The sequence below is a fragment of the Coregonus clupeaformis genome, chromosome 8, assembly GCF_020615455.1.
Source record: "Coregonus clupeaformis isolate EN_2021a chromosome 8, ASM2061545v1, whole genome shotgun sequence".
Classification (NCBI taxonomy): domain Eukaryota; kingdom Metazoa; phylum Chordata; class Actinopteri; order Salmoniformes; family Salmonidae; genus Coregonus; species Coregonus clupeaformis.
The window spans coordinates 57,064,586-57,208,764 of record NC_059199.1 but is presented as its reverse complement, the minus strand read 5'-3'; the positions used below and the strand labels follow the sequence as shown (position 1 = coordinate 57,208,764).

At 42.3% G+C, this 144,179-nt stretch overlaps 4 protein-coding genes across 9 annotated transcripts; 1 reads left to right on the top strand and 3 right to left on the bottom strand.

Annotated features, from left to right (window-relative positions):
* Nucleotides 1–32,664: 32,664 nt before the first annotated feature.
* LOC121572003 (transmembrane protein 65) lies at nucleotides 32,665–47,827 on the bottom strand. The gene is made up of 8 exons (XM_041883846.2): nucleotides 47,593–47,827; nucleotides 46,697–46,934; nucleotides 38,854–38,898; nucleotides 36,649–36,716; nucleotides 36,380–36,434; nucleotides 34,997–35,039; nucleotides 34,647–34,752; nucleotides 32,665–34,461 (listed from the first exon to the last, which is right to left on the bottom strand). The coding sequence occupies exons 1-8, from the start codon at nucleotides 47,668–47,670 to the stop codon at nucleotides 34,345–34,347; spliced, it is 750 nt and encodes a 249-aa protein (XP_041739780.1). The 5' UTR covers nucleotides 47,671–47,827; the 3' UTR covers nucleotides 32,665–34,344.
* A 6,475-nt stretch (nucleotides 47,828–54,302) lies between these two features.
* Nucleotides 54,303–59,694, bottom strand: LOC121572002 (E3 ubiquitin-protein ligase RNF139-like). Its single transcript, XM_041883845.2, has 2 exons — nucleotides 59,324–59,694; nucleotides 54,303–56,853 (listed from the first exon to the last, which is right to left on the bottom strand). The coding sequence occupies exons 1-2, from the start codon at nucleotides 59,484–59,486 to the stop codon at nucleotides 55,001–55,003; spliced, it is 2,016 nt and encodes a 671-aa protein (XP_041739779.2). The 5' UTR covers nucleotides 59,487–59,694; the 3' UTR covers nucleotides 54,303–55,000.
* A 7,115-nt stretch (nucleotides 59,695–66,809) lies between these two features.
* LOC121572001 (NADH dehydrogenase [ubiquinone] 1 beta subcomplex subunit 9-like) lies at nucleotides 66,810–69,245 on the top strand. The gene is made up of 4 exons (XM_041883844.2): nucleotides 66,810–66,966; nucleotides 67,336–67,528; nucleotides 68,058–68,171; nucleotides 68,791–69,245. The coding sequence occupies exons 1-4, from the start codon at nucleotides 66,878–66,880 to the stop codon at nucleotides 68,920–68,922; spliced, it is 528 nt and encodes a 175-aa protein (XP_041739778.1). The 5' UTR covers nucleotides 66,810–66,877; the 3' UTR covers nucleotides 68,923–69,245.
* A 2,786-nt stretch (nucleotides 69,246–72,031) lies between these two features.
* LOC121571999 (protein MTSS 1-like) lies at nucleotides 72,032–133,351 on the bottom strand. 6 transcript variants are annotated; one of them, XM_045222098.1, is made up of 16 exons: nucleotides 132,882–133,351; nucleotides 127,297–127,358; nucleotides 124,455–124,528; nucleotides 95,191–95,275; nucleotides 94,848–94,939; nucleotides 94,179–94,253; nucleotides 93,624–93,635; nucleotides 89,508–89,665; nucleotides 88,836–88,943; nucleotides 88,515–88,612; nucleotides 87,718–87,928; nucleotides 82,876–83,007; nucleotides 82,278–82,529; nucleotides 80,207–80,365; nucleotides 73,981–74,134; nucleotides 72,032–73,685 (listed from the first exon to the last, which is right to left on the bottom strand). In XM_045222098.1, the coding sequence occupies exons 1-16, from the start codon at nucleotides 132,951–132,953 to the stop codon at nucleotides 73,051–73,053; spliced, it is 2,379 nt and encodes a 792-aa protein (XP_045078033.1). In that variant the 5' UTR covers nucleotides 132,954–133,351; the 3' UTR covers nucleotides 72,032–73,050. The 6 variants fall into 6 exon arrangements, with proteins under 6 accessions (XP_045078033.1, XP_045078035.1, XP_045078034.1 ...); XM_045222100.1 differs by lacking the exon at nucleotides 82,278–82,529 and having other exon boundaries at nucleotides 73,981–74,137; XM_045222099.1 differs by lacking the exon at nucleotides 82,876–83,007 and having other exon boundaries at nucleotides 73,981–74,137.
* Between the last annotated feature and the right edge of the window lie 10,828 nt (nucleotides 133,352–144,179).

Sequence of the window (144,179 nt, the reverse complement as noted above, 5' to 3'; positions counted from 1 at the left end):
CTGCATCTGGCTGGTGAGAAGTTGAATATCAGGTTCCATTCTAGTTACAGCCAGTCTCAAGCACTGATGCAAATGTTCATCTGTCAATCTTGATCTCATCGGAGTTTTCAGCAGTTTCATGCGAGAAAAGGTTTTCTCGCAGATATACGTGCTGCCAAAAACTGTGGACATTTTCATTGCGTGTTTTTGATGTTTGGATATGTGTCGTTTGGGAGGGCGGCATAGAAGTCAATGAGACTGTTGGGCTTGAATGCGTCTTTCAGAACATCACAGTTCTGTAACTCAGCCAACTCAAACTGATATGAAGGCTGGGCTTCATCAATGTCGGCAACAAAGGGGTTCTGAAAAAGACGGATTTCTTTTGCATGAACATGTAGTTCACTGAATCGCACACCGAACTCCGCCTTCAGCATTTCCAGTGCTTCCACGCACTTTTCAGCTGGGAACGGGACCGCTGGGTTCTCTGTCGACAGGTTTTGGGTAGCAGGAAGATGGACGAAGTTGCGCTTTTCACTTGTTCCAAAAGCAGCGCTAATTTCACCTCAAATGCTTTTATGTGTGAATACATGTCGCAAATGAGTTTCCCCCGCCTTGTAGCTGCAAGTTAAGGCTGTTAAGTATTTCTGTCACGTCTGTTAAAAATGCGAGGTGCCATTTCCATTCTGGGTCGATCAGCTCTGGGACCGTTTTGTCTTTTAAATGAAGAAATGCGTTAATTTCGGGTAGCAGCTCGTAAAAACGCCTCAAAACTCTGCCCCGGCTCAGCCATCGGACCTCTGTGTAGTACAGCACATCTCCGTGCGTAGACTCCAGTTCAGACAGGAATTCTTGGAACTGCCTGTGTTTAAGTCCCTTTGCTCTGATGAAGTTTATGCACGACACCACAACCTTCATTACAGAATCCCACGTCAACACTTTGCAGCACAGTGCTTGCTGGTGAATTAGGCAGTGGACTTGTCTTTGTGACGTACTTGTCTTTGTGGACGGGATTCATAGTGTCGGCGAAGATTGTATTCTTTGAATACCGCCACCGTCTCTTGACAGATGAGACAAACAGCCTTTTCTTTGCATTGAACAAAAAAATAATCGTTTGTCCACTGCAGGTTAAATACCCTGCATTCTGAATCAATTTTTCTCTTACCTAACCTTTTCGCCATTATTCCGTTCTCTCTTTGACAGGGCCGGGCCTAGGATTTTTTTTCTGGAGGCCAAATAGGAAAAAAATCCGATAGCGTCTCTGGTATTGTTCAGAGGGCCGGGCCAAATGTGCTGACGGGCCGTATCCGGCCCGCGGGCCGTAGTTTGGTGACCACTGCTCTAAATGGTTAAATGAGTGAGAAATAGATGGCATTGTTGCAATAGTTTGTGAGTGGGCAACATAATGTATACTATCATGTTAAATTGACATGTTGAATTATTTTGGCTTAGTAAATTATTGTATATTCCGCTAATTTCCCGAATGTGGACTGTGGACAGTTTGTGTTACTACCTTACACAAGCCTGCATTTTCACCCCATAAAATGTAGTGGAATTACACATCCATTTTACCTCAGATTGGTGATGTTAGTATGAACGTTTATAGTTATCACAATGACTGTAAAAACTTTTGGTCGCTAAAGAAATCACGGACCATGTAAAATACTGTTAGTCACTAAATCCAGCTAGAAAGACCACGTAAAACAGCTGGCTAGTATGCCCTCACCCGTCTGAGCGGTCGGCTGTGAATGCCCTCACCCGCTATATACTTATAACTGATTGGTTTGGTTCTGCGCACTATAGTGCTGTCCGGTTAGAACATGATGTTGAGGCCCATACTAAACACTTGGTCACCACCACACGCACACACACGCAGACACAGCTGTTTGTATTTGAGGATGTTTATATGATTGTGGTAATCCGAATAGCTTGGAATCTTATTGTTGTGGTTCTATAAGACAAAGATATGCACATAATTTAATGAAACGGCACAGAATTTAATGAAATGGCACAGAAAATTTGAGGCGGTCTCTCTATTAAAGTCCTTGGCCACACACCAATTCATGGTTTGACAGTCAAACTTTCACTTAAATAACTGCCAACCGTTGTCACTGTTGATATCCAATGCCGCTTCGTGATTCGTTTAAATTAGTCTAACTAACAAAAAAGTGGTCTGTTCCCTCCCGAAATCAACACCTGACATTCCAAAATATAGATGTAAGCCTTCTACAAGTTTATCTAACCAACCATAGGTTATTCCATATGTGAATAGTGTTAGTTCAAACAGCGATACACCCCAAACGTTTTTTGAATTGATTTGACCACCCCATACAAAAAATGTATGCACGCATGACTGTAAGTCGCTTTGGATAAAAGCGTCTGCTAAATGGCATATTATATTATATATTATATTTCAATGTGATATCGATATGAGTGATTGACAAAACACAAAAGGCACACACCTGTCTATATAAGGTCCCACAGTTGACAGTGCATGATAGAGCAAAAACCAAGCCATGAGGTCGAAGCAATTGTCTGTAGAGCTCATGTTGGTGAAACCATACAGGAGAGGAAGTACAGAACCAACGACGCTAGACGGAGAGGAATATGTTTAAGCAAAAGGCAGTTTATTAAACAACAGAGATAGCTGGTACTGCTCAAGCAACATGCATGGACCCATTCAGTTGCCTCTTATCGAGACAGTTGAAAAGGGATCAAAAACAGAGTTTTCAGCATTACTTTATACAATGCAACACAAAGGAAGGGGTCCTTCTTCTAGTCCCTTGATTGGTTCCCGAGGCGTAGGAGGCGGGTCTGCTCTGTCCAGAGTAGAAGCCCCATTTTGTTCACGGCAGAGTCCTCTGCCCTAGGCACCAACCAGTAGAAAGAGGTGCAGTTTGTGTGTGTGCGTAACTCGTGAGGCATGAGGATGAGTGTGCGTATGCCTGGAGATGTGTGTGTGAATGTGTGTATGTTCTCAAAGGAAAGACTCGTGGGGAGCAACCAGATTGTGGCCTGTGGCGTGGGTGTTTGTCCTTGAGAAGATATTGGCTCTGTCCATTGTTCTTGCATAGGAACAGCATTGATTGAAAACAAGCTCCTAACATTAAAATGGGTCATGCACAAGATTTTAGTCAGACCAAGCTATAACATTTTAATATTTACTACGACAAATCCCCCTCTTCACGTCTCCCCAGAGACGTGACCAAGTAACAGTAAAGAAGGAAAACTTGAGACGTGACACAAGCTAACAGTGTAATTGGCAAAATAGGGAAAACTTTATCAGAAGATAAAGTTTTACATTCCCCCTCTTCACGTCTCACAAGAGACGTGACACAAGCTAATAGTGCAATTGGCAAAATAGGGAAAACTTTATCAGAAGATAAAGTTTTGATTCCCCCTCTTCACGTCTCACAAGAGACGTGACACAAGCTAATAGTGCAATTGGCAAAATAGGGAAAACTTTATCAGAAGATAAAGTTTTACATTCCCCCTCTTCACGTCTCACAAGAGACGTGACAAAAAGCTTAAATGCTATTCATCATCCAGATATCCTTGGTCAGCATCGTCAATAGCAAGCAAAGGAAACATCTGACCGTTATCTGCAGGATTTGGATCAATAGCGGTGGTTATAATCCTGGTTGTCAGCGTCCGTATGCATGGAATGCAACAGCATCCACAAAGCACTAGAATTGCAGCAAAAACAGAGATGGATACAAGTATAGAAGAAACAAGCGTTTTATATTTACCAAACGCATCCATCCAAGTATCCACCCCTGAGTGGCTCTTCATCTTGCCATTAAGAGTTCGTAACCCTTCCAGAGCAATTGTCAAACTTCCATCTGCAGCAGTATTATTAGGAATAAAAGTACAACATTGTTCCCAGACATAGCACACACACCCCCTCTTTCAGCAAGTAACATATCAACAGCAATTCTATTCTGAAAAGCCATTAATGAAGTTGCAGCTAGTTTTCCATGAACAGCCTCAAAACCTTGTTGAGTCCAGTTTTCTAATTTCTGGACATTAATGTATGTAGTTAATTCTATCGACGTTTTTATTAATGGTACAACAGTCAGCACCCAAAATATACCCATGTTCAAGGACAGTTTCACAGACAACAAAGAGAGAGTGTTCTTATCAGCCTGTTATGTGAAACAATCCATATCAGTACAGTGCTCCTCCTTAATGCATTCCTTCCAAGCTATTCATCACATACAGATCCAATTAAAAATAAAAGCCAACAATTTTATGGTGTCACTCTAAACAGAGTATAATCACCCTTAAGAATAACAGGATATGGAAATTAAATCACAACATTTAATGTTAATAAAAATAAAAATGATAATTTTAACCCTCTATTCCTCCCCTACACCTAACATGTACTGAGTTGGCTACCAGCCACCCAGGAATCCTTTACCTTCACATCAGGAAGAATAAACAATCACAGTGGTTAGTAAAAACATAAGGTAATAAATGAGCAAGAACTGAAAATAAATGCGTGTATGTATTTTACTAGGCAAAACATGGATCATCCAGCTTGGTCTCAGAGTCAGTAGCAGAGTCACCTGCATCATCCTGGGCCGGTAACAACAGTATCATACCTGACGCCTGCACCACTCCTACCACTGACCTCCTGAGACAGGGGACGATGCAAGCAGCACAACACATTAACAGCAAAAACACAATCACTAGGGTCAGAAATCCAGTAACCACCATAGAAGAGTACTCACCAAACCAGTCACTCAGCCAGGAAATAAGGCAACATCCACAAAGAACAAGTATACCCATAGAGGCCATAACTTCACCCAGAATAGTCACCACAATAGTTTTCCATTTACCAAATATGTTATCAAACCAACCGTTTATGGAGCTATCAATACCAGAGTTCTCAACCAGTTCGTTCTCCAGCGTGGTGATGGTCACTCAAGCGCTTTGGTCACGGGCCCGTCCGGTGCTATATTGTTGGAGATGAAAGTACAACACATATATCCAAACAGAACACAAACCCCGTCCCGCTCAGCCAAAAGCATATCTAAAGCTATTCTATTCTGCCATGTCATTAAGCTAGTTGCCGCTGTCTGCTCAGCTAATCCCTTTATTGCATCACGAGTGTGGTTAATAAATCTTTTGCTGGTTATATTAAATATAATTTATCCAATTTACATTTTTATTAATTGTTTGACCACCAGAAAATACTTGATTCAAACCCAGCTGCGATCTGATTGTGGATCCCATCAATATATATCCTTTCATCAAAGGATCCCGGGAGGAGGTCCTACTTTCTATGTGACAACTCACCAGTCTCTGACACGTTTGATTGTTTGCTTATGTAGGTGAGTTCACAATCAGTTATCACCACACATCCATCAGATGTCAGCACGGGTCTGGTTTTTGGCTCCTATAATCCTCTGGCTGCAACAAAGAGGAGAGATTAATCATGGTCTCTTTTAGTTGTGATATTCTCTGTGTGGGAGCAGGAGCTAAGATGCCCTACCCTGTATCCTATCCTTACTAGTCCTAGAAAAACAATTTAGAATCCCCTGTGACTTCAAACTGAGGCAACCCAGGTCGGGATGATTTTGTTATCGGGGGAAACAGATAGTGCAAGTTACCATAAGACTCTTTCACCACATTCCCAGGTGGCTTGCATGGAGGAAAAACCTGACAGAGAGTTAAAGCCTGTCAAGGGGAACGGAGTAGTTGTTATCCCTGGTTTGGCTGTCCTACAGGCAAAACAGTCCTCTTTAGACATAGTTTTTTTCCGTATACTGAATCCATTCCAACCACAGGTTAAGATTTCTATACCCCGTTTCCACCTGTACTACTTCCTCCAGGTCCATAGTTTTGCACTATCTTTATCACAGCCCCGGTCTCACTACCTCCCTCAGAGAGGTTTACTCTAGAATTTCCCCTTTCCCTACGTCTAGCTGTCTCCTATGCCTTTTCAACTTGTGTTAGGTTAACTACCACTTCTGGCTGAAACAGGAGGGTCCGTGTGTGTTAGGAATATGGCCCCCACAATCAGACAGCTACCTACCGTCGGGAGACCTGTGAATCCCCACCCTTGCCCTGAGAACATGTCAGATGCCAGAGGCCAACCCATTGCTTTACCTTCTATCGAACTCACACAGGGATGATCAGACAGGGTAAGGGAATCTTCGTTAAGGAGGCAACCCCCGAACCATAGTGGTGATCGGATCTTTCTCCTAACTCTGTGTTTGTTCGTCAGGTGTAGCTGGTTTTGTACAGTGTGTGACATGCACCCAGATGGATCTCTCAGCTATTCTGCTGGCAAAGGCAGTACTTGGTAGGGCCCTTCCCGCCAGGCCTGATTCAGTCTCCTGGTTAGATAGAGTGGGTCACCTTCTCCTTTAGTTCACCTGTGGGGCACAAAACCTCTGACATACAGGTGTGGTTAATAAACTATCATACATGTTTTTTTTTTTTTTAAGTATTTTGTCCTCTCCTTCGTATATATTTAATATTTAATCCAACCATCCCCCTCTTTGACACATGATTTGGCCATGTGTCAATATTACCACCTACCTAAACAATCACTTTAGTTAATATTGGTATTTCATTATCCAATTGCCATTCATCTTAAAGTCTTCCTCTCATGCCTTTAGAATGTACTAGTGTGGATGATTAATTAACACCAGAATGTTAAAACAGAGTTCAGAGGCCATTGAAATCATTTAACGAACTGTTTAATCCCATAGTATACTAAACAATTACCATTATTCTAAATATTTCATAAATGTTAGTTATCCCAAGTGTTCATTAAGTCCTCATGACATTCATTCTCATAAGAAATCATATATACCCCAAACTCAGCCAAAACCTAAAAAATCCATAAAATTCACTGTGTGCACCTTTAAGACCTATAACCCTTGACCTGCTGAAAACCCTCCAAAATTGAAACAACAAGGCTTTATAAACATCATACTAGGTGTGTTGTTTTCTATTTGAAAACCCCAATTAAAAAACAACAACCAAACAGCCAGGTCATGAGGACTCCTGATTTCTCTCTTCCCCTTCTGCCTACAGTTTCTTAACTGGTGCCCTTTCCTTGCAGTAACTACACGGTTCCTCACATTCTCTAGCAAAATGTCCCGTTTTGTCACAATTGTAACACTTCCACTCACTCCTGTCTCCACTATTACTATTTCCTTCTTGTCTGTCTTTGCTACCGTAACCTCTCTTCTCTCCTAGGTATTGACTAATAGTCTCACTGTCTCTAATTCAACACAAAACCCCCATCATCCAATTAATTTTCATACCCATTACTGTCAATGCCAAATTAGGTTTCTCTGTTCCTGTTGAAGTGCTAAGTCAATAGTAGCCAATTCAAACACCTCACAATTTGGATCAAAGGGTTCCTTAGTCTTCCCCCCACTAGAGTCTACTATTTCTCCCTCAAGGACTAGTCACGCCTTATCTTCCTCTTTCTCACACTCAAAGCTGGGGGATGGACTTCTCTCTCTCTCTCCTCTCTCCTGTCTGACTTTCTCTCATGATGGATTGCATGTCTCTCTGAGGCTATTACACAATTCAGTTATTTTCCCAACATACTCTCCGTAATCGGCCCATGGCAAAAGTGTCCTATGGGCATCCCCTGAAACCCACTGCCCTCTAACGGCAGCCCAAACCTTACTATTCCTGTCTTGGGGTGGGTCATTCTTTCTACCGCTCTGGCCACGTCCTCTGTGTTCATGGCCTGTCTGCTAAATGGCATATTATTATTATTACTGTATACATCTAAGGTTGCTGGGGCCCCTTTCATTCCCCGCCAATAGATTAGGTAAGGCTATCAGTGGGTACTGGCCCCCTCCTTTGGTTATATAATGGAGATTTCTTCTATTCCTGGATTCCATTTTAATTACATCAAGCATTTCTCGTCCCCAGTAAATTCTGGGACCTCTTGTGAGGATTTGCCCCCCCCATGGTTGGTACTGTTAAAAATCCCTTAGCCACCTCTTCTATATTACAAGTCAATTTAACAAGTAATTCAAAATAGCTTCACACAACAACACCTCATAAGGAGTGCCCAGCAGGAGTCCAATTCCTATCAGAAAACATACATACAAACATTCAGACACTCCCAATCTCTCCCAGGGGGAAAAAGTTCTTCTTCACCCTGAGTGAGATTGTTGTTCCATAAGGGTTTCTTCATTGTGTTGTCAGGATTGGTTCTCGCTGCTCAAATCAGCCCTGACTTCTGTCAGTGATCTAGAAGGAGTGGGGGCTGGTGTGCAATGAGTTAGATGGTGTCAGTGTGCGCCTAATTTACCTCTGACCTGGACTGAGTGTGAAGTAACCTCCTTCACTTCGTACGGTCCAGTCCACCTGGGTTCCAGCCACTTTCTCTTGTGGACTTTAACCCTCACCCAGTCTCCCACGTTTACCTTCAGTGTCAGCGTACTTCCCGACAGCTCCCCCTCTTGGGCCTTCTGCGCCTGAGAAGAGAGTGCTGCAGAAAATTCCGTCAATTTCTTCACATAATCAGTCATTTCTATCTGTTGTACATCAAGGGAGGGCATATGACCTCCTCCCTTGGTGGACCTATGTTAATTTTGTTCCTGCACAAACCTTTGTTATTTTAGCTTTAAATGTTTGGTTGGGACTGTGGATGTTACTGAACCGAATCTGTGCATGATTCCGAATCTTACCTCCACCTTTTTTCAGGTGTTTTCGTTGCTAAAAAATGTGTGGTTGTCAGATCTTATCTGCCTTGGTATACAATATCTGGGTATTAACTTAGTTTGTAGCCACTTAATAACTGACCTATCATCCTCTAATTCTGTAGTTTTCTGTAGGAATTGCCTCTACCCATTTTGAAAACCTGTCTACAGTTTCTGTCATGTGAGGGTGCCACCAGATGTGTGGGACTCGGTTCAACTTGTCTTCCATCATGGCACCTCCAGAGTTCGTCCTGTCCTCTGCCGCCCCCTCTTTCTGTCCTGGGGTGTATGGTGGGGGCCGCAGTGCCTCCTCTGTTAACAATGGGTATAGTGAAGTGGGAACAGGTCTGGTGCTGGTGTCTGGGGCGACTGTAGGAGACCCTTTCACACACATTGTGTCAGATTTTTTAGGGTGCACCCTCCTACTCTCCTCTATTGCCCATGTCCCTACTCTCAACTCTCCCTGTGCTCTCTTTCTCTCTTTAGTTCCCTCTTTCTTAAACCTATGTGCCTTGTTCTTTCCTTCTTCCTCTCCCTTGGCTTTCTCAACTGCCACTTCTAGACTTTTCTCCATAATCTTGAGTTCTTCCCCCGAGGGAGGTCCCCCTCTGAGGTAACCTGCCTGTGTCCATCTCAACTTCACCTCCTCCCACACTTTCTTAACTTTCTTATACTTTTCTTTTCCCCCTACTCTCTCAGTCATTCGTTGTTGTAGGTATTCATTAAATTTGGGTTTAGCTATGTTTGGTCCTGCCATCTTGCTTTCTCTATCTTTATACACTTATTCCCGTCCCTGGTGTTTTATTTCCAAGGATGTATTATCGGTATCAATTACAGACTTATCTCATGTACGACACCCTCGTATATAAAGAGGCTGATTGTTTTTATATTATGTGTAATGCAATCATTATCATAAAATCAGAATTCTAGTCACATTATACCAATGCAGTAATTTCCCACACACAGCACACACCACGCTTTAGTTATCTCACGCTTGTTCTAGAATCGTGCACAACTTCAATATCAGTCTCCCCAGTCCCCGGTTCCTGAAACCCTAGGTCAAATTCACTCAGATCCACAGATTGGTGTTCAGTCTCATAAGTCTCACTATAACTTCCCATCATCCATTACACGTTATAATACATAAAAACACAGACACGTTAAAATATAAACACAGCAAAACAAAACTGCCAATTAGAATACAATACCTTAAAAAAATTTAGGTTACCAGAGCGTCCTAAAACATAGTCTCAGTTCAACTGCCACCCTTCACACAACCTTATACTTATGTGAAGTCACAGAAGCAACTGGATCCCTATCAAAGGATTTTCTTTAGACAACTCAATCACTAGGAAAGACTTAATCTCAGCTTAATTGTACCTTTCACACAACCATTTATATGGAACGTTTTAAGTGTGAAATCACAGAGATAACTGGCATCCCCGGAATTTAATACCTCTGGTCAATTTTCGGTGATTCTCCCCCACCTAATGTCTAGAACTCTGCCACAGTTAAACTTCTACCTCCTCGCAACCTATAGGGTAGGACCTCCCCTAATAGGATTTATGCAAAAAGGTCTCAGTTCAAACTGGGTCCCTTTAGGAATCTAGTTGTGGGTCAAATCTTATCCACCAATGCGTCAATCCGTAGTTCGACACATTCTGGATACGTTTATCTTTATTCCTTATTCCTTATTCCTTATTCCTTAATTCCTTAGTATAAAACACAGTACCAGATATCTCATGTATGCCTTAATTCATTAGGATGGAAAATTATTTAACAAGTATTCATACTCACGCTCAGTACTACTGATCATAATTTGGTATTGGTCTATAATACAATATGCAAGATTTCGTTTTAACAGGCTCTGCATACCTTTTTAGAAGAGCGCGCTCTGATCAGGTTCCTGAGCCAAGACGAATAGTTGATTTCTCCAGGATTTTCAGGTCACTCTTCCGTCTGTTTTTAGATCGATGATTTGCCTTTTCCTCTCGCACCAACTTTTAGATCGAATTAAAAACCATCCTCTGCTACCATTTTTGTTGGTGAAACCATACAGGAGAGGAAGTACAGAACCAACGACGCTAGACGGAGAGGAATATGTTTAAGCAAAAGGCAGTTTATTAAACAACAGAGATAGCTGGTACTGCTCAAGCAACATGCATGGACCCATTCAGTTGCCTCTTATCGAGACAGTTGAAAAGGGATCAAAAACAGAGTTTTCAGCATTACTTTATACAATGCAACACAAAGGAAGGGGTCCTTCTTCTAGTCCCTTGATTGGTTCCCGAGGCGTAGGAGGCGGGTCTGCTCTGTCCAGAGTAGAAGCCCCATTTTGTTCACGGCAGAGTCCTCTGCCCTAGGCACCCAACCAGTAGAAAGAGGTGCAGTTTGTGTGTGTAGCGTAACTCGTGAGGCATGAGGATGAGTGTGCGTATGCCTGGAGATGTGTGTGTGAATGTGTGTATGTTCTCAAAGGAAAGACTCGTGGGGAGCAACCAGATTGTGGCCTGTGGCGTGGGTGTTTGTCCTTGAGAAGATATTGGCTCTGTCCATTGTTCTTGCATAGGAACAGCATTGATTGAAAACAAGCTCCTAACATTAAAATGGGTCATGCACAAGATTTTAGTCAGACCAAGCTATAACATTTTAATATTTACTACGACACTCAGAGACAGTATCATGCTGTGAGGATGTTTTTCAGCGGCAGGGACTGGAAAACTAGTCAGGATCGAGGCAATGATGAACGGAGCAAAGTACAGCGAGATACTTTATGAAAACCTGTTCCAGAATGCTCAGGACCTAAGACTGGGGCGAAGGTTCACCTTCTAACAGGACAACAACCCTAAGCACACAGCCAAGACAAGTCTCTGAATGTCCTTGAGTGTCCTTGAGTGGCCCAGGCAGAGCCCGGACTTGAACCCGATCGAACACCTCTGGAGAGACCTGAAAAAAGCTGTGCAGCAACGCTCCCCATCTAACCTGACAGAGCTTGAGAGGATCTGCAGAGAAGAATGGGAGAAACTCCCCAAATACAGGTGTGCCAAGCTTGTAGCGTCATACCCAAGAAGACTTGATGCTGTAATCGCTGCCAAAGGTGCTTTAACAAAGTTCTGAGTAAAGGGTCTGAATACTTATGTAAATGTATTATTTCAGTTTTTTATATCTAATAAATTAGCAAACATTTTTAAAAACCTGTTTTTGCTTTGTCATTATGGGGTATTGTGTGTAGATTGATGAGGAAAAATAACAATTTAATCAATTTTAGAATAAGGCTGTAACGTAACAAAATGTGGAAAAAGACATGGGGTCTGAATACTTTCCGAAGGCACTGTATTTATATTTATCTCAGTCTTGTGAGCACTCTAGCCATCCATGAAGTGACTATACAAGTGAATTTAGCTACACAAGTGACTAGCCAGCTGACAACTAAACATGAGTTTCTGTAAGATTATATAGCTAGTAGGGTTGACCCCATTTATTCGACTGGTCGATTGTTTGGTCGATAGGCTGTTGGTCGACCAATATTTATTTAGCGGAGCAGTAGCAAAAAATTAATGTACAAATATTATGGTGTACAAAACACCTGTCTGATTCGCGCCAGTCTGAGTGGACTAATCCATTGTGGAGGCCGTGGGGATGGCACAGTCCATCACTCTAAGACGTGTTACTGAAATTGCATATGGTTATATTACATAAGAACAATGGTGCAAGAATAAAAATTATGTTATTTTATAACAAATGCACTTTCTCCCGCGTTGGATAGTGGTCACTCTCCGCAGGTCTGAAACACATCAGTGCTCTGTTGAATTGGTGCCTTTTCCTAGACCATGTTGCTATGTGTATAATAGCAAATTTAACCCGCGTATTGGTGTTGAGAACAATGTGGCAGAGGCAGCAGCAGAATGAAGAGACGAGAAAACAGCCCTTGCCTTATTGTCTAAGAAAAGTGAGGAGAGGAAACCCTGACTTAATTAGGTCGATAATCAATAGCTTAACTGTTAAATGTGCCTGGCTTTATAAATGATCCATATACAGTTGAAGTCGGAAGTTTACATACACATTAGCCAAATACATTTTAAACTCAGATTTTCACAATTTCTAACATTTAATCCTAGTATAAATTCCCTGTCTTAGGTCAGTTAGGATCACCACTTTATTTTAAGAATGTGAAATGTAAGAATAATAGTAGAGAGAATGATTTATTTCAGCTTTTATTTATTTAATCACATTCCCAACGAGTCAGAAGTTTACATACACTCAATTAGTATTTGGTAGCATTGCCTTTAAATTGTTTAACTTGGGTCAAACATTTTGGGTAGCCTTCCACAAGCTTCCCACAATAAGTTGGGTGAATTTTGGCCCATTCCTCCTGACAGAGCTAGTGTAACTGAGTCAGGTTTGTAGGCCTCCTTGCTCGCACACGCTTTTTCAGTTCTGCCCACAAATGTTCTATAGGATTGAGGTCAGGGCTTTGTGATGGCCACTCCAATACCTTGACTTTGTTGTCCTTAAGCCATTTTGCCACAACTTTGGAAGTATGCTTGGGGTCATTGTCCATTTGGAAGACCCATTTGCGACCAAGCTTTAACTTCCTGACTGATGTCTTGAGATGTTGCTTCAATATATCCACATAATTTTCCTTCCTCATGATGCCAATGTTTTTTGGCAAACTTCAGACGGGCCTGTATTTGTGCTTTCTTGAGCAGGGGGACCTTGCGGACGCTGCAGGATTTCAGTCCTTCACGGCGTAGTGTGTTACCAATTGTTTTCTTGGTGACTATGGTCCCAGCTGCCTTGTGATCATTGACAAGATCCCCCCGTGTAGTTCTGGGCTGATTCCCCACCGTTCTCATGATCATTGCAACTCCACAAGGTGAGATCTTGCATGGAGCCCCAGGCCGAGGGAGATTGACAGTTATTTTGTGTTTCTTCCATTTGCGAATAATCGCACCAACTGTTGTCACCTTCTCACCAAGCTGCTTGGCGATGGTCTTGTAGCCCATTCCAGCTTTGTGTAGGTCTACAATCTTGTCCCTGACATCCTTGGGAGCTCTTTGGTCTTGGCCATGGTGGAGAGTTTGGAATCTGATTGATTGATTGCTTCTGTGGACAGGTGTCTTTTATACAGGTAACAAGCTGAGATTAGGAGCACTCCCTTTAAGAGTGTGCTCCTAATTTCAGCTCGTTACCTGTATAAAAGACACCTGGGAGCCAGAAATCTTTCTGATTGAGAGGGGGTCAAATACTTATTTCCCTCATTAAAATGCAAATCAATTTATAACATTTTTGACATATGTTTTTCTGGATTTTTTGTTGTTATTCTGTCTCTCATTGTTCAAATAAGCCTACCATTAAAATGATAGACTGATCATTTCTTTGTCAGTGGGCAAACGTACAAAATCAGCAGGGGATCAAATACTTTTTTCCCTCACTGTACACCTTAGTCAAATACATTTAAACTCAGTTTTTCACAATTCCTGACATTTAATCCTAGTAAAAATTCCCTGTGTTAGGTCAGTTAGGATCACCACTTTATTTTATGAATGTGAAATGTCAGAATAATAGTAGAGAGAGATGTATTTCAGCTTTTATTTCTTTCATCACATTCCCAGTGGGTCAGAAGTTTACACACACTCAATTAGTATTTGGTAGCATTGTCTTTAAATTGTTTAACTTGGGTCAAACGTTTCAGGTAGCCTTCCACAAGCTTCCCACAATAAGTTAGGTGAATTTTGGCCCATTCCTCCTTACAGAGCTGGTGTAACTGAGTCAGGTTTGTAGGCCTCCTTGCTCGCACACGCTTTTTCAGTTCTGCCCACAAGTTTTCTTTGGGATTGAGGTCAGGGCTTTGTGATGGCCACTCCAATACCTTGACTTTGTTGTCCTTAAGCCATTTTGCCACAACTTTGGAAGTATGCTTGGGGTCATTGTCCATTTGGAAGACCCATTTGCGACCGAAACTTTAACTTCCTGACTGAGGTCTTGAGATGTTGCTTCAATATATCCACATCATTTTCCTTCCTCATGATGCCATCTATTTTGTGAAGTGCACCAGTCCCTCCTGCAGCAAAGTACCCCCACAGCATGATGCTGCCACCCCCGTGCTTCACGGTTGGGATGGTGTTCTTCGGCTTGCCAGACACTCCTTTTTCCTCCAAACATAACGATGGTCATTATGGCCAAACAGTTCTATATTTTTTTCATCAGACCAGAGGACATTTCTCCAAAAAGTACAATCTTTGTCCCATGTGCAGTTGCAAACCGTAGTCTGGCTTTTTTATGGCGGTTTTGGAGCTGAGCGGCCTTTCAGGTTATGTCGATATAGGACTTGTTTTACTGTGGATATATATATATATATATATATATATATATATATATCTGTGTACCTGTTTCCTCCAGCATCGTCACAAGGTCCTTTGCTGTTGTTCTGGGATTGATTTGCAATTTTCCCACCAAAGTACGTTCATCTCTAGGAGACAGAACGCGTCTCCTTCCTGAGCGGTATGATGGCATCGTGGTCCCATGGTGTTTATACTTGTGTACTATTGTTTGTACAGATGAACGTGGTACCTTCAGGCATTTGGAAATTGCTTCCAAGGATGAACCAGACTTGTGGAGGTCTAAAGAACATTTTCTGAGGTCTTGGCTGATTTCTTTTGATTTTCCCATGATGTCAAGCAAAGAGGCACTGAGTTTGAATGTAGGCCTTGAAATACATCCACAGGTACACCTCCAATTGACTCAAATGATGTCAATTAGCCTATCAGAAGCTTCTAAAGCCATGACATCATTTTCTGGAATTTTCCAAGCTGTTTAAAGGCACAGTCAACATAGTGTATGTAAACTTCTGACCCACTGGAATTGAGATACAGTGAATTATAAGTGAAATAATCTGTCTGTAAACAATTTGATTGTTTGTTTAATTCACCTGCCCAGAGGGAAATTACAACCCCTACCCGTTCCACAACGGCCGTGGTCCCACTTATCGGTGGATTTTGTTACGGACCATCCCCCCACAAAAGGGAACACCACGATCCTGGTCGTTGTGGATCGGTTTTCTAAGTCCTGCCGTCTCATTCCTATGCCAGGTCTCCCTACGGCCCTACAAACTGCTGAGGCCCTATTTACAGTAGCCATTAATTATTTCATGACCAGAGCTTTTTCAACTTCATTGCTCACCTTTCCTAATGCATTGAAAGTATATCTACCTTTACAGAATCCACTTTGACATTGACTCAATAAACCACTATGTTCCAGGAAATATGACAATCATCTTTTCCATCAGTATACACAAGTTAGAGGTCAGTGCTATTGGTCTATAACTATCAGCACATGAAGGGTCCTTACCAGGCTTTACTAAAGGTAATATTACTGCACGTTTCCAACCCGAAGGTATAACCCCCTCACTCCAAATTGTATTAAATAATCCCAGGAGAACATGTATGACCTCATCAGGTAGATGCTTAAACATTACATAGCACAACTGATCATAACCTGGAGCTGTATATCCACAGCCTAAGGCTGAACGCATCTCATGGATGGTAAAAATAGCATCCAAAGAAGAGTCAACCGTATCCCTTTACTTATACACATTATTATTCTTTTTGTTGTTGTTGTCATTTAGCAGACTCTCTTATCCAGAGCGATTTACAGTTAGTGAGTGCATACATTTTTATACTGGCCCCCCGTGGGAAACGAACCCACAACCCTGGCGTTGCAAGCGCCATGCTCACACCTGCATTGTTTACATACTTCATCCAAAGTCACCCCACTATGAACCCTAGCAAATGTCTTCCCCAACAAGTCAGCCTTTTCTTGATCAATTACGGCCATTTTTTGACCCACAACCAAAACTGGAATTCGAGTGGACTTGCTTCTTGCAGTCATCTTCTTCAACATAGACCATACATCCCCCAGCTAAGTACCCCTGCCTATTGTAGAGCAGAACTGTCTCCATGCATTTCTCTTGACAGACTTAATGACCCTATGTACTAAAGCTCTTTTCCTTTGGAAATTAAGTATTTTCTCAGGAGTCATATTCCTACGCAACACTCTGTAAGCCCTATTTCTTTCTCGAATAGCTGCAGTGCACTCTTCAGTCCACTTCAGAAACACCTTCCTTTTCTCACCCACTTTACTCTCTGGAAATACACATTTGTAGCACTCAAAATCAGAGACTTCACAGAGGCAGCACATACATCAACCGGCCTCTCTAAAGACAACTGTCCAACAGACTTTAAGCAATGATCACCAAACTTTTCCTAGTCTGCTTAATGAAAGCACCATCTTCTGAATGATACCCTATCTGGAATAGTAACATCAAAATTAATGGTGCACGAAATCGGGAAATGATCACTTCCAACAGTAGAATAATTCATTACATTACATTCACACGTAGATGCAATAGAGTTAGAAGCCAGTGTGAGGTCCAGGCAGGATGTAACCCCTCTAACAACATAAACTATTGTACCACATCCATCGTTACGACACACTAATGCTCTTGTTTCCATCATATCTTCCGCAACAGTTCATTAGCATCTGTGTGCTTCCCCATAAACTATAATGTGCATTAAAGTCGCCGCACCGTATCTCTCTAGAGCTCAATTCTCCTGATATTTCATCAAACATCGCTACAGATAGTTGATGACAAGGGTTGTACAATTTTTTAAAACTTAATATTACTACCTGCACAGTAGATTTCCACCATCGCACATTCATATTCAGATGGGACAGTTATATTACGATGTACAAGACCTTCCCTTATGAACGTAGCACAACCACCACCCTGTCCAGTTGATCTATCAGATCTGATTGAACAATAACCATGAATAATAAAATCAAGACGTGGTCTAAGCCATGTTTCATGAAAACATATCACATCAGGTTTGATCTCTAAATCAATTACATATTTCTTAAACTCCTAACCGTTAGCAATAAGGCTTCTGGCATTCCACTGAAGGATGACAAAAACCATAACTCTAATTACCATTATACTGAGACACTCCATCATTAGTGTTATTAGAAGTCAACATATCAACAATCATGGTGACAGTAACATCTGTTACTCCTAAAAACTCTGTTGCTGCTTCAACAATGATCTTCAATTTGGCAGTTCTTCTTTCCACAAATGCCGTCAGGTTGATAACCTTTCCATTGAAGGCTATAAAGTCAATCTGATTAACTATTAAGATGCCCTTTGACACAAGACAATTGTGACATCAAGATTTCTGAGCAGGTCTCGTATCCGTGTCTGGACCAACATAAGCAACATTTCCTACAGTAGGTCCACTTATTCCAGGAGTAACCCTATTAACTCCATCATTCTGCCTAATAGTTCCACCAACCTGCCTTGCAGCCTCTGCATAAGAGACATTACGAGTGATTTTACATCTTTGACATTTAAAACACCTTAATGGAGGTGGGACAAACTCTCTAACAGTGAAAGCCAGGAATACTTTCTTAGGTAAAACCTTCTCAAACATTAATAGTACTGACAGGCTTTCACTTCTCTGCTCCTCTTTCTTACTGAACAGCCTTTTGGCTTCAACCACTATGCCCCTTCTACATTTTCTTTTACACTACTGGTCAAAAGTTTTAGAATACCTACTCATTCAAGGGTTTTTCTTTATTTTTACTACTTTCTACAGTGTAGAATAATAGTGAAGACATCAAAACTATGAAATAACACATATGGAATCATGTAGTAACCAAAAAAGTGTTAACCTCTTAAGGATCGGACCCTTTTTTTCAATTTTTGCCTAAAATGACATACAAAAATCTAACTGCCTGTAGCTCAGGACCTGAAGCAAGGATATGCATATTCTTCATACCATTTGAAAGGAAACAATTGGAAGTTTGTGGAAATGTGAAATGAATGTAGGAGAATATAACACATTACAGTGAGGGAAAAAAGTATTTGATCCCCTGCTGATTTTGTACGTTTGCCCACTGACAAAGAAATGATCGGTCTATAATTTTAGTGGTAGGTTTATTTGAACAGTGAGAGACAGAATAACAACAAAAAAATGTGTATATATATATATAATATATATAATAAATGTTATAAATTGATTTCCACTGGCTTGGTGCGGGGAGCAGGCACGGGCCGTACCGGGCTGGCGACACTCACCACTGGCTTGGTGCGGAGAGCAGGAACGGGCCGGGCCGGACTGTGGAGGCGGACGGGAGGTCTGGAGCGGAGAGCTGGCACAACCCGTCCTGGCTGGCTGCCCACTTTCGCACGACACGTAATATGGTGGCCTCCTCTCTTACCCTGCAGATCCGATCCTTCTCTCTCTCTCGGCACTCCTCCTCCAGTGAGGACTCCTCCGGGAGCCCCCACGAGTTAGGGTACAGAAACTCATCGTCGTCGTCATCCTCCGACTCCTCAGTATAATACTGTTCCCACTCTTCTTCCCATGGTCGTAGGGAATCAATCTGGAAACCCACCGGGTGCAGTGGTCGGGGCTCTTCTCTCTCGCTCCCCAACCACCCCTTTAGCCCCCCCCAAAACAATTATTGGGGCTGCTTCTTGGGCTTCCTCCTCGGCCGGCTTCTGTGTTGCCGTTGCTCCTCTCCTGCCTGGGCTTCCTTCTTCGCCCATGGTCCTTTTCCCACAAATATCTCCTCCCAAGACCAAATCTTCCCCACCTGTGTCCAGGGTGTTCGGTCCTCCTGGGCACGCTGCTTGGTCCGTGTTTGGTGGGATCTTCTGTCACGTTCGTCTAAGGACGGGTCAGACCAAGGCGCAGCGTGAAATGCGTACATGTTTATATAAATGATAAACACACGACAAAACAACAAACCAACGAAACGTGAAGTCCTAAGGCTATACACAAAACAAGCCTACTCACAGAACAAGATCCCACAACTAATGCATGCCAACAGGCTGCCTAAGTATGATCCCCAATCAGAGACAACGAGCGACAGCTGCCTCTGATTGGGAACCACACCGACCAACATAGATCTACACATACTAGAACATACACATAGATATACACAACATAGAATATTCACACCCTGACTCAACATATAAGAGTCCCCTGAGTCAGGGCGTGACAGTATCCCAAGGCTCGATTATAGGCCCCACGCGCTTCTCAATTTACATCAACAACATAGCTCAGCCAGTAGGAAGCTCTCTCATGCATTTATATGCAGATTATACAGTCTTATACTCAGTTGGCCCCTCCCCGGATTTTAAGGTAAGGTAGTTTGATAAGAATAATGCCACCCCCCCGCCCCGGATTCAGATGACCATCCTACCCATGCTAGATTCCAGAGACATCATTTATAGATCGACAGGTAAGGGTGCTCTCGAGTGACTAGATGTTCTTTAACATTCGGCCATCAGATTTGCCACCAACGCTCCTTATATGACACATCACAGCACTCTATACTCCTCCTCTGTAAACTGGCCATCTTTGTATACCTGGCGCAAGACCCACTGGTTGATGCTTATTTCTAAAACCCTCTTAGGCCTCACTCCCCCCTATCTGAGATACCTACTGCAACCCTCATCCTACACATACAGCACCCGTTCTGCCAGTCAAATTCTGTTGAAGGTCCCCAAAGCACACACATCCCTAGGTCGCTCCTCTTTTCAGTTCGCTGCAGCTAGCGACTGGAACAAGCTGCAAAAAACACTCAAACTGGGCAGTTTTATCTCCATCGCTACATTCAAAGACTCAATCATGGACACTCTTACTGACACTATCACTCTTTGTAAAGCTACATTTAGCCAAACCACCAGATTTCATACAATAACCCTAGCCAGATGTTTGAAATTAAATCATTAAAGACTATTGTTTTGCTCAGTTTTTCCATTAATAAAGGAAAACACAAACTCTTTATAATTCTTGAAATAAAGAATACATAGGCCTACAATTTGAGGTAGCTACACATGGAATTAATGGTTTAAAGTTATTTAGTATTTCCAGTTTAATTGACATATCAGAAGTCAAAATCAAGTAGTGAGTACTTACTTCCAAGACTCAGTTTGGTTCCACCTTAAAAAAAAATACCAAACCTATGCAGCTTTAGTGTCTCTTCGTAGTGTGTGATTTGTTGCCATTTACCACAGCTGGCAGCCTGCTCGGGCTTTGATATAGTTGTAACCACAAGAGGACACTATTGCACCGCGAATGTGATGAGGCCTGCTTATATTAAAGTCACCGTGCACCGTGCATTGAGAGCGCATTCAGCAAATGCAGATGTCTGGTGATTCGCTCGTGCTACAGGAAGTTATCTTGTTTTCCCAAATAGTTGGCCATCGTCTTACAGAATATATTTTCAAAGCCTGGTGGAAAGCATCATTTAATTTGTAAAAAGTGAGTGACAAATAGATACCTAGATAATGTTGCTAGTCCTGAGGTGATCTTTATCGATACTGAAGGTAGCCAGGAGTCCTATTAGGACAGAGAATGTTGAGTCACTGATGAAAGGGTTGACGCTTGGTTGAGTGGCTTTGTAGCTAACGTTAGATTGCCAGCTAAGGATAGCTTGGATTCTGATCATTTTTATTTCACAGAAAAAAACAGTTTGGCAGTATATTACAGCTAGCTAGCTATATATGATTTTTTTAAATACAAGCATTTCTTTACACCCGCAATAACATCTGCTAAATATGTGTATGTGACCAATAAAATTTGATTTGATTAAAATTCCTCAAGTGAGCTAGCTAGCTAGCTCAGTAGTTGACTACAGGACATTCATTGTCAGTCAGCACAAGAAATCATAGAAATGTTGGTCCAAAGAGGAAGACTACTACAGTAACCTACTACAACCAATGGTATTAACCTTACCCACATCATTGACTACAACCAAGTTATATGTGAAGAGTCAGTAAGGGAACATGAAGGTATGTTGAATTTCGTAAAACTAAATTGGTTTACTTTATACTCTCATAGAGTGCTGAAAATTACCAGACACATGTCAAGTGATGAGAGTGAGGATTCCTGCATACTACTGGAGATGGAACCCTCCACCATCCAGCTCCGCTTTAGCCCTCCATCTTCTCCTGAATCACAGACCCCTCTAGAAGATGAGGATGCACCACAACCCATAGTATACCCACGTATACTTTGTGTGACATCATTGTATGGGAAAGGGGAGAATTTTGAGCACTGGGCAGAGCAAAATGGTTTGGAGGAGTGGGGCTCCCATGTGCAGCAGTGTTTGGTCTCTGAGGAGGGGCTACATGCTAAGGTTAATGAGGAGGAAGGCTGTATCCACAGCACAGATGGACAGATACGGGAAGGCAACAGTGGGGATGATCAAGACAGGAAGGATGGCGTTAGAGATGTTCAACAAGTGATCTTCTGGAAGGAGCCTCCAAAGGAACAGGAGAGGGGAAATAAACAAATGAAGGAAGAGAAGGGAAATGAAAGAGTGGATGAGGAGAAGGGAAATGTACAAGTGAAGGAAGAAAAGAGAGTTGATGAGGATGGAGAAGAGAGAGCAGGAGGAGAAGAAGCAAAAACACTACAAGGAGAGGAAACTGCAAACAGATGTGAGGTGTCTAGAAGCATTGGGATACAGTTTCTCAGTTTACAGGTCTCAGTTTAAGAGAGTTCTTGATTTGCACTACAAAATAAAGTTAACATTAGCTCCTTACTTACAAGACTAATCAAGTAGCCTAATTAATAATCAAGTAGCCTAATATCCTGCAATTGACAATGCCAATTGAACAGTCTCACTTGTAATAATTGTAAAACATACCTGCAGCACAGTAATGGGATTTCTATGAGACTAGGCAATGCTCCAGATCGTATGCATTGACAGGCGCTCCCAGCATTAGACATACAGTATGATGAGTACAATTTGCAGTATAGACTACCTTACTGTACTCATACACTTGTTGAGGAACACACTTGTTACAGATGTACTGTAGCATAAGTCATAGGCTATGTAACTATACAAAACATATTAACCATTATCTGTGGTGTAGGTCTATGCCCTGTAGTCTGTTTCATGACATTCTTGTAAAGCTGACAAACATTATTACAGTGATATATCCTGTCTCATGTTGACAATGTTCTCTGACAGATGTCATGAGGTATTTTCTCAGGTGCGCTGTCAGTGCTGTTATCAGAACATACGCCTGTCCCAAGTGCACAAAGAAATACAAATAGAAGACTGCCATGAAGAAACACCTTCTGCTCCAACACAATGAGAAGAAAACATACACCTGTCCCAAATGCAAGAAGAGCTACTGTCACGTTCGTTGTATAAAGGATCGGACCAAGGTGCAGCGTGGTATGCGTACATAGTCGTTTATTTTTATAAACACCGACAAAATAACAAAATCCAACAGAACGTGAAGTTCAAGAGGCTAAACATCAAACAAGCCAAACAGAAACAAGATCCCACAACTAAGGTAGGCAACATGGCTGCCTAAGTATGATACCCAATCAGAGACAACGACCGACAGCTGCCTCTGATTGGGAACCACACCCGGCCAACATAGAAATATATCAATTAGATTTCACACCCTGACCAACCCAACTAGAGATCTCAATGTCAGGGCGTGACAGTACCCCCCCAAAGGTGCGGACTCCGGCCGCAAAAACCTGACTCATTAGGGGAGGGTCCGGGTGGTCATCTAGCCTCGGTGGCGGCTCCGGCTTCGGACGTGACATAGGCAGTAAACTCTTCTCCCATCCTGCCTCCCCTTTGCACGCCCGGTCCGGTCTGGACCCCGGCAAGATGCTCCCCCTCTCAGTCCTCCCACAATGCACCAAGCCCTGTCTGGACCCTGGTGTGGGAGCCCTCGACCCTGGAGAGGGGCTGACGTCTGGTCCCGGCCCAGCAGTCCTCCCGCGATGCACCAAGTCCTGTCTGGACCCTGGAGAGGGGTTGATGTCTGGCTCCGGCTCGGACCCCGGTGGAGCGGATGGCTCCGGCATGGGGGAAGAGCAGACGACCGGACCCGGACTGGGCACCGGTGAAGCGGACTGCCCCGGGTCTGGGAGGGAGCAGATAACCGGAGCTGGACTAGGCACCGGTGGAGCGGACTGCTCTGGCACAGGAGTGGAGCAGCTGACCGGCGCTGGACTAGGCACCGGTGGAGCGGACTGCTCTGGCACTGGGGTAAAGCAGCTGACCGGAGCTGGAGACTCTGGACTGCAGACCGTCGCAGGAGGCTCCGGGCCTTGGACCATCACTGGAGTCTTCGTGCCATGGATCATCACTGGAGGCTTCGTGCCATGGATCATCACTGGAGGCTTCGTGCCATGGATCATCACTGGGGGCTTCGGGCCATGGATCATCACTGGAGGTTTCGTGCCATGGATGATCACTTGAGGCTTCGTGCCATGGATCATCACTGGAGCCCGGCAAGTGCAGGGCGCTGGCACAGGACGCACTATTTGAAGATAGCTCTTTGGTAAAAGACCAAGTCCATATTATGGCAAGAACATCTCAAATAAGCAAAGAGAAACAACAGTCCATCATTACTTTAAGACATGAAGGTCAGTCAATCCGGAAAATTTCAAGAACTTTGAAAGTGCAGTCGCAAAAACCATCAAGCGCTATGATGAAACTGGCTCTCATGAGGACCGCCACAGGAATGGAAGACCCAGAGTTACCTCTGCTTCACAGAGTTCAAGTCACAGACACATCTCAACATCAACTGTTCAGAGGGGACTGTGAGAATCAAGCCTTCATGGTCGAATTGCTGCAAAGAAACCACTACTAAAGGACACCAATAAGAAGAAGAGACCTGCTTGGGCCAAGAAACACGAGCAATGGACATTAGACCGGTGGAAATGTGTCCTTTGGTATGGAGTTCAGTTTGGAGATTTTTGGTTCCAACCGCCGTGTCTTTGTGAGACGCGGTGTGGGTGAACGGATGATCTCCGCATGTGTAGTTCCCACCATAAAGCATGGAGGAGATGTTATGGTGTGGGGGTCCTTTGTTGGTGACACTGTCTGTGATGTATTTAGAATTAAAGGCACACTTGACCAGCATGGCTACCACAGCATCCCATCTGGTTTGGGCTTAGTGGGACTATCATTTGTTTTTCAACAGGACAATGACCCAACACACCTTCAGGCTGTGTAAGGGCTATTTTACCAAGAACGAGAGTGATGGAGTGCTGCATCAGATGACCTGGCCTCCACAATCCCCCAACCTCAACCCAATTGAGATGGTTTGGGATGAGTCGGACGGCAGAGTGAAGGAAAAGCAGCCAACAAGTGCTCAGCATATGTGGGAACTGCTTCAAGACAGTTGGAAAAGCATTCCAGGTGAAGCTGGTTGAGAGAATGCCAAGAGTGTGCAAAGCTGTCATCAAGGCAAAGGGTGGCTATTTGAAGAATCCCAAATATAAAATATATTTTGATTTGTTTAACACTTTTTTGGTTACTACATGATTCCATATGTGTTATTTCATAGTTTTGATGTCTTCACTATTATTCTACAATGTAGAAAATAGTAAAAATAAAGAAAAACCCTTGAATTAGTAGGTGTGTCCAAACTTTTGACTGGTACTGTATATACAGTGGGGAAAAAAAGTATTTAGTCAGTCACCAATTGTGCAAGTTCTCCCACTTAAAAAGATGAGAGAGGCCTGTAATTTTCATCATAGGTACACGTCAACTATGACAGACAAAATGAGGAAAAAAAATCCAGAAAATCACATTGTAGGATTTTTAATGAATTTATTTTCAAATTATGGTGGAAAATAAGTATTTGGTCAATAATAAAAGTTTCTCAATACTTTGTTATATACCATTTGTTGGCAATGACACAGGTCAAACGTTTTCTGTAAGTCTTCACAAGGTTTTCACACACTGTTGCTGGTATTTTGGCCCATTCCTCCATGCAGATCTCCTCTAGAGCAGTGATGTTTTAGGGCTGTCGCTGGGCAACACGGACTTTCAACTCCCTCCAAAGATTTTCTATGGGGTTGAGATCTGGAGACTGGCTAGGCCACTCCAGGACCTTGAAATGCTTCTTACGAAGCCACTCCTTCGTTGCCCGGGCGGTGTGTTTGGGATCATTGTCATGCTGAAAGACCCAGCCACGTTTCATCTTCAATGCCCTTGCTGATGGAAGGAGGTTTTCACTCAAAATCTCACGATACATGGCCCCATTCATTCTTTCCTTTACACGGATCAGTCGTCCTGGTCCCTTTGCAGAAAAAACAGCCCCAAAGCATGATGTTTCCACCCCCATGCTTCACAGTAGGTATGGTGTTCTTTGGATGCAACTCAGCATTCTTTGTCCTCCAAACACGACGAGTTGAGTTTTTACCAAAAAGTTCTATTTTGGTTTCATCTGACCATATGACATTCTCCCAATCCTCTTCTGGATCATCCAAATGCACCCTAGCAAACTTCAGACGGGCCTGGACATGTACTGGCTTAAGCAGGGGGACACGTCTTGCACTGCAGGATTTGAGTCCCTGGCGGCGTAGTGTGTTACTGATGGTAGGCTTTGTTACTTTGGTCCCAGCTCTCTGCAGGTCATTCACTAGGTCCCCCTGTGTGGTTCTGGGGTTTTTGCTCACCGTTCTTGTGATCATTTTGACCCCACGGGGTGAGATCTTGCGTGGAGCCCCAGATCAAGGGAGATTATCAGTGGTCTTGTATGTCTTCCATTTCCTAATAATTGCTCCCACAGTTGATTTCTTCAAACCAAGCTGCTTACCTATTGCAGATTCAGTCTTCCCAGCCTGGTGCAGGTCTACAATTTTGTTTCTGGTGTCCTTTGACAGCTCTTTGGTCTTGGCCATAGTGGAGTTTGGAGTGTGACTTTTTGAGGTTGTGGACAGGTGTCTTTATACTGATAACAAGTTCAAACAGGTGCCATTAATACAGGTAACGAGTGGAGGACAGAGGAGCCTCTTAAAGAAGAAGTTACAGGTCTGTGAGAGACAGAAATCTTGCTTGTATGTAGGTGACCAAATACTTATTTTCCACCATAATTTGCAAATAAATTCATTAAAAATCCTACAATGTGATTTTCTGGATTATTTTTTCTCAATTTGTCTTTCATAGTTGACGTGTACCTATGATGAAAATGACAGGCCTCTCTCATCTTTTTAAGTGGGAGAACTTGCACAATTGGTGGCTGACTAAATACTTTTTTTCCCCACTGTACCAGATACTTTATTTGCATTATTACTTGCAGTTTCCCCGAGGCCATATCCTTGGATAGTAACTGGTAAACAGCCATTTGGTCGCTTTCAAATGTTCATTGATCCTGCTACATTTTCTACAAGACAGCCGGGCTTAAGTCCTTTGTAACAAGATTTAACATGATTGTTGTTATTTGTGTAGGTAATATGCTAATAAGTTAGCATCAGACTCATTTAGACATGTTTTTGAAGCACATGTGAGTCAGTTGAATACATTTAAAACTTGCCGACTGATAAAAAAATAGCCTAGAGTTAAAAGACTTGTTAATATATATGTTCTACGAAAGTAGGCTATGTATTTATAGAATGTTTGTCAATTCATTCAAAGTTTTAATGTTCAATGGATAAATGGTTGTTTAGAGCTTGAGTTTGGTCTTTTTATGATCAAGCACCTGTAATAGACTTTGAAAGCATCTACAGGTGATGATTTAGTATCTTGGTAGCAGGGGCTGTGGTAGTGCTAGGTGATATGGCCTAAAAATCAAATCTAATTTTTTTTCAAACTTATAGGAAATTCACGATATACACTGCGCTACCAAAAGTATGTGGACACCTGCTTGTCAAACATCTCATTCCAAAATCATGGGCATTAATATTGAGTTGGTCCCCCCTTTGCTGCTATAACAGCCTCCACTCTTCTGGGAAGGCTTTCCACTAGATGTTGGAACATTGCTGTGGGGACTTGCTTCCATTCAGCCACAAGAGCATTAGTGAGGTTGGGCACTGATGTTGGGCGATTAGGCCTGGCTCACAGTCGGCATTCCAATTCATCCCAAAGGTGTTCGTTGAGGTCAGGGCTCTGTGCAGGCCAGTCAAGTTCTTCCACACCAATCTCGACTAACCATAACAGCACTTACAGTTGACCGGGGAAGCTCTAGCAGGGCAGAAATGTGATGAACTGACTTGTTGGAAAGGTGGCATCCTATGATGGTGCCACGTTGAAAGTAACTGAGCTCCTCAGTAAGGCCATTCTACTGCCAATGTTGGTCTATGGAAATTGCATGGCTGTGTGCTCGATTTTATACACCTGTCAGCAACGGGTGTGGCTGAAATAGCCGAATCCACTAATTTGAAGGGGTGTCCACATACTTTTGTATATTTACTGTACTTTTAAAAGGCGACAGCCTTCAAATTAACAATGATTTATATTAATTGATATATGGAAACAACTTTCTTACAGGTAAAAGCAGGACAACCATTTCCTCCTTTCAAAAAGAAGTCCTCAAGGCCCTCTTCCAGAGGGGGATGACCAGCAGAGGGTCCTCCTTGGTCATGGAAGCAAGAGAGGCTACAGGTCTAAGCCAGCCTGTAATAGAGGTACGTATTGGGCATTGAACAAAATTGTGGAATAACAATACATACATATGCAACAAGACAGAACAGAAAATGAAATTGAAATATTGCTCTGTGTTTATTTGGTTTTAATGTGGAACTATTTTATACTTATTAGACTAATTGCCTTAAAATTACAAATGTAAATAAAATGTAATGTTTTGTTCTTGTGTATCAGAACTGGATCCGCAACCACAGGAGCGTTGGCACCAAAAAGAAGTTACACATGAGTAAAATACTTTGAGTGACTTTTGTGTTTCTGTCCTAAAACATGTCAAATTCGGTTGCCCTTTGGTACAAGACCTCCAGTTACCTTTACGAAAAGTTAACATTCACTCAAATGACTGCCACATTGAAATATGAATATATATTTTCATATTGCACATAATTACATTGTATTGCCAGTGTTATTAATGTAGCCTACTTCAATCTCTCATGTTGCATGCCAGGAAGTCTGCAAGACCTTGCAGGGAGACGGGCCACCATTTCTGAAAATAAGAAAGAGGAGTTAAGAAAGGAGGCAGAGCAGCGCAACAATAGTCTGGAGTTAGATAAGGACAGACCAATGAAAAGAAAAAGATCAATGAATGTAAACGGAATAATGAAATCAGGGCATTCAAAGGTGAGAAAGTGTACAATGATGTATGGTGGGACTGTGCAGTGAAATATTATAGAGGTCCATAGACACTTTCAAAGCAATTCATTATATTTGTTCTATACACCATGTTTTGAAGAAAGAAGAAATATATTTAAAGAAATACATCCATTAACTTCTGTAACCTCTCTTTGCAACCCCAATATATCTTCTTAATCCCATGGCTTCTATCAAGATCATCCAGCTTGAGAAATTGGGGGTGGAATCATCCATCCTCCTCTACAACCCCATGGACCTGGACAAGCTGGTGCATCAAATTGGTAGCGAAAGGGGAAAGTAGTTCCTGGAGGCTCAAGGGGTCACCAGGAGCTTTAGTCAACATTTTGCTGGTACAGTATTTGTTTAAATGTTTGTGTCTTGGAAAATGCCCAACGTGTATGGGATACATTACAACCCACTGGAAATGTATTTAAAGGGCTTTAGATCCTCTACAACAAAACATTTAGTATGTTGTTTACCTCTTTCTCATGGAGGAAAACCAGGCACACAACCATTCTAGTATCTCTTATACTTCAGACACCATTTTGAACACCAACATGTACTGCCGCGTACTGTACCTACTTGTTCAGTCTCATCCCTCCCCTGTCTGGTCCATTGCTCATTTCTTTGTGAATTGATATTAGCAGTTGGTTGATTCTAAACTTTTCCTTCACCCAATAGGATGCCCCTGAGGGTGTGATTGACAGATGCGCCTGTAATCGTGTTGGCACCACCAGTGCCTCTGAATGGCTTACACCAGTAATCAGTAATAAAAACAAAATACTAGTTGAAAGAAAACCCTTGTGACCCAAGGGAATATTTTAAGGAACTCGTGTCTAGTTACCTGTTGAAATGTTCAATGAATTAAAGATTGTGCTTTTAATAAATAAATAAATACTAGTTGAATGAAAAACGTGGTGACACAAGGGGGGGAAATGAAGTACCTTGTCTAGCTGTTCAAATGTTCAATGAATGTAAGATTATGAGCTGTTAGTAAAAACTAAATACTAGTTTAAATAAAAACTTGGTTACCAAAGGTATATTTTTGAAGGAACTCCTGTCTAGCTACCTGTTCCCTTGTTAAAATGTTAAATTATTAAAGGATTATTACAGAAGTTGTTATTTTTGTTCTCTGTAATTTGGATTGACTAAGCACCTGTTAAGTACTGTAGCGCATTCAGGGGATGGCCCCAACCAGGACTAAAACTTGGGTCAAGCGACTCTCAACCCAACACTTTAGCCATTAGATCCTTAACAAGGTTGCAATGTGTTGGATTAAGGTAAAGCAAACCCCCTTAGCCTGCATTTGCACAGGCCACAGGCACAAAGGAGGGACAGAACTAACCGTTTTATAAAAAGTAATAGAACCTTAAACATTGTTTGCATGTTTTTATTAAAAATATAAGACCAAATCAAACCTAATCTTTTTACACTAGTATTTTCTCTTCAATGGATGTCATCAGTTGGCATAAGTATACATTTTAAAATGTAAACATGGCAGCATAGATACATTTTATGGTAGTGGGGAGGAGCATTGGATGATAAGTCCATATTGGTTTAAATGAATACCGGTAGTTATCTTATTAGCATGAGACTTTCTCGCATTTTCATTAATGGTGACAAAGAAGAAACTGAGCTGGAGAGGTGTACTGGGATATCATGGTGTGAGAGGACAAAACTATCATGGTGGACCAATAGCCAAGGGAGAGCGACGAGTTGGATAGCAAGGACAGGGAGATGGAGGTTCAGATAATTTATGGAAAACAGGCAAAAACAAAGATTCCACAGGAAGGGAAATTGAAGAAAACTTGATGTACAGTGGGGAGAACAAGTATTTGATACACTGCCGATTTTGCAGGTTTTCCTACTTACAATGCATGTAGAGGTCTGTAATTTTTTATCATAGGTACACTTCAACTGTGAGAGACGGAATCTAAAACAAAAATCCAGAAAATCACATTGTATGATTTTTAAGTAATAATTTGCATTTTATTGCATGACATAAGTTTATGATACATCAGAAAAGCAGAACTTCATATTTGGTACAGAAACCATTGTTTGCAATTACAGAGATCATACGTTTCCTGTAGGTCTTGACCAGGTTTGCACATACTGCAGCAGGGATTTTGGCCCACTCCTCCATACAGACCTTCTCCAGATCCTTCAGGTTTCGGGGCTGTCGCTGGGCAATACGGACTTTCAGCTCCCTTCAAAGATTTTCAATTGGGTTCAGGTCTGGAGACTGGCTAGGCCACTCCAGGACCTTGAGATGCTTCTTACGGAGCCACTCCTTAGTTGCCCTGGCTGTGTGTTTCGGGTTGTTGTCATGCTGGGAGACCCAGCCACAACCCATCTTCAATGCTCTTACTGAGGGAAGGAGGTTGTTGGCCAAGATCTCGCGATACATGGCCCCATCCATCCTCCCCTCAATACGGTGCAGTCGTCCTGTCCTCTTTGCAGAAAAGCATCCCCAAAGAATGATGTTTCCACCTCCATGTTTCACAATTGGGATGGTGTTCTTGGGATTATACTCATCCTTCTTCTTCCTCCAAACACTGCGAGTGGAGTTTAGACCAAAAAGCTCTATTTTTGTCTCATCAGACCACATGGCCTTCTCCCATTCCTCCTCTGGATCATCCAGATGGTCATTAGCAAACTTCAGACGGGCCTGGACATGCGCTGGCTTGAGCAGGGGGACCTAGCGTGCGCTGCAGGATTTTAATCCATGACGGCGTAGTGTGTTACTAATGGTTTTCTTTGAGACTGTGGTCCCAGCTCTCTTCAGGTCATTGACCAGGTCCTGCCGTGTAGTTCTGGGCTGATACCTCACCTTCCTCATGATCATTGATGCCCCACGAGGTGAGATCTTGCATGGAGCCCCAGACCGAGGGTGATTGACTGTCATCTTGAACTTCTTCCATTTTCTAATAATTGCGCCAACAGTTGTTGCCTTCTCACCAGCTGCTTGCCTATTGTCCTGTAGCCCATCCCAGCCTTGTGAAGGTCTACAATTTTATCCCTGATGTCCTTACACAGCTCTCTTGTCTTGGCCATTGTGGAGAGGTTGGAGTCTGTTTGATTGAGTGTGTGGACAGGTGTCTTTTATACAGGTAACGAGTTCAAACTGGTGCAGTTAATACAGGTAATGAGTGGAGAACAGGAGGGCTACTTAAAGGAAAACTAACAGGTCTGTGAGAGCCGGAATTCTTACTGGTTGGTAGGTGATCAAATACTTATGTCATGCAATAAAATGCTAATTAATTACTTAAAAATCATACAATGTGATTTTCTGGATTTTTGTTTTAGATTCCGTCTCTCACAGTTGAAGTGTACCTATGATAAAAATTACAAACCTCTACATGCTTTGTAAGTAGGAAAACCTGCAAAATCGGCAGTGTATCTCGTTCTCCCCACTGTACATGTTTTGGAGAAGAAAAGTGTCGAGGTGAAAGAGATGAGATGGAGACATCACATGACAATTGCAGGAGAAAATTGGCAAGAGCAAAATACATCCTAGAGATGGTATATCCCTAGGCAGATGAGTTGCCTTTCACATGAACTATGATCCGACATAGTTCTGGGATTTCCAAGACAGAGGAGGACATGAAGAGACCAATGGAGTTGTGTTAGACAAACACCAAATAGTGTGTGGATCAAGTGAGTAGCTGGAGATCCTAAAACAGCCGAAGGGCACGTGACCAGGAGTCTCCAGAAAGCCCAGAACAGTGGTGCAACAAGCGAGACCAGAGAACGCCAGGAGGAATAGCAGTAGGGAGAATGAGTTGGGGCAGAAAAAAATAGTTTCCATCCACCAGAGAGCAGAGGTGTTGAGGAACTAGTGCATGGCGATGAGTGCGAAAGAGGATGTAGAGGGATCAAGACCAAACTGCAGAAATACTACTCACCCACAACAGAACATTTATTGCTTTCAAACAAAACGATCAAACCATTTGTTACACCTTCTTATTAGTCTGGTTGTGCTGCAACAGTTTTTTTTACAGCCAAGTACTTTGGTGACAACAAAGCTGCATTTGGCAGTAATAGTTTAAATAATAAGGGTCATTAAATACATTCATTACAATTTCGTGAGGAAATACAGCAGTGTGGTGAGGGGCATTCCAGTTTAAGTACTGCATTTACAGAAATCAGAAAAGGCAAACGGAGAAAACTAATACTGACAGAAATAGACAGAAAACAAAGAATGTCTTTCACACAATAAATATGACTAGTTTGATTACATCTATAAACAAAATCTGATTTAGGCCACCATAAGTAAATGGTTGTCGATCAGAAACACAAATCCGTAGCTATCCTACAAAAACTCCATAATATTGGCAAAGAAATAATAGGTGCATTAATTGCATTTTAAGAAACATTGTATTGCTTCTCTTCTGTGCACATAAATCCAACCTGTTTTAGAAGGCATACAGTAGTTAGTGCGCAGTTTTACGCTTAAGTGTTCAGCTCACTTCATGAACTGTTTCCTTAATTTCTCCAAAATAAAGTAGTACAGACTAAAAATGACGCTTTCAAACATGAAGTAAGATTTTATTTTGTGAAAAAGTATTTATGTGCTTGTTTTTAAAAAGGTTAAAAAAAAAAAAGTGATGAAAATAAACTGAGGCACTTCTATGGTATGATTTGGCTTTGCTAAAATAATTGTGAAGGCTAAGAGACATGGATCAATAGTTAGCCTAATAGATAGCCAACTTAAGATGTTGACATGCTAGGAACCCAAGGCATTATGCCTACTCAATGTAGTGTGCGTATAGTAGAGGTATGTTTGTAATTATGCATCTGAAAAACTGGGTTGGTAGTGCTATAAACAGCATTTGTGACCTGATTTTCAAATGCTAGAGTAATCCCTTTTTCCTTGTTGACAAACAAAATCAATAAAGTTAAAAGCTTCATATGTTGTACAGAAATTCCTCAACAAAAGACGTATCCTTTGAAAATAATCTATAATGTACAAGCTAGTTCAACCCGTTGTTTCAATCAGAACAAAACTGCTACCTCGATGGCATTTAATTTTACACGTGTTCCTTGGTTTTATCTTTTGCCAAAATTGTGAAACTTGAAGACTGACACCATGATTTGTGTTTTCATTTCAGCTTTCAACGACTCCATGATAAATGTAAACCGATTGACTGCAGTGTAGTCCAGTGGGCCAACAGGGATGAGTCTATGAGTAACTTGCAATGACTCATGACGATCACATACATTGGTTTAAATTAATCAAACAAATGTTCAACTCATCAACGAAATCCATCCTACGAAAATACCTTGCCATCAAATGCAACTACTTTATAAGCCTAATGGCTCATAATACATTTTCAGAAGATTATCTGGTAGCTCAGTTGGTAGAGCATGGCGCTTGCAACGCCAGAATAGTGGGTTCGATTACCGGGACCACCCGTACGTAAAATGTATGCACCCATGACTAAGTCACTTTGGATAAGAGTGGCATATATTATGAAATAGAGAAGAAAGGTTTTCAGAGTTAGAGATCAACTTAAATCATGCTGATGATGCATGTTGTAATTGACTCGAAACCAGAAAGATGGTTCACATGCTGTTAAGAGTCAGTGGTGTTGGTTTGTGCTTCTTTTTTCTTGCGCTCATCATCATCCCCTAGGAATAGCAGGGGGAACATTCCCAGAATGCATCCGATTGTGACTCCAATGCCTTTTCCCTGCACACAACAGGAGAATAATAAATGTCTATTAGTTTTTCATAAATCTTTGAACAAGGATAGCTAGTAATCCAGGTATCCTCTAAATATCTCAACTTGATAGGGCCAGTTTCTCATAACCAGATTAAGATTTTTAGTCCAGGAGTAGGCCAGCCTATAAAGATAATAATTTCTAAATCACTCACCATGTGGGAGCTAACCCTGGTCTGCCACATGTCCGCCTGCTTGGGGGTCAAGTCAGGAACCTGCATCCCTAGCCTGGAAGCTAGAACTTCTACGTATCCTGCAAGACTACCCACAGAAGCACACTATAAGAAACCCAGCCATGGTAGTCATGTACATTTTTTTTAATTACCATTCCATTTCAAGGTCAAATTTGAATTTTCACAGAAAAGAAATTCACACACTCATTTCATAATCATACCTGTCTACCCAGTAACTTGTGATGCCCCACCCCTGAAGTACTTGCACGGCTTTGATAGTTCTATCACAGACTAAATATTAGACATAATGGAGGAGTGATTGGTCCTCTTACCCAAGTCCTGCCAGGTCTGAAACCAGGTTCCCAAGAGCTGCAGCTGTAACAGAAGAGGAATAAGAGGGATTTACGCAGTCTTTCAACCAAACGTTTCTCAAAATTAGTTCAATCATTTTCAATACAATATAACTGCTCCTTGCTGAGCTGCTGTTGTGCCATGATGATTTTTTTCCCCAGAAGTTCAGCCACTGTCTCTACAGTTTGCAATCAGATCAGTGTACTGAATTTTATTATCACTCCATTTCATTAGCATCAGTGAGCTCTCGACAGTCAGCCACAATATGGAACTGTTTCGATCTGGCTGTTATAAACCCTGACAGCATCATGAAAATGCTGCTTGTGCAACACACTGGGATAAGGAGCAACCATAAATTGCACTGTGGTGAGGATGTGTAGTGGCACTATTTAATAGCACTTGGTAAATTATGGATGAGACAAGCCAATATAAGCACAGCGCATTCAAGTAGATCGATGTGTAATAATATGAGCCAGCATTAGACAGCACTGACTCTGAGAATTGGATTTGGCAAGCATCTATATGTTCTTGTACTCACTGATTAAACCATTATTTCTTGGATTGTGCTGATAATGCAAAAGTGAACCCCAAGGTGCTAGAGTGGTCCAGGAATTCTGTTCCACACACTAGTGTTGCATCCCAAAATTGTTTTTTGTTTTGGTGTACCAAAAAGTATTTTGAGGGAGCATAAGCGGTATGTGAGTATCTCAGTCTAACGAATCAGAAGCCTTGCAACAGCAGTTGTTTGGGACTGATAAGATGTGCTCAGTGGCCAATCAATTAAATACAGATTCATTTGCAATACTCATTCTTACATGAGGGAAACATATTAGTCTACTCTAAACAAAAGTATATAGCCTAAACAAAAGCCTCCCACAATTCTCGGGAGATTCTTTAGCCCAATTTTAATAGCTGCCGTAGAAAAAGCAGACCTCAAACAAAAGTATTTGTCAGTTGAAGAACTCCATTCCGGGACAGTATCCTACATGCTTCCAAAAACGTTGCCTACAAAATCCATCAGGCCCCATAGTGGAGGGTAAAATGAATGCAATCTACTGTCACAGGATGTGAAATATACTAGACTGGGTATACCATCATCACCTTCAAAATCAGATGGTAACCCAATATGTACTTTTGGTTTCACTCTTAAATAAGGGCAGCAGTATCTTTTGATGTGGTATCCATAGCAACAGTTAATGTACCCCATTGGCAAGAGGCTGTCTAGACTGTTTATTTGTGCTCTTTTGGTTATACTGCAAGATTATTGACCCCTGTAAGGCTATGTTGAAGTATTCTGAGTTGACCAATGTCCATTGAGGGAGCTGCTGCTAAATTTGAATGTTTCAGATCACATTCAACCTTACCTGCCATGGTCGATATTCCAAAGGTGACCCCTATAGACAACTCAATATGGGTTCCCTAAAAGTCAAAAGCAGAAATATTACATTCACAATTGTTTCTTGGTGTTAGATATTCATGTTGACTTCCAAAAACAAAACAAAAATCGCAATGCTCCCATTCATCCTCCTATAGAGTATCTACAATGTGAAATACAAAATACATTTCAAATGCCAATTTAAAACTAAACAATATACGTAAATTCAACCACCTAAAAAAAAGTAATACCACTTACTGCTGCAATCATGATGGCATTGTCCAGGAAGCCAAAACCAATGAAGGGGATTGCATTGTGTAGGAGCACTGCAAGCAAAATTGTAAAGACTATTAAAAATATAAATATTCTTATAGTTTGCTGCTAAGATCAATATGTCTTGGGAGTTGTCTCCATCATGTGAATAGGAATGTTCCTGTTGAGTGATGCGAGTGACTGACACTTACCCTGTCACTAAGTGACTCCCGCATGCTTGTTTGTGCCTGCGTGTACTGTATGTTTATGGGGGCGATGAACTACTGACAGCTTGGCAAAAACTAGCACAGTAGCACTGTTCGAAAGCTGACACTGTCATTTTCAATGGCTGACTCGAACATTTCCCTTCATTATATACAGTGGGGGAAAAAAGTATTTAGTCAGCCACCAATTGTGCAAGTTCTCCCACTTAAAAAGATGAGAGAGGCCTGTAATTTTCATCATAGGTAATCGTCAACTATGACAGACAAAATTAGATTTTTTTTCCCAGAAAATCACATTGTAGGATTTTTAATGAATTTATTTGCAAATTATGGTGGAAAATAAGTATTTGGTCAATAACAAAAGTTTCTCAATACTTTGTTATATACCCTTTGTTGGCAATGACACAGGTCAAACGTTTTCTGTAAGTCTTCACAAGGTTTTCACACACTGTTGCTGTTATTTTATGTAGATCTCCTCTAGAACAGTGATGTTTTGGGGCTGTCGCTAGGCAACACGGACTTTCAACTCCCTCCAAAGATTTTCTATGGGGTTGAGATCTGGAGACTGGCTAGGCCACTCCAGGACCTTGAAATGCTTCTTACGAAGCCACTCCTTCGTTGCCCGGGCGGTGTGTTTGGGATCATTGTCATTCTGAAAGACCCAGCCACGTTTCATCTTCAATGCCCTTGCTGATGGAAGGAGGTTTTCACTCAAAATCTCACGATACATGGCCCCATTCATTCTTTCCTTTACACGGATCAGTCGTCCTGGTCCCTTTGCAGAAAAACAGCCCCAAAGCATGATGTTTCCACCCCCATGCTTCACAGTAGGTATGGTGTTCTTTGGATGAAACTCAGCATTCTTTGTCCTCCAAACACGACGAGTTTAGTTTTTACCAAAAAGTTATATTTTGGTTTCATCTGACCATATGACATTCTCCCAATCCTCTTCTGGATCATCCAAATGCACTCTAGCAAACTTCAGACGGGCCTGGACATGTACTGGCTTAAGCAGGGGGACACGTCTGGCACTGCAGGATCTGAGTCCCTGGCGGCGTAGTGTGTTACTGATGGTAGGCTTTGTTACTTTGGTCCCAGCTCTCTGCAGGTCATTCACTAGGTCCCCCCGTGTGGTTCTGGGATTTTTGCTCACCGTTCTTGTGATCATTTTGACCCCACGGGGTGAGATCTTGCGTGGAGCCCCAGATCGAGGGAGATTATCAGTGGTCTTGTATGTCTTCCATTTCCTAATAATTGCTCCCACAGTTGATTTCTTCAAACCAAGCTGCTTACCTATTGCAGATTCAGTCTTCCCAGCCTGGTGCAGGTCTACAATTTTGTTTCTGGTGTCCTTTGACAGCTCTTTGGTCTTGGCCATAGTGGAGTTTGGAGTGTGACTGTTTGAGGTTGTGGACAGGTGTCTTTTATACTGATAACAAGTTCAAACAGGTGCCATTAATACAGGTAATGAGTGGAGGACAGAGGAGCCTCTTAAAGAAGAAGTTACAGGTCTGTGAGAGCCAGAAATCTTGCTTGTTTGTAGGTGACCAAATACTTATTTTCCACCATAATTTGCAAATAAATTCATTAAAAATCCTACAATGTGATTTTCTGGAGAAAAAAATTCTCAATTTGTCTGTCATAGTTGACGTGTACCTATGATGAAAATTACAGGCCTCTCTCATCTTTTTAAGTGGGAGAACTTGCACAATTGGAGGCTGACTAAATACTTTTTTCCCCCCACTGTATACACACATCATTTATACTGTATATTGTTGGTTATTTTGAGATAAATAGCACTTGGGTAGAGCGAATGGGAAACAAAGCTGATAAGACAATTAGTTTAGATACACCTTGGAAAAGAGTCTATAATGTGACTACGGAAGGGTAGACCTCTTTGATCCCACTGTGAAAACTTCTGAGCTATAAATATCTGTATGGTACAAAAACATTTAATTCATAATTTGAGTGACAGCTTTTATCTTACCATATCTGATCTGAGCTTGAGTAAGTGGTGAAGTCTCTTGAGTCTCTGAAAGACAAGAACATCAAAAACATAAACATTTATATTTGCAAAATTATGTGCACTGGGGGAGATCTTTCAGATCCTAATCTGCCCTCATTTTTTCTCTCCCAAAAAGCTTGGCACAGAGGTGTTTCTGCAAACTTTCCAGCACAAATAAACATATTATTCACTGTATAGGCCTAACATTGATTGAACTACTCAGCTCTATCCAAGAGGATAATTATAGTGCTGTTCTGCACGCACAAGCTTGTTTGCAAACAAACGTTTGCTCTTGGTCAAACGTTAAGCCAACTCAGAAGTTCAAAGGTATTAAAAGTTCCTCCATAGAAGCCGCTCCTCCGTAGGTATAAATCTGTTGGCCTAATTCAGATAATGCATGTCATAACAAGATGCCCAGCGCTTCAAGCCAAGCTTCCTCCACCCTCTCTCGCTCTCTCCCCACCTGCAACATTTCAGTCGCATCTCTCGCCCTACACTGGTCTGCGTTTTTGGGGGTCCAGAGTGGAAAGGTGATTTTTATTTCCACGTCTCATGAGAGAATGAGTTTGCAATTCCAGTTTTAGATGCTTTTGGTCACTAGAGCAGGTTGCACTCTGGGACGGTGGCCAGGTGCATCCTGGGTGATTTATGGGAGACAAATGCATTTAGACCCAATTGGGTCCTTCATTAAGAGTTCAGTTTTAAAAACAAAAACACACAAACCCCAGCACAGCGCTAAGAAGATTCACAACTCTAATGTGACCATGGTTTGAATAGGTCAAAGATGCTCTCTTGAGACAGAGGGGTTGGGGCGCTATTTCTGGAGGGGTAACCCAAGACTGGGGTGAGTTGACCCCCAACTGACGCAGTTACTTAAATGGGAATGGAAATACAATTGACTAATGTCATGAAATAGCCTACTTATTAATCAAAAGCAGCAGGCCAAACTGCTCATGAGTGCACATCAGCTCATAAAAGAGAACAGGCTTTCAGTGTGGACTATAGAAGCCACAAACTTACAGTTGAAGTCAGAAGTTTACATACACTTAGGTTGGAGTCATTAAAACTCGTTTTTCAACCATCCCACAAATTTCTTGTTAACAAACTATAGTTTTGGCAAGTCGGTTAGGACATCTACTTTGTGCATGACAAGTAATTTTTCCAACAATTGTTTACAGACAGATTATTTCACTTATAAATCACTGCGTCACAACTCCAGTGGGTCAGAAGTTTACATACACTAAGTTGACTGTGCCTTTAAACAGCTTGGAAAATTCCAGAAAATGATGTCATGGCTTTAGAAGCTTCTGGTAGGCTAATTGACATCATTTGAGTCAATTGGAGGTTTACCTGTGGATGTATTTCAAGGCCTACCTTCAAACTCAGTGCCTCTTTGCTTGACATCATGGGAAAATCTAAAGAAATCATTGTAGACCTCCACAAGTCTGGTTCATCCTTGGGAGCAATTTCCAAATGCCTGAAGGTACCACGTTCATCTGTACAAACAATAGTACGCAAGTATAAACACCATTGGACCACGCAGCCATCATACTGCTCAGGAGGGAAACGCGTTCTGTCTCCTAGAGATTAACGTACTTTGGTGCGAAAAATGCAAATCAATCCCAGAACAGCAGCAAAGGACCTTGTGAAGATGCTGGAGGAAACAGTTACAAAAGTATCTATATCCACAGTAAAACAAGTCCTATATCGACATAACCTGAAAGGCCGCTCAGCAAGGAAGAAGCCACTGCTCCAAAACCGCCATAAAAAAGCCAGACTATGGTTTGCAACTGCACTTCGGGACAAAGATCGTTCTTTTTGGAGAAATGTCCTCTGGTCTGATGAAACAAAAATAGAACTGTTTGGCCATAATGACCATTGTTATGTTTGGAAGAAAAAGGGGGCGGCTTGCAAGCTGAAGAACACCACCCCAACCGTGAAGCACAGGGGTGGCAGCATCATGATGTGGGGGTGCTTTGCTGCAGGAGGGACTGGTGCACTTTACAAAATAGATGGCATCATGAGGAAGGAAAATTATGTGGATATATTGAAGCAACATCTCAAGACATCAGTCAGGAAGTTCAAGCTTGGTCGCAAATGAGTCTTCCAAATGGACAATGACCCCAAGCATACTTCCAAAGTTGTGGCAAAATGGCTTAAGGACAACAAAGTCAAGGTATTGGAGTGGCCATCACAAAGCCCTGACCACAATCCTATAGAACATTTGTGGGCAGAACTGAAAAAGCGTGTGTGAGCAAGGAGGCCTACAAACCTGACTCAGTTACACCAGCTCTGTCAGGAGGAATGGGCCAAAATTCACCCAACTTATTGTGGGAAGCTTGTGGAAGGCTACCCGACAAATTTACCCAAGTTAAATAATTTAAAGGCATTGCTACCAAATACTAATTGAGTGTATGTAAACTTCTGACCAATTGGGAATGTGATGAAATAAATAAAAGCTTAAATATATTATTCTCCCTACTATTATTCTGACATTTCACATTCTTAAAATAAAGTGGTGATCCTAACTGACCTAAGACAGGGAATATTTACTAGGATTAAATGTCAGGAATTGTGTAAAACTGAGTTTAAATATATTTGGCTAAGGTGTATGTAAACTTCCGACTTCAGCTGTATGTTGTGACTGAAAGACAAGTGCTTGAAGGAGAGTGAAAATGGGACATGAATGTCCAGAGCCTCTTACCTTTGTCGCTCTAAAACCCATAATAAACATGTTGGTAGTGACTGAACAAACAACACCATGTGGCACAACAAAGGCTTATGGTGTGATTGAATTTCTGTTGACTCATGGGGGAAAAAAAGACTGGGTGGATGGGAAAATATCCCAAAACTTCTATGACACAAAACTTGATATCTGTTCAATGAGAAATAGCATAAGGCTACATATGTTATCTGCCACTCCAATGTCCTCCACTTCAATCATTTCAGAGGAATCAGTGAGACCTAGACAACATAATTGTTTTGCTATATCAACACTGCATGCTAAATTAACTTTCTGAACAACAACTGGCACAGCAGGCAGCAGCGCCTTTCCCACAGAGCTTAGCTGGAGCGGTACATCTGCAACTGCCTAATTACAGAGCTGTCTATTCATCTTGTCTGTGGCAATCGTCACCATCTGCCCGCTGCAACAGTTCTGAGGAACTGGCACGTCTCCAGCAACCAACACATCCGATAACAGAGTAGATGTACCTGCTGCTAGGAACCAAATTGGAGAAGAGTTGTGTTTGTGTTTATTCTCTTTGACGGCCAATTTATTCTCCATAAAAGTAGTGAAAGTAAATATAGCCCTAATTAAATTGGAGAGGAAAAAGGAAATATGTGCCTAACTGTTTTGTTTGCCAGTGAAAAAGTTAGGACAATGCACTCAGATGCCAGAGATTGTAAAATGACTACTACTGAAAATGGTCTATAACCCAGAGAACATTGCTCAAACAACCGGAGGACTGTAGCAATATAAAAAGCAATAAATGGCAACCAATGGGCTTGTCTGCAGCTTCTAGCTGCACTTTTTGAATTTGAGTCCAATTTCAGTCAAATAGTTTTTGCAGATTTCTGGCTTTTTTTAACCCTCTTCTTTTGAATTGCTTCTGAGGGAGAGAAACTGCATTTTTCAACACACCTCTGACCACTCCAACTTGTAAACCAACTTATTATTGGTATATTGGCATAAGATGCTGAGATATGGTCTTGCCATTACAGATATGGTGCTAGGTGCACAGTCAATCATCCCTTGGTCTGTTCATTATGATGCCTGGCACATAGTTTTATTCTTGTTTGGATTACAGGGTTATGATTTCAAAAGAGCCCATTACTACAACGCCATACTGCCTTGATATTCAGTGCAATTTCTGTGTTAAAAGCGGTTTAGGCTGATGTTGTAATCACAAGGCTTACAAACTAGTGACACAACAAGATGATCAAAAAATATTAAAAAGTTATCTGAATCTCTAAGCTGACTCTCCTGGGGATTTCATGTTGAACATAGAGACGGAGTGACGTAGTGACATGGAACAAGGCAGCAGTATCCAACATTCACATCATGACATTTGACTACAGTGCATTCGAAAAGTATTCAGACCCCTTCATTTTTCCCACTTTGTTACTTTACAGCCTTATTGTAAAATGGATTAAATAAAAAAAATCCTCATCTACACACAATACCCCATAATGACAATGCGAAAACAGGTTTAGACATGTTTGCAAATGTATTAAAAATAAAACACAGAAATACCTTATTTACATAAGTATTCAGCCCCTTTGCTACGAGACACGAAATTGAGCTTAGGTGCATTCTGTTTCCATTGATCATCCTTGAGATGTTTCTACAACTTGATTGGTGTCCACCTATGGTAAATTCAAATGATTGGACATGATTTGGAAAGGCACACACTGGTCTATATAAGGTCCCACAGTTGACAGTGCATGTCAGAGCAAAAACCAAGCCATGAGGTCGAAGGAATTGTCCGTAGAGCTCCGAGACAGGATTGTGTCAAGGCACAGATCTAGGGAGGTTACCAAAAAATGTCTGCAGCATTGAAGGTCCCCAAGAACAGTGGCCTCCATCATTCTTAAATGGAAGAAGTTTGGAACCACCAAGACTCTTCCTAGAGTTGGCCGCCCGGCCAAACTGAGCAATCGGGGGAGAAGGGCCTTGGTATGGGAGAACCTTCCAGAAGGACAACCATCTCTGCAGCACCCCACCAATCAGGCCTTTATGGTAGAGTGGCCAGACAGAAGCCACTCCTCAGTAAAAGGCACATGACAGCCCGCTTGGAGTTTGCCAAAAGACACCTAAAGACTCTCAGACCATGAGAAACAAGATTCTCTGGTCTGATGAAACTTAGATTGAACACTTTGGCCTGAATGCCAAGCGTCACATCTGGAGGAAACCTGGCACCATCCCTACGGTGAAGCATGCTGGTGGCAGCATCATGCTGTGGGGATGTTTTTCAGCGGCAGGGACTGGGAGACTAGTCAGGATCGAGGGAAAGATTAACAGAGCAAGTACAGAGAGATCCTTGATGAAAACCTGCTCCAGAGTACTCAGGACCTCAGACTGGGGCAAAGGTTCACATTCCAACAGGACAATGACCTTAAGCACACAGCAAAGACAATGCAGGAGTGGCATACCCAGAAGACGAGGCTGTAATGGCTGCCAAAGGTGTTTCAACAAAGTACTGAGTAAAAGGGTCTGAATACTTATGTAAATGTGATATTTCAGTTTCTTATTTTTTTATAAATTTGCAAAAATTTATAAAAACCTGTTTTTGCTTTGTCATTATGGGGTATTGTGTGTAGATTGATGAGGGGTGAAAAACAATGTAATACATTTTAGAATAAGGCTGTAACGTAACAAAATGTGGAAAAAGTCAAGGGGTCTGAATACTTTCCGAATGCACTGTATATCACCAGTAGTACATTTACCATTAATTCCTATCATTTCTAATCTACAATGTTTGTTACTTTGGTTACGGTCATTTCTTTTAATGCATTCAATATTATTATTCCAGTCTTCCGGTTCTCATTGTCAGAGTGGACACATTTTTTGAAGAGTGCACAACCTATGCTACACTTGTGAGAAACAAGTTTTGGTTTATTTAATTCCATTTACGAGTTCTGCCAATTTAGTCATTGTCTTTTGTTTGGAGCCCTCCTGTCAATGTTGAGTATGGACGCGCACGCATAGAAGTAGGCCTACAGGCTACCTGGCCTGCGCGCAAATGTAGGCATATAAATGTGCCCATTTGGGGATCTGATAGTATTTCTGATTGGCCTAACGCACCACCACTAATGACCTGTGGAGCTTCTCAAAGTAATGTTTTCTTCACCTCAAACAGCAAGCAAATGAAGTCTGTTTTTACATCCATTGAGAATTTCAATAGTTCCTCAACGTATTAGAAAAATCTATCCAGCGCTCTCCCTTTCGTTAACCACTCAGCGTGAAAAGGAAAAATGTCATGCTCTGATCCGTGGAAACGTCATAAAATTGGCTTCTTATCAATGCTTGACTTGGACTGAAATAGGTTACGGTACTCATTTTGGGTGCTGGTACAGTTTATATTTAGGAGGTGCAGGAGCTCCACAATACTTTTGAGCTAACATTCTATAAGAGGAACAGGAGCTCAAGCAGTAGAACATTTGAGGTGCCGGTACTCAGCTCCGATGTGCTCTTGCCCAAGTCATGCACTGCTTCTTATCCCTTGCGCTAATAGCCTACAGCTGTGCCTGTCCAGAGCACACTTGCGCAGGAAACTCTGAGGGCCCAGAATATTTTATACAATGTTGCAAGTTTTGGGCCAGAACCCAAGTTATAGTTGATACAATGTTTCAAGTTTGTTGCAGACAGGCCACGTGTAGGTAGCCAATGTGATTTATAGGATATTTATTTTTGTCCGGATATTTTCTACATGCAGGCTCCAATGTTATTTGTTGGCTTTATGTAGGCGATTTTTACATAGTTGGCAATGGCAATAGAAGTTACTTTTTAGGTTTGTATCATTTTCATTTAGATATAATTTTTATTAACCACATGGCACTGATTGTGATATGAAGACATTATTATAAATTAAATGAAACTGTTTCACAAAAATGCGCATATGAAAACCATAACTGGTACGCAGATCAGTAGAAATGGTCAGATAAATTGCCATTCCACATGAGAAAGTTTGCAGACTCCTCGTGTAGCCCATTAACAGTATCTTCAGGAGAGTAATGGCAGAATCTGCGAAAGCCAGCAAGAGCGGGAGGAGAATATTTGGGTTCAGGTTCAGGTTATTTTCTTCTGCTTATCTAGATCTCTGGCGCCCTCGAGGCATCAAACCGTAAGCTTAAAGCATCAGACAAGCTCAATGCATATAGTTGATTTTATTAAAACACATAGGGTGTGTCTATATATGGAAAAATACATTATAGAGCAATCGATTGGTCGAAAGAACAGACGACTTTCGGTCAACCAAGATTTTTTTGTCGGTGACAGCCCTAGCATTGAAGTAGTCAAAAGTTTGGTATATGGTCCCAAATTCTTAGCACGCAATGATTACTCCAAGCTTGTGACTCTACAAACTTGTTGGATATATTTGCTGTTTGTTTTGGTTGTGACACTGTGGAGCCGGCCGCGAGATATGGCTTGGAAAACGTACCTCCATCCAGGGATGAGAAATGCGTTGTATTCCGAATTGTCCCAATATCCCAAAATGTTACACAGAGTAGTACCCTCAATCTTCTCTGTGTAACAGTTGGGATAATGGGACAATTCGGAGTACCACGCCTTTCTCATCGTTTTCCGAGCCGTATCTGGCGCAGGCTCCGCGGTGTCTTAATCTAAATCAGGAATCCTGTCCAACCCCAGTGCAGCTGTAAGCAAGAGGTCGGAATCTATTCTGGCTATAGAAATGGGAGAGGAGGCAGGTTACAGGCAATGCCTTGGAAAGAGGTATGAATCATAACAGAGGCCTCCTCCCTGGTGTCTCCTAACCCCACCCAAACAAATGCCATATGAACATGTTGCTTTCTACTTATCTGAAAAGACGCAACACACACCCACCATGACATTTTATTTTAGCACGCTTAAAAGATTAACGTTTCAGACTTCAATGGCCTTCTTTTAGCATTGCTTAAATAAAACAAATGTTTAATGGTTGGCAAGCACTGCACCTATTGATTGCATTTTTTGGTTGCACCTCTACTAACTGGTTGGGCACCCTCCACTTCTTTATACTAATCTCTGAAAGATATGGCCTTATATCTCTGAAACAACAATATCCATCCTTGTGCAGTGGTAATTAGTGACCCTTTATCTTACCTTGTGCTATAGCTATGGACTCAAAGCTCTGCAGTTCTTTGAGTAAACATGTTCTTTCTTTGGGGTGAAGGCTGTAGATGAATTCTTTTGCTCTTTTTGGAGAGTTCAGGTGCTCCAGCGGCTCGTTGCGTCCGAGCGTTCCCATCCAGCAGCTTTGCACGTGGGACACCTTCAAAACCTTTCTGGCAGTGACACTTTCCAGCACTGCTCTTGATGAGACTGTGTGTCCTAGAGCTCTCTGAAGACAAAGCTTAAACATTGTGGCAAAAGGGGGCAAATGTGTTGTTTGTACAAATAATTGTTTGGGGTGTATCACAAACACCTTCAAATAAGATGGCTAGGTTCTACTCCAGTTTAACACTCAACAGCACTGCCAACCAGCCAATTCGGAAAACTAGCTAGCTTACTGTACCAAGGTGTTTGCTGTAGTAACGAAAGTAGCCAACATTGCAAGCGTTATCGTAATCATTTGAGAGCTGTCAAACTAGCCAAACCACACTAGCAAGTAAAGTTAAACTCCTGTAGCATTTCTGCAATAATATATTACTAAATGTGTCTGGCAAGACAGAGCAGTTCACGAAAGTTAAACACAATAGCTAGCTAGCCAACTTTAGCTAATTGTACAAAACCGCATGAGACCAAAGACTCTGACAGAGCAGTTCACGAAAGTTAAACACAATAGCTAGCTAGCCAACTTTAGCTAATTGTACAAAACCGCATGAGACCAAAGACTCTGACATGCCTTGTGGCGTTTGCGGGTCCACTCTTTTTGGCTTGAGAAATAAGCAATTTCACTGCAAACGTCCGTGCAATTCCTCAGAAAGTCTTGATATGGCCCAAAAAACCGAGCTCAATGTCATGAGCCGAGTCGTGGTCTGGAAGCCTTCCTCGATTACCTCGATTTGCGACCCATGTAGTTTTTTCCTCCTAAATACCATATGGCTTCTCTTCTCGTGCTCTTCCTCGATCTTCATTTACTATATTGAGTTGACATTTTCAAATCATAGATGTATTCATCTAGCTAGATTAATTATTCTTGCTACCACGTCTCCATAGATATATGTTGCTCTAAGTTTGATCATGACTGAGCTCAGCCCGGAGTAGTAGTAAACCAAATGTCCCTTCTTCTTCGATGAGGTTTAACGGCGGTTAGCATCCAATTTGTTGCATTACCGCCACCTACTAGACTGGAGTACAACTCCCTTATATTTTGCTTGAAAAATAAGGAAATACCCTACCATCTAACACTACACTCACAAATTAAAAAATATTATTAATAATTAACACCACCCTACTTTACACTATTTAAATATATTCATTCCTACCTCATGCCCTCAACCTGAAATGATGGGACATCACCACTTAACACTCTTCTGATGTCAAGTCTCGCACACCCAAATACCTCTCTGCAGCTGCCACCACAACCTCAATTTTCTTCGACTTACGTTCCATCCCTGCAGTACAATTAATAACCATTGCTATAAATGCTAAAAATCCAATCTTACCGAAACATATCATATCACTTGTTGGCCTATCCCTCTGTATTGGTACATACCTACTACTCTCACCACTCCTCCCCTTGACCCATCTTCTTCTACTTTCTTCACTGCCTCAGCATATGACAATTTATTCACTACTCCTACCCTGGAAACCTCAATCTGCCTCTCTCGCACGGGACATTTCTGATCCCCAGCCCCATGGGCACCCCTACAATTAGCACATACCACTACTTTCCACAATGATACACATTCCTTTGTCTCATGCCCTTCTGCACACTTCTCACACCTTGGAACCTCCCTCATACACACTGCTGCCACATGCCCATAAGTTTGACACCTGTAACATCATAATGTATTCGGCACATAAGCTCCTACAGGATAACTTATATATCCTAACTTCACTTTGTCAGGCAAAGACTCAACTTCAAAACTCAAAAGAACAGACAATGACTTATGTTTCCCCACCCTGTTTGCGTCGCACCAAACGACGAGCATCACAAACACCGGGAATCTTCCCCTTCAGTTTGTCAACTTTTACATTTACTGCTACCCCAGTAATCACTCCTTTCAATGGCGCCCTTTTCTTGAGAGCGAAACAACTCACAATTATTTACCCCATTTGTTTAACTCTGAGCGCCTTCTCCATATGACCAACAGAGACACAAACAATTACCACTTCTGGTTACCGTCACCGATTCCACTATACCCAACGCTTTTTTCACCCATCCTGAAACCACAAATGGATCAGCCAAAAGGGTCCACTTTTTCCAAAAACGTTACTCCTACTGTCACTAACTTATCTTTATCCTGACCCTCTTTGCAAGCCTCGGGCTCCGAGTACTTCACCCTCATTCACTTCCATTTCTCCTCCTGTCTTCAGCTCACTTTGCTTACATTTCCTACAATTTTTCTTTAACAAACCTTCTCCCTTTTCCCCGCCATTTTTTACAGACTCAAGCTCTTCCTCCCTCTTTCTCGTAGACCTCCTCTGCCTCTTTTCCCCTCCATTCATCCTCCGTCATCCAAGTATATGTCTCCTTATGATAATACTGCACTTCTCTGTTTCTTGCTTTCTCAAGGGACGCCATTTACAAGGCTCTCCCCCCTAAACCCTGGTCTCAACCAAATTTCCCGAAATGCAACCCAAAACGTATCAAATTTAAATGAATCAATGTCATTACAAATATAAAATACATTTTTTAAATGTACATACATTCGGCTAAATCGGCAAACAAATATCCAACAACTAGGGAATCATCCCGTGCTGTCTGTTTGTAAAGCAGTTACTAAAACTGCTGTTATGTTACCACCTTGTGGTTTAAAACAGGATGTGCTACTCAATTTATTTCGAGGCATTTTTACATTAGTAGCCACGTTTGACAAGAAGTACCTTTCTTTTACCAAAGAATGTGTAATAATTGCTGCATTGTCAAGCATATATGTGAGGATTCAGCATTTGGTTTGTAAGGCTTGAATTTGGTTTGTGTGTTGTAGGCAGCGTTGGACAATGTTGTTCCCTAATCCCTGGTAGTTCCTCCTATGTACTTGTCAAAACAGCTCAATGTTCATCACTGCTCATCATGTCATGCTGTATTGAAAAGGGTGCGTTCACTACCGTGTACTATAGTGTTTGAAGTAATTATTGGGTACTTATTGACCAAACCACTATTAAAGATGATTTTATTAACATGTTTTTTTTAACAAAAGGCTAAATGAACAGCTTTACCTTTAATTAAAAAGCAAACAACTAAACCAATAATCAAAGTCCTTCATTGCTGAAACAAACTGAAAGCACAGCTTTCAATTCCTGATTAGGACAAGTGATACTTTCAGTAGTTTCAACTTACCATTATTAATAATAATTACTATTGTATTGAAAATAACATTGTAAACTTTAGTTGCTTTGGAAGCTGTTGCCATTTAAAAATAATGTAATTTTAGTTGTGCCCTTTTAAAACTGCAATAGTGTGGATAAAAGCCAATTTATGCTTGATCCAAAATGTGGTCGGAGGGTGTGACGAATTGCGTATCCTCCAGAGCCATGCAGAGGCCAAATCAAGCTCACCTGGCGCCTCTCAAATTTTGTAACAATGCTGAGGGCTCCGAATAGCTCTGCATTGACATGATTGGTTGACGGTAGGTGGGGCGGTACGTCCTGTATAAACACAAACTCACTTCCTTCACAATAGCTCTGCTCCACTGAGGGGAAGAAGTATGAATGCCCTGAGGTCTGCATCACAGTAAATTCTGTACAGCCACTTCAGAGAGCAGATTGACCAGGCAGAGCCTTTAAGCATCACTAACGAAACCATAGCTGCGTGCAGTAGTTTGGGGGTGCTGCATATTTTATTATTATTGTATTTTCAAGTGGGGTGCTGAAAAAATATTTTTCCCAGGGCTACAGACACTATTGGTCCACTAGCACTATTAAAGTGGAACTGACAGTATTTTAGCAACATTACATCGTATTATAATCTGTTCATATACACCCCCAGGAAGAATATGACACCTTTTAAAACATATTCTGACAAGCGAGCACTTAGATATGGTCATTTTCACATTTTCATAAATTCTAAGAATGTTTGGGAATTAAGTATACTAAGGCATTTGTGAAAATTCTACAGCAATATAGAGCGGGAAAGCAGCCGTGCGTTTGGACAATTAATAGACACTGCAGTAAATAAAACCTAATAAAAACATCTGTCTCGTCCAAGACCGGAGTCTACACAGACCGGTGCGCCATAGCCAATCAGAGCTACAGTAGGCCTTTATGCAAACAAGCCATTTGCCACACAGGCCTGCCATCATTCACTTTGAACTGGACTGTGTGTTTACAGGCAGTTGCAACAGCGCGCCTTTAGATCATTAGAACGCATTCGCCAAAAGCCACATACAGTGGGGAAAAAAAGTATTTAGTCAGCCACCAATTGTGCAAGTTCTCCCACTTAAAAAGATGAGAGAGGCCTGTAATTTTCATCATAGGTACACGTCAACTATGACAGACAAAATGAGAAGAAAAAAATCCAGAAAATCACATTGTAGGATTTTTAATGAATTTATTTGCAAATTATGGTGGAAAATAAGTATTTGGTCAATAACAAAAGTTTCTCAATACTTTGTTATATACCCTTTGTTGGCAATGACACAGGTCAAACGTTTTCTGTAAGTCTTCACAAGGTTTTCACACACTGTTGCTGGTATTTTGGCCCATTCCTCCATGCAGATCTCCTCTAGAGCAGTGATGTTTTGGGGCTGTCGCTGGGCAACACAGACTTTCAACTCCCCTCCAAAGATTTTCTATGGGGTTGAGATCTGGAGACTGGCTAGGCCACTCCAGGACCTTGAAATGCTTCTTACGAAGCCACTCCTTCGTTGCCCGGGCAGTGTGTTTGGGATCATTGTCATGCTGAAAGACCCAGCCACGTTTCATCTTCAATGCCCTTGCTGATGGAAGGAGGTTTTTACTAAAAATCTCACGATACATGGCCCCATTCATTCTTTCCTTTACACGGATCAGTCGTCCTGGTCCCTTTGCAGAAAAACAGCCCCAAAGCATGATGTTTCCACCCCCATGCTTCACAGTAGGTATGGTGTTCTTTGGATGCAACTCAGCATTCTTTGTCCTCCAAACACGGCGAGTTGAGTTTTTACCAAAAAGTTATATTTTGGATTCATCTGACCATATGACATTCTCCCAATCCTCTTCTGGATCATCCAAATGTACTCTAGCAAACTTCAGACGGGCCTGGACATGTACTGGCTTAAGCAGGGGGACACGTCTGGCACTGCAGGATTTGAGTCCCTGGCGGAGTAGTGTGTTACTGATGGTAGGCTTTGTTACTTTGGTCCCAGCTCTCTGCAGGTCATTCACTAGGTCCCCCGTGTGGTTCTGGGATTTTTGCTCACCGTTCTTGTGATCATTTTGACCCCACGTGGTGAGATCTTGCGTGGAGCCCCAGATCGAGGGAGATTATCAGTGGTCTTGTATGTCTTCCATTTCCTAATAATTGCTCCCACAGTTGATTTCTTCAAACCAAGCTCCTTACCTATTGCAGATTCAGTCTTCCCAGCCTGGTGCAGGTCTACAATTTTGTTTCTGGTGTCCTTTGACAGCTCTTTGGTCTTGGCCATAGTGGAGTTTGGAGTGTGACTGTTTGAGGTTGTGGACAGGTGTCTTTTATACTGATAACAAGTTCAAACAGGTGCCATTAATACAGGTAACAAATGGAGGACAGAGGAGCCTCTTAAAGATGAAGTTACAGGTCTGTGAGAGCCAGAAATCTTGCTTGTTTGTAGGTGACCAAATACTTATTTTCCACCATAATTTGCAAATAAATTCATTAAAAATCCTACAATGTGATTTTCTGGATTTTTTTCTCTCAATTTGTCTGTTTTAGTTGACGTGTACCTATGATGAAAATTACAGGCCTCTCTCATCTTTTTAAGTGGGAGAACTTGCACAATTGGTGGCTGACTAAATACTTTTTCCCCCCACTGTATACACCTGAATGGATTTCTGCAAATATGTAAATACCACGGGAGTCATCTTATATTTAGGAACTTTACAGTCCTATTGATCAAACAACCATGAAAAGGTAGGCTCCCTCTCCCTCAGTTATGCACATCAACAACAAGATTAACAACTAATGCTAGCCAGAGCAAGATGAGCTCAAATCTAACGAAGGAACATTTACATTACATTTTAGTCATTTAGCAGACGCTCTTATCCAGAGCGACTTACAGTTAGTGAGTGCATACATTACTTATTATTATTTTTATTTTTTTCTTCATACTGGCCCCCCGTGGGAATCGAACCCACAACCCTGGCATTGCAAACGCCATGCTCTACCAACTGAGCTACATCCCTGCCGGCCATTCCCTCCCCTACCTTGGACGACGCTGGGCCAATTGTGCGCCGCCCCATGGGTCTCCCGGTCACGGCCGGCCACGACAGAGCCTGGATTCAAACCAGGATCTCTAGTGGCAGTGCCTTAGACCACTGCGCCACTCGGGAGGAACATTAGATAAACCATCTCAAACTTTTTCCCTTTAGTTGCCCGACAAAGTTGCACTGATAAACGATGGGGAATGGTAGCCTACTCGTCCTTCTGCAGCTTGCCTGCCAATGCATTAATTATTGTCCCAACCAAGCACCCACGCTAACTGGCTAACTTGCTACTTCCAGACACAAATGAGAGAACACCTCACTCTGACCATTTTACTCGCCATAGCTGGTTAGGCTGTTTACATGTTATCTAAAGCTTTCATGACTAACTATTACTTTTTTTTGCCTATTTTTACTGACACCGTTCATATCTAACAGGTGTTGCACGTTCGTAAATTCATCAGTTATTCTGCGCTCTGGCACACTCAGGCGAGAGTGCTCTGAAATCAGTGTATAGCCTGAGTGAATTTGCGAACGCAAGAGATGTGCTAACTGGATAACAGTCATTCAAGTTCTTGCTAGCTAACCAAATGACATTTGCATCTCTAGCTGTGTATAGCCACCGAAAAATTATATGAGGGGAAAAAGTCAGTCAGTCACTCACTCCTCCAATGACATTACATCCTCCTAGCAGCTAACTATCTAGCTAACGTTAGGCTGTGTTTTTAGCTTGCTACATAAATAGATACACTAGCCTATTCGCCACATAATGACTGACTTGTGATCATTGCCCTTGGTAGTTTGATTGACATTCCCAGCCTTAGTTACATTCGTCCGTTTTTGTCCAAAATATTGAGTAATTGAAACTGAAACAGTGCATCCCGAATGGAGGCAGCAAACAATGTACCAGGCCAGCTGTGATTTACAACCTGATAGCAATATTTTTTAGACTACCAAGAAATGTATTTTTGAATTTATTAATCATGCAGTGTACTGCATCCATCTATTCTGCCAACAATGCCTATGTGTACATCATGGAATGATGAGTCAAATAGAACCTATTTTTAAAACCTAAAAGTTGGTTTTATAGCATAAACTGGGAATTTGATATTTTTGACTGACATTATGATTGTCGGTTTCACATCTGCAAAGTAGTTAAAACGCTGCCAGTTCCACTTTAAAGGCCCAGTGCACTACTTTAGTGAAAAAATAGTCATTTTTTATTCATTATTGTTTTTATTCATATTTTTCAGGGGGTGCTGTAGCACCCTCAGCACCCCTTCTTCCCACGGCTATGAACACAACTATTTGAACTGAGCTAGTTGAAATGAAGAGATCACTTAACTAACACATTGTCTGAGCAAAACATGGTGCAATTTCATTTTCAAGGTAAGACTCAAACATCTGTTGAAATTGAGTAAAGTAGCGTCTCAAAACACTCATTTGAATACAACCTATTTTCTAAGGGAACGTGTATTTTTATTACATGTACAATAACGTACACAATTTAAGCAAGGTCACACAAGAGACCAGTAATAATGATAAGAGGTATATCAGTGATTACAGTAGCACGTCACGTTTAAATTTAACCTCTTCTTAGCGCAGAGCTCTCTGCGCTGCGGAGCCCCTCTCGGCTCCTAGCTTACTTTCTTTCAGCAAAACAGCAAACACACGACCAACGGCATCCCTACAAAACACAAGGAATGTGGGTCTCACACTGAACTGCACCACTTGGGACACCCAACCACCTAGGCACACTCAATCATGGCAGTTACACCTCTGCAAGCCCTTGGAGGAGCTAACCCAAAGACAAACAAGAAAGGAAACAAATCTAAAAAAGAAAATAAATGACATCCCTGATGTTGAGAAAATTATGTTTTTAACTTAAATATATAATATATATTTCTCTCTATACTCTGATCAGTCGCCATTAGAGTCTGTGTCATCATTAATATAGTCTTCCTCTATAGGCGTTTCCCTGTTCTGTGTCCCCCACTCATCCTCATCATACTCAATACTGTCATTATCCTCCAGTAGTTCATTCTCAGGTTCAGGCCCACCTGCGGCTGCTTCGTCCCCTGCCCCGCCGGGCTCTGCAAACTGGCCTAGGTCCCCGCCTGGAGCCACGTAGCCGTTGTTGTTGGAGAAGGGTGCCCTGTCCCGGGCCTCCTCATCAATGTACACCTTCTGGTGGCACATGGGACATGTGTCCTGGATGTAGAGCCACTTACGGAGGCAGAGTGCGTGAAAGTAGTGTTGGCACGGCGTGATGCGTGCCGACGTGGTAAACTCCTGGTAGCATATAGCGCAGACGTCCTCAATGTCTCGCAGCTGGTCGCCCTTCATCTCCGGCAGGGAGTTTATCTTCTTGACGGCCGTACGGCGGTTGATGAAGGTCTTCCAGCCGTTCTTGGCCTGCAGGTAGATATTGAAGTAGGCGTGGAGGCACATCATGCAGGCGCGGATCTTGCTGCCAGCCTCAAACATCATGGTGTAGGCGCCATTGCCAAACATGATGACGCCAAAGACAAACTCAATGACGCTGCCCATGGAGCGCACGATGTAGACGTAGTCGTCCAGCTTCTCCCACAGCACGTTGTAGTAGCCATCCACCATAAAGAGGCCGTAGACCGTCAGCGACACCACCACCTTGAGGCAGAGCTCCACACAGAAGGCAGTGACGGCGAACAGCCAGGTGTTGAGGGCATAGTGGTGCCATAGGGCGTAGCTGAGCACGACAGGCAGGACGAAGAGGCAGAGCGACACCAGCAGGACCGGGAAGTGGCGGCGAAAGGAGGAGACGTGTGAGGCACTCAACGACATGAGCACAGGGTCTGTCATGCCATGGATGAAGTGCAGGATGGCAGTCAGCAGAAGGCACATGTTGCGGCTGAGCCGCACCAGTCGTTCCTCAGGGTCCAGGCCACTGAGGCCCGTTTGCAGGGCCAGGATGAAGAAGAGAACGGGCGCCACGAAGCCCAGCCGCTTGTCCTCCTCCTCGGTGGAGCCGATGAATGCTAGGATGCTGAGGCCCAGGTAGTGGGCGATGGAGGAGATGACAGCGCTCATGCCCAACACTGTCAGCATAGAGTCACAGCCGCTGATGATGAGGTTGCTAAACAGGTCCCAGAAAACGTCCAACGTCAGGTAGCTGTGGTCACCACTCTCGTGCCGCACCACCTTGACCACGTAGACCAGGATGATGGCCTGCACTGTCATGCGTGTGAGCCAGAAGACACGCAGCACGTCCGGGAACCGGATCCTCTTCCAGGTGTCCTCCACCAGAAGCTGCAGCCCGTAGATGCGGTACATGTGGCGCACCAGCAGATAGACGTAGCGGCAGGAGTAGTAGAACCACTTGAGCTTAAGGGCCAAGCACACAGCTGTGTTCAGAGCCAGAGCCAGGCCAGAGGCCACCGCTACCAGTTGCCGTACGTCCACGGGAAGCTCGATGATGAGCCCCCCCAGCGGAATCATAATATCCAGGACCATAAGTGCAGCAAACACAGACTGAAGGTTTAGCAGCACCACATAGCCAATGCCAAAAAGGAGTTGCACCACAGCCATGCCCAGCCATAGGGTGGGCCCGTTTCGTGGTAGGAGTCTGAAGCCCAGCGCTGCTTTGTAGTAGGCGCTGTAGAAGTCTATGTGAGATGTGGCGTAGTAGTTGATAAGAACGGCCACCACTCCCAGGAGCACAGAGAAGAATAGTGTGTAGACCTTGAATAGGGCCTTCTGTGATAACACCAGGACCACACTGGAGACAGTGATACCTGAAACAAATTGAAACCTTAGTGTCAACATACACAAATTGTTTCTGCAGTGCATACAAAAAAAAAAAAGTTATCTTCATGCCGTCACGTGAAATAAACCACCTACTGATTTATGATAAGGTTTAGAACTACAGTTAGCTGGAGAGGAATCAGTCATTTGGCAGTATCTTACTGTTTAGCAAACTACTTGCCAGAAGATACCGACCCTACCGTTACTCTTGTTTACACTGAGCTGCACTGGGGTCGGAACGCAATGATGGTTACATTGAGACACTGTGGAGCTGGCGCAAGATATGGGTCTGAAAACGTACCTCAATGCAGGGATGGGATATGCCATTGTACTCCAAATAGAACCTTAATCCACACTGCTCCATCAAGAGAAGTTTGAAATATGGCTAGTTTTCGGACAACTGCCCTTTTTGTCCTAATGCTAGCTAGCAGTAGCCATTATGGGATGGCACGTCACATTGAACAACAAATGAGCTGATTGGCTGACACTGCCATTCCAAAATGGCTGCGGTGGCTACTGATAGCATACGGACAAAATAGGCAGTTCTCCGGGAAAACAAGCAGTATTTCAATCTTCTCGATGTATCAGTGTGGATAAAGGTAAAATGGAGTACAGTGGCATATCCCATCACTCCGTTGAGGTACGTTTTCAGACCCATATCTCGCGCCGGCTCCATGGTGTCTTAATGTAACCATGATTGCGTTCCTACCCCAGTGCAGCTCAGTGTAAACAAGCACAATGGTAGGGTCGGTATCTTCTGGCAAGGCAAACTATAAATGTGCCTGAAAAACATTATATAGGTCTAAATGACATGTTTGCAAGGAGTGAGTAGTATGGTACACTACATGACAAAAGGTATGTGGACACCTACTCGTCGAACATCTCATTCCAAAATCATGGGCATTAATATGGAGTTGGCCCCCCTTAGATGCTATTACAGACTCCACTCTTCTGGGAAGGCTTTCCACTAGATGTTGGAACATTGTGGCGGAGACATGCTTCCATTCAGCCACAAGAGCATTAGTGAGGTCGGGCACTGATGTAGGGTGATTAGGTCTGGCTCGCAGTCAGCGTTCCAATTAATCCCAAAGGTGTTCGATGGGGTTGAGGTCAGGTCTCTGTGCTGGCCAGTCAACTTCCTCGACAGAGATCTCGACAAATCATTTCTGTATGGACCTCGCTTTGTGCACGGGGATATTGTCATGCTGAAACAGGAAAGGGCCTTCCCCAAACTGTTGCCACAAAGTTGGAAGCACACAATCATGTAGAATGTCATTGTATGCTGTGGCGTTAAGATTTCCCTTCACTGGAACTAAGGGGCCTAGCCCTAACCATGAAAAACAGCCCCATTGCGCATGGTGATCTTAGACATGGCTGCTCGGCCATGGAAACCCATTTCATGAAGCTCCCGACTTACAGTTATTGTGCTCACGTTGCTTCCAGAGGCAGTTTGGAACTCAGTAGTGAGTGTTGCAACCGAGGACAGACGATTTTTACGCGCTACAGCACTCGGCGGTCCCGTTCTGTCAGCTTGTGTGGACTACCACTTCGCGGCTGAGCCGTTGTTGCTCCTAGAGGTTTCCACTTCACAATAACAGCACTTACAGTTGACCGGGGCAGCTCTAGCAGGGCAGAAATTTGACGGACTGACTTGTTGCAAAGGTGGCATCCTATGACGGTGCCATGTTGATAGTCACTGAGCTCTTCAGTAAGGCCATTCTACGGCCAATGTTAGTCTATGGTGAATGCATTGCTGTGTGCTTGATTGTATACACCTGTCAGCAACGGGTATGGCTGAAATAGCCAAATCCACTAATTTGAAGGGGTGTCCACATACTTTTGTATATATAGTGTAACTTGCAGACTAGGTAGGTAGGCTGGTTGTCATGCAAACATTGTGTTGGACTTGAGGGCAGTAAGTATGCCCAAAAAAGTCACTGATCAAACACACAGAGGTCAGCAAGCTAGCTAGACGTTTGTTTGACATCTAAACGTGTTTGTGACAGTACTGACAGGCCAAGATGAAGGCCACACCGTCAACTATTTGTCCTTTATGGACAAAAGAGGTTTAGCCCATACTTCACAAGTTTACTAACTACTTGGCCCGAAGTAAAATATCTTACAACACCTGGCTGGCATTCATTTGTCTGATAGACAGGCATTTGACCAAAATATTAGTTAACGCATTACTTAGTTTGCTAGCTAACTGTACTAGAAAGCCTAAAATGAGTTAGTGTATTGTTATTAGCTACCTAGCTGGCTAACAACTGCGCAAAACAAGGTCTTCAAGTTATCGCAGGTAAATCGGCTTTGGAAGGAGTGGACTGTAGTCGAGGCCCTTCGCCGTTGACATGTGACGCGGCTCAGCCACCCTGACTTGTGCAATATTAGTAGCTAGCTAACTGTCAAGAGGGTGACAGTGGCTCGCATGTAGCGGTCCAAAACTAATAATTATCTTACCCATGACTCGGATTAAAATCTTCCCCGCTGTCCCGGCCCATCCTGACCCAGGATCATAGTAAGAGTTAAAAATGGCGTCGATAATAAAGATGCAAGGGACGCGAAGCGCCACATCCAGCACGGTCAAGGCTTGTTGGCCGATTCGGACATGAGCTGACGCCATTGCTTACGATGTAAGTCCTGGAGGACTCTGTCACTCCGTTTTCAGAGTTAAAAACCCCAACTTCTGGCTTCTTTCGGTTTCAACTTCCCATACGTTATTTAACGGGGTCCGTACAATCCGTCATATTCGCCAGTTCCTATGCAAATAACGCGGAAATTGCTACTCTTTTTGAACCCCCTCGGACACAGATAGAACAATGAGACAGATATTTCACCGGATGTATAAGTGTGAAGCATCCGGTTGGCGTTTCCTTTCCCTACCAAATATGGCTGTGAGACGAAGCCCAGTGGCTGGCTGTGGGAGAAGATGGAGCAAGATGGATTTTGGCCGACATTCTGCAGATTTTCTACCAACGAAACGTTTGATCTCAATACAGTTTTGTGTTTTCAAAACTATAATCTGTTAAGAACAGAGTGGACTAAGTCTAGTAGATTTTATCCTTTGCCAAAGTTTCTAAATGTTGTGTTTTTTAGAAGGAGTGCAAGGGCGAATTGAGTTATTGCACACGCGAACTTCGCAGAGTAGGCGTTCCCTAACGGAAGTATGCAAATACATCCTAAAACGCGGCAATAGGCTTTCACTAGCTCGTGCTTGGCTCTGCCCACCTCCTTGCTTGTTCTGCCCACTATGATTAATTTCTCCCATTGGAAACGATTGGCCGTGGTCTATCTTGGGTTAGTTATAAAACTCTTTGTCTCGGTCGTCAAAAGATGTGGCCTGTGACGTTGTTGACGTGCCTTATGGCACTTTCAAGACAACAGGGAACTCGGGAAAAAACGAGGTCAAATCATGACGTCAGTGATATTCAGGTCTGAAAATTGGAGGTCTAGAAAGATGCCAGAATTTCCGACTTGGAATTCCAAATTAGATTACCGTCCAAAATAGTTTTTCTTTTGAGTTCCCAGTTGTCTTGAACCACTGAAGTTGGAGATTTCCGAGTTCCCAGTTGTTTTGAATAAGCTATTACAGCAAAAAGAAAGGAGGACCAAGGCACTCTTCATATAATTAATGAAAATGCCTTTATTAGTATGGCATGTTCAATAGAAACAAGGTTTTTTTTTTTTATCCGACGCGTTTCGGCTGCATGGCCTTCCTCAGGGAGCACAAATAAATAATACAATGTCCTCTTTTGAACAGCTTTTCCAATTAGCCCTAATTTGAAGAGGGAGTGGTTACAAAGTTGATTGGACACACCTAGTAAGCAATACTATACACATTAAAAAGTGAAATACTGTAACTATGTTATCATACAAATACAACTCCAAGTTAGAAGTATCAGAACACTTAGAAAGGTAGTTCTAACCTTAAATATGACTAGGAAAAGTGTCAAAAATAAGAAAGCAATATATTCCATAGTACACTAGAAACCAGCAAAACATGAACAACAACAGTCTAAACATAGCTGAGGGCAATTGAGCACAATGTCCACTAGATGACAGCAAATTGACCTATCACAACCCTACAGGAAGGGTGAGAAATCCATATCTTCATTTAAACAAGAGTATTTAGTGGCCTGTAGTTTGTAAATCCAAAAACTTTCCCTTTGGTTTAACTGTTTCAGATGGTCCCCTTTTCTAATAGAGGCCGGAATATGATCAATACCCATAGCTTGTAGGGAGGCAGGGTTACCATGGTGTAAGGACTTGTAGTGCCTTGCCATGGGGTAGTCTTCATTGCCTACCCGTATGGTGTACTTGTGTTCCGCTAAGCGGTCTTGAAGGCGTCTCTTTGTCCGTCCAATGTAGAACACCTTGCACTGTGGACATTCCAATCTATAGATGACATGAGTGGTTTTGCAGTTAATGAAATGCTTGACGTAATTCTCCATTTTGGAAGCTGTGTCAACAAAATACTTTTTCTGTGCAATATTTCTGCAATGGTTGCACTGGTTACATTTAAAAGAGCCCTTGGGTTTGTCGTCAAGCCAAGTTTTTTTGAGAGTCACCCGGAAGATAACTGTGGACTAATTTGTAATTTAGGGTAGGACATCTCTTAAAGCTTATGACTGGTGGCTCAGGAAAGACTTGGCATAGTACCGTATCACTTTGGATAATTCCCCAATTATTTTTAATGATTATTTTAATGTTCTCTGCTTCAGTGCTGTATTTTGTAACAAAATACACTCTCTCTGATGTATCACGAGGCACTCCCCTTCGCAACAAGTTCTCTCTGTCAAGTAATCCAGCCCTTATACCTGCATCTTTCAGGACCTGAACGCTGTAACCCCGATTCAAGAAGCGATTCTCCAATTCAGCAGATTTGACACTGTAGTCTGTTTCCTGATCGGAAATTCTGCGGACTCTTTGGAATTGGCCATATGGAATATTCTCTTTTAGCCTTTTGGGGTGAAAGCTGTCTGCCCTCAGAATGGTATTCCCATCTGTGGGCTTCCTAAAGATTGATGTGTGCAATCCTTGCTGTACTCCATAGTTAGTTTGATGTTAGGATTAATGCTGTTAAGGTATTGGTGGAAGGAAATAAATTCATCTTCTGAGCCGGACCAAAACAGGCAAACATCATCAATATAGCGTCCCCACCATATAATCTGGTCAAAGAAATGGTTATTAGAAGGATCCAAAATGAAGTCATTTTCCCATTTACCCAAGTACAAACCAGCGTAGGAAGGGCTGTAGCAAGCTCCCATGGCACATCATTTGACCTGTTTAAAAATACGGTCCTGAAAGATAAAGATGTTATGATTAAGAGTCCATTCAGTCAGTGAGACAATTAATTCTGTAGGAGGCATCTCAGTTTCAGGTCAGGGACTCAAGAAATGGTGCATAGCTGCCAAACCTTGTTCATGTTCAATGGTGGTGTATAGAGACTCCACATCCATGGTGACTAAAAAGGAAGCTGCACCTATATTATTCAATTCCTTAATTTTGTTCAACACATCTGTGGTATCTTGAATATAGGCTGGGAGTGACGTCAGAAAAGACTTAATAAAGTAATCAATGTACTTAGAGATGGGTTCTGTCAGACTTTCATTACCACTAATGACTGGCCTGCCTGGGGGATTTTCAAGATTTTTGTGTACTTTTGGAAGAAGGTAAAAAGAAGCCATACCCGGACTGCCATTGAAAAGAAATGTGAACTCATTGTCTGAAATGTAGCCATTCTCCTTAGCTTCTGTGAGGATCCCTTTCAATTCAGTTTTTAGGTCCTCTGTAGGGTTGAAGGTAAGAGATTGGTAGAATTCTTCATTGTCTAATTGACGGTAGGCTTCTGCTTCTGATATTACAGCTGTTGAATATCTGTCTTTCAGCAGCTTTCAGTAAATCACTAATAACATTTTAATGTATGTTTTTGCAATCGATGATGGTTCACTTCTAACTCTTCCTGGATCATAATTAAATGCATGAGGGGGTTCTTGCTCAACCTAAACATTCAAGTCACACACAGATAAGTCAAATGTTACCTAGCATGTTGATTTTTATAGGGACCGATTCAGACTTAGCTTTCCTACGCACTTCTCAGTATTTGGTATTCAGACTACATTATTCAGTCGCATAATGCGCTTTACAGGTGTGGTTACCTTGCATGCTCTTCTGGGCACTCCAGGTAGGTTGCAGTTCTGGAATATGACAGCACTGGATGATATTTTTTATTTTATTTGATTTCACTTCACCGTTATTTAACCAGGTAAGCCAGTTGAGAACATGTTCTCATTTACAACTGCGACCTGGCCAAGATAAAGCAAAGCAGTGCGATAAAAACAACAACACAGAGTTACACATGGGATAAAACAAAACATACAGTCAATAACACAATAGAAAATCTATATACAGTGTGTGCAAATGTAGTAAGTTATGGGGGTAAGGCAATAAATAGGCCATAGTGCAAAATAATTACAATTTAGTATTAACACTGGAATGAAGATGTGCAAATAGAGATACTGGGGTGCAAATGAGCAAAATAAATAACAATATGGGGATGAGGTAGTTGGGTGGGCTAATTACAGATGGGCTGTGTACAGGTGCAGTAATCGGTAAGTTGCTCTGACAACTGATGTTTAAAGTTAGTGAGGGAGATAAGAGTCTCCAGCTTCAGAGATATTTGCAGTTCGTTCCAGTCATTAGCAGCAGAGAACTGGAAGGAATGGCGGCCAAAGGAGGTGTTGGCTGGAAGCTTCACCTTTGATTCTTCTCAAATCTTTGGCAGTTAATTTGCGTCTTTTTTTCTCAACACGGTTCTTGCGACCCTGTTGACTATTTGCAACAAAACGTTTGATGGTTCTGTGATCACGCCCCAATATCTTAGCAATTTCAAGAGTGCTGCATCCCTCTGAAATACTTTTTTAAAAAATTTGACTTTTCAGAGTCAGTTAAATCTCTTTTTTGGCCCATTTTGCCTGAGGAAAAAAAGCTGCCTAATAATTGATCTCCTTAGGCCACACCCTCCCTCATTACACATATATACATCACTTGATATGCTTAAATCCAATAAGCATTCCAGCTTGGAGTTGGGAAATATGCATAATAATGATGATATGGTCAAAACACTGACTTGCCTAATAATTGTGCACACAGTGTATATGCATATTCGTCTCCGTTTAGTGTACATAGAATTATAATCGAGAGAATAGTGTACAATAGTAAGCTATACCCTCGTCTATTGCCTGCACTAACATTGGAACTGTGTGATGGCACCGCCAAGTATTGCACCATGCGTCGGGTTCAAACTGTTACAGCTTGGTCTTCGCTCCATAGCAATTTAATTAGCCTGTGTCTTTTTTTATATTATCAACTGTTACTAATACTCCTCAGCAACAACCACACGGCCGTGACGGCGTTTACAGAGGAAGCAAATGAATGTAAATGAAACAATGTAATTAAATGGAATGATATTGTAGGCTTTACCAACAGAAGGGAGCCAACAGTAAATTGGCAGTTGAATATGTGTGGTTATTAGGCCTACTGACGGTCAATACTGATAGAGGCTAATATTTAACGTAATAGAAATAGTAAACAGAGAAAGTCGGGGTAGCCTATACTGTAATTATGACATTCGAGAGTGCCCATCCCTGCAAGTTAAAAGGCCGTACAATTTAAATTCTGCATAATGGCACAGCATTTCATAAACTTTACTGTGGGAAAGTTGATATGCTTCAGTTTGCTGCCATATGACTGTTTCACATTTGTCTCCAGCGATTATAAGGTCAAATAGATCTAAAACAAGTGTAATTTATATTTACAATTCCCTTATCCAAACGGATTACTCATTTCTTAAAGTTGTAAATTACAGTGCTTGGAGAATGGTGTTATTTCTCTTGGAAAAAGTAAAGTATATTGAACAAAAATATAAATTTCAACGATTTTACTGAATTACAGTCATATAAGGAAATCAGTCAATTGAAATAAATTCATTAGACCCTAATCTATGGATTTCACATGACTGGGCAGGGGTGCAGCCACAGGTGGGCCTGGGAGGACATAGGCCCACCCACTTGGGAGCCATGACACCCACTGGGAAGCCAGGCCCAGCAAATCAGAATGAATTTTTCCCCACAAAAGGGCATTATTACAGACATAAATACTCCTCAATTTCATCAGCTGTCCGGGTGGCTGGTCTCAGACGATCCCGCAGGTGAAGAAGCCGGATGTGGAGGTCCTGGGCTGGTGTGGTTACACGTGGTCTGCGGTTGTGAGGCCGGTTGGACGTACTGCCAAATTCTCTAAAACAACATTGGAGGTGAGGTGGCTTATGGTAGAGAAATGAACATTCAATTCTCTGGCAACAGCTCTGGTGGACATTCCTGCAGTAAGCATGCCAATTGCATGCTCCCTCAAAACTTCAGACATCCGTGGCATTGTGTTGTGTGACAAAACTGCACATTTTAGAGTGGCCTTTTATTATCCTCAGCACAAGGTGCACCTGTGTAATGATCATGCTGTTTACTCATATGCCATATCTGTCAGGTGGATGGATTATCTTGGCAAAGGAGAAATGTTCACTAACAGGGATGTAAACATATTTGTGCACAACATTTGAGAGGAATAAGCTTTTTGTGTGAACTGAACATTTCTGTGACCTTTTATTTCAACTCATGAAACATGGGACCAACACTTTACATGTTGCGTTTATATTTTTGTTCAGTATAGATTCTTTTTTCACTTGGAACCGGTAGGTTAACTAGACCTTATTCATGGTTTCCTTGCATATAAAGGGGGTGGAATTATTAGGGAATTATGTCAAGGTCAGAATATTGCGTATCTGTAGACACACCTCCGCCACACCTTCATTTATTCGATCTCCACCCCAAACGATTAGGTGAATAGCATGCTATTCTCAGAATATGCATAGAGAGACAAGTGCATAAAAAGGGAATTACATTTAATTTTCAACCGCTTAACCTGGGTCGGAATTCCCCCCATACTGATTTGAGGGATGACTTCAATTCATTGTGGAAAAAAGTGTATTTAATTATGAGTATCATATTTCTGGTTTGACTCCAATTGAAGGAACTTTCCTATGCCATGCTAACTTAATTCTCCATGCAAAGTTGGCGATAAGGCATTTTTGAGGACTTCACTGATTGACTCCAGCAAGTGTTAACATGAGCAGTTGGAACCTGTTGGAAGATGGTGTAAACATAAACTACTTTTGAAGAGTAGCATGAAATGCTCTTCTCTAGGGGAAAAAGGCATTTTCAAATGAGGTCAAGGAACATTTATTTTAGGAAATGTAATCAGCTTCCAGTAAAGAACACTTTCATTGTGTTGTTGTAAATGGTGTTTGCCCTCTCCACAGAATCCTCATTCATTGCAGCAGCCATGACTTCAAGCACTTGTCTGGAACAGAAAGGTAAAGAAGGGATTGATATCACAAAAATCAGATATCATCCTGAACAACAACCATACATTCAGTTATCACAGGGTTAATCAAATCAATTCAGCTGGTAATGCTCAAATTAGCATGAATGAATGAATGAGTCTAGGTTGAGTCATCACTATAACATACTGTATGCCAGGGTTCCCCAACTGGCGGCCCGCGGCCCAAATGGTGGTTTTATTTGGCCCCCAAACTTTTCTAAAAAAATTAAATAAAACGTATTTATTTTATTTTTTTCAAGAATGTTTTTCTTTTTATTGTTGGACATAAAAGACTGTACAAACACCAGGAAATCAGCTCCAAGTGATTTTAATTTAGAAAATCTATGCCCAAATCGTCCCGCGGCTGAATCTAGTTGATGATCCCTGTTCTACATCATTATCACATATTCTTTGCCATTATTAATATTGCTAAAATACTATAGTAAGAATTTTTGTGCAAAACGTAAGTGTAAAACGTAATGCCAAATCCCAGACATCCAATGTCCCACAATCCTCCTCGCCGCCGAAGGTGACAGCAAAGACAGTTTAAAAACTCTATGGTGACAGGGGACAGAAAATATGGCCACTGCTTACCTTACTCACCATCAAAAAGTATTGAGGCTCTACAAAAAATCGTTGAGACACCTTGAATCATGGTGTATTTTTAGGTAAGCCAAAGTTGTTGTCGTTGGGATGATGTTCAATGCTCTTACCGACTGCATTGAACCAACTTTGCTAGCTACGGTGGCTTGCTAGCTAGCTAATTTAGCTAGCTAGCTAGGTAGGTCACCCTCTGTTTACCCGTGGGATTAATGTTACACTCGCTGACATGCTATCCAGCTGTTGGACAAACTAAATTAGCTTGCTAGTCGTTGGCCAACTAGTTAACTAACTATCTGTTCGATTCAAGTTGGTGCTCTGTAACGTTACTCTGCTATTGTGTCTAACGTTAGTAACGTTGTTATACACAACTGAGTGTAGTAGCCTGTTATTGTTGACACTAATCGAGGTACTACCCCTACTTATTTGGTTTACAGAGATAAATACCGCTTCTACGCGTGCATGCTGAGGGCACGCTTCGACGAGGCCAAGGATGAGAAGGACATGGTCAAAGCCACTATGATGCTGAAGGCAGGAGAGGAGGAATTCTGGTCTAACCAACACCCGCAGCCTTACCTCTTCCCTGACTCTCCAGGAGGAACTTCCTATGAAAGATATGAAATGTACAAGGTAGCTAACTAAATGAGGTTGTCCATCATCTGGATGTGCATTATGTGTCGCAGATACATACAACTGAATCCCAAATATACCCCCAGCATGTTATTGCACCAACCTCGTGAAAGTGACTGACACGTTTTAATTTTCGTCAAAAATAACTTTATATTGGAGTGCCTTTGATTTGACGGCCTGCACATGCGCAGTTCGGAGCGAGCCGACCCGTTAGACCCGAGGATGTGTTTCTGTGCATGAGCTTGCTAGCCAACGTCCCCATGACATTGCTTACAAGCGTGAACTGGGATATCTTTTGGAGAAGTAGTTTCTTTGTGATCTTCGTACTGTACGATTTTTGCTTATACTTTCCCAATTATTTTAGATTTTCACAAGTGCCTAGTATAGTAGCATACTAATACTTCTGGTAGTGTGCTTGCGCTGTATCTACTAGGCTGCTAATTCAATCCTCTTTGCTGTTGACCCTGAAATGCTACAATACTGAAGCCAGCATTGTCGGTTTCTGATTTTTTGTATTCTGTTTTTGCAGGTCCCTGAATGGTGTCTAGATCACTGGCATCCCTCAGAGAAGGCCATGTATCCTGACTATTTTGCCAAGAGGGAGCAGTGGAAGAAGCTGCGAGAACAGAGCTGGGACAGAGAGGTAGGTCAGGCTACAGTCCCTTTTCCATAAACTGAAGTCCATTCTCATATGTTCTTGTGAAAGTAAAATGTTCTGTGCTAAACAAAGCACCAAAGTTAAAGAATGCATGGTTTGATGTTCACTTTTATTTTTTTTACATTGACATTTTAGTAATTTAGAAGAATCTCTTATCCAGCGCGATTTACAGTTAGTGCATTCATCTTAAGATAGCTAGGTGGGACAACCACATATCTGTCATAGTAAGTACATTTTTCCTCAAAGTAGCTGTCAGTGCTAGAGGAGGAGGGGTGTTAGTTTATTTATTTGTATTTGCCGACAAGTACACTTCCCAAGAACCCAAATCCTCCAAAAAGGGCCTGAGTGGGAAGTCTGGGAACATTTGATTTTATGCTATGTTCTTTCAAGTCATAATTAGGCTCTTGGCATATTTTCTTTTGAAGTTATTTAATTACTTCCTTCCTGTTGGATTAGAAATATTACAGATATTAATATATATTAATTAAATAACCCTATGAATCAATTGAGTATACTCACGTCAGACCGCCTTATTAATCAATCTACATTAATTGTTGAAATTTGCACTGTTCTGAGTCTGAGGTGGTGTCATCTCTCAATTCAGGTCCAGCAGCTGCAGGAAGAGACCCCTGCCATTGGGCCCAAGTCAGAGGCACTCCCCCCAGCCCGCAAGGACAGCGACCTCCCCCCTCTGTGGTGGCAGTACGTCACCCGCCCCAGGGAGCGCCCCGTCTAAGAGCCCCCGGATGACACTACCTGGTGATAACGCCATGACAGCACATGGCAGCTCACCACAGTACCTTCTACCACACAACAGCATGCAGATTCACCTCCTTGTGAATTACTGTCCCTCTGTAAAGATATTGATATAATGGAGTAGTTTTGGAAGAGTTTGCTTGTACGCAAGTTGCAGTATGCTTTGTCAGAAGGTATTCCACCCTGCCTGAATTGACAGTAATTATTTAGTTTTAAAAGCAGGTGACTTTCAAATGTACTGTAGCTGTACTTCTTTTCCTGTACAAGGACATCTGTTTAAATAAATGAGTATTTATTGGGAAATGCTTCGTGTCTCTTGATATGCATTATTGGCATTGTGGTGTTGAGTATCTTGAGCAAGTGATACCGATTTTATGATCTCCACTCATTGTCAGGAAATCGTACTACAAAGATAAGAAATGTAGAAAGCAGAAAATCAAAAACACTTCTAGAACCTTTTTCAACAGACGCACATTCTGCTAGATCTTTATTGTTAGCTGAAACAACTGTTACATATAAAGTAGGAGACACAATTCAGGAACTGAACAATTATCTTAGAGAACGCCAGTGGTACAGAAAGAGGTCAACTCTGTCCAAACATGTCTCTAGGTCATCATCAACAGACTCGCAAGGCTAGAGTACTAAAGTGTATGTCAATCTAGCCCACAATCTGTGTCCCAATGCTCCTTTCTTTCATCGCCTCTTTTCCCTCGTGTCAATGAACTTGAAGATTAACACATTAGATTAACAGTTTACATCATATTACTTTTACCTGTCACGTATAAGTAGGCTAAGACCTCTTGAATCTGGCCATGAAGGAAAGGAAATGAGAGAAGGAAACTGTTGCAGACTATTGGGACAAAACCTTGTATTTACAAGGAGTGAGTCTTTGACCATGACCAAAAAAGATTACTTCTAACCATTTAGCATACATAAGATTTGGCAACGTATCGCAACATCAACAGCTGTACTTTGGGGGGGAACTACAGTATATTACAGCTAAGTTTTACATGGACAATATCAGACCATTGTATAGAATTGAGTCAGTAGCTATACAGGATTTGTAGCGTCGTTGCATCGACCACACTTTAGCTTCCCCTGTCTTACTTGTCTTGAATGGAAAAATAATCAGGCTTCAGTCATTGTGCAGAAAGTCAAACTGCTCTCAAATGGGGGAAATGTATTGGGATAAATAGGTTCAGTATAAAAATTAGCTTTGACAGTAAAAAAACAAAAAAAACATGCATTACTCTATTTAGTATAATGGGTTGTCTTGAAATTATGTTTGACAGTACACCTGGGCTACAACTTATACACCACAAACTAAAGTATGGCATTCATGAAAAATGATAGTGGAAAAAATACAGAACGTTTTGGATGTCTATACATATTAGGCCATGTCATTTTGTGAAATACTTTAGGTAGTCGCAATAGTGAATTCTGACTTCATTCAGCTCACGGTGCTGAACACAAGCTTGACTTTGTAACCTTTGCAACTCTTCTTTTAAACATTTACTAATACTATTAGTTTATCGTGTTCAAATGAGTTCTAGTTACCAGTGATCACCACTAGGATAGCTTTCACATAGTGTACAGTCGTGGTCAAAAGTTTTGAGAATGACACAAATACTAATTTTCACAAAGTCTGCTGCCTCAGTTTTGATGATGGCAATTTGCATATAGTGATCAGATGAATTGCAATTATTTGCAAAGTCCCTCTTTGCCATGAAAATGAACTTAATCCCAAAAAAACATTTCCACTGCATTTCAGCCCTGCCACAAAAGAACCAGCTGCCATCATGTCAGTGATTCTCTCGTTAACACAGGTGAGAGTGTTGATGAGGACAAGGCTGGAGATCACTCTGTCATGCTGATTGAGTTAGAATAACAGACTGGAAGCTTTAAAAGGAGGGTGGTGCTTGAAATTATTGTTCTTCCTCTGTTAACCATGGTTACCTGCAAGGAAACATGTGCCGTCATCATTGCTTTGCACAAAAAGGGCTTCACAGCCAAGGATATTGCTGCTAGTAAGATTGCACCTAAATCAACCATTTTTCAGATCATCAAGAACTTCAAGGAGAGAGGTTGAATTGTTGTGAAGAAGGCATCAGGGCGCCCAAGAAAGTCCAGCAAGTGCCAGGACGCCTCCTAAAGTTGATTTAGCTGCGGCATCAGGGCACCACCAGTGCAGAGCTTGCTCAGGAATGGCAGCAGGCAGGTGTGAGTGCATCTGCACTCACAGTGAGGCGAAGACTTTTGGAGGATGGCCTGGTGTCAAGAAGGCCAGCGAAGAAGCCACTTCTCTCCAGGAAAAACATCAGGGACAGACTGATATTCTGCAAAAGGTACAGGGGTTGGACTGCTGAGGACTGGGGTAAAGTCATTTTCTCTGATGAATCCTCTTTCCTATTGTTTGGGGCATCCGGAAAACACCTTGTCCGGAGAAGAGAAGGTGAGCGCTCCCATCAGTCCTGTGTCATGCCAACAGTAAAGCATCCTGAGACCATTCATGTGTGGGGTTGCTTCTCAGCCAAGGGAGTGGGCTCTCTCACAATTTAGCCTAAGAACACAGCCATGAATAAAGAATGGTACCAACACATCCTCCGAGAGCAACTTCTCCCAACCATCCAAGAACAGTTTGGTGACGACCAATGCCTTTTCCAGCATGATGGAGCACCTTGCCATAATGCAAAAGTGATACTAAGTGGCCCGGGGAACAAAACATCGACATTTTGGGTCCATGGCCAGGAAACTCCCCAGACCTTAATCCCATTGAGAACTTGTGGTCGATCCTCAAGAGGCGGGTGAACAAACAAAACCCCAGAAATTCGGACAAACTCCAAGCATTGATTATGCAAGAATGGGCTGCCATCAGTCAGGATGTGGCCCAGAAGTTAATTGACAGCATGCCAGGGCGGATTGCAGAGGTCTTGAAAAAGAAGGGTCAACACTGCAAATATTGACTCTTTGCATAAACTTAATGTAATTGTCAATAAAAGCCTTTGACACTTATGGAATGCTTGTAATTATACTTCAGTATACCATAGTAACATCTGACAAAAATATCTCATAACACTGAAGCAGCGAACTTTGTGAAAACCAATACTTGTGTCATTCTCAAAACTTTTGACCACGACTGTACTAGTATTTTCACAGCAGGACGAGCACTTTTTACGTTTTCCAGTTATATTTGCGTATGAATCCTCTGTATAACATTTAGCACAGCATCACTTGTATTGAAATAAATGATTAATCTCAACGTAATAGGAACTTTCTTCTTTAATTATAGAGAAAAACATTAAATTAAATAAGGCTTCTATTCTATAGCCGCCAATCAATGAGTGTTTCCACTGACACCAGAGTTGCATTCAAGGTAGAAACCTTTGCAACATATTACTACTGACAAATTATGTCACACCCATTGACAACCACTGAGTAGATTGTTAAGGATTGCAAGTCCTTGTGTCCTTCTTTGTTGACTAAGAAGCTTCCTATTGATAGTGGGATGTATTTAACCATATTTATTTAGTCTAGTTTATTGGGTTGCAATTCATTGGGGTAGAACATGCACATTTATTAATTTTTCAATGGTAAAAGAAAATAGTAAGTATCATCTATTACAGAAAAGTAAAATACCGCTTTCCATTGTGGTTCTTTTTTTATGTACCCCTTTTCGCCACACAATCTTACGTTGTATATATTTCTACCTCCATATTTTCTGTTGTTGTTTCTATACCTTCTATGTGCTTTCACAGAAAATATTAATCATAAGTCATTTAAGTTAATTAAGCTCTAAGCCTTTTGGCACCTTTCATGACAGTGGACGGGTAAAAGGAGAAAGTACGAAGAGGAGCATCAAACACAAAACATACAAACGCATCAAAATATAAATATGTACATACAAATAAAATATTTGATATTTTTCGTCATTTGAAAATAGTCAAAGCAGTTGTCAGTCCGTTCCCTCCTCCCCAACTAGCGTGCATATTGTCACGCATCTAGAATCCCACCCTTTTCTTAAACCTATAGGGCGAAGACACTGAGTTACTGTATCTAGGTGATTCAATCTGCTACATTGAGGGGCAGCCGACCTCGCACACTAAGCCTTTCACACTATTCGCGGCGCCGACCGGTCGTTGGACATCGTCTTCTTCAGCTTGACCCCTCGCCGTATGGCCAAGAGCACATCTTCCCCCTCGCCGCAGCCAGGCTCCTCCTCCTGAACCTCCGGCAGGGCCTCACGGTCCCACTCCGACAGCCTACTACCAGGATGAGGTGGGGGAGTGGATGGATCAGAGGAGGCCGGAGCGTCCCAGGGTGCCTTGGGAGACACCAAGCCGATGTCCCCCGCTGAAGAGAGTGGGCTCTGGGGGCTCAGCGGTCCCCCTCCCTCGCTCTCTCCTCTGAAGAACACCCCGGGGTGCTCGGGGACAGTGGGCGTCTTGACGGGGATCATGGGGGGCTTGATGGGGATGGGGCCCAGACCCAATCCTCCGGAGGACCGGCGCAGGTTGGGCTTGGAGGAGGGGGTGCGGCGGATGGTGGCCACCCCGGGGGTGACAATACTGCCAGGGGAGGGGGCTGTGGGGGGGATGTCCGCTGTGGAGGCCGGCCGCTTGGCCTGGAACATGTTGCGGTAGGACTGGCTGATGTCACTGTTGCGGGGGATGGTGGAGGACTTGTTGAAGTCGGGCTGGTCTGTCTCCTGGTCGCCACCAACGGAGAAGTAGTCGTAGTCGGACACTGGTGGGACGAGATAATATGTGGATGAGGATCATTGTCACCTACACTTTTAACATACAGTACACTTCAAATACACATTTTTCATGCCTATGGTTGTTGATAAGAAAATGCCATTAGACAGAGGTTCACATCCTTCAGTCAAAACATGACTATTACCTACTATTGTTTCACTACAATTCAAAGTGAGTGGATCCCTATCAAATATCCCATACATTGAGTTTATACTGTATATATTAAAGACTGACGTCGATTACCCCTAACATGCAGTGGGAGACACACATACACACTACAGTACCATGTGAGGGTATGGTGTCCTCAGAGCAGCAGGGCGTGGTGTTCTGGGTGCTGTAGCCACTGGAGCACTGCAAGGAGTCCCTGCTGGAGTGCTGGATATCCAGCTGCAAACCCCGAGCTAGAGCCAGGGCCAGCTCCTCATGGGCCTCCGCCTCCTGCTGACACACATACATTAAGACATATAGCTTATACAGTGCCTTGCAAAAGTATTCACCCCCCTTGGCATTTTTCCTATTTTGTTGCATTGCAACCTGTAATTTAAATGGATTTTTATTTGGATTTCATGTAATGGACATACACTAAATAGTCCAAATTGGTGAAGTGGAATGAAAAAAATAACTTGTTTCAAAAAATTATACAAAATAAATAACGGAAAAGTGGTGCGTGCATATGTATTCACCCCCTTTGCTATGAAGCCCCTAAATAAGATCTGGTGCAACCAATTACCTTCAGAAGTCACATAATTAGTTAAATAAAGTCCACCTGTGTGCAATATAAGTGTCACATGATCTCAGTATATATACACATGTTCTAAAAGGCCCCAGAGTCTGCAACACCACTTAGCAAGGGGCACCACCAAGCACCATGAAGACCAAGGAGCTCTCCAAACAGGTCAGGGACAAAGTTGTGAAGAAGTACAGATCAGGGTTGTGTTATTTAAAAAAAAATCTGAAACTTTGAACATCCCACGGAGCACCATTAAATCCATTATTAAAAAATTGAAAGAATATGGCACCACAACAAACCAAGAGAGGGCCACCAAACAAAACTCACGGACCAGGCAAGGAGGGCATAAATCAGAGATGCATCAACGAGACCAAAGATAACCCTGAAGGAGCTGCAAAGCTCCACAGCGAAGATTGGAGTATCTGTCCATAGGACCACTTTAAGCCGTACACTCCACAGAGCTGGGCTTTACGGAAGAGTGGCCAGAAAAAAAGCCATTGCATTGGTGTTCGCCAAAAGGCATGTGGGAGACTCCCCAAACATATGGAAGAAGGTACTCTGGTCAGATGAGACTAAAATTTAGCTTTTTGGCCATCACGGAAAACGCTATGTCTGGCGCAAACCCAACACCTCTCATCACCCCGAGAACACCATCCCCACAGTGAAGCATGGTGGTGGCAGCATCATGCTGTGGGGATGTTTTTCATCGGCAGGGACTGGGGAACTGGTCAGAATTGAAGGAATGATGGATGGCACTAACTACAGGGAAATTCTTGAGGGAAACCTGTTTCAGTCTTCCAGAGATTTGAGACTAGGACGGAGGTTCACCTTCCAGCAGGACAATGACCCTAAGCATACTGCTTAAGCAACACTCGAGTGGATTAAGGGGAAACATTTAAATGTCTTGGAATGGCCTAGTCAAAGCCCAGACCTCAATCCAGTTGAGAATCTATGGTATGACTTAAAGATTGCAGTACACCAGCGGAACCCATCCAACTTGAAGGAGCTGGAGCAGTTTTGCGTCTGGATGTGCCAAGCTTATAGAGACATACCAAGAGACTTGCAGCTGTAATTGCTGCAAAAGGTGGCTCTACAAAGTATTGACGTTGGGGGGGGTGAATTGTTATGCACGCTCGAGTTTTCAGTTTTTTGGTCTTATTTCTTGTTTGTTTCACAATATTATTTTTTTTGCATCTTCAAAGTGGTAGGCATGTTGTATAAATCAAATGATACAAACCCCCCAAAAATCCATTTTAATTCCAGGTTGTAAGGCAACAAAATAGGAAAAATGCCAAGGGGGGTGAATACTTTCGCAAGCCACTGTAGATAGCTATACTAGTTGCTATCGGCAGATCAAAGCCAAAGGTTTGGCAGCGGAGGCCCAAACAGAGAGTGGTGCGGTGCCCGAAGCAGGCTCTGGAGTTGCAATGATCATGAGAACGGTGAGGAATCAGCCCAGAACTACACGGGAGGATCTTGTCAATGATCTCAAGGCAGCTGGGACCATAGTCACCAAGAAAACAATTGGCAACACACTACGCCGTGAAGGACTGAAATCCTGCAGCGCCCGCAATGTCCCCCTGCTAAAGAAAGCACATATACAGGCCCGTCTGAAGTTTGCCAATGAACATCTGAATGATTCAGAGGAGAACTGGGTGAAAGTGTTGTGGTCAGATGAGACCAAAATCGAGCTCTTTGGCATCAACTCAACTCGCCGTGTTTGGAGGAGGAGGAATGCTGCCTATGACCCCAAGAACACCATCCCCACCATCAAACATGGAGGTGGAAACATTATGCTTTGGGGGTGTTTTTCTGCTAAGGGGACAGGACAACTTCACCGTATCAAAGGGACGATGGACAGGGCCATGTACCGTCAAATCTTGGGTGAGAACCTCCTTCCCTCAGCCAGGGCATTGAAAATGGGTCGTGGATGGGTATTCCAGCATGACAATGACCCAAAACACACGGCCAAGGCAACAAAGGAGTGGCTCAAGAAGAAGCACATTAAGGTCCTGGAGTGGCCTAGCCAGTCTCCAGACCTTAATCCCATAGAAAATCTGTGGAGGGAGCTGAAGGTTCGAGTTGCTAAACATCAGGCTTGAAACCTCAATGACTTGGAGAAGATCTGCAAAGAGGAGTGGGACAAATCCCTCCTGAGATGTGTGCAAACCTTGTGGCCAACTACAAGAAACGTCTGACCTCTGTGATTGCCAACAAGGGTTTTTGCCACCAAGTGCTAAGTCATGTTTTGCAGAGGGGTCAAATAGTTATTTCCCTCATTAAAATGCAAATCAATTTATAACATTTTTGACATGCGTTTTTCTGGATTTTTTTGTTGTTATTCTGTCTCTCACTGTTCAAATAAACCTACCATTAAAGTTATAGACTGATCATGTCTTTGTCAGTGGGCAAACGTACAAAATCAGCAGGGGATCAAATACTTTTTTCCCTCACTGTAGTTTTCTTATTTGATGGGACTACATATAGGGAAACATTTTCTATTGCTTCAGAAACACTGTAGTAGGATGAATTGGGTACTTCTAAAGACTGAGTTCCTTTGATCCTGGGAGTAGCCGTGCCTATCAGGGCGTAGATGTTGTTCTTTGCCTCCCGATCACACTCCCAATGTTCCTAATTTCCAAGTTTTATCTACACATTTTTATGAAAGCGTTATAGAGCATGGCCTCAACAGGCTTCAACCATGCAGACCACACACACTTTGGCTGGGGCCCAATTATCTTAATAGACATAAAAGCACTTGAATAGAAACACCTCTCTCTCTCTCTCTGGTCTGATATGATGAATTCATGGCTGGTTTGTTTAGTATGCGTTTTGCTTTCGTGGCTAGCCAGGGATCCAGAAGCCAGCTGGTCAGAAGTGTGTTCAGTCCCGCTCCGGAAATTGGGCGTTGTTAAATCCATGCTACCCCGAGGGCACGATCACCCCTGATGCGTCAGCCTGATATTTCCATATCTGACACACATGCGTACATGCTTGTGTGTGGGCAAAGACACACACATTCATGTGCTTGGAAACACACACACACACAAACAAACACAGAGAGAGAGAGAGAGAGAGAGAGAGCGAGAGAGAGAGAGAGAGAGAGAGAGAGAGAGAGAGAGAGAGAGAGAGAGAGAGAGAGAGAGAGAGAGAGAGCTGTGATGGACGTGACCTACATCCTCTCTCATCCTGGTTCTCTGTCTAATTTCAAAGCCCCAACAGAATTAATGAAACAGACAGGATGATATCTGTCTGCACTAGAGGATGAAGGACGAGGACAGAGACACATTTTTCAATGGATCCTCTGGGAGATTTTCAGTGTGAAACGAGTTGGCTGGTGTCTTCATTGTGTCGAGGGGGATTGTACATACCTATGCAATATGGGCCCTATTCAGACTTGAGATAAGTTGCCTTAAAGGACAATTCCGCCACTTTTCAACCTCATGTTCATTATCTCCAGCACCATAACACTGTCTACATATCTGAAAATAGCGCGTTTCTATGATCTGTGGTTAAAAAGATGAGATGAAAGGTCCTAAAAAAGTATTCTCTATAACATCACAGGGTAGGATAAAAAAATATGTATATACAGTGGGGAGAACAAGTATTTGATACACTGCCGATTTTGCAGGTTTTCCTACTTACAAAGCATGTAGAGGTCTGTAATTTTTATCATAGGTACACTTCAACTGTGAGAGACGGAATCTAAAACAAAAATCCAGAAAATCACATTGTATGATTTTAAAGTAATTAATTTGCATTTTATTGCATGACATAAGTATTTGATCACCTACCAACCAGTAAGAATTCCGGCTCTCACAGACCTGTTAGTTTTTCTTGAAGAAGCCCTCCTGTTCTCCACTCATTACCTGTATTAACTGCACCTGTTTGAACTCGTTACCTGTATAAAAGACACCTGTCCACACACTCAATCAAACAGACTCCAACCTCTCCACAATGGCCAAGACCAGAGAGCAATTATTAGAAAATGGAAGAAGTTCAAGATGACGGTCAATCACCCTCGGTCTGGGGCTCCATGCAAGATCTCACCTCGTGGGGCATCAATGATCATGAGGAAGGTGAGGCATCAGCCCAGAACTACACGGCAGGACCTGGTCAATGACCTGAAGAGAGCTGGGACCACAGTCTCAAAGAAAACCATTAGTAACACACTACGCCGTCAAGGATTAAAATCCTGCAGCGCACGCAAGGTCCCCCTGCTCAAGCCAGCGCATGTCCAGGCCCGTCTGAAGTTTGCCAATAACCATCTGGATGACCAAGAGGAGGAATGGGAGATGGTCATGTGGTCTGATGAGACAAAAATATAGCTTTTTGGTCTAAACTCCACTCGCCGTGTTTGGAGGAAGAAGAAGGATGAGTACAACCCCAAGAACACCATCCCAACCGTGAAGCATGGAGGTGGAAACATCATTCTTTGGGGATGCTTTTCTGCAAAGGGGACAGGACGACTGCACCGTATTGAGGGGAGGATGGATGGGGCCATGTATCGCGAGATCTTGGCCAACAACCTCCTTCTCTCAGTAAGAGCATTGAAGATGGGTCGTGGCTGGTCTTCCAGCATGACAACGACCCGAAACACACAGCCAGGGCAACTAAGGAGTGGCTCCGTAAGAAGCATCTCAAGGTCCTGGAGTGGCCTAGCCAGTCTCCAGACCTGAACCCAATAGAAAATATTTGGAGGGAGCTGAAAGTCCGTATTGCCCAGCGACAGCCCCGAAACCTGAAGGATCTGGAGGAGGTCTGTATGTAGGAGTGGGCCAAAATCCCTGCTGCAGTGTGTGCAAACCTGGTCAAGACCTACAGGAAACGTATGATCTCTGTAATTGCAAACAAAGGTTTCTGTTCCAAATATTAAGTTCTGCTTTTCTGATGTATCAAATTCTTATGTCATGCAATAAAATGCAAATTAATTACTTAAAAATCATACAATGTGATTTTCTGGGTTTTTGTTTTAGATTCCGTCTCTCACAGTTGAAGTGTACCTATGATAAAAATTACAGACCTCTACATGCTTTGTAAGTAGGAAAACCTGCAAAATCGGCAGTGTATCAAATACTTGTTCTCCCCACTGTAGATTTTCAAAACCTGCAACGAGTTTATAACCGGAGGGAGGGTATTTTCTTGATTCCACGTCACCGCAGTGTTTGAAAATCACTGTCAAATGTTCTAACTTTTGATGATGTCATCAGGTAGAACTTTTTAACTTCATATTTGTTTTCTACAAAACGTAGAAATGTGGCATTTTCACATATGTAGACAATGGTATTTTGCTAGAGATAATGGTGGAGTTGCCCTTTAACATGGACTTAAGTTTTTTTTACGGACATACAGTAAGTCCATGTTTTATTAACATAAGACCATGTTGAATCTACTTATCTCATGTCTGAATCGGACCCTATATAAATTCACATAACAGCAAGCATACAGCAATATATATACTAAAAGTATATTTCACACCATACAGACAACTGCAATTAACAGCCGTACAACAGACCTGGGTTAAATACTATGTGAATACTATGTAAATACTTTCAAAAACTTGAGCTGTGCTTGATTGAGTTTTTCCTATAGTATACAGTAAATATTTGACATGTATAGGGGCCAGGTCTGTTGTACAATAAAAACACATACATGGCATTCACATGAAACATGGTCATAAAACACAGATGTATATACTGTACACCTACCTCTACATTGGGGATATTGGTATCCACATGTTTCTGAAATTATGCGTGTAGCTATATCTTTGTATATTTTACCTTGGGTGTTGTGACTGCATTGGTTCCCTTGGCTCTCTGGGGCTCGTCCCCTGGTGTGGTGGCCTGGGGGCTGCTGGGATTTGGAGTCTCCCTCTTCTCCTTGGTCCTCCTCAGGGTGTTCACCATGGGCTGGTCGTATGGACCCGGCTTGGCCCAGTCCTGCACAACACAGCGAGACAAAGCTCTTGAGCAAAGCCCACCAAGAATAGCTCTGCTCTGTTGTGTTCATTAAGCAAGAAACTGAAGAAAAAGGACAAACTGATTGTGTTGTATAGCATTCATGCCTTTATGAATGACATATGACTTAATGCTGTATGACTGACTCCACATACAGTGGGGGAAAAAAGTATTTAGTCAGCCACCAATTGTGCAAGTTCTCCCACTTAAAAAGATGAGAGAGGCCTGTAATTTTCATCATAGGTACACGTCAACTATGACAGACAAAATGAGAAAGAAAATCCAGAAAATCACATTGTAGGATTTTTAATGAATTTATTTGCAAATTATGGTGGAAAATAAGTATTTGGTCAATAACAAAAGTTTCTCAATACTTTGTTATATACCCTTTGTTGGCAATGACACAGGTCAAACATTTTCTGTAAGTCTTCACAAGGTTTTCACACACTGTTGCTGGTATTTTGGCCCATTCCTCCATGCAGATCTCCTCTAGAGCAGTGATGTTTTGGGGCTGTCGCTGGGCAACACAGACTTTCAACTCCCTCCAAAGATTTTCTATGGGGTTGAGATCTGGAGACTGGCTAGGCCACTCCAGGACCTTGAAATGCTTCTTACGAAGCCACTCCTTCGTGTGTTTGGGATCATTGTCATGCTGAAAGACCCAGCCACGTTTCATCTTCAATGCCCTTGCTGATGGAAGGAGGTTTTCACTCAAAATCTCACGATACATGGCCCCATTCATTCTTTCCTTTACACGGATCAGTCGTCCTGGTCCCTTTGCAGAAAAACAGCCCCAAAGCATGATGTTTCCACCCCCATGCTTCACAGTAGGTATGGTGTTCTTTGGATGCAACTCAGCATTCTTTGTCCTCCAAACACGACGAGTTTAGTTTTTACCAAAAAGTTATATTTTGGTTTCATCTGACCATATGACATTCTCCCAATCCTCTTCTGGATCATCCAAATGCACTCTAGCAAACTTTAGACGGGCCTGGACATGTACTGGCTTAAGCAGGGGGACACGTCTGGCACTGCAGGATTTGAGTCCCTGGCGGCGTAGTGTGTTACTGATGGTAGGCTTTGTTACTTTGGTCCCAGCTCTCTGCAGGTCATTCACTAGGTCCCCCCATGTGGTTCTGGGATTTTTGCTCACCGTTCTTGTGATCATTTTGACCCCACGGGGTGAGATCTTGCGTGGAGCCCAGATCGAGGGAGATTATCAGTGGTCTTGTATGTCTTCCATTTCCTAATAATTACTCTCACAGTTGATTTCTTCAAACCAAGCTGCTTACCTATTGCAGATTCAGTCTTCCCAGCCTGGTGCAGGTCTACAATTTTGTTTCTGGTGTCCTTTGACAGCTCTTTGGTCTTGGCCATAGTGGAGTTTGGAGTGTGACTGTTTGAGGTTGTGGACAGGTGTCTTTTATACTGATAACAAGTTCAAACAGGTGCCATTAATACAGGTAATGAGTGGAGGACAGAGGAGCCTCTTAAAGAAGAAGTTACAGGTCTGTGAGAGCCAGAAATCTTGCTTGTTTGTAGGTGACCAAATACTTATTTTCCACCATAATTTGCAAATAAATTCATTAAAAATCCTACAATGTGATTTTCTGGAAAAAAAATTCTCAATTTGTCTGTCATAGTTGACGTGTACCTATGATGAAAATTACAGGCCTCTCTCATCTTTTTAAGTGGGAGAACTTGCACAATTGGTGGCTGACTAAATACTTTTTCCCCCACTGTATATATACTTGCATAATGTAACCAGAGAGTGTTTGCAATCTCCCTGTGATTTGAAAAGTGATTGTATCAGTGTCTGATCCTCCACAGGGGAGACTGGAAGAGAAGAAGGAGGAGGAAGAGGAGGAGGCGGTCGATGACAGAATGGACGCACCTTCCAGGTGGGGACCTTGGAGGAGGGGATCATGCCCGGTCCCAGGGTGCAATAGGGGGGGTAGTCCACCAGGAGGGCAGAACCTGGTCTCGACCATGCCCACACGGGGGAGGTGGGAGAGTAGGAGGGCGAGGCGAGGGGGGTGGAGGGGTAGGATGGAGGGAGGTCGGGGTATACCTCCTGCATGCCCCCGCCAGACAGATAGAGGGCGGTGGAGGGCCCGTGATGTTGATGATCGGGCCCGTTTGACAGCTGAATGTGAGTGGAGGACAAAGTGACACAACAATGATGAAAAAATAAGGTGAAAATAATGCACACGACTGAAATCAGATGGAATCAAATTATAATATCAAATCATGGTAGCAGACACCTGTGTCATGTTCAGTAGGCACATTTTGAAACAAAGCGAAACGGAGAAGGTAAGCTACTACCTCAATAAGAATACTCCTGTATTTAAGGCCGACTGAACATCACCCTGTTGTCTATGTGACAGGAATGAGGGGGGTTTGATCAACCAGCAAAACAGTGTACCTAATAATACTGCTCATGTTTTGGGGAGTATGTACGTGTCTGAGTGTCTAAGCGTGTGTGTGTTCACCTGTTCCACCCTAGTGCTGGAGCAGGTCTCCTTAGAGGAGGCAGGTGAGGAGGAGGAGGAGGAGGAGGAGGAGCTGCCCTCACTGACAGGCTGGCAAGTCTCAGAGACGGCCGAGGATGAAGAGCCAGAGGTCTACAGCAAAGCCGTGCAGCAGGACAGAGAGGGACACACACACACAAAAAGATTCACAGGCACACACACACACAAACACACACACACAGATACACATAAAGAAGCAGTTCAAAACAGAAGAGACGCGTAAAAAAGACAAGATGCACAGACGGAAGGACAGAGAAAAAAAGAACAGAAGAAAAACGTTGTGGATTTGCAACATTGATAAGAAGGAAAACATATCATACTGTATCATACAAAAATTATAAGCACTACAGCAAAGCATGAAAGTTAGGCATATAAGGGTGACTTGTTACACACTAAACAGCTAACAGTACGCAGATACAGAGATTGCAATGCACCTTATTAATAATAGTATGGTCATAGGTGCTGAGCAATGTTCCCTCTAAGATTCGCGTCGAGACTGCCTCAGCCCACAGAGAGAAGCACGAGATTGAACTTCTCTCAACTTTTTCCCTGTTAGTTAACGCTATCAACGTTTCCCTTTACTGTGGCAACTGTGATCGAATCAACGCAATATTAGCCACTTTCAATGCAACATACCGAAACAAAATGAACTATGCAAGATTTAGTATGCAAAACTAACAACACAATAGATTTTGTTGTAGGCAGAACGCATACAGTAAGATTATATTGCATTGACACGCACTACCTGGCCCGTACTCTGCACAGACCGGTGTGGCATAACCAATCAGAGCTGCAGTAGACCTATATGCAAATAGACTATTGTCATATATGGATCTGTGCCATTCACTTTGAACTGGACTGTTTTTACAGCATGAGCGGTCGTGAGTAGATCAGCTTGTTTTGAGATCAAAGCGAGAACTGCATGTAGCCACGTGTGCACATTTTGTTAATATCCTTTGCTAGTTAGTGCGTTATTAGCCCAGTTATATATAATTTGTAGTCAGCAATAAGGGAGTGATTGCTTCCTACAAGCATACAAAACATTTCTAGACATCTTTGAAAAGCAAGTCAGGTAAAGAGCTTTTATTTGTCTTAAAGGGGCAGTGTTGTATTTTGAGACAGGCTTGAATAAACTAAGTAGCCAATATGCAGAGGGTAGCATAAATTGTCTGATTCTCTGTAATAATGGTATGGTAATAATGCATTTTATTTTGTAAAGTGGTTTCTTGCATCAAACAACACAACAACATTTTCCGTCACCTCCTTGTCTGAAGGACAATTGGATAAACAGGTTAACCTCTTAAGGATCAGACCCTTTTTTTCAATTTTTGCCTAAAATGACATACCCAAATCTAACTGCCTGTAGCGCAAGACCTGAAGTAAGGCAATGCATATTCTTGATACCATTTGAAAGGAAACACTTTGAAGTTTGTGGAAATGAGAAATTAATGTAGGAGAATATAACACATTAGATCTGGTAAAAGATAATACAAACAAAAAAACATGCGTTTTCTATTTATTTATTTGTTCCATCATCTTTGAAATGCAAGAGAAAGGCTACAATGTAATATTGCAGTTTAGGCGCAATTTCGATTTTGGCCACTAGATGGCAGCAGTGTGTGTGCAAAGTTTCAGATTGATCCAGTGAAGCATTAAAATACTGGACTATTTTGTATCAAGTCTGCCCAATTGTGCCGAATTGGTCAATTGATACATTTTCAAGTACATAACTATAGAGAACACAAAAAAATGATATGGTAATACAAAATGTAAGACTACACACTCCCAGGAATGTCATGATGGATCATTAGCTTATACACTAACTTTCACACATATAGATGGCCGGGCGGGGTGGGTGTGGAGCCAGACACAGCAGGGGTTCAAACTGTAGAACCCAGTTCCTACATTTGAATATAGAAATTGATTTTATCAAACAAAACTATGCTACATTTTATCTCTGGGACCCTTAGGATGACAAATCAGAGCAAGATTACTGAATTTATTAAGTACATTATTTATCTTCAGAGGTGAATGTATCAAACCAGTTGCCCTGAGAAGTTTTTTGTTGTTGTGCACTCTCCTCAAACAATAGCATGGTATTTTTTCACTGTAATAGCTACTGTAAATTGGACAGTGCAGTTAGATTAACGAGAATTTAAGCTTTCTGCCCATATAAGACATGTCTATGTCCTGGAAAGTTTGCTGTTACTTACAACAGTCATGCTAATCACATTAGCGCACATTAGCTCAACCGTCCCGCAGAGGTTACTGTCAAGCCCTGCATGTTTTTTTCAAAAGTCTCATGAAATGTAGGCCTACACTGAACACCACACATTGGCTGCTACTTTAGGCTGAATGATAGAACAGCTATTTCCATGTTAAAATGTTATGGGATGCATTTTCTCCATTGTTTTTGATGGTAGGCCACTCTGGTAGGCCTACATTAAAATCAAATAGCCACAGTAGCCTACTTGGCCACTGTTAAAACTGTAACTTAAAAAAACAGCTGAGCTTTTCAGCCATTAAAAGCCTTCCACATAGCACAGTCATTTCAATGGTAATTAGAACTACAAGGGCATTGTTTGAGTTGAGCAGCCATAAAGCAGGCATACCTCCAGCCACCTCTGAGACTTACCTTGTATCTAAGCAACACTGTAGTTGTCATTCAGTTATACAGTACATAAGGCCTTTACATTATCTATGTACAGTGACTAAACACACTGTGTGTGTGAGTGGGTGCACATTCAATCAGACCCAGCTGTGTGTTGGGTCTGTGAGCAGGGTGCCTGGCTGTTGGGCTAGCTCCCAGCTGCTCACCCCTGTGGCTCTACTGGTCTAATGTACTGTAATGGGGGGTGTGACTGTGAGGGTGACTCATCGAGATCTATCTGCACAGTCTCCCACAGCGACGCCACCGCCGCTGTCTCTAATGCGCCCCGTTACCTAGCAACCTGGGAGGATACTCTCTGACCAGTAACAGAGCCCAGGTGGAGAGAGTGAAGTGTCGGTTGGAATACAATGTCTCTGTTACTGTGTGTTTGTGCATATGTTTTAGTTCGTATGTTACTGCTTCTTAGTGGGTTTAGGATTTCTGTAATACAGTGGGGAAAAAAAGTATTTAGTCAGCCACCAATTGTGCAAGTTCTCCCACTTAAAAAGATGAGAGAGGCCTGTAATTTTCATCATAGGTACACGTCAACTATGACAGACAAATTGAGGAAAAGAAATCCAGAAAATCACATTGTAGGATTTTTTATGAATTTATTTGCAAATTATGGTGGAAAATAAGTATTTGGTCACCTACAAACAAGCAAGATTTCTGGCTCTCACAGACCTGTAACTTCTTCTTTAAGAGGCTCCTCTGTCCTCCACGCGTTACCTGTATTAATGGCACCTGTTTGAACTTCTTATCAGTATAAAAGACACCTGTCCACAACCTCAAACAGTCACACTCCAAACTCCACTATCGCCAAGACCAAAGAGCTGTCAAAGGACACCAGAAACAAAATTGTAGACCTGCACCAGGCTGGGAAGACTGAATCTGCAATAGGTAAGCAGCTTGGTTCGAAGAAATCAACTGTGGGAGCAATTATTAGGAAATGGAAGACATACAAGACCACTGATAATCTCCCTCGATCTGGGGCTCCACGCAAGATCTCACCCCGTGGGGTCAAAATGATCACAAGAACGGTGAGCAAAAATCCCAGAACCACACGGGGGGACCTAGTGAATGACCTGCAGAGAGCTGGCACCAAAGTAACAAAGCCTACCATCAGTAACACACTACGCCGCCAGGGACTCAAATCCTGCAGTGTCCCCCTGCTTAAGCCAGTACATGTCCAGGCCTGTCTGAAGTTTGCTAGAGTGCATTTGGATGATCCAGAAGAGGATTGGGAGAATGTCACATGGTCAGATGAAACCAAAATAGAACTTTTTGGTAAAAACTCAACTCGTCGTGTTTGGAGGACAAAGAATGCTGAGCTGCATCCAAAGAACACCATACCTACTGTGAAGCATGGGGGTGGAAACATCATGCTTTGGGGCTGTTTTTCTGCAAAGGGACCAGGACGACTGATCCGTGTAAAGGAAAGAATTAATGGGGCCATGTATCGTGAGATTTTGAGTGAAAACCTCCTTCCATCAGCAAGGGCATTGAAGATGAAACGTGGCTGGGTCTTTCAGCATGACAATGATCCCAAACACACCGCCCGGGCAACGAAGGAGTGGCTTCGTAAGAAGCATTTCAAGGTCCTGGAGTGGCCTAGCCAGTCTCCAGATCTCAACCCCATAGAAAATCTTTGGAGGGAGTTGAAAGTCCGTGTTGCCCAGCAACAGCCCCAAAACATCACTACTCTAGAGGAGATCTGCATGGAGGAATGGGCCAAAATACCAGCAACAGTGTGTGAAAACCTTGTGAAGACTTACAGAAAACGTTTGACCTGTGTCATTGCCAACAAAGGGTATATAACAAAGTATTGAGAAACTTTTGTTATTGACCAAATACTTATTTTCCACCATAATTTGCAAATAAATTCATTAAAAATCCTACAATGTGATTTTCTGGATTTTTTTCCCTCATTTTGTCTGTCATAGTTGACGTGTACCTATGATGAAAATTACAGGCCTCTCTCATCTTTTTAAGTGGGAGAACTTGCACAATTGGTGGCTGACTAAATACTTTTTTTCCCCACTGTATGTCTGTTTGAGGGGTGTAGATAAAGCAGTCATAACACCAATATGACCAGAGTCATAATTATTGTCACCACAAGTTCCTGTTCTCAGGCTCGTCTCTCTCTGTAGTACCTGTGTATGGGTGTCAGAGGGCATGGGCGAAGGTGACTTGGACTGGTAGGCATCCTGGGAGATGAAGCCAGAGTCGTGGGAGGAGACACTGGAGAGGCGGGCGGGGCCTTGCTGAGGGAGGGCGGAGCTCCGGTAGCGGTAGTGGGAGGTGGGGGAGTGGCAGTGAGAGCCGCTGGAACGAGAGTCGCTGCTGTTGACGCTGTTCAGACTACTGCGAGAGATGAGGAGAGAACACAGTCATTTGGTTACAACGGATATTGGTAACTGGTTCTCAACTGCCTTGCCTGGTTAAACTAAGTAAATAGATAAATAAATATTGATTCAAAACAATTTTTTACATTTTTCCGTTTTTTTATGGGTTTACACACCAGCTAAAATGTATCCAACCTTCCAGGAGAGCCAATGGTTTTCTACTGAAAGACTGTTACTAGGCAAATTGCAAACAGCTACAGGTTGAATATGTTACAGCTCCAGCCACAAGCAGAGGTTGCTAACAAGCTTGACTGGAACACAAATTGGTCTCTCTGGCCCTAGTGCCTCACACAACACGCCTCCACGAAAATGACCGAGACAGTTGACTCGTTCATTTCGGAGAGGCCATTGTGGCCTCACATTTGTAAACATCCCAATAATGGCAATAATGCCAAAGCTGCAGTCCCAGCTCCAATCCATAAGATGGCGTAGGAGGACTGATGCTAGGCTGATGCGTCACTCCCAGTCCCTACTATGTACTCTATCAGCTGAGAGGTTTTGGTGTAGTGGTGTAGTAGTGGTGATTATTGGGCATGCTCACTAACCTGCACATGCTGGACTTCCTGGATGTTGTGGTGCTGGGGGAGGAAGGAGGGGTATGGTAGGACCAGCTGCTCTCAGATCCCTTCAGGTCCAGAATGACCTGGGGGGGAAGAACATCACAACAAGACAATTTATAAACCAAACATCTTGTAAAAAAGCAATTGGCAGCCCTATTTCTAGAGGGAAATTAATGTATTTACCATTGTAACTCCAATCATGTGAATCAGTAACACAGAGACACTTACCGTTATTCAGGACATGAGTGTAACATGCAAAACGAGGGCTATTAGCCCTGTATTGAGAGTGCGGCCCAAATCACTGACCTGCTCGCTGGCGGGGGGCAGCTTGTGGGGGTCCATGGTCAGAGCCTTAAGGTCGTCAGTGAGGGTCTGCAGGTGAGTGATCTCCCCCAACATGGACATCTCCTCTTCCTAATGAACAAGAAGGGCGGGTTGGTGTAAGGTGCTAGCTTATAAATGTGGTATATATTTAAAATTAGAGCTTGTTCTCCATTGACTCAATAGTTCTACTTTTAGACCAGTGAATTGAAGCAGGTCATCCCTCTCTAATGGGATTTTTCTAAATCTCTTTGGAGAGCAATATTCAATGGCAATAGAAAAACGTAGAATAGATTACATTAATCACGTTCACAGGTGCATAGGAGAAGCAAAAACTAAAGTAAACTGACCAGCATGGACTAGCGCAGATTGTGTATACTTACAGAATAAACATTTACTAACAAATGCAACGTTTCGGTCACGTACACCTTCATAAAAAAAATACGGAAATGGTTGTTTGGACCCATGAAGTGCATTAACATCCATAACAAAGATGCTATTGGTTGGAACTCATTTGTTGGAACAACATGATTGGTTAGAATGTGTTGAAACAATTGTGTATGCGGATTGTACTTCATTTCTACATGTTTTCTTCGGCCCAGCACCCCCTAACAAATGACCTGTGTTTGACTACACAGGCTGTTGGTCGGGACTCACCACGACGGGCCTCAGCATGGAGACAAAGGTGCAGAAGCGGCTCCTCTCCTCCACCAGGGCCTTCCTGACCGCCTGCTTCTCTGTCTCCTCCAGCAGCAGGTACTTATCACTGATGTCCTGCATGGCACTGTCCAGCTGGGGCTGGATGTCCCCCCGGCCTGGGGCACGGGCACACACACACACACACACACACACACACACACACACACACACACACACACACACACACACACACACACACACACACACACACACACACAAAAAAACATATTTGTTAGTTGCATCCTAACTTAGGTTTAAGACAAGGTCTATCTAAGTACACAGTAACATAATCTATGTTCAGTCTCAAGCCAGATGTTTATGACAGAAAGACTTCTGAGGTGAAGACAGCATGAAAAGACACCAATGTCTCTTAAAGATATGTTTTAATTGAATTGTTGTGGTTTTCAGTTGTCATCATCATCATTAGATATATAGTTATATAGACATAACCATCACCACAGTCCCAACAATCTTTGTAATTACAATTCCCACCAATCCCTTGTACTACTTCACGCTTAATCTTTTGATCCCTAATGGTCAGTGCAATCATAGACAATTTATATCTATGAGTGCAATCCTCACAGTGCTCTCTCATGCACAAATCAAATCATGCTGTGGAACCGGTTGGTGTTTACATCAGGGTCACATCCTCACAATATTACACAAGCTCAGGATTCAGGAACACACTGAAGAACCACAGCCCTAGGCAAGATACACAGATTTATAGCAGGATATCCCTCTTCACAAAACGAAGCATTGTTTTGGGTTTGGACATTTTACCCTCTCAAAATCAACCACTTCATTGTATCAAAACTGTATCTGGTTTTACTGACATTCTAAAATCTAGATGAGTCATATCAATAACAAAAAAACATGTTGGAACTCTCTTTCTTATTGGTCTATTAACTAATGTACAATGCACAATCAAAGTAGATTAAGTATCATGACATTGTGTGCTAAAGGAATAAAACTCTTGTCTGAACTGGTAGAGAAACATTCTGTAATCTCCTCTGTAGGTTTTAGGGACGTAAACATGCAATTAAAGTTGAACATTTCTCAGAAGAGCCAGTACTAGTTATGTGGTTAAGGCTAGATAGATGGAGACCCCTTCTTATTTTCCAGGGAAAGCACTGCAACGGAATTCCTTAAAGGGACACAGAATGCAACATTTGGTTTCCCACAGTATTTACTCTGCACCGGAGGATCACATTTGACATGTTGATGCTATCCATTGCTCTCATTACACTCATAGCAATGCACTGGGGGAGTTTCCATGCGTCATATAATAGGCTAGGGAGACTATTGGACCAGAGTGCTCTGACCACATTTGAGGTTCCTCAGGGGTCAGTTCTAGGTCCTGTTTGTTTTGTTTTATGGGTGAGTTTGAAGCTGGAAATCAAACTATTTTGACGGTCAGGATAATAAGGTCTTGTTTACAATCAAAGTAGGCATTTTATGCAGCTAAAACAGACTGGTTCTAGTTTTTCATGTGTATGGTGAATGCATGCCAGGGGGTACCATTCATAATGTTTTATCATTCTATCACATTGAATATAACAACATAGCAAACCTCTAAAAAACAAGAATGATATACGCCTAAACTCTACAAATTCTGTAAACAAGTACACTACCGGTCAAAAGTTTTAGAACACCTACTCATTCAAGGGTTTTTCTTTATTTTTATTGTTTTCTACATTGTAGAATAATAGTGAAGACATCAAAACTATGAAATAATACATATGGAATCATGTAGTAACCAAAAAAGTGTTAAACAAATCAAAATATATTTTATATTTAAGATTCTTCAAATAGCCACCCTTTGCCTTGATGACAGTTTTGCACACTCTTGGCATTCTCTCAACCAGCTTCACCTGGAATGCTTTTCCAACAGTCTTGAAGGAGTTCCCACATATGCTGAGCACTTGTTGGCTGCTTTTCCTTCACTCTCCCAAACCATCTCAATTTGGTTGAGGTCGGGGGATTGTGGAGGCCAGGTCATCTGATGCAGCACTCCATTACTCTCCTTCTTGGTAAAATAGCTCTTACACAGGCTGGAGGTGTGTTGGGTTATTGTCCTGTTGAAAAACAAATGATAGTCCCACTAAGGCCAAACCAGATGGGATGGCATATCGCTGCAGAATGCTGTGGTAGCCACACTGGTTAAGTGTGCCTTGAATTCTAAATAAATCACAAACAGTGTCTTTGCAGCAATTCGACCATGAAGGCCTGATTCACGCAGTGTCCTCTGAACAGTTGATGTTGAGATGTGTCTGTTACTTGAACTCTGTGAAGCATTTATTTGGGCTGCAATTTCTGAGGCTGGTAACTCTAATTAACGTATCCTCTGCAGCAGAGGTAACACTGGGTCTTCCATTCCTGTGGTGGTCCTCATGAGACCCAGTTTCATCATAGCGCTTGATGGTTTTTGCGACTGCACTTGAAGAAACTTTCAAAGTTATTGAAATGTTCTGTATTGACTGACCTTCATGTCTTTAAAGTAATGATGGACTGTGGTTTCTATTTGCTTATTTGAGCTGTTCTTGCCATAATATGGACTTGGTCTTTTACCAAATAGGGCTATCTTCTGTATACCCCCCCTTCCTTGTGACAACACAACTGATTGGCTCAAACGCACAGAAGGAAAGAAATTCCACAAATGAACTTTTAAGAAGGCACACCTGTTAATTGAAATGCATTCCAGGTGACTACCTCATGAAGCTGGTTGAGAGAATGCCAAGAGTGTAAAGCTGTCATCAAGGCAAAGGGTGGCTATTTGAAGAATCTAAAATATTGTTTAAACATTTTTTTGTTTACTATGTGTTATTTCATAATTTTGATCTCTTCACTATTATTCTACAATGTAGAAAATATAAAGAAAAACCCTTGAATGAGTTCAGGTGTTCGAAAACGTTTTACCGGTAGTGTATATCACAATACAAGCTTACAAACTAAGCTGTACTTGGTTTCATAACAGGCAGATATATGGTGAAGGTGAGACATCGTGCAGGAGTCAGATCACAACATGACTCTAAACATCAAGAGGTTTTCTTGAAAACTGCTCAGAAATCTATATCATATCAGAGCTGTCTGAGAAGAGGCCCTAATTGTTGACTGTGACTGTGAGATACAGAAATGGCTCCTTTAAAAGGGGTTTCAGAGGAGATCTACAGGTAACTACCAAAATAAAGCAAACACTTGAGTAAATGAGGGATACAAAGTCTATTGAAAGCAGGTGCTTCCACACATGTGTGGTTCCTGAATTAATTAAGCAATTAACATCCTGTCATGCTTAGGGTCATCTATAAAAATGCCCAGTTGCCCATTATTTTGGCTACCATGGCTAGAAGAGATCTCAGTGACTTTGAAAGAGGGGTCTCAAAGGAGCAACGGGTGTGTGTGTGGGGGGGTGTGTGTCTCTCAATCACCAGATCTCAACCCAATTGAACACTTATTCTGGAGCGACCACACCATCAACAAAACACCAAATGATGGAATTTCTCGTGGAAGAATGGTGTCGCATCCCTCCAATAGAGTTCCAGATACTTGTAGAATCTTTGCCAAGGCACATTGAAGCTGTTCGGGCGGCTCATGGTGGCCCAATGCCCTATTAAGACACTTTATGTTGGTGTTTCCTTTATTTTGGCAGTTACCTGTATATTGGAGCCAGACAGATAATGAATTCCACAATTATTTAGTGACGTTGCCCCAATCCTAATCTCCCCTGATGATACAAAATTAAGCCACAGCCAAAAGCCCAAGGGAGTCAGTGAGGTATATTTGGAAGCAGACCAAACTCATGACACAGTGAGGGTAGTGGGTGGGGGGAGGGGACCTCAGGGGAGACCGGAAGAGGAAGAGAAGAAGGGAGAGGAACTATTTTGGGCATTCAATAGATTTTTAACCCTTGAGTGAGGAATGTGACCTCAATATGAAACAGACGAGTAGACAATGTGACAGGGGACAGGGGGTGGGGGGACCGGGACGAGACCACACACAGGTGGGAAAGGTCAACGGAGGTCAACAGGTCAACAGAGAACCGTGACACAAAGGGAGCTAAAGGGGGCAGCGACTTACCGAACACGTCAGCTGGAAAGAACAGGGGCGTGATCGGATGCAACATGGCAGTTGTTGGAGTAAAGAGGAAAAATCTCAGTCAGTTTAGACCCAAGAGAAGGAGATCTGTTCTTGAATAGCTACAGGTTGCAGAATTGTCACAGATCCTTATTAACTTATACATTGCACAGTACATTAGACTTTCGCCCAAAATCGTAAAGATATAAGGTCTGTAATAAAATCCAATGGATTTGCTAAGATGCAACAAGGATTAGTGACTTGAGTACTATTCTATCCTATCCTGTTATTTGCAAAATATAGTCCCTCCTTAAATCCAGACACACAACTTCCCAAAAATATGTGGCTCTTCTGCCTCTCCTCCCATAACTATTCTGACCCTTTGGCCTGTCACCTGGGACAGTATGAGATGTGTCTTGGTGGAATTCAGTATCAACACTTTTGTCTCCTCCCGCCACCCCCAAATCGGATTTAGCTCCAAAGTCAAAGTCCCAGAGAGCCTGGTTCCAGTCAGAAGCAGTCCAAACTGGACACCAGGCATCCTCAGAGTCACTGTACCTTTCTTTGCCTTCTTCTGCAGCTTGAGAGTGTCGGAGGATTTCTTTTTGATCTCCTGACGGGCTTTCTTGTACTCTGGGGAAGGAAGGGAAACACAGCGGACACAACGTGTCACACATTGCCATAGTCAGTGCTTTGAAGTGCGGCGAACACCCGAAACAAGGGCGACTCCTAAAAAGGAATAACATCTCATTGATCTTTTTTCTGAGGGACTCGCTTTCCATCGTAACTTCATTATGATAAGTGGTGGCTGGAATCAAACCCTGCAACGAGGGAGTGCTCTTTTTTCTCTACGGGGGAGAACTGAACTCCCAGTTTGGGTATTATTGAACGGAGAGGGGGATTGGGTTTGAGGTGGTTAGCTGAAGCACATAAAAGCACTGTTGAACTGTTGACTAAGCAAAGTAATGCCTTTAAACACAAGGGAATATAAAGGGAGATATCTAGCTAACCAGTGAGCTACTGCAGTAAATGGAGGTGATGGGTGTATGTGAATTATACTGTAGCATTGCAGGCAATAATGGGTGAAGGAGTAGAGTGTAGTATGGAGAGGTTTGAGAAAGTGTATGTGTGTGTGTGGTAGAGGTATATACTGTGTGTGTGTGTGTGTGTGTGTGTGTGTGTGTGTGTGTGTGTGTGTGTGTGTGTGTATGTGTGTGCAGCCCCTACCTTTGGCGTGGTCCTTGTCCAATGTGTTGGCCACTCTCTTCCACTCCTCCATCTGGTCTTGCAGAGGGTTAATCAGGCAGTCGATGAAAACCCTTGGGTGGGGATTACAACACAAATCAAACAGAGTGGAGAATAACGATCTGTAGCAGAGATCATGTACAAAATACATTTGCGTGGCGTATGTATGTGAAGGCACTGTACGCAATTTAATGTCCTCATTTCATTCTGCTTATCTTATTTCACTCGCTCCACATTATGAGCTAATGGGTGCATTCAGACAGATAGAAGGATGGAATAGAGAGAGAAAAGGCAGAATGGAGAGACGGAGGAGACGGGGACTCACATGGAGAACTGCCTGAGCTTGGCCTCGATGCTCCGGTGCCTCATACACATCCTAGTGAGGGCTGAACCGATCTCTCTGGTGCCACCTGAAACCAGACCAACAACACAATCTGTCAGGCAGAGTCTGTTGAAGAGGGATCTCATCTCATGTAATGTTTTATAACGATTTGTTATTCCCTGTACAAATGATTGAAGGTTGTTGTAATCATTGAACAGGTTCACAACTGTATTCATGAGCTAAATCACAAACATTCAGAGCATGCATAGAAGTACTTTCATATTACACTATGATATCAAAATTGATTTCAAGCTTAGTCACTGATAATATGAACATTTACAGCCGATTCCATTGTCAATCGCTTTGTGTTACAGTTTCAAAGAACTGAGAGCAGTAAGAGTGCAACAGTGAAAACCACAGTAAGCGAAATATTACAAGTATCTCATATGCTGTATCCCTGAGGACAACATAACAGTATGCTATCTGACTCATACAGTGTCCAAATATGTAAATTACCAGGAGAGTTAGTTTTCACAGTGGAGGGCTGAAGCAACAGAGGTCCCTTTGACATGGGTCAAAAGACAGTCAGCGCACATCACTTAGCTGACATGGTGGTTTCTCAAAATGCTACTACTTTTAACACACCCATCCCATTTGCCCTGGTATGTCTAAGTCTAGGACTATCAGGAGGAGTTTGCTGGGGGAAGAGGTAGCAAACTCTTCATTGCATCACTCACTGACACACACACACACACAGAGCCCTAATCACTTAAGTGTGAACGTTAGTGTGACCATTAGTGTTTCTAGTGAAAAGAAAACAAAGCCTATGACCTCACCTCTCACCTCACTGTGTTGAAAAATTCCTCACCAGAATAAAAGGTTGTGTCATCTTCCACAAAACCCCTCTGGTTTCCCTTGACAGTAAAAAAGCCGCACCCCCTCCTGACCCCCCTGTACTGACTGACAAGCACTCAACAGTAGCAGACTAGTAGTAGCTAATAGCTATACAGGCACCAGGGGACAGATGGCCACTCTCTCCCCCAGAAAGAGACTCCCTTCTGGGTTATTTTTCAGTCCCCTGAAAGACCCAGGCTGCTCTATGGAGGAGGAAGTTCTTCAAAAACATCCCATTATAACAAGTGGGTGTGCGATTCAATGGTGCAGTGGACAATGGAATGGCAGATACACTGTAGCTAATTTATTGAGTTCTGTATTGTATTGTTGCACTTACATCCACTGCTGAGGGCCATCATTTCAAACCGTGGGCAATGCAGAAAAGAGCTTGTGCATTTAATCATTACTGTAAAATAAATGAGCTTTTCTACAGCATTTTACCCAATTCATTTACATTTTTAGTCATTTAGCAGATGCTCTTATCCAGAGCGACTTACAGTTAGTGAGTGCATACATTTTCATACTGGCCCCCCATGGGAAACGAACCCACAACCCTGGCGTTGCAGGCGCCATGCTCTACCAACTGAGCTACAGGGGACTACAGTACAAGCTCTAATGATGTTTCTCAAACCAAATACATTTCATACTCGAAATACATTTCATCGGACTGTCACTGATCGCCTAGTAAGTACCGTGATATATTTCATAGCTGGGGGTTAAGTCGATGAATTATTAAAAGACCATTCATGTCAATTCATCCAACCAAGAACTGGTCCTCACAATCATTAGTGGCCATTCTCCCTTCTCAAGTTATAAGCTCCTTTTCATATCTTCCTCATCTATCATTCAGTAGGTTTCTGTGTATTGATGACTGTCGTCACTCTGTTTGCATGACCGCTCTATCATCCATCTACTATTGCATTGAAAGAAATATAATAAATATGCTATGGTATGATATTTCCATATGTTATTGTACGGTGTGGTATTTCTTACCGATATTTCCATCTGCCGAGATTGGCCAGGTAAAGCTATAAAAAATGAATGGGGGAGTTAAATGTTTTAAAGGGGTTGGGGTATTGTGTTACAGTATTATGCACAGATGTATTATATTTTTTTAAATTATTTTGTATTTTTTAGGGGGTAGATCAGCTTTAATATTGCAGATAGATTGTAACTTCCATCAATGTAATTGTCTGCATCACTTCCAATCCCCCATTTGTTTTTTTCTCTCGCATGTACAGTTGAAGTCGGAAGTTTACATACACTTAGGTTGGAGTCATTAAAACTCGTTTTTCAACGACTCCACAAATTTCTTGTTAACAAACAATAGTTTTGGCAAGTCGGTTAGGACATCTGCTTTGTGCATGACACAAGTACGTTTTCCAACAATTGTAGACCTCCACAAGTCTGGTTCATCCTTGGGAGCAATTTCCAAAGGTACCACGTTCATCTGTACAAACAATAGTACGCAAGTATAAACACCACGCAGCCGTCATACCGCTCAGGAAGGAGACGCCTCCTAGAGATGAACGTACTTTGGTGCGAAGTGCAAATCAATCCTAGAACAACAGCAAAGGACCTTGTGAAGATGCTGGAGGAAACAGGTACAAAAGTATCCATATCCACAGTAAAACAAGTCCTATATCGACATTATATTTACATTTTAGATTTTAGTCATTTAGCAGACGCTCTTATCCAGAGCGAGTTACAGTTAGTGAGTGTATACATTTTAAACTGAAAGGCCACTCAGCAAGGAAGAAGCCACTGCTCCAAAACCGCCATAATAAAGCCAGACTACGGTTTGCAACTGCACATGGGGACAAAGATCATACTTTTTGGAGAAATGTCCTCTGGTGTGATGAAACAAAAATAGAACTGTTTGGCCATAATGACCATTGTTATGTTTGGAGGAAAAAGGCGGTGCTTGCAAGCCGAAGAACACCATCCCAACCGTGAAGCACGGGGGTGGCAGCATCATGCTGTGGGGGTGCTTTGCTGCAGGAGGGACTGGTGCACTTCACAAAATAGATGGCATCATGAGGAAGGAAAATGATGTGGATATATTGAAGCAACATCTCAAGACCTCAGTCAGGAAGTTAAAGCTTTGTCGCAAATGGGTCTTCCAAATGGACAATGACCCCAAGCATACTTCCAAAGTTGTGGCAAAATGGCTTAAGGACAACAAAGTCAAGGTATTGGAGTGGCCATCACAAAGCCCTGACCTCAGTCCCATAGAAAACTTGTGGGCAGAACTGAAAAAGCGTGTGCGAGCAAGGAGGCCTACAAACCTGACTCAGTTACACCAGCTCTGTAAGGAGGAATGGGCCAAAATTCACCTAACTTATTGTAGGAAGCTTGTGGAAGGCTACCTGAAACGTTTGACCCAAGTTAAACAATTTAAAGACAATGCTACCAAATACTAATTGAGTGTGTGTAAACTTCTGACTCACTGGGAATGTGATGAAAGAAATAAAAGCTGAAATACATCTCTCTCTACTATTATTCTGACATTTCACATTCATAAAATAGAGTGGTGATCCTAACTGACCTAACACAGGGAATTTTTACTAGGATTAAATGTCAGGAATTGTGAAAAACTGAGTTTAAATGTATTTGACTAAGGTGTACAGTGAGGGAAAAAAGTATTTGATCCCCTGCTGATTTTGTACGTTTGCCCACTGACAAAGAAATGATCAGTCTATAATTTTAATGGTAGGTTTATTTGAACAATGAGAGACAGAATAACAACAAAAAATCCAGAAAAACACATGTCAAAAATTTTATAAATTGATTTGCATTTTAATGAGGGAAATAATTATTTGACCCCCTCTCAATCAGAAAGATTTCTGGCTCCCAGGTGTCTTTTATACAGGTAACGAGCTGAAATTAGGAGCACACTCTTAAAGGGAGTGCTCCTAATCTCAGCTTGTTACCTGTATAAAAGACACCTGTCCACAGAAGCAATCAATCAATCAGATTCCAAACTCTCCACCATGGCCAAGACCAAAGAGCTCCCAAGGATGTCAGGGACAAGATTGTAGACCTACACAAAGCTGGAATGGGCTACAAGACCATCGCCAAGCAGCTTGGTGAGAAGGTGACAACAGTTGGTGCGATTATTCGCAAATGGAAGAAACACAAAATAACTGTCAATCTCCCTCGGCCTGGGGCTCCATGCAAGATCTCACCTCGTGGAGTTGCAATGATCATGAGAACGGTGAGGAATCAGCCCAGAACTACACGGGAGGATCTTGTCAATGATCACAAGGCAGCTGGGACCATAGTCACCAAGAAAACAATTGGTAACACACTACGCCGTGAAGGACTGAAATCCTGCAGCGTCCGCAAGGTCCCCCTGCTCAAGAAAGCACATATACAGGCCCGTCTGAAGTTTGCCAAAAAACATCTGAATGATTCAGAGGGGAACTGGGTGAAAGTGTTGTGGTCAGATGAGACCAAAATTGAGCTCTTTGGCATCAACTCAACTTGCTGTGTTTGGAGGAGGAGGAATGCTGCCTATGACCCCAAGAACACCATCCCCACCGTCAAACATGGAGGTGGAAACATTATGCTTTGGGGGTGTTTTTCTGCTAAGGGGACAGGACAACTTCACCGCATCAAAGGGACGATGGACGGGGCCATGTACCGTCAAATCTTGGGTGAGAACCTCCTTCCCTCAGCCAGGGCATTGAAAATGGGTTGTGGATGGGTATTCCAGCATGACAATGACCCAAAACACACGGCCAAGGCAACAAAGGAGTGGCTCAAGAAGAAGCACATTAAGGTCCTGGAGTGGCCTAGCCAGTCTCCAGACCTTAATCCCATAGAAAATCTGTGGAGGGAGCTGAAGGTTTGAGTTGCCAAACGTCAGCCTCGAAACCTTAATGACTTGGAGAAGATCTGTAAAGAGGAGTGGGACAAAATCCCTCCTGAGATGTGTGCAAACCTGGTGGCCAACTACAAGAAACAAATGACCTCTGTGATTGCCAACAAGGGTTTTGCCACCAAGTACTAAGTCATGTTTTGCAGAGGGGTCAAATATACAATACAATTTATAACATTTTTGACATGCGTTTTTCTGGAGTTTTTTGTTGTCATTCTGTCTCTCACTGTTCAAATAAACCTACCATTAAAATTATAGACTGATCATGTCTTTGTCAGTGGGCAAACGTACAAAATCATCAGCAGGCGAAAACCAAACTCTGCATTCAACAGTAAGAACATCATACCAAAGGTCAAGCATGGTGGTGGTGGTGTGATGATTTGGGGATGCTTTGCTGCCTCAGGACCTGGACGACTTGCCTTAATAGAAGGAACCATTAATTCTGCTCTGTATCAGAGAATTCTACAGGAGAATGTCAAACCATCCGTCTGTGAGCTGAAGCTGAAGCGCAGCTGGGTCATGCAGCAAGACAATGATCCAAAACACACAATCAAGTCTACATGAAAATTACAAAAAATCAACAAATTTGAAGTTTTGGAATGGCCTAGTCTAAGTCCAGACCTAATCCCAATTGAGATGTTGTGGCAGGACTTGAAACAAGCAGTTCATGCTTGAAAACCCACACGTCACTGAGTTAAAGCAGTTCTGCATGGAAGAGTGGGCCAAAATTCCTCCACGGCGATGTGAGAGACTGATCAACAACTACAGGAAGCATTTGGTTGGAGTCATTGCAGCTAAAGGTGGCACAACCAGTTATTGAGTGTAAGGGGGCAATTACTTTTTCACACAGGGGAATTGGGTGTTGCATAACTTTGTTTATGAAATAAATGAAATAAATATGTAATTGTTGTGTTATTTGTTCACTTATGTTCCCTTTATCTAATATTAGGTTTTGGTTGAAGATCTGATAACATTCAGTATCACAAATATGCAAAAGTAGAGAAAATTAGAAAGGGGGCAAATACTTTTTCATAGCACTGTATATATATATATATATACAGTGGGGAAAAAAAGTATTTAGTCAGCCACCAATTGTGCAAGTTCTCCCACTTAAAAAGATGAGAGAGGCCTGTAATTTTCATCATAGGTACACGTCAACTATGACAGACAAAATGAGAAAAGAAATTCCAGAAAATCACATTGTAGGATTTTCTATGAATTTATTTGCAAATTATGGTGGAAAATAAGTATTTGGTCAATAACAAAAGTTTCTCAATACTTTGTTATATACCCTTTGTTGGCAATGACACAGGTCAAACGTTTTCTGTAAGTCTTCACAAGGTTTTCACACACTGTTGCTGGTATTTTGGCCCATTCCTCCATGCAGATCTCCTCTAGAGCAGTGATGTTTTGGGGCTGTCGCTGGGCAACACGGATTTTCAACTCCCTCCAAAGATTGTCTATGGGGTTGAGATCTGGAGACTGGCTAGGCCACTCCAGGACCTTGAAATGCTTCTTACGAAGCCACTCCTTCGTTGCCCGGGCGGTGTGTTTGGGATCATTGTCATGCTGAAAGACCCAGCCACGTTTCATCTTCAATGCCCTTGCTGATGGAAGGAGGTTTTCACTCAAAATCTCACGATACATGGCCCCATTCATTCTTTCCTTTACACGGATCAGTCGTCCTGGTCCCTTTGCAGAAAAACAGCCCCAAAGCATGATGTTTCCACACCCATGCTTCACAGTAGGTATGGTGTTCTTTGGATGCAACTCAGCATTCTTTGTACTCCAAACACGACGAGTTGAGTTTTTACCAAAAAGTTCTATTTTGGTTTCATCTGACCATATGACATTCTCCCAAACCTCTTCTGGATCATCCAAATGCACTCTAGCAAACTTCAGACGGGCCTGGACATGTACTGGCTTAAGCAGGGGGACACAGCAGGATTTGAGTCCCTGGCGGCGCAGTGTGTTACTGATGGTAGGCTTTGTTACTTTGGTCCCAGCTCTCTGCAGGTCATTCACTAGGTCCCCCCGTGTGGTTCTGGGATTTTTGCTCACCGTTCTTGTGATCATTTTGACCTCACGGGGTGAGATCTTGCGTGGAGCCCCAGATCGAGGGAGATTATCAGTGGTGTTGTATGTCTTCCATTTCCTAATAATTGCTCCCACAGTTGATTTCTTCAAACCAAGCTGCTTACCTATTGCAGATTCAGTCTTCCCAGCCTGGTGCAGGTCTACAATTTTGTTTCTGGTGTCCTTTGACAGCTCTTTGGTCTTGGCCATAGTGGAGTTTGGAGTGTGACTGTTTGAGGTTGTGGACAGGTGTATTTTATACTGATAACAAGTTCAAACAGGTGCCATTAATACAGGTAACGAGTGGAGGACAGAGGAGCCTCTTAAAGAAGAAGTTACAGGTCTGTGAGAGCCAGAAATCTTGCTTGTTTGTAGGTGACCAAATACTTATTTTCCACCATAATTTGCAAATAAATTCATTAAAAATCCTACAATGTGATTTTCTGGATTTTTTTTCTTCTCAATTTGTCTGTCATAGTTGAAGTGTACCTATGATGAAAATTACAGGCATCTCTCATCTTTTTAAGTGGGAGAACTTGCACAATTGGTGGCTGACTAAATACTTTTTTTCCCCACTGTATATATATATATATATATATATATATATTTATTTATACATACATACATACATACATACATACATACATACATACATACATACATACATACACAAATACATACATATACATACATATATATACATCCTTTAAAAATATATATATTTACCTTTATCACTTTCCAACCCCACCACCCCTTCCCTAATTGGAGTAAACTAGTGAACAACAATGCTTAGGCCTCTACTTCCAGCTTATACATACTATATACATTTTATGGACACAGTCAATTCTACAATAATTATATTTTGTTAGTTTTTTCTCCTGAACTTCCACAACCCTCAACCTTCTCTGATCATTTTCATGATGTCCATCCGGTTTGCTTCTATATGCCATATCTTTCTAACTGTGCTCTTTCACAAAAGCTCTCAACCTATAACCTATATACTTATTATGGACACAGTATGCTTTACATTAGTTATCTTGTTGTTATTAGTTGTTGTTAGTTGTTATTAGTCCCATTCTTCAACTCCATTCTTCACCTCCCATCTATCTCTTAACACCATCCATATTGGATTTCTATTTGCCATATATTTTTCAACTGTACTGTGATGTTTTACAAAATTTCTGAACACTTCTATTCTCATTGTTTCTACAGATTGTAAATTGAAAATAAACATTTTTGCTAAACGTCTTATTATATTATTGATCGATTGACTATGATTTTTCAGATCACCCAGTAGTGCTATCTACAGGGTTAGCTCTAGATAATATTGTAATCCTTTAGCCATTCCTGGACCTGTGTCCAAAAACAAGCTACAAATGGACAGGACCAAAACAAATTATCTAATGATTCTGTCTCTTCGCAGCAAAATCTGCAGAGCTGGGAAGATTGTATCCCCCATTTAAATAACATTCTATTGGTAGATGTAGGATCTTAATTTGATCACCTTGTTGCAGGAGAACTTTTAAAACTTGTAGTGTATTTGAGGTTTAAAACACTTCTGAAGTTTGTAATTTCCACTTTGAAATTTCAGACTTGATTTCCCTTTACGAAAAATTGATCAACCTCCATAAAAATGTCCATGAATTATAATCCACATAATAATTCAAATTTCTTGTTGCTGCAGGATTATTTTCCTGCTGTAGCAAACTGCCTCAAATTAAGATCCTACATCTGTAAAATGCTCCTTTAGTTCAACAACTTTTAGGGGGATAATGACAATGGTTTCTGTTCACCCCTCTCCTATTATGTGTCGTCCATGTCTGTGTGTAACATGGAGCTCTTTTTTTTCAAGTACACACTGTACATCCAGATCTACAACTAAGGTTTTTCTCTTATAGGAGCTTATGCTGCCAAACTTAGAAGTTAGCTATAGATGGATTAATACAGTTCTATCATATCCTATCACTTGCTCCATTGCCATTCAAATCTCTGCATTGCTATAGAAGCAGTGAAAAGTTGTGTTTTTCTAACACAAGCTCCTCAGTGCCTTGTCAATATGACAGGTCTCCAGCAAAAGGCCAGAGAGCAACGAAGGGGAAAATACAATTATTCCACCCCATGATGCTTGGGGGTTGCCATGGAGACAGCAGCAGTAAACATAAATCTGTCTCTCTCTCTATATATCTCTCTCACTCCTCATCCCTCTCTACATACAGAACAAATGTATCGGACTTCCTCTGCTGAATGGCATCCATAATAAAGCTCCAGCTCCTCCCTAATGCATTATGCCACAGTTATTACAATGAAACTCTTTCTCAACACTGTCCTTCACTCACTATCTTACATAGTGAGCAGTGTTTATATGCTACAGTACTCTGCTGGTGGTGTGTTTACATCTCATTGAAATCCAGAAGAGGTTTGGAAAATTCTGGACATATTTCCTGCTCCACGCACATACACACACACGGGCACGCAAGCACACACGCACACGCACACACATCAAATCAAATTGTATTTGTCACATGCGCCGAATACAACATGGGTAGACCTTACAGTGAAATGCTTACTTACAAGCCCTTAACCAACAATGCAGTTTTAAGAAAGAATACCTAAAAGAAAAGAGAAATAAAAGTAACAAATAATTAAAGAGCAGCAGTAAAATAACAATAGCGAGGCTATATACAGGGGGTACCAGTACCGAGTCAATGTGCGGGGGCACCGGTTAGTCGAGATAATTGAGGTAATATGTATTAAAGTGACTATGCATAGATAATAAACAGAGAGTAGCAGCAGCGTAAAATAGTCTAGGTAGCCATTTGATTAGATGTTCAGGAGTCTTATGGCTTGGGGGTAGAAGCTGTTTAGAAGCCTCTTGGACCTAGACTTGGTGCTCCGGTACCACTTGCCGTGCAGTAGCAGAGAGAACAGTCTATGACTAGGGTGGCTGGAGTCTTTGACAATTTTTAGGACACCGCCTGGTACAGAGGTCCTGGATGGCAGGAAGCTTGGCCCCAGTGATATACTGGGCCGTACGCACTACCCTCTGTAGTGCCTTGCGGTCGGAGGCCGAGCAGTTGCCATACCAGGCAGTGATGCAACCAGTCAGGATGCTCTCGATGGTGCAGCTGTAGAACCTTTTGAGGATCTGAGGACCCATGCCAAATCTTTTCAGTCTCCTTAGGGGGAATAGGTTTTGTTGTGCCCTCTTCACGACTGTCTTGGTGTGCTTGGACCATGTTCGTTTTTTGGTGATGTGGACACCAAGGAACTTGAAGCTCTCAACCTGCTCCTCTACAGCCCCGTCGATGAGAATGGGGGCATGCTCAGTCCTCTTCTTTTTCCTGTAGTTCACAATCATCTCCTTTGTCTTGATCACGTTGAGGGAGAGGTTGTTGTCCTGCCACCACACAGCCACATGCACCCCGATCTCCTCACATCCCCACCACACATGCACATACTGTCTCCTTCTCCTAGCATGTGAAGGCTCACCCCTACACTGCCTGCTCAAAAAAATCTCCTGACCCCCAAATCTATAAATAACCTGGTTGTTTGGCGCGGGGGCTCTGGTTGCCAGGATCCCTCCTGAATAGCTGATGTATGGAATAGCACTCATTATTAATAGCTGTGACATGGGGGCCCTGTGGTACGGTGAGCACTGCATTGCAGCAACACCTTCCCTCTTTCTCACCCTCTCCTCACGCCCTCTCTCACCCCCCTCCCCCTTCCCACTCCCCTTCTCTCACCTTCTGTGAGTTACCTCTTCCCTCCTCTTCTCTCCTCCTCTTTGATGCAGGAGGAAGATTGCCTCTGATATCGCTATCTGTCAGTCTGGTCTTTGTAGTATGACATTTGAATAGAAACATATAGACATAGCCTATTCCTACTGAAGACAAATAGCAACTGTCTATGCTGATGTATCATTTGTAGATTACAAATGATTCACCGAATGCTAATAAACAAACTTAAAATGCAACGCTTTTTTTATGAGCTTTGTCGTAAAATATCTACAAGGGTTAGGATCTAGTTCCAGAAAAATCGGCCCAGAATAGTTTGAAAGGGACCTACAGAAAGCATGACTCCAATATACTACAAACCAGAAAGGAACCTACATAGCTAGCTACAGTATATGCTCTCAGAGTGCTTGAAATATACAGAGCAATGGAAGCTGGTATCTTTTTGTGAAATGGCACCCTATTCCCTATATAGTGCACTACTTTTGACCAGAGCCCTGTGGAAAGTAGTGCACTATATAGGGAATAGGGTGCCATTTTGGATGCAGTCTAGTGTTGCCACACTGTGCTGACTTTGCAGGCTGGCTAACGCCCTCTGGCCAAACAGGCCACATCTGCCACACACGTATTGATCACATCAGAGTTGATGGCCTTTTAATGACAATCAGCCTGATCGATTCACCTCTTTGTCCAGACCAGAGCCAACAGTCTAGTGTGTTTACCAACGTGGGTCGCCATAATTCTGTCTGGTCTAGACAAGACAGCTAAATGTAGATGTCAATGTATGTTTTTGGCCCAGGGACCACAGTGACCAAAGTTGTTTAGTGTGATAGTTAGCTAACTGTGTCTGTAAAATGTATATAGGTTCAGAATTTTTGTGAAACAGCACAGTTAAAAATATACACTACCGGTCAAAAGTTTTAGAACACTTTTTCCCACCCTGCACTGTGAATGTTTACACGTGTGTTCAATAAAGACATGAAAACGTATAATTGTTTGTGTGTTATTAGTTTAGCAGACTGTTTTTCTATTGTTGTGACAGATGAAGATCAGATCAAATTGTATGACCAATTTATACAGAAATCCGGGTATTTCCAAAGGGTTCACATACTTTTTCTTGCCACTGTATCTGCTTAAATACAGCAGTGTCCTACAATGGCCCTTTCATAAGATGGGAGTCTGGGAAGGTAGGCAAAACTGTCCCTGTCCCTCTGTGTTAGCCTGTGTTAGCGTGTGACGCTACGCTAGTGCCATCTCAGCCACAGCGCCGCAAGGGACTATAGTGGAGGCAGGGAACTGGGACGGGGAATTGGAGCAGATGAGGACATGGCCGAGGCTGAGAGATGGGGACAGACAGAGCCAAAGACCCCATGCTTACAGTGGAAATGATGAGGATGGTACAACGTGGCAGCGGTTGGATTCAGTGCACCACCATGAAGCTAACACTTTTAGATTTTATGTGTCTGGGCTTTGACTTTGTTTTTTAATCGAAGCAATTGTCATGAGGCCTATTGTAGCCAGGGAAATGGATAGAGTATTGTGGTACTAATCCCTTCCTCCTCGAAATCGGAAATGTTATTAACTTTATTAAGAAAGTAAGGAATATGAGCCGCTGCCTTGAAATAGAGAAAAGTCCCCCAAGGTCTGATTCAAGAGGATAAAAAACAGGCTCTATATTCTTAGCTAAACATAACTATTTTTCCAAAAGAACTTCACATTTGAGGAAAAGGTTGTGGTTAAAGTTAGCAAATTCTTCTTCAAAATCGCCAGCGACACCTATGCTAACTGTCATGACAACCTGTGAAGAAAAAAAAACGAATTGTGATCATGTAACAATTACTGCTGAGGAAGCTCTGATTGGCTGAGGGACGATGGCCAGGTCCAATCAAGACACGGTGGAATATCTGAAAGCTGTCAATATCAAATCACTCTGACAGTCTTGGATGGTGTTACATCAGTTCTTTACAGCTGGCTTCTTTTCAACTTAACTCCTTTTTAAAATTCCTTACCCGGAATGTTCCTCATCAAAACAGTGAGGGCGGAAACGAATGAACCGCACATTCCGAATAGCTTCAAGGGTGGGGGTACAGTCTTCACATTCCTCCAAGATTCTTTAAATAAGATCCCAAAGAACCCCCTAACCTCCTTCCCTCCCACTCATCCTATCGCCCCATTAGCCCAGCTTATAGCCCTGTAGAGCCCTGTCAATCTTCATGCCATAGCAGGTGGTGTCTGTATGATTGTGCAGATTCTACAAGACAGACTGCAGTCCAGTCGGTATCAGATCTGGGTTCAAATAATATAATATTATTTCAAATACTTAAGCTGAGCTTGATCAAGCTCACCTGGCACAAGGGAACCAATGGTACGTAGTCCCAAAAGTGCCAAAATTGCAAACCCTGCCCGCAGGCACAATCAAACGCTCAAAGTATTAGGCTATTTGAACACAGGTTTAGGTGTCTATGCAACTGTGCAGACTATCAGATTGAAGAAGGCTCTCCGTTCTATATTAGTTACATTGGCACCTGGTGGTCCTATAGCTGCCTGGGGCTGGGGCTGGGGGGGACGACGACGACGACTACTACTACTGACAGCTGAGAGTATGGGTGGTAGACAGGACGGCTATAGGAATGCAGGCAGACAGACAGCCCTAGAGTAAGGGTAGGGCTGGCAGGGCCAAGGAGTTAGAGAGACATCACAACCTCTTGGTATTTCCTCATAAGGGCTTTTGAGGATGGCTCTATTACTATGAGACAACTGGGAGTGAGAATGTGCCTCGCAAACTGTGAGGGTAAGACAAACTGTGAGGGAATGGCTTGTGAAAACCAAAGCAGGCCACATGGAAGACTGTGGGACTAATATGAAATTCCATCTACAGTTGAAGTCGGAAGTTTACATACACTTAGAGTCATTCAAACTTGTTTTTCAACCACTCCACAAATGTCTTGTTAACAAACTATAGTTTTGGCAAGTCGGTTAGGACATCTACTTTGTGCATGACACAAGTAAGTTTTCCAACAATTGTTTGAAGACAGATTATTTCACTTATAATTCACTGTATCACAACTCCAGTGGGTCAGAAGTTTACATACACTAAGTTGACTGTGCCTTTAAACAGCTTGGAAAATTCCAGAAAATGATGTCATGGCTTTAGAAGCTTCTGATAGGCTAATTGACATCATTTGAGTCAATTGGAGGTGTACCTGTGGATGTATTTCAAGGCCTACCTTCAAAATCAGTGCCTCTTTGCTTGACATCATGGGAAAATCAAAAGAAATCAGCCAAAACCTCAGAAAGAAATGTGTAGACCTCCACAAGTCTGATTCATCCTTGGGAGCAATTTCCAAACACCTGAAGGTACCACGTTCATCTGTACAAACAATAGTAAGCAAGTATAAACACCATGGGACCACGCAGCCGTCATACCGCTCAGGAAGGAGACGCGTTCTGTCTCCTAGAGATGAACGTACTTTGGTGTGAAGTGCAAATCAATCCCAGAACAACAGCAAAGGACCTTGTGAAGATGCTGGAGGAAACAGGTACAAAAGTATCTATATCCACAGTAAAACAAGTCCTATATCGACATAACCTGAAAGGCCACTCAGCAAGGAAGAAGCCACTGCTCCAAAACCGCCATAAAAAAGCCAGACTACGGTTTGCAACTGCACATGTGGACAAAGATCGTATTTTTTGGAGAAATGTCCTCTGGTCTGATTAAACAAAAATAGAACGGTTTTGCCATAATGACCATCGTTATGTTTGGAGGAAAAAGGGGGCGGCTTGCAAGCTGAAGAACACCATCCCAACCGTGAAGCACAGGGGTGGCAGCATCATGCTGTGGGGGTGCTTTGCTGCAGGAGGGACTGGTGCACTTCACAAAATAGATGGCATCATGAGGAAGGAAAATTATGTGGATATATTGAAGCAACATCTCAAGACATCAGTCAGGAAGTTAAAGCTTGGTCGCAAATGGGTCTTCCAAATGGACAATGACCCCAAGCATACTTCCAAAGTTGTGGCAAAATGCCTTAAGGACTACAAAGTCAAGGTATTGGATTGGCCATAACAAAGCCCTGACCCCAATCCTATAGAAAATGTGTGGGCAGAACTGAAAAAGCGTGTGCGAGCAAGGAGGCCTACAAACCTGACTCAGTTACACCAGCTCTGTCAGGAGGAATGGGCCAAAATTCACCCAACTTATTGTGGGACGCTTGTGGAAGGCTACCTGAAACATTTGACCCAAGTTAAACAATTTAAAGGCAATGCTACCAAATAGTAATTGAGTGTATGTAAACTTCTGACCCACTGAGAATGTGATGAAAGAAATAAAAGCTGAAATAAATCATTCTCTCTACTATTATTCTGACATTTCACATTCTTAAAATAAAGTGGTGATCCTCATTTTTACAAGGATTAAATGTCAGGAATTGTGAAAAACTGAGTTTAAATGTATTTGGCTAAGGTGTATGTAAACTATGTTAAGTTCAGCAGTTAGGGTGTGGTTTAAAATAACGTTCAGTTTGACAGGATTCTGTTGACTTTTTCTTAATTGCAGTATATAACTATGTGGGTCAACCAATCAAGACAACATAATGTATTATTCCAGTTCATCCCTCCCATAATTCTATTCCACTCCAGGGTCGTATTCATTACGCATCAAATAGAAGAAAACGTACTGAAACAGGGAGGGACTACCTGAACTTGCCCAATAAAAATTACTAGTTTTTGTTTTCTGTTGCAAAATGTTTTGCTACGGTGTGCCCTGATGAATATGACCCAGTTCTTGTCAATAGTCTCTAACCAAAATCAATTCCCTCATTGGAGCAGTAATCTGTAGCTAAAGCCCCAGTGACGACAGGAAAACACTTTTCCACTGGCAGCCTCAGTCACTACTACCCATTGGCATTACACTCATGGCTCTGTTTCCTGTGTGTGTACTGCAGCTGAATGCTAAAATAATAAGCCCCAGAGTATCCATCACACGCACTCCTCTCTCTTCAATCTCTTCATTAGGTTCCCACTCCATTTGTCGTCTTCCATCCCCCTGCCACTGAGACCCGGGCCACGGCTGAAAGACGTCTTGGGCTAAAATAAATGTGGTCCTAATCCCCATCTTACTCAAGTCTTTTATGGCCTACCTACATAACCAGGCCAAATCTGAACAAGAAGGGACACCGTTATGATGATAAGCCTATGTTGAGCTATAGCCAGATTAAAGTTAATGGGCAGTGGATGAGAAAACAGAGCCGTGATGAAATGAAGGAGAAAAGAAAGCGGCTACAACCTTGACGATTAGGGAGTAATGGAGGTTTGAAAGGAGTGTGTTTAAACGTAGGTTGTTCTTTTTAAGACCGAGACAATTCCACTGTACTGTACCTAGCCTTCGTAATCAGCTGTGATTAGCATAGTTATTTGGTGAGGCGCCGCTCGCTTTGTTACCCACCTTATCTCCCCATACAAGGGCTGGTGCATGGCGCACTTATTTTGGGGAGGCACTTAATTGGTGTGTTTATTCACTTTGAAACGCGAGTGAGGAGGTGGTGGTAACGGTGGGGCCGCTTCCCGTACGCTGCTTGCCTTTAATTAGCTTTAATTTATTTAAAAAACCTTGAGGTAATTCTTAGAGGTAGAATTTAAAAAGGCCCTCAACACAATGAAGACACCAGCCAACTCGTTTCATGCTGAAAATCTCCCAATGGAACCGGCTCTATTAGAGGATCCATTGAAAAATGTGTCTCTGTCCTCGTCCTTCATCCTCTAGTGCAGACAGATATCATCCTGTCTGTTTCATTAATTCTGTTGGGGCTTTGAAATTAGACAGAGAACCAGGATGAGAGAGGATGTAGGTCACGTCCATCACAGCTCTCTCTCTCTCTCTCTCTCTCTCTCTCTCTCTCTCTCTCTCTCTCTCTCTCTCTCTCTCTCTCTCTCTCTCTCTCTCTCTCTCTCTCTCTCTCTCTCTCTCTCTCTCTCTCTCTCTCTCTCTCTCTCTCTCTCTCTCTCTCTCTGTGTTTGTTTGTGTGTGTGTGTGTTTCCAAGCACGTGAATGTGTGTGTCTTTGCCCACACACAAGCATGTATGCATGTGTGTCTGATATGGAAATAGGGGTGATCGTGCCCTCGGGGTAGCATGGATTTAACAACGCCCAATTTCCGGAGCGGGACTGAACACACTTCTGACCAGCTGGCTTCTGGATCCCTGGCTAGCCACGAAAGCAAAACGCATACTAAACAAACCAGCCATGAATTCATCATATCAGACCAGAGAGAGAGAGAGAGAGGGGTGTTTCTATTCAAGTGCTTTTATGTCTATTAAGATAATTGGGCCCCAGCCAAAGTGTGTGTGGTCTGCATGGTTGAAGCCTGTTGAGGCCATGCTCTATAACGCTTTCATAAACATTAGTAGATAAAACTTGGAAATTAGGAACATTGGGAGTGTGATCGGGAGGCAAAGAGCAACATCTACGCCCTGATAGGCACGGCTACTCCCAGGATCAAAGTCACATCAAATAAGAAAACTAAATGCATACAAAGTTACTCAACTGATTTTCTGAATTCCCAGTAACCAGAGAAAGCACCCAGAATGTGCACACAAACACGCAAAACTGTCTGGGAGGCCTGTGTTTACACTGTGATTCATATTACCGTTCCATCATGTTTACCTGCTTCGGGCACCGCACCACTCTCTGTTTGGGCCTCCGCTGCCAAACCTATGGCTTTGATCTGCCGATAGCATCTAGTATAGCTATCTACAGTGGCTGAGAAAAAAAATATTTTGAAACAAACAAGAAATAAGACAAAAAACAGAAAACTTGACCGTGCATAACTATTCACCCCCCCCAAAGTCAATACTTTGTAGAGCCACCTTTTGCAGCAATTACAGCTGCAAGTCTCTTGGGGTATGTCTCTATAAGCTTGGCACATCCATACGCTGGGAATTTTGCCCATTCTTCAAGGCAAAACTGCTCCAGCTCCTTCAAGTTGGATGGGTTCCGCTGGTGTACTGCAATCTTTAAGTCATACCACAGATTCTCAACTGGATTGAGGTCTGGGCTTTGACTAGGCCATTCCAAGACATTCAAAATGTTTCCCCTTAAACCACTCGAGTGTTGCTTAAGCAGTATGCTTAGGGTCATTGTCCTGCTGGAAGGTGAACCTCCGTCCCAGTCTCAAATCTCTGGAAGACTGAAACAGGTTTCCCTCAAGAATTTCCCTGTATTTAGTGCCATCCATCATTCCTTCAATTCTGACCAGTTCCCCAGTCCCTGCCAATGAAAAACATCCCCACAGCATGATGCTGCCACCACCATGCTTCACTGTGGGGATGGTGTTCTCGGGGTGATGAGAGGTGTTGGGTTTGCGCCAGACATAGCATTTTCCTTGATGGCCAAAAAGCTCAATTTTAGTCTCATCTGACCAGAGTACCTTCTTCCATATGTTTGGGGAGTCTCCCACATGCCTTTTGGCGAACACCAAACATATTTGCTTATTTTTTTCTTTAAGCAATGGCTTTTTTCTGGCCACTCTTCCTTAAAGCCCAGCTCTGTGGAGTGTACAGCTTAAAGTGGTCCTATGGACAGATACTCCAATCTCCGCTGTGGAGCTTTGCAGCTCCTTCAGGGTTATCTTTGGTCTCTTTGTTGCCTCTCTGATTAATGCCCTCCTTGCCTGGTCCGTGAGTTTTGGTGGGCGGCCCTCTCTTGGCAGGTTTGTTGTGGTGCCATATTCTTTCAATTTTTTAATAATTCATTTAATGGTGCGCCGTGGGATGTTCAAAGTTTCTGATATTTTTAAAAAACCCAACCCTGATCTGTACTTCTCCATCCACAACTTTGTCTCTGACCTGTTTGGAGAGCTCCTTGGTCTTCATGGTGCCGTTTGCTTGGTGGTGCCCCTTGCTTAGTGGTGTTGCAGACTCTGGGGCCTTTCAGAACAGGTGTATATATACTGAGATCATGTGACAGATCATGTGACACTTAGATTGCACACAGGTGGACTTTATTTAACTAATTATGTGACTTCTGAAGGTAATTGGTTGCACCAGATCTTATTTAGGGTCTTCATAGCAAAGGGGGTGAACATACAGTGGGGAGAACAAGTATTTGATACACTGCCGATTTTGCAGGTTTTCCTACTTACAAAGCATGTAGAGGTCTGTAATTTTTATCATAGGTACACTTCAACTGTGAGAGACGGAATCTAAAACTAAAATCCAGAAAATCACATTGTATGATTTTTAAGTAATTCATTTGCATTTTATTGCATGACATAAGTATTTGATCACCTACCAACCAGTAAGAATTCCGGCTCTCACAGACCTGTTCGTTTTTCTTTAAGAAGCCCTCCTGTTCTCCACTCATTACCTGTATTAACTGCACCTGTTTGAACTCGTTACTTGTATAAAAGACACCTGTCCACACACTCAATCAAACAGACTCCAACCTCTCCACAATGGCCAAGACCAGAGAGCTGTGTAAGGACATCAGGGATAAAACTGTAGACCTGCACAAGGCTGGGATGGGCTACAGGACAATAGGCAAGCAGCTTGGTGAGAAGGCAACAACTGTTGGCGCAATTATTAGAAAATGGAAGAAGTTCAAGATGACGGTCAATCACCCTCGGTCTGGGGCTCCATGCAAGATCTCACCTCGTGGGGCATCAATGATCATGAGGAAGGTGAGGGATCAGCCCAGAACTACACGGCAGGACCTGGTCCATGACCTGAAGAGAGCTGGGACCACAGTCTCAAAGAAAACCATTAGTAACACACTACGCCGTCATGGATTAAAATCCTGCAGCGCACGCAAGGTCCCCCCTGCTCAAGCCAGCGCATGTCCAGGCCCGTCTGAAGTTTGCCAATGACCATCTGGATGTTCCAGAGGAGGAATGGGAGAAGGTCATGTGGTCTGATGAGACAAAAATAGAGCTTTTTGGTCTAAACTCCACTCGCCGTGTTTGGAGGAAGAAGAAGGATGAGTACAACCCCAAGAACACCATCCCAACCGTGAAGCATGGAGGTGGAAACATCATTCTTTGGGGATGCTTTTCTGCAAAGGGGACAGGACGACTGCACCGTATTGAGGGGAGGATGGATGGGGCCATGTATCGCGAGATCTTGGCCAACAACCTCCTTCCCTTAGTAAGAGCATTGAAGATGGGTCGTGGCTGGGTCTTCCAGCATGACAACGACCCGAAACACACAGCCAGGGCAACTAAGGAGTGGCTCCGTAAGAAGCATCTCAAGGTCCTGGAGTGGCCTAGCCAGTCTCCAGACCTGAACCCAATAGAAAATCTTTGGAGGGGAGCTGAAAGTCCGTATTGCCCAGCGACAGCCCCGAAACCTGAAGGATCTGGAGAAGGTATGGAGGAGTGGGCCAAAATCCCTGCTGCAGTGTGTGCAAACCTGGTCAAGATCTACAGGAAACGTATGATCTCTGTAATTGCAAACAAAGGTTTCTGTACAAAATATTAAGTTCTGCTTTTCTGATGTATCAAATACTTATGTCATGCAATAAAATGCAAATTAATTACTTAAAAATCATAAAATGTGATTTTCTGGATTTTTGTTTTAGATTCCGTCTCTCACAGTTGAAGTGTACCTATGATAAAAAATTACAGACCTCTACATGCTTTGTAAGTAGGAAAACCTGCAAAATCGGCAGTGTATCAAATACTTGTTCTCCCCACTGTATATGCACGCACCACTTTTCCGTTATTTATTTATTTGATTTTTTAAAAACAATTTATTTTATTCATTTCACTTCACCAATTTTGACTATTTTGTGTATGTCCATTACATGAAATCCAAATAAAAATCAATTTAAATTACAGGTTGTAATGCAACAAAATAGGAAAAACGCCAAGGGGGGGTGAATACTTTTGCAAGGCGCTGTATCTAGTATATCTTGGATCTAAGGCAATTTACAGTATCTATTGAATCATGCTCTCTCTGTAGCTAGCTGCCTGTAGGCTTGCCAACATGTGAGTGGTGCTGTTTGTGGAAATTGTGTCGGACGAGGTGTGTGTTGTTTGTGCACCAAGTACTACAAAAGCAGTAATGGATTTATTATGATGTACTGTGCTGTGCAACAAAGCACTGACAAACGGTTGTCAGACAACCCTACTCCATTACATACAGTAACTGTGTCCCTCCCTGAGGTACTCTCATTTTAAAATGCTATGCTGCAGTGTTCTAGGAACATTGTTTATTTTGGCTAATGTGAGACAACAACAGTGCATTCAAGGAAATGGTACACCGTGAGAGTTAACACAAACACTGTACTGAGTTTACTGTAAACTGTCCCAATGCGGGATTCGAATATTATAAATGGAACATAATGTTTCTGAGGTAGAAGAGGGTAGCCTCTCTCTTCTACACTCCACCCAAGCACTATGTTCTGCTGCTACCAGCATTGGATAGCAGAGCATCCGGTTCACGTTCAATGACAACATGTTATAGCAAAAAGATTGGTGAAACTGGGAGTCAATCAAGAGATCAGTGACATACTATCAACTTTGTTTTGACTTAAATTCAACATAATTTTGTATTTGTAATCTGCAACTCAAAAGTCACAAACCAGTGAAACAAGAAGGCCAACAAGTCCACTTGTGCTTTATGAGTCTTTGTGAGTCAGTCTTGCAGCGTGTGAATTATTGAAGACCTGTTCAACCTTCACAAAATGCTCTGCTCCCCTGGTGACCACTAAACTCTCCCTTAGGATCCCCTGGCATCTCTCCTCCCTGTGGGCTTTCACGATAGGATTCCACCAGTAGACTGCTAATTTGTGTGATGACATGCTTCAGACAATGAATAATAGTGTATAAACAAGTAGTAGTATCTCATAATGTGGGCTTCACATTTCATGACAAGTGCCATTGGCGATTGTAAGATCTTGTAGAGGATGGCATGCTACCATGATATGGAGCTCCTCATACATCTATACCTCTAACCACAGATCAAGGATCAGATTCCCCTACACCAACCTTTACCTCAACCATTAGGAACCAAAATACAATATCTGACCTTAGACCAGTTCTATTACAAACTTCTACCATCTACTCCATTGTGGCTACAACTACCGGGCTATACTGGGCCTTGGTAACAGACCAACATCTTTACATTTCCATTTTAGTCATTTAGCAGATGCTCTTATTCAGAGCAACTTACAGTTACTTAATTCATCTTAAGATAGCTAGGTGAGACAACCACATCACAGTCATAGCAAGTACATTTTTTCCTCAATAAAGTAGATATCAACAGACGCAAGTTCGGCAAATTATTCTGTTTGATTCACACTAACGAGCAGAGATGAGCAGGGCTTCATAACTAATTAAACGTGGGGTGATGTGAAGCACATGAAAGAACACAGAGACTCACCTGCTGGGTGATCCTACTCAATAATTCAAACATGTACTCTGGCTGTACAGTCAGCTGAGGGAAAACATAGCCAAACATGCTACAGGAGAAAGGGCAACGTGGATGGTTGGATACAGGTGTTCAGCTATTTTCATTATCGGCTTGGTTACAAAGAATTACAGTCGCTGTTCTATTGCATAGATGGAGTGTGCTTCGCCAGCTATCCAAATCACACTGCATGCAAGGGAATTAGATAGCAAAATGTTTGGAGATGTCACAATTTAGGGTATTGAATGATAACAACTGGATTGGACTAAATGCATGCATGGATGAGAGAGAGAGAGAGAGAGTGTGTGTGAGAGCGAGAGAGAGAGAGAGAGTGTGAGAGAAAGAGAGAGAGAGTGCGACAGGAGTTGTTATACCACCCTCTTACAGTATATCATATGGTGCCATAAGCTATGGGTTTCTGTCAACACTCCTTTCCTTCATATTGGCTACTGTACCACTGACCACATCACAGGCAGTCTGAGAATACTTGTCCTTTATGCCTCAGATCTCCACTACCATCACTCCTTCTACTAGCCTAGCCAACCATGTAGATTGCATCATACACATAGCACTGAATCTGCGGGAGGCATTTCATGTATGCATCTAGAGAAGCAGAGCACATTCCCTCCACTCCAAACATACTGACAGTTGATCAAGTGCACAGTGACGTCAGGAACTCCGCCGGCTGTTGCTATGCTACATACCATGACAGCCCGCTTGTAATTATATTATTACACTCTCTCAATTAATGCCAGTATAATCTATATACAGAGGGACAGGTGGGGCTTGTTGACCTATCAACTCTGCCAGACCATACACATTGGAACACATTCGACTTTCCTTTCCTCATCTCCTTTCCTTTGTGGCCTCTGACATGTGAATGCATGGAATATGATTTTGCCTTGATACTTTCACCTATCAAGTCCTTTCAGATCAGTAGGTGTGAAGGATGGGAGATGACGGAATGAGGATATTTGAGACTGTTTGGAACAAGTCCTTTCAGATCAGTGGCACTGAAGGAGAGGAGACGAGGTTAGGAGGATATGAGATTGTTGGAAAGTGGCCACTGAGCTGAGAGTAGAGTATACACATAGCGGTCTCGTGTTTCCCAGAGTACCTTATGGGAAATGGGTTCGGGGGGAACGAGCCAGCCATGACACTATAGGGCAGTTTGTGCATGCAACAGGAAGAGACCTGGCCACACCACTGCCACAAACCGACTTTTCAGTGAACTGCAGGGAGAATACACTTGTACGTCGAGTGCAACGCCTAGGATTTATCCCTCAACCCTGACTTAATTATCTAATAGAATCTACTGAGGTTTCTCTTATTGAATAAATTGATGACCTTGTGGTAAACAACTAATGTAAAATTATTCAGAAGAAATAATCCCTTTGCTGTAGATTTCACCCACGGGGTAGTGGTGGGTGGGTCGGGAGTAGAGCTTCGTAGAGCTACAAAGGTTTGAGGCAAAGTTGTGGGCTTAGAAAAAGAGACTGCGGGGACTACAGGGAGGTTTACTTTGAGGGTGAGCTGCTAGGTTCATTGGCATTGACAGTTGTTGAAATTGGACAGTGGCCAAAACTGCCAGGTAAATCTCTGTCTAACAGGCTTAGCTACTAAGGAAAGTGGATTCAGCAAAAGCAACCCCCAAATTTAATTAATCTACAAAATGTAATTTACTAGTATGTGATTTACCAGTGCAAAATTTGCACTGATATTTTCAATAGGGCCTAAAAAACAAAAACAAAGCTAGGACATGAAGTTGCCTCGACTTACATTTGACCTTTAGGTCTCAGGCATTCCCTTAGTAAGCCTTTGATATTACAGTAAACCTTTTGATCAACCCTATTTGTTATATTTCCTTTGTTAAATAATTGGTTCTACCTTTACACTAGCACAAACAATTCAACAAATCTACCCCTTTACAGTGAAAATTTGCACTGAAAATCTCTTGAGATTATAAAAATGCCCTGTCTTGCGCGATGCAGTGAATATTATTTCTCTCTTTTGCAGAGGTGAGATCATAAAAGCTGGCAAAGGAATCCATCTGTACAGTTGATGGCACTGAGGCCTTTCCCCCTGACTGGCACACCTGTCCTTCTGTCTGTGTGGGGACCACTCACTGTGCATCCCCACTCCATTCACTCCAAATGTAACCACTGCATGTGACGTTAATGCAAGTCCTGCTGCAACAGTAATTTCTCCACACCCCTTGATCTTACAGTATATCTTAGTGAATCATCAAACCCTTTCACCTCTGTCACCTACATCCAGACACTTTCTTATCCTGGATTTGTTTGTGCAATGGCGTAGCACACACCCCTGCAGCCCCCGCAAGGTGAGGGTCAACAAGCTTTGGGGACCCCCAACCTACCTGAGGTCGGGCCCCCCAGATAGCATGAAATATTTTTTGTGAATGACAGGAAATTAGCTTTCAAACTGCAACATTTTATCTCAGCCTCATGACAAAATGTGCAGAATATTAGAAAATTAGCTCAGAGATTCTTGAAAGTGTGGACAATCCTTTGGCAGGAACACTTTTTATTTATTTTTTATAGTTAAACAGAATGGATTTTGTTGCATTATATGAGCTTAATGTTTACATTTAGGGGAATTTTATAAGGGAAAAGATTTGTTTTGGAAATTTTCAAAATACTTTCAATGTTATGAATTTCCATGTTGGCTCTATGCCTGGAAATGCCCTTGTCCGGAGCAAAGGATCCCAATTTCAAACTCCCAAAAAGTGTTAACAATTCTAAAAAGTGTCAATAATGGATATTAACTGAATAATGATATTTTGTAGTTTCTTGCAATAGCCCCCTGTGACTATTTATCTCATAACTGTGATTCCTAAAAGATGTGTGCGGAGATTTTGTCAACTGGCAGATTTGTCTAAAATCCTAAATGAATCAGGAATGAGCAGGGTCAGCTATACCATAAGGACCCTTATTCATGTCATCATTACATGTAGTGCAACAAGACCACTCACAGTCTCTAAAGTTCTCTACTTTTGATAGATTTAAACAAACAATTTTGAATTCAACATGGTCACAATCATAAACTTTCAACTCCATCTGCCTGATAGAATATGCATTTTGGTTCAAATATGTTACATTTCATTAGGTTTTAGAGCCACAAAGCAACTGTCAGATTTTTGTCTAACGTCAACAATTAAACAATCAAGGCCTTTAAACACTTATTGGACAATAATTGTACAAATGAAATGCCTTTCATGGTGTCTGCCGGAGTTGCATTTTATGAAAAAATAACAATAATTAGGAGGTTGTTCCTTTACATGGTGTGATAGCTTATACTTTGGTCTATCAAAATATATATTTTACATTTTGATAATATTAAGAAAATATGTGGAAAAAAAGTTGATGTTGTCCCGTCTTTCAAGAATCCCTAAACTCTAAAAACAGCAATGTTTTCTCTCAGCCTCAGGGCATGAGATAAGCTATAATACTGCACATTTTTCTCTCTGCCCCATGGGGGGCCCCGCGAAACTGCGCTACGCCACTGTGTTTATGCTGTCTTGACCACACCTATAGTCATTGTCACGTGAATGAGCTGGCAAGGCAGCACAAACAGATCTGGGACCAGGCTAGCCCTTTTTACCTGCATGATCTAAATCTCTCAAAGGCAACACAGAAGGGTTGCTGACATCTGGCGCGGCTGCTGCCACAACACCCCGAGCCCTTAAATAAAGGAATCCTTCCTGGCAGTGGGGCGTCATGGCAACCACACCCACACAATACATAGCAAATAGGTGGATGTAGAAATAGAGCAGGCAGAATGACTACGTCTACAGGTTTTCATATAAAGACAGAGGAAGTAGGATGGATTTAGCTGTTGAATGCTTGTTGCATACAAACTGAAATTTAAATGTGAGTGTGCTAGAGTAGCAAACGTGTTTAACACTTGCTTTTGGAAGTGATGAATGTTCTGTAACTTCTAGTTCTATGGTGCACTTAGCATTAGATTTGAGTGCCAAATACCATTAAATAACACAAAGGGCTTATCACATGATCTGGCGCAAGCAATCATCACCTTCACAAACCTCTGTGTTCAGATCCATTGGAAATTGAAATCACATTTCCATCACACTGAACAAGGGCTCATCAACATTAACAAAGTCCTATGTCAGGTGTCATAACACACTTATGTCATGCACTGCTCTTCATAATGGTCTACTCCTATTGCGTATGCTGCCTCCCACTGCTGAGCTGCTAAGGACTCCTGCAGCATGGCTCCAGAGGTGGGACCAGCCCTCCTGATTTCCATACTTGTTGCCATGAGCACCGGTCTGGCTGTGACTAGCTGCTGTGTGGATGGACAGGACAGGAGCCAATCACATTTGGCCACCCGCTCGTGACGGCCTCTTTGAGACGCAGATAAATATGAAAATGAGGTGGGGGCATAGCGTAGCTTACTAAAGGAGTGTTTATCCTGGATTAAGGATAAAGGATAGAGGTGTGGACTCGAGTAGTGTGACTGTTTTAGGTGCTAGTTTAGACAATCTGGGCTGGGCACTGACAATTGTAGGCCTATCCTTTAGGAACCTTCTAGTTACTCAAAGGCTGGTGGACTGCGTAAGTGGATAATATGTAACACGCATTGGAACAAATTACCCTGTAAGACCCACAAGGCACAAACAAAGGGCAAAAAAGAGACCAACATTAGTGGCCCTGTGTGTCGCATAAACAAAGCCGTGACTGGACGTTGTGTTGTGCCCTGACCGTGGTCACCACCCTGACTGTAAGTGGTTATCATACCACCACACCCAGGCAGTCAGACCGAGTAATGAAAGAGACGAATAAAAAGGAGGGCAAAGCTCTGCTATTTTAGGTGTCCTCCACTTTAGATTGAAAAATGGCCCTCCCTACACTCAGTCAATCTAGGGACTCGCACACAAAGACAGCAAATGGCTAATCACGGTGCAGTGTGACTAACTATGGAACCTACCATAATGACGTTTTCATGTTTATATGACAATGTATGTTGACATGGAGCAAAGACGGACCTATCGTACAACAAAGATATCTGTAAACATACGCATGCTGATTACACATTAGGACTACGCTGTGGCAGACAATCTCATTCTTCAACCTACTCTCCTAGGCCAGTGGTTCTCAACTGGTTTTGCCTCGGGACCCAAATTGAACCAGGTTGTCTCAGTGACGACCCAATATTTGCATCGCGAAAAATGATTAGGCAAAATACAATTAGCAAAACTATTTTTTATGCTATATTGATATTATATGACAAGGGAACAACATTATAAGTTCATTATAATTTCTACACACTTTCTACCTAGTTTAAGTTGTTTTTTTACTCAGACAATCGCGACACATTCAAAACCTTTTTGAACCACCAGTTGAGAATCGCTCTCCTAGGCAATACTATATAACAGATTTACAATAGCCTATTATAAAACTGGTGTTGAAAGAAATCACATAGACAAACTGGATTGAGGTGCTCAGTATAAGAACATGCTTTTATTTATTACTGGTGGCTATTTCCACTGTGACTCCTCCCTGTGTTGGGTTGATATTCCCATACACCTACCCAGTTGAAAGGTATTGTCAGATGTTGAGCTTTCATCCTTTATGTTGAAAGGCCTCCCACTGTGGCCTTGGACTTGTGAGCGTCTTACTGTCTGGCTGTGATAATATACAGCAGAGGATATAAATACGTGGAAATGTAGAAATAGGGTTATGTAGCTTACGTAAGATTGAACTAAATCTATGGCAGCCAGATTCAATAGCCATTATAGAACTGAATAAAAGCATGTGGCATTACAATATGTCATTACTGAGGTATTGAAAAGCATGTCTTTGGATTGGAAGGGATGAGATCATATTAGTGAAGAATCAGAGGGGTTTTATAATGAAAGCCAAGGGAGATTAAAAATACATTTTTTTTTACTTACATTTTACATGTTGATAATAAAGGCCTATGTGTTTCCTTTGTTATGTCCTAAAACCTTGGACATCACTGTGGGTAGGAGCATGTTATTAACATGTTATTGAAAAGGAGGTCACCGTTCTCACTTTACTCTGTCCACTGCCGTGTATCACACCTTACCACTAAAAGTGACAAAAGTCTCCAAAGGAAGTGCATTCTATTCAGGACATGCACTCTCTGTCAACTTCAACTGTAAACCCTCTGAGGTGCTCAGTCTCACCACATAAAAGCGGTCACAAAACAAACCTGCACCGTCACAGAAGCGACCACAACCACAGTTCACAGTTCAACCGCCCAGGAAGGTGCGGTCGTGTTTTTGAACCATCTTCTCATGTTTACACTTGAAACACTTCAAGTGTTTGAGGGAACATGAAAGTTCTAGGAACCAATTTAAGATGTGACACCCTTCACATTTACATGACAATGCTCCACTGACCTACTAACCCTTAAATTAGCTAAGCGATGAGTGACTGCCTGATTGTGGCTCGCTTTGTCACTGTGACAGTCAGTGACCATGACAGTGCTCTGTAGTGGGCAGACAGACCAACCCTGACCTAACCACAAACCACCCCTTCTTGCATGTTACAAACACTCTGTCAACCACATTAGGACCACAAGTCCTGCTGATGGACAGTTCAGATTGTTGAGGGTGAGGGAGACTACTCCTTCAGAAGACATTCATATAGCATTCGTGAGGCTGTCATAAATGTAATACACTAACTATTACCACATACAAGTGTGTATGGCAAAAATATTCCCCACATCGTCAGATAGGTAGTATCATGCCTTCAGAAATGACAAGGCAGCTCCAGTTATGTTGACATTTGGCCGTTTGTTGACGAAAACGCTTTCATAGTGTATTAGGATACTGGGTATGTAGAAATCAAGACATGGATATACTGTACATGCATCCATCAATGAGGAGGACAGCTCAGGGTTCAAGTGTCTGCCAGCATGGCAGGTTAGAGATAAGAGTTTAGAGGTTAGAGGTTAACAGGAGGGTGAGTGAACATGACTATTAATGGCTCTTTGAAGTCCAAATGAAAGGATGAGCAGAGAGCTGGCTAAAGAGGTGCAGATACATTATTGTGATGTGGATCTTTGTAAATCATTCTAAATGATTAAGACAACCAGACTCGTATACATAGAACATGAAAGACTACAACAGCAACAAGGAGAAAACATGATATCCTCTGTCAATGTGTCCTTAGCATCACTACCAGCCCCTACAATACCCCACTGCCATTCGCCCTCCAAACCACACACACACACACTTCATAGCCCCCCGACTATGAGGCACATCTGCTTACCTCTGCTGCCGGTTGCCAGATCAGCCACTTTCTGAAAGGCATCCAGGAAGGCGGCTACCGCGACAACTGTCGTCCTGGGAGATGACAGACACAGCTGGTCACCATTTAGATTGTTATTGGCAGCAGAACATACAGTATGTACAATATAGGCCAACAACCATACAACACTCATATTTACCATGGTTTGAATCACTTCAATAGAAGCCCCATATGCTCAGGGAAAGGGGAGGACAGAGTTAGTAGTCTGGTCATGGTTGGGTCAGTGTTTCCCCTACAATTGTATAGGTGGGGTGGGTCCCTCCATCTAGCTCTGTTGCCCCCCCACCTAAAAGAGTATGGGCTTCTATTGGTTTCAATTGACAATTTGATGCCAGAGGGCCAGGATGGGGGATGGATGTTGCTTTGGGGGCCTTTGCACCCGCCTGGAAATTGAACTAGGGGAAAGACTGGGGTTGAATCCAACCATCCAACAATATGAAAATGTTTAATCTTCAACCATTGCCATATTTACACAATTTCAACCCCCCTTAGGTGGTAACCAAAAGCAACCAAACTGCATGGGGGTACAAAAGTATGGATAAAGGGGTCACGGTAGATTTATCCTGGATTATTGTTGAGGTCTTTTTACCTCTATGCCCTTGCAATTCTGCATTTTGAGATTACCATGCAGCCAGAGAAACAAATCCATTACAAAATGTTCTGTTCCAGACATCCTTGAAATTGTATCAAGTAGAGACTGACCTTTGTTGACAAGAAACTGAATTGAAATTGAATTCAGTAGGTAGGCAAGGTATCATCAACCAATTTGATGTCATAAATCATTTCAGGAAATGCAACTGAGCCACATGCTGCATGATGGTACTCTTTTGTACAATGTGCAATCCAAAGGTTGCTTTTCTCTCATTCTTAATGAAGTAACGACTTAATTTGAGCTCAGAAAAACTGAAGGCTAAGTGGAGGCATGCATTCTTAGTAATTTAAAGCAGAGTATGGTAACCTAAAGAGTAGGCTTGTTTACTCTACGTTCAGATGAGATTTTTTAAAACGTAGCTTTATTTACACCCAATTAAAGTTGCTGATGTAAATGGAAAGAAGGGTCCAGACACTTGTTTTTGAGAAACTTAGCCCAACCAGCGATTCACTTCCTCGTCCTTGTGCAGTACGGGGGCGCTAAAAGGGACTTATATGGGTGTTTTTGGAGCATTTATTCATGTTTTTTCAGAACCCCTGTACTGCACAACGAGGATAAGGAAGTGAATCGCTGAAAAAGGGTCTGGACCCTTTTATAACATGCCATTTAAAAAAGCAAAATTATCCTTTAAAACGATGTTAGAAAAACACCCGAACTAGATCACACACAATTGGAACTGCAGAGGGTATGGACATCTGCCCTTTGGCACTCCGGAACTCACTTCCTTTCGCATGTAGTTGGTGAACTGCTACTGTTTTAAATTGCAGAGGTGTGTGTTGCATAAGCGTGTACATGCACGGTGCAGTATGCAGATGCAAAAAAAGGCTTCACACACAAGCTATTGTAGACACACCATTTACCATGTGGTGAGAAAGAGCTGAAGAATATTCAACTAGAAAACTAGAAAAATGCACGTACTGTTTGTAATGTTAACTTGTTTTGCTCTACCTGTCGAGAGTAAGGGTGCGAATATAAACTATGGATGCAAGGGGACTTGTTGAACGAGAAAAATCAATGCAAATAGTCTGGGTAGCCATGATTAGCTGTTCAGGAGTCTTATGGCTTGTGGGTAGAAGCTGTTAAGAAGCCTTTTGGACCTAGACTTGGTGCTCTGGTACCGCTTGCCGTGCGGGAGCAGAGAGAACAGTCTATGACTAGGGTGGCTGGAATCTTTTACAATTTTTAGGGCCTTCCTCTGACACCGCCTGGTATAGAGGTCTTGGATGGCAGGAAGCTTGGCCCCAGTGATGTACTGGGCCGTACGCACTACCCTCTGTAGTGCCTTGCGGTCGGAGGCCGAGCAGTTGCCATACCAGGCGGTGATAGAACCAGTCAGGATGCTCTCGATGGTGCAGCTGTATACATTTTTTAGGATCTGAGGACCCATGCCAAACCTTTTCAGTCTCCTGAGGGAGAATAGGCTTTGTCGTGCCCTCTTCACGACTGTCTTGCTGTGTTTGGACCATGATAGTTTGTTGGTGATGTGGACACCAAGGAACTTGAAGCTCTCAACCTTTTCCACTACCGCCCCGTCAATGAGAATGGGGGTATGCTCTTTTTTTTCCCCTGTAGTCCACAATCATCTCCTTTGTCTTGAGAAAAAAAGTCCAAGAGGCTAGTGGGAGGATATTTCTGTCTGGCTTCTGTCACATCAGTGGCAGGATTTCTCAGGAACACTTTTTTTCCCACAACACCTCAGCGGGACGACAAAGTAGAGACGTTTTTCAGCGGGTTAACCCAGTGTAACTGTTGGCCTAAAATAAAATCTTCTGGTGCGCTGCACTGATCTACCGTGCTGAGATAATGACTTTATGATTTGATCATTAATCTAAGTTGATGAAAGGTTAATTGATTTTTTCCCTTTTTTTCTCCCTTCACTCTCATGACCTTCAGCTGTGACTATGCACAAACTGTAAGCCGGTGCCAAGCCCAATGATCCAGAAACACGCTGACAAGACCAGGGCGGGGTGTATATGACAATCTAGACAGATAATGAAGAACATTTGAAGAAGAGGGATTGGGTTTTTTATGAGGAGGTTGGGTAAATGAGTGTGTGTGTGTGTGTGCGCATGCATGTGTGTGTGTATTCAGAAAAATAGAGACGCACAGTAAGTATGTGTGTGTGTGTCTTTGTTTTGTTTGTTTGTTTACCTGAGCTGTGATTGTAGCTTCCCGGCCTTGCTGATGAAGTCATCCCACACTGGGTAACTGCTCTGAAGAAATAAAAGGAGAAAGTGTGAGGATGAGGCGTACACACACAAACACATTTATAATGCAACATGTCCGCAAGCTCATATCTGATCAAATCTCAGATAAAAGAGCAACAATGGGAGAGATCTATAAAGTGAATCCATAGACCCATACCGCGATTGTAGACCCCATTCTCACTTTCACTGTATGTAAACAATGTCCCACAGGCATATGATACAGTAAGGATCAAACTGGGTTCAATTCAAAGTCCCAATACTGCATTGCGGTATCTCTGTTGAGAAAGTAGGCTACCATGAGCCAAGTTGAACTACAGTAAACCGAAGAGTTCTAAAAAGTGTAATAGACTTAAAAAATCATAAGAATCCTTCAAGAATCCCATCGATTGAGTGAGAGTTGCCTTTGCTGCTAGTACTAAGACATTGAAGGCTTATTCAGTGTGAGGTGCAAGAACATTGCAAATGTAGAAATGTCCCATATAGAAGTTTTTTCTTCGTCCCAGAGAAGCAGGTGACTGTAGGTTAGCCTGCCTGTTTAAAGTCCTATTGGCCTCTAAAGTACATGTTGGCCTCTGGTTGAAGTGCATAGACCTCCCCTCCCAGGCCTCTAACATCTAAATGCAGGGCTGTGGTGGTGAAAGGCCAGAGTGGTAGCTAGCCAGCTATGGTCTGGGGGGCCATGCAGAAAACATCAGTCACCAGGGCAGTCTGGGTCAAGCTAACAAGGCCTCACAACAGCTAGAAGGCTAGAGGCTGTGGAGGTCAACAGAGAACGAACTCTATCTGGGAGTGACATGCTCGCTGAGTGGGCAAACACAAGTGTCTTCTTAGGTGTGTGTGTGTGTGTGTGTGTTCGCGTAAGTATGTCCATGACTGATGAAGAGATCTGCACAGGAAGACAAGGGTTAAACCCACTTAGGTGGGTTGATTCAATTCCAGCTCAATTTCCTCCACTCTTTGAGTAATACATTTTTAGATTCAAGATCAGCATTTCAATTCACTCTCTGAATTATTCAAATAACTGCCCCCAACCCTACTGTTTTGAACATAGAAAACACAGTAGGTAATGCATACTGTAGGCCTTTTTACTGTGATCGGACAGGATAGCAACCATGAGTTGATAAATGGGGCCGAACAATCAGTTTATGGGGCAGTGGGGTTAACCAGATAGAACACTGTCAGACTTGTCATTTTCAAGGTGATATTTCTTGAGTGATTGATTAGTGCCCTAGCCCAACCCCCCTGAGAGGAGGAATACGTTTGACGTCTGCTGCCGTCTCTCAGCGCCTCACTCAGGCCCTTTTGTTCATCCACAGCACTAGCCTGCCACTGTGGTTACCGTGACAACATGACTGAGGCAATGACGCTGCACTTCAATCTCCCTGGCACCCGCCGACATCATTTACATCACTGGGCGAGGAATAACATGAAATATGCACTGCATGAATTCACCATGCCACCCACTTAATATGGCTTCTCCAGTATGTGTTGATTTCCTACTGAGAGATCATCATTTTAGCATCGCAAATGGCATTTCAGATTCAATGCAATGACTGAATAAATGCAGTGAATTTAAATGCATGAATCACGCAAACAAAAATGAAATGGGTAGAAAGAACATGGCTCCATATTCAACAAGACCTCATGGATCCATAAATGTATGGTCATAAACCCTAGAGCTCTGCTTTGTTTCTCTTCCATCCATTTCAGTTATATGGTTCATCTAGTAATTTCACCCCAACCGCCCAGTGAGAGGATTATTTTAGCCCGAGTGTTATGATGGCCCATCAAATACTGATTAATAAACCAAAGTAGGCCTTCATCCAATACTCTCAATAGCATTACCTTCAACCTCTAGCCAACAGATTAATAATGTAATGATGCTCAAACATGTATACATTGAAGGGGTAATAAAGAATAAAGCATTTTGAGCTGCTGCCCTCCGGAAGGAGATTAAGGGTCCCACTGTTCATCAAGAATAGGAGCAGAGCAAGTTTCATTCCATCAGGCTGCTGAACAGTGGGACATAGGACAGATGCAGACCCAATGAACGGTTGGACAGTACGCTGCAGAGACTTTGAATATGTGGAAATGTAAATGTCTGACTTGTGTATTACATTTCTAGTTTTCCGTCCTGCATGTAGTAATATATTGTGTTGTGTTTGTGAATTTGTATGCTGACATCACTAAATTAATTTCCATGTAAATGGACAAAGTATATCGTATCGTATTATGGGGCTGGTTTCCCAGACACGTTTTAAGGCTAGTCCTAGACAAAAAAATAGTCCTAGACTCTCCATTGAGTATCTTATGGGTTTTAGTCCAGGACTTGGCTTAATTTGTTTCCAGAAACCAGCCCTTATGTTCAGATCCCTGAAGTAGCATAACTCACAAATAAAACCTAAATGTAAACCTTTATACAAATTTCGGACATTATTCAATTAGCACTGAATTCCATGATTTTTGCCGTTCATACTGCAGTATTTATACTCAGTTTAAAGAACGCTTAGAGCTCAGAAAAGGCATGGAGGATTGGTTCCAGTTGAACAGATGAATGGTAATATGTCTACTTACACAAAAAGAGATGTGTGAACAGTATCTAAATGATGTATTAACACACACACACAAACACACACACCAACCAGCACGCTGATTCAATTTAAGCACAAATATTGGTGAGCAAATATAGGCACATGTAGACAATCCCCACCCACACATGTACACATGAGCCAGCAGACAAGAGTGTAATGAATGGTGCCCTTTGGAAAAGCCCTCCACCCATGAAAATGGTTTATTACACAGTTCCAGAGAAACCTGTCTGAAATGGCTGTAAAGGGCTATCATGAATGAACATACAGTGCATTCGGAAAGTATTCAGACCCCTTGACTTTTCCACATTTTGTTACGTTAGAGCCTTATTCTAAAATGGATTCAACTGTTTTTCCCCCTCATCAATCTACACACAATACCCAATAATGACAAAGCAAAAACAGGTTTAGACATTTTTGCAAATGTATTAAAAATAGAAAACGGAAATAACACATTTACATAAGTATTCAGACCCTTTACTCAGTACTTTGTTGAAGCACCTTCGGCAGTGATTACAGCCTTGAGTCGTCTTGGGTATGACGCTACAAGCTTGGCACACCTGTATTTGGGGAGATCCTCCCATTCTTCTCTGCAGATCGTCTCAAGCTCTGTCAGGTTGGATGGGGAGCGTCGCTGCACAGCAATTTTCAGGTCTATCCAGAAATGTTCGATCGGGTTCAAGTCCAGGCTCTGGCTGGGTCACTCAAGGGCCTTTAGAGACTTGTCCCGAAGCCACTCCTGCATTGTCTTGGCTGTGTGCTTAGGGTCGTTGTCCTGTTGGAATGTGAACCTTCGCCCCAGTCTGAGGTCCTGAGCGCTCTGGAGCAGGTTTTCATTAAGGATCTCTCTGTACTTTGCTCCATTCATCTTTCCCTCAATCCTGACTAGTCTCCCAGTCCCAGCTGCTGAAAAACATCCCCACAGCATGATGCTGCAACCACCATGCTTCACCCTAGGGATGGTGCCAGGTTTCCTCCAGATGTGACACTTGGCATTCAGGCCAAAGTCAATCTTGGATTCATTCAGAGCAGAGAATCTTGTTTCTCATGATCTGAGAGTCCTTTAAATGCCTTTTGGCAAACTCCAAGCGGGCTGTCATGTGCCTTTTACTGAGGAGTGGCTTCCATCTGGCCACTACCATAAAGGCCTGATTGGTGGAGTGCTGCAGAGATGGTTGTCCCTCTGGAAGTTTCTCCCATCTCCACAGAGTAACTCTGGAGCTCTGTCAGAGTGACCATCGGGTTCTTGGTCACCTCCCTGACCAAGGTGCTTCTTCCCCGATTGCTCAGTTTGGCTGGGCAGCCAGCTCTAGGAAGAGTCTTGGTGGTTCCAAACTTCTTCCATTTAAGAATGATGGAGGCCACTGTGTTCTTGGGGACCTTCAATGCCGCAGAAATGTTTTGGTACCCTTCCCCAGATCTGTGCCTCGACACAATCCTGTCTCGAAGCTCTACGGACAATTCCTTCGACCTCATGGCATGGTTTTTGCTCTGACATGCACTGTCAACTGTGGGACCTTATATAGACCTTATATGTGCCTTTCCAAATCATGTCCAATCAATTGAATTTACAGCAGGTGGACTCCAATCAAGTTGTAGAAACATCTCAAGGATGATCAATGGAAACCAGATGCAGCTGAACTCAATTTCGAGTCTCATAGCAAAGGGTCTGAATACTTATGTAAATAACGTATCTGTTCTTAAAAATGTTTATCAAATCGAAAAATAATCTTAAAACCTGTTTTTGCTTTGCCATTATGGGGTATTGTGCGTAGATTGATGAGGGAAAACATTAATTTAATCAATTTTAGAATAAGGCTGTAGCGTAACAAAATGTGGAAAAAGTCAATGTTAGACAATTGAAAAGCATTTCTTGTTATCAAAATCTACAAAAGTAGCCTATTTCTCGAATGTTCTTCCCTTTATTTCTCAGAAGTAATTTTTATTAAGTGGACTTGATCACATTGCTTTGCAAAAGTTTCTTAAACTAGATCATGGACATCATGGTTTTCAATTGGTTGGAATCTCAATCTAAAACTCTATTCTCCTACATCAAACATTTATCTACCACAAACCCAAATGGTGGCTCTGTTGCATTCAGCCACAGCTAAAGGGCAAAACTTCACAGTTCACACCCTTTTGAAGTCACATGCCACCATTTCCCCGCATTCCGTTGTCAGAGGGACAGGTGGGAACAGTTGTGACTAGGCGCTCTGCCACTTTGGGGCAGACTGGAGGCGCTCTCCGCAATCTGCTTATTATTTTAAAAAATATCACTGATTAATAGGCTAAGCATAGAAAATACTAATTGTCATGCTTCCTTCTGAGATGACACTGTGACAAAAAATATTATTTATTTAATTTCTAACTTGAGTTTATGAGAAAGCAAAATAAAAGAGATGCGTAGCTTAAATGAGTTCCTGATCTCAACAGTGACATATATTTTCATGCTCTCCGCAGAACAAAAGTCAAGGGGAAACAAACCTTCACGTGCATTTACTGCTACTTGATTGACGTGGTTTTACAGTATTCTATTCTAATCCATATCCTGGATAATTTAGCCTTTTATATGCACCTGCTTGATGTCAGAACACAACCACCATGCGGACGGAGCTATATTCTATGCAGTCCCTCAGTGAGCGTAATTTAGTAGCTAGCCTTAATGTACAATTAGCAATGTATGTAGCCTGGGCTATACACAATAATTTCCCAGACTGCCACTCTTTGAATTTCTATGGTTATCTGCAACATCAAATGTAATTGCATGCCATTTATCTATCACAGTCAATGTCACATCGACTAGGTGTCAACATATAAGGGCACGTACTGCCATATTAACAAAACGTATTATTCTATATAACATAATAAGACAAACAATACCCTACGAAGCCTAAATAAATATTAAAATACACAATTAATGAATTAGTCCCCAAGGTGTTACCTTCATGTCACCTATCACTGTTTGAAAAAGTCCTCCGAGTGCACTGCATTCTCTTTCAATGACAGTCTCCATTTTCAGCACTGTATGTCCTGTTTATCTTGCCAAAACTGTAGTGAAAATGTGTATTCTGTCCTCCAATACTAACTGAAAAAGAAACTCAATGGTAAACAATCTCTTTTAAGGGCAAATATCCTTTCAAAGACTTGCTGCAGTATCCTGTATGCAGCACTCCCGAACGATGGAAAGCAAAACAGCGGTGAGATTGAAACCCCACGTTAGTTTCCACACAGAGATAAATTCCATATTTTTGCGTTTAAGACCATCCTGAAAGAAGAATACAAATATGAACTCCTAGAGAAAACACCAGTTGTTTAAAAACGTGTAATAAAAACGAAAACAATTCGAGTACTATCAAGGCATAGTCGAGGGTTCATGAAGTTTCTTGCCACAGCTGACATGCGAATTGCAAGTGTTTTACCCATGCGCGCGAGAATGCAAACCTTAAGCGCGCGTCCGCGTCGCCCCTCCTTTTGAGGCAAGTAGCCTACTACTGTACTTCTATGCATGATGGTGCATGGGACCATAATAAAATACAAAGTGTGTGGAAAAAACGAAACAGTATATTTTTTCTACATCACATCTTACACAGTAGGCCAGTGGAGAACCGTCATTCAGGGCAGGTGGGGAAGAGCCCCACCTGTTTTGAGCCCCACCTGTTTAGCTTTTTTTGTGTGCCTGTTTTGCATGTCATTTTGTCATTAATAGGTGTCACATATCCGTTTGCAAACAATGTAAAAAAAAATTGCTTTAATAAAGCCGCGTACACTTCTAGGCAAATCCCCGTCTTATCTTAGATCATTGGTCACCATAGCAACACCCACCCGTAGTATGCGTTCCAGCAGGTATATCTCACTGGTCATCCCCAAAGCCAACACCTCCTTTGGCCGCCATTCCTTCCAGTTCTCTGCTGCAAATGACTGGAACGGACTGCAAAAATCTCTGAAGCTGGAGACACTTATCTCCCTCACTAACTTTAAGCATCAGTTGTCAGAGCAGCTTACCGATCACTGCACCTGTACACAGCCCATCTGAAATTAGCCCACCCAACTACCTCATCCCCATATTGTTATTTACATTGTTATTTATTTTGCTCATTTGCACCCCAGTATCTCTATTTGCACATCATCTAATGCACATCTATCACTCCAGTGTTAATACTACATTTTAATTATTTTTGCACTATGGCCTATTTATTGCCTTACCTCCATAACTTACTACATTTGCACACACTGTATATACATTTTCTATTTTCTATTGTGTTATTGACTGTACGTTTTTGTTTATTCCATATGTAACTCTGTGTTGTTGTTGTTTTATCGCACTGCTTTGCTTTATCTTGGCCAGGTCGCAGTTGTAAATGAGAACTTGTTCTCAACTGGCTTACCTGGTTAAATAAAGGTGAAAAAAAAACAGTTGTTAAAGTACTTTGTGAATTTCACCAGGTTCATATATTAATATAGCATGTTGATTTGTTATTATGCATGTCTGCATCCTGGGAATAGGGAAGTGTGTACTTACGTTTTGCCCTGCGTGCTCGTGCTCAAATAATTTTGATGCACTATGAGAGGTAGGCAAGCTTTTTCTGTTGTCTGTAGAAAAGTTAGATTCCTTCTAGCACAAAGTCGTACACACAGTGTTTTGTTCATGAATAATGTTGTATATTTAGAGTTTACTCATGAGTGGATGGTATTGTTAAGATGCAATTGTAATTGTACTTTTTAGGATGATATTAACATTCTGAATTCAACATGTGGTTACTAGCTAGCTAAGGTATTGTATGTGTGAACGATGGCTAGCTCCTCGACTGATTCCAGTCCTTTGTATTGTGCGTCTGTTGTAGAAAGAGGCGACAATGGGCAGAACATATTTGTGCTCTACAAATGTTTTGTCTTTTCTTTTGGATGCAGGTATGTGGTTTTATCTATGTAAAATGTATGTTATGTGTTGATACATTATAAGGAGAGGTTGTACTCATTTTTGTATTCTAAAAATAATTGTTATGCACTGAGAGAAAGAGGCGACAATGGGCAGAACATATTTGTGCTCTACAAATGTTTTTTCTTTTCTTTTGGATGCAGAGAGAATTCTGATTCATTAAAACAGCCTGATCTCCGAAGTCCACGTCTATAGTCCCAATCAATCACACACAACACAGAGATACAGCCGGTTACACAATCATGGTCTCTTTTTTGCTTTCTTGAGTAAGGCAGCTCCAAAATGCAGGTATTTCAGCCTAGCTCAGTGCTTTCTGTTGTGGTGGAGCAGCCAGCAGAAAATAAGTAGTGTAGGGGTTGGTAAAGTTCTCTAGCTGACCCGTGATTGGCTCAATGTTCTGTCACTCATGGGGACACTACATCACCACAAAATCTACGGGTAGAGCTAGAAAATTCCAGCCCCTTGGGTGCTGCCATAGATTTACACTAGAAGTGCCCATCCAAGAAGGCTCAAGGTCATTGGCCACAGATAAAATGACATCAAATCACGTTATATCTACTGTAGCTTTGATTGGACTGATCATGTCAACATCATACTTTCAAAACCTTAGCTAGCAAGCTAGACAAGCAGTCATCATCATGAATCAAGTCGACAATCTACTGGCAAATCCTTTTCAATCCTTGTCATATGAAGATAAATTATAGATAAAACGTATCGGCCATTGGACATAAACATTACACAACAAGTTGGAAATCGCAAATTCAACAATGAGTGGTTGGAAGGAATCAGTGGCTAACTGCAAGCGTTGACAATCAATCACTAGCCTGGTATTCAGTGGAGAGGGTGTGTGGTCCAAGTCTGGGTTTAAGGGTCTCTTTTCCAAGCTTAAAATGATAAACATTCACATGCAACACCATGGGCCAGAAAATGTTGAATACATTGGCCATGCTGTGAATCCAGCATGACGTCTGCCGTGTTCAATACAACTGGAAACTCGGAACTGGGAAATCTCAGACTTCAGTGAGTTCAAGACAACTGGGAACTCTGAAAAAATTAGCTCAGACTGGGAAAATGCGTTTTGAACGGTCATCCAACTCGGAATTCCAAGTCAGGAACTCGGGCCTCTTTCTAGAACTCCGACCTGAAGAACACTGACGTCAAGATTCAACTTTTTATTAGTTTTTTTGTTCCCAGTTGTCTTGAAAGCCCCATAAATCCAGAGAATGCCAGACTTTGATGACAGTTTGACAAAATTTGCCCACAAGAAGGACTGCCATGCCACTGTCCAGTTCAAGTGAGCAGAGCTACAGAGGTGGTCCTCTGGAGCTCAATGGTGGTCCTCTGTAGCTCAATTGGTAGAGCATGGCACTTGTAACGCCAGGGTAGTGGGTTTGATCCCCTGGGACCACCCATACGTAAAAATGTATGCACACATGACTGTAAGTCGCTTTGGATAAAAGCGTCTGCTAAATGGCATATTATTATTATTATTAGCACAGCACAACAAGGTGTGTCCAAAAATGTATTGTATGCTACTGCATAAATGATGTAATATGTCAGGGAGATATGTATACTGTAGCTAAGAAAGTAATCCTAAGGGTATGTTGTGTAGTAAGCTGTTAGTAGCCCATGTGCCTCACCCTAATAATTTGGTCCCTTTCCCCCTCATAACTTAGCCTACTGTTGTGACTTGGTGGTGCACATGTAGCCTATAGCCTGTTTTAGAGAAATGTCATCATCTAAATATTGTAAGAGCTTTCATTGTCTGCTTATATGCCCCCTTTATTTATCCTACGGTTCTGACTTGGTGTACAGGGAGAATACTGTAAGAACGGCCCATGTTCTGAATTCTGTCGCTGTACATTTCAAAAGTGCTGAACAAATAGTTATATTGACTACGTCCATCTTAGTTCGCTCATTGTCTTAAGTGAAATTAGATGGCATAGTTTGTACATCTCAATTGTCAGTAGAAACCACATTTGTTTCAGCAAGTCAGCCATATCAGGTATGTTTTTTAAAAAGGCAGTAAATTAGGTGAATGAACTGTTTCGCTGCCAGACAAGGCTCCGCTGATAGCCAGGTGTAGCGGTGGTAAGGATTCACTCCATGGTGCTGAAAAGAAAGCTCTGCTGTTGGGACAGCTTTATGTAGGCCCTAACAGTTTGTGGGCACCGTTTGTCACCATTATAGTGCAATTAATGTATTGTTTAGTGTTGTGTTGTGTTGTGTTGTGTAGTGTAGTGGCTTTGCTGGCATGCATAAAACAATAAATACATTTGTTTGCCCCACCAAGACGTACATGCTTAAATCGGCCCTGACAGTAGCCCTAATCATTAGATGTCATGTGAGATTTAGATTCACATGTCATAAACACATAGTAGGCTTGCCTACATCAGGGATCATGAAATAGAGGCCGTGGCCAATTGTTTCTTGAGCGGATTGTCAGGGGGCCGGAACGTAATTACAAATAATTAGTAGACTGCAAATTGACTGCAAGAAGCCCAAACAGATATAATATTTGACTAAAACATGATAATTTCAATCCTTGCTTACATTTGTATAAGATGAAATATATCTCTCTATTATGCGTGGGAATACTTTGGAACAGATTTCCTAAATTAAAATCACTTGGAGCTGATTTGCTGGTGTTTTTACAGTCTTATGTCCAACAATTTACAAAAACAAATATATATTGAATTAAAATATAAATGCAACATGTCTAAAGTGTTGGTCCCATGTTTCATGAGCTGAAATAAAATATCCCAGAAATGTCCATACACACAAAAAGCTTATTTCTCTCAAATTGTGGGCACAAATTTGTTTACATCCGTTAGTGAGCATTTCTCCTTTACCAAGATAATCCATCCACCTGACAGGTGTGGCATATCAAGAAGCTGATTAAACAGCATGATCATTTATTACACAGGTGCACCTTGTGCTGGGGACAATAAAAGGCCACTCTAAAATGTGCGGTTTTGTCACACAACACAATGCCACAGATGTCTCAAGTTTTGAGGGAGCGTGCAATTGGCATGCAGGAATGTCCACCAGAGCTGTTGCCAGATAATGAAATGTTCATTTCTCTACCATAAGCTGCCTCCAACGTCGTTTTAGAGAATTTGGCATTACATCCAACCAGCCTCACAACCGCAGACCACGTGCAACCACGCCAGCCCAGGACCTCCGCTTACGGCTTCTTCAACTGCGGGATCATCTGAGACCAGCCACCTGGAGAGATGATGAAACGGAGGAGTATTTCTGTCTGTAATAAAGCCCTTTTGTGGGGAAAAACTCAATCTGATTGGCTGGTCCTGGCTCCCCAGTGGGTGGGCCTGGCTCCAAGTGGGCCTATGCCCACCTAGGTCCACCCATGGCTGCGCCCCTTCCCAGTTATGTAAAATCCCTAGATTAGGGCCTAATTTATTTATTTAAATTGACTGATTTCCTTATATGAACTGTAACTCAGTAAAATTCTTGAAATTGTTGCATGTTGAGTTTATATTTTTGTGCAGTATTTATACAACTTATTTTTGTTCAGAAAACCTTGGGGGAACCCTGGCCTACATCATGTCCAACAACTATGTGTATTGTGATTGAACCAGGGACAACTCTGTCAAGCAGAGCCATACACTTCTAGCTAGAGTCAGCAGCCTAATTTGTCAAACTAGTAGGCTCATTTGAAATATGTGATCATACTTGTAATACTGTAACCTAAGCATTGTGAAATCTATGAAGCGATGGTATTAATGCATGGAGAGAGAATATAACAAGTAGAAGATGATGAGCAGATCAAGAAGAAAATGTGAGAAGGGATAGCTACAGGTTAGGGACAGGGAGAGAATGGATAGCTACAGGTTAGGGACAGGAAGAGAAGGGATAGCTACAGGTTAGGGACAGGAAGAGAAGGGATAGCTACAGGTTAGGGACAGGGAAAAAAAAGGGATAGCTACAGGTTAGGGACAGGTAGAGAAGGGATAGCTACAGGTTAGTGACTGGGAGAAGGGATAGCTACAGGTTAGGGACAGAAGGGAGAGCTACAGGTTAGGGACAGGGAGAGAAGGGATAGCTACAGGTTAGGGACAGGGAGAAAAGGGATAGCTACAGGTTAGGGACAGAAGGGATAGCTACAGGTTAGGGACAGAAGGGAGAGCTACAGGTTAGGGACAGAAGGGAGAGCTACAGGTTAGGAACAGAAGGGAGAGCTACAGGTTAGGGACAGGGAGAGAAGGGATAGCTACAGGTTAGGGACAGGGAGAGAAGGGATGGCTACAGGTTAGGGACAGAAGGGAGAGCTACAGGTTAGGGACAGGGAGAGAAGGGATAGCTACAGGTTAGGGACAGAAGGGAGACCTACAGGTTAGGGACAGAAGGGAGAGCTACAGGTTAGGGACAGAAGGGAGAGCTACAGGTTAGGGACAGGGAGAGAAGGGATAGCTACAGGTTAGGGACAGAAGGGAGAGCTACAGGTTAGGGACAGGGAGAGAAGGGATAGCTACAGGTTAGGGACAGAAGGGAGAGCTACAGGTTAGGGACAGAAGGGAGAGCTACAGGTTAGGGACAGAAGGGAGAGCTACAGGTTAGGGACAGGGAGAGAAGGGATAGCTACAGGTTAGGGACAGGGACAGAAGGGATAGCTACAGGTTAGGGACAGGGAGAGAAGGGATAGCTCCAGGTTAGGGACAGGGAGAAAAGGGATAGCTACAGGTTAGGGACAGGGAGAAAGGGGATAGTTACAGGTTAGGGACAGGGAGAAAAGGGATGGCTACAGGTTAGGGACAGGGAGAGAAGGGATAGCTACAGGTTAGGGACAGGGAGAAAAGGGATAGCTACAGGTTAGGGACAGGGAGAAAAGGGATAGCTACAGGTTAGGGACAGGGAGAGAAGGGATGGCTACAGGTTAGGGACAGGAAGAGAAGGGATAGCTACAGGTTAGGGACAGGGAGAAAAGGGATAGCTACAGGTTAGGGACAGGGAGAAAAGGGATAGCAACAGGTTATGGACAGGGAGAGAAAGTATGTAAATGAATAGAATTCCATCTTCTTTGTAGCCATAATTCTTTATCATAGTAAATTGACACAAAGCTAAACCAAGTGCCATTAACATAATAGTGGTAAGCCAAGATGGGCAATGTTTTCACTATCCTATCTATTTACACTACCAGTCAAAAGTTTAGACACACTGATTCAAGGGTTTTTCAAAGCTGTCATCAAGGCAAAGGGTGACTATTTGTATAAAATATATTTTGATTTGTTTAATACTTTTTTGGTGTTATTTCATAGTTTTTATGGCTTCACTATTATTCTGCAATGTAGAAAATAGTAAAATAAAGAAAAACCCTGGAATGAATAGGTGTCCAAACTTTTGACTGGTACTGTATGTTCAAATGTACTGTACTGTATAACCAATGCAGCTATGGCCACCTAGTGGTTATTCTAGTAACACTATCTCCATCAAGTTTAATTAGTTGTACTGTATGTACAGGATACACATGGTATATACATACCGTCCAACGAAATGCTTACTTGCAGGTTCCTTCTCGACAATGCAACAACAATAAGAAATAATAAAAGATAAGAATACGAACATAAAGTAAATGCCTCAGTAGAATATAATTCAAATTTTAGCTTAAGTATAATAAAATAAGGCACAATATATAGTCCAATATTTACACGTGTTTTGGGGAAGGGGGGATTGGGGGTCAAGGGTTTAAATTGTGCAGTATTTAGCAATAATAATAAGAGTCTGGTAGAGTTGTGATGTGTATGTAGCATGAATGTGTGTGTGTGTGTGCGTGTGCATGAGTGCATGTGTGCTAAGGTGCGGAGAATGCCATGTTGTTATGACATCAATGGGATGGGGATCAGTGGTTAAACTGAGCCAGAGCTACCCAGAGCCGACCTCCTGTACCTAGTGTCAAAGGGAGAGCCCGGTAGAGCTGAGCTTCAGCACCTTACGGGTCCAAAGAGAAAAGTAGGATACAAAGTAGGATAAACCAAGGTTGTGGTTGAGGCTAGGGTAAGGGTTGAACTGGGATGTGGAAATGAAGCTAGGTTTGGGGTTGTGGTTGAGGCTAGGGTTGTGGTTGTGGCTAGGGTAAGGGTTGAACTGGAATGTGGACATGAAGCTAGGGGTAGGGTTGAACCGGGATGTGGACATGAAGCTAGAATTAGGGTTTGGGTTGTGGTTGAGGGTTAGGGTTGAACCGGGATGTGGACATGAAGCTAGAGTTAAGGTTAGGGTTAGGATTCTGATTCTAATTGGGTATGAATGAGGGCAGCTACTAATTGTAGTGTACCACAGACTACCACAAGAGGTCATCACATGACTGCAAAAATGGCATAGGCTACAAGATCTACTGTATTTTCATCACAATCACATTAGCCATGAAATATTGACAATAAAAACACATTGAGACTGAGATAGACATTTTTTTGGATCTAATTGAATAAAGGAAGTATGTAGCATGTTTCCTCAGGAATATGTAATTCAATCAAATTAACACGTGGAAAATCTCACACCATCCACCTAGTTGTCTGCATCTCAGCCTCAAGGCCTGTTTAATATTTTATTATTCACAGTAAAGTTCTGTGACAAGAAAATAACACATATTGAAGTTCTTACTGGAGGTCCCATGTTTCATACCATCAAGCCAGGTGTAATAACATCTATTAACTACATGTTGTATCTGATGATACTTTCACTCCCAGCTTTTAAAAAGTATTATTAGTACATACATGTACTACATTTATAACTATAGTGTATGACTCAGACAGATAACTCAACTTATCTCACAGCAGGAAATATGTGATCAATGTATCCCAACATAGGGTTCTGTTCATTAACGCACACTGTAGCAAAAATGTTTCGCAACATGAAACATTTCTTATTGGACAAGTTGGAATAGTTTTGGAACGTCTTCGCATATAAACAGGACTCTAGCAATAGGTCGACAACCATGTGGCAAGGTGGGGTTTTGTTGTGAACCACAGAGAATCTAAGGGCACGTTATTAGCTCCAGGCTATAGGCTATCAGCGAGTATTACATAGTCTTTCATTTAGCTATCAGACCCCACCAACTCTGTTTCTTATTATGTGGTGCAGCTGCAGAGCCCCCAACCAGCACCCATATATTGGCATCCCCCTCTTTTCTCCCAACTCCAAATCTGTGCCAATAATCCTCCCATCATCCCTTGGTACAGACATCTTGATTAGAGGCTGTCTTCATTTCCTCTCTGGCTGCTCTGTGTTGGCACAGGCTTCTGATGCATTGGAGAATGGCTTAGTCCGAAGGGGAGGCTGGCAAAACCAAAAGAGGCCCTGGATTGGCACCTTAAACACAGAGCCGGTGGAGTTAATGACAAAGAGCACACAGTGTCATTATGCTCAGTGCCGGCTGGGCTGGATGAAATAACAGGAATCAGGTGGTTGTATGGGGCAGTGGTGGAAAAAGTACCCAATTGTCATACTTGAGTAAAAGTAAAGATACCTTAATAGAAAATGACTCAAGTAAAAGTGAAAGTCACCCAGTTAAATAATACTTGAGTAAAAGTTCAAAAGTCAATGTAATTGCAAAAATATACTTAAGTATCAAGTCAAAATAAAAGTATATATAATTTCACATTCCTTAATACAGTACTAAGCAAACAAGACGGCACGATTTTCTTGTTTTTTTATTTACAGATACCAGGGGCACGCTCCAATACTCCAACATCATTTACAAACTAAGCATGTGTGTTTAGTGAGTCCGCCAGATCAGAGGCAGTAGGGATGACGAGGGATGTTCTCTTGATACAGTAAGTGCATGAATTTGACCATTTTCCTGCATTCAAAATGTAACAAGTACTTTTGGGTGTCAGGGAAAATGTATGGAGTAAAGAGTACATCATTTTCTTTAGGAATGTAGCGAAGTAAAAGTAAAAGTTGTACAAAATATAAATAGTAAAGTAAACTACAGATACCCCAAAAAACGACTTAAGGAAAATTACTTTAAAGTACTACTTAAGTACTTTACACCACAGGTATGGGGGAACCCACCTGTAACAGCAACGGGAGAGAGAGAATGGACTCACTGTGGCTAGTGGAGGGATCAATGGGGAGGATAGGCTCATTGTAATGGCTGGAATGAAATGAATGGAACAGTATCAAGAACATGCAAATTAAAGTTATGAACACAACTTTTGGTTGTATGTGTTTGCTACTGTCCCATTCCTTACATTCCACCCATTACAATATATTAAAATATTGTCTAGCAGTGTGGTGGAAGATCCATCCAGGGAATGGATTGTGACATGATATTTTCAGGTTTCAATCTTTGGTTGCACATGCCAAACCTCTATGGGTCACCTTAAAAACAGGGCATAACCACAAAGTGATTAACCAGGAGGTAATGAATGAATATCTGAAATTTATTTTTTGTTTTCAATTGATGGCCTCTACTCTAACAATGGCAGGGCCAGGAAACGGACTATTTAAATAGCAGTCTACGTACCTTGATTTATATATTTTAGGAGAAAGTATTTCTATGACCGATATCTATTTGTTTACATTTTTCTTTTAAATGCTTTGAAAGCTTCAGCTTCACTCAGGACAAGCACTGATTTAAGAGTAGAGACAAAATACGTGTATCGTTGGGTACCATGACTAATGTATTCCTACTGAATTGAGAGTGAAAAATACATTGTGGTTGGGAATTTGAGGGCACAGCAAGTGGCACAATAATGAATCTCTTGACTGCTGTCCTCTGTAATTTTCCTGCGTGTGAGCTGCTGTTAGGTTAGAGACACTTTACTTGCCTTAGTCAAGCAGGCATCTGGTGGGGCTTTTAGCAATGACATCAGCCTACATCTAGACAACAGTAACAGTGCACTATGAGCCTTGGATTCACAGAATAACACAGCGCCCAATGAACTCGTGAAAAGCTTTTAAAGCCATACTGGTCTACTTACTACCGACCATGTTTGCTTTGTATATCTCTTTCATGGGTGCTTTGAGTTGCCGTTCAATCAGTTTCCATAGCATTTTGGCTGTTGTGCTTTTGAAAATCTCTGGTTACCAAGCATTAAAGCAATGGAACTCTGAATATCCATTATTGCACGAAAGGACTGAGATATAATATAATATGCCATTTAGCAGACGCTTTTATCCAAAGCGACTTACAGTCATGCGTGCATACATTGTTTTGTGTATGGGTGGTCCCGGGGATCGAACCCACTACCTTGGCGTTACAAGCGCCGTGCTCTACCAGCTGAGCTACAGAGGACCACATGGAGATCATGGAGAGTGGAAACCCAGGCATCGTCATGG

What these genes read in the sequence shown, in the direction of transcription:
- LOC121571999 (XM_045222098.1), bottom strand. Translation starts at nt 132,953, where the DNA reads ATGGAGACTGTCATTGAAAGAGAATGCAGTGCACTCGGAGGACTTTTT. An exon ending in GGACAAGGACCACGCCAAAG is followed by an intron (nt 94,254 to 94,847) that starts GTAGGGGCTGCA and finishes TTCCTTCCCCAG; the next exon opens with AGTACAAGAAAGCCCGTCAG. An exon ending in CCTCTGACACCCATACACAG is followed by an intron (nt 83,008 to 87,717) that starts GTACTACAGAGA and finishes GCTTTGCTGTAG; the next exon opens with ACCTCTGGCTCTTCATCCTC.
- LOC121572002 (XM_041883845.2), bottom strand. Translation starts at nt 59,486, where the DNA reads ATGGCGTCAGCTCATGTCCGAATCGGCCAACAAGCCTTGACCGTGCTG. An exon ending in GATTTTAATCCGAGTCATGG is followed by an intron (nt 56,854 to 59,323) that starts GTAAGATAATTA and finishes AATTTGTTTCAG; the next exon opens with GTATCACTGTCTCCAGTGTG.
- LOC121572003 (XM_041883846.2), bottom strand. Translation starts at nt 47,670, where the DNA reads ATGAAGATCGAGGAAGAGCACGAGAAGAGAAGCCATATGGTATTTAGG. An exon ending in TACATGGGTCGCAAATCGAG is followed by an intron (nt 46,935 to 47,592) that starts GTAATCGAGGAA and finishes CTTTGTCTTCAG; the next exon opens with AGAGCTCTAGGACACACAGT. An exon ending in TCAAGCTCAGATCAGATATG is followed by an intron (nt 36,717 to 38,853) that starts GTAAGATAAAAG and finishes TTTTGCTTGCAG; the next exon opens with TGCTCCTACACAATGCAATC.
- LOC121572001 (XM_041883844.2), top strand. Translation starts at nt 66,878, where the DNA reads ATGGCCACTGCTTACCTTACTCACCATCAAAAAGTATTGAGGCTCTAC. An exon ending in AAAGATATGAAATGTACAAG is followed by an intron (nt 67,529 to 68,057) that starts GTAGCTAACTAA and finishes CTGTTTTTGCAG; the next exon opens with GTCCCTGAATGGTGTCTAGA. An exon ending in AACAGAGCTGGGACAGAGAG is followed by an intron (nt 68,172 to 68,790) that starts GTAGGTCAGGCT and finishes CTCTCAATTCAG; the next exon opens with GTCCAGCAGCTGCAGGAAGA.